This window comes from Dromiciops gliroides, chromosome X (genome assembly GCF_019393635.1).
Source record: "Dromiciops gliroides isolate mDroGli1 chromosome X, mDroGli1.pri, whole genome shotgun sequence".
Taxonomy (NCBI): Eukaryota; Metazoa; Chordata; class Mammalia; order Microbiotheria; family Microbiotheriidae; genus Dromiciops; species Dromiciops gliroides.
In genome coordinates, this window is record NC_057867.1 from 37,759,281 (window position 1) to 37,903,459 (window position 144,179).

At 42.9% G+C, this 144,179-nt stretch overlaps 2 protein-coding genes across 3 annotated transcripts; one reads left to right on the plus strand and one right to left on the minus strand.

Moving 5' to 3' along the window:
- Positions 1-25,299: 25,299 nt before the first annotated feature.
- On the plus strand, positions 25,300-41,273 carry PGRMC1 (progesterone receptor membrane component 1). The gene is made up of 3 exons (XM_043974785.1): positions 25,300-25,864; positions 33,164-33,319; positions 38,490-41,273. Exons 1-3 carry the CDS (start codon positions 25,537-25,539, stop codon positions 38,591-38,593), a joined length of 588 nt encoding a protein of 195 aa, XP_043830720.1. The 5' UTR covers positions 25,300-25,536; the 3' UTR covers positions 38,594-41,273.
- Positions 41,274-45,772: 4,499 nt separating this feature from the next.
- LOC122733652 (A-kinase anchor protein 17B-like) lies at positions 45,773-93,500 on the minus strand. 2 transcript variants are annotated; one of them, XM_043974226.1, is made up of 5 exons: positions 93,398-93,500; positions 62,957-63,743; positions 59,749-59,873; positions 55,079-55,199; positions 45,773-52,222 (listed from the first exon to the last, which is right to left on the minus strand). In XM_043974226.1, the coding sequence occupies exons 2-5, from the start codon at positions 63,725-63,727 to the stop codon at positions 50,582-50,584; spliced, it is 2,658 nt and encodes an 885-aa protein (XP_043830161.1). In that variant the 5' UTR covers positions 63,728-63,743; positions 93,398-93,500; the 3' UTR covers positions 45,773-50,581. The 2 variants fall into 2 exon arrangements, with proteins under 2 accessions (XP_043830161.1, XP_043830162.1); XM_043974227.1 differs by lacking the exon at positions 93,398-93,500 and adding an exon at positions 66,421-66,472.
- Positions 93,501-144,179: the final 50,679 nt, after the last annotated feature.

Sequence of the window (144,179 nt, forward strand, 5' to 3'; positions counted from 1 at the left end):
TAAACCCTTTACTCCTTTAAAGTGGTAGCTGCACTTAAAATTAATTCAATTAAAACCACACTTGCCTGGCCCTCAAGAGGGTGTGTTCTTAGAGGGTGTGTTCTCAGAGGGTGTGAATTCTGACCTCAACACAGGACCACCCTCAAGTCCAGTGAACCAATGGATTTGGGTGATGCTAGCCAATTAGCTTGAAGCAGTGTGTAAGGACTGCCTCTCCTCTGGACATGGAGAAAGCTTCCACTCTCAGTTTGGGCTCTCAAACAGGCTTGTGGTGAAGGACTTGGAGGAAGAAGCAGGCCAGGTTGGAGCTCTAGGTTAGATAGGCCTTTTCTTAACTTTCTGACGGAGGTGTTCTCTTTTTACTAATACTTGGTATGGGGCAGCTGGGTGGCGCAGTGGATAAAGCACCGGCCCTGGAGTCAGGAGTACCTGAGTTCAGATCCGGCCTCAGACACTTAACACTTGCTGGCTGTGTGACCCTGGGCAAGTCACTTAACCCCAATTGCCTCACTAAAAAAACAAAAACAAAAAAAAAATACTTGGTATGCTTTATTAAATGCTTAATGCTCCAAAAAATAAAAAAAAATAATTTAAAAATAAAATAAATAAAATAAAGTGGTAGCTGCTAAATCTTGAATAATCTTTTTTTTTTTTTTGGTGGCTCCACAATATTCGAATTCTCTCTCTCTGACTGCTTTCAGTATTTTCTCCTGAGCTGGAAGCTTTGGATTTTGATTATAATATTCCTGGGGGACAGCTAGGTGGCGCAGTGGATAGAGCACCGGCCCTGGAGTCAGGAGTACCTGAGTTCAAATCCAGCCTCACTTACCACTTACTAGGTGTGACCCTGGGCAAGTCACTTAACCCCAATTGCCTCCCTAATCCTGGGAGTTTTTATTTGGGGATTTCATTCAGGAAGTGATTGGTGGACCCTTTCTTTTTTTACTTTGTTCTCTGGTTTAAGGATATCTAAGCAGTTTTCCTTTATAATTTATTGAAATATGATTTCTTAGCTCTCTTGTTTGTTCATGGCTTTCAGGTAGACTGCTGATTCTTAAATTATCTTTCCTCATCCAGTTTCCAATTTTTTCCCGTCAGATATTTCATATTTCCTTCTGGTTTTTTAGTCTTTTAGCTTTGTTTTAATATTTCTTAGTGTCTCATGGAGTCATTAGCTTCCATTTGAGCAATTCAAATTTTTAAGAAGTTATTTTTTATTGAGATTGTGAACCTCTTTTTACCAAACTATTAATTACCTTTTCAGAACGTTATTGGTTAGTTTTTTCTTTTCCCATTGTTTTTTCATTTTTATCTCTACCACTCTTACTTGATATTTAAATTTTTTTCTTTAAAAAAAGAATATTTAATGTTTGCCTTAACTCTTCTAGTAATTCATATTGGGCTTGTGTCTAGTTTGAATTTTTGTTTCAAGCTTTGCTTGTAGATGTTTTCAAGTCATTCTCTTCTTCTGAGTTTGTGTCTTGAGCTTCCCTCTCACCATAGTAGCTTTTTATCATCAGGCTCTCTTTTTTTGTTTGCTCATTCTTCCAGTCTACTTATTAACTACAAACCTTATGCTAGTGTTGAGCACTTCTCACTTCTTGGGGGTGCGGGTAGAAAGGATGGAAAAATCTGGCCTAAGCTTCTGTCTTTTTTACATCCTTCTGCTGCTTTCACAGCTCATTCTGGGAATCTGCAAGTTCTTGGTGCTTCCAAATTGGTGTGATCATGTATAACCTATATAAAACTGCTTACCCTCTCAGGGAGGAAGGAGAGGAAGAAGAAAGGGAAAGAATTTGGGGCTCAAAAATTTTAAAAATTAATGTTTGGGGGGCAGCTAAGTGGCACAGTAGATAGAGCACCGGCCCTGGATTCAGGAGGACCTGAGTTCAAATCTGGCCTCAGACCCTTGACACTTACTAGCTGTGTGACCCTGGGCAAGTCACTTAACCCCAATTGCCTCACCAAAAAAAAATTAATGTTTGGAATCATTTATGTATCATACTTATGGGCAGAGGAAGAATTTAGGACCAAAGAAGTTATAGAGAGTAAAATAAAATGTAAAATAGATCATTTTGATTATATAAAATTTTAGGACCTAAGTTCAAATCTGGCCTCAGACACTTGGCACTTACTAGCTATGTGACTCTGGGCAAATCACTTAACCCTCATTGCCCAACAAAAACAAACAAAAAATACTCACTTGATTAAATAAAATTTTAAAGTTTTTGTATAAACAAAACTAATGTAACCAAGATTACGAGGGAAGTAGAAAACTGGGAAAGAATTTTTGAAACAAATATCTCTGATAAAGGCCTCATTTTTAAATTATATAGAGAACTGAGACAAATTTATAAAAATACAAGTCATTCCCCAATTGACAAATGGCCAAAGGATATGAACAGGCAGTTTTCAGACAAAGAAATCAAAGATACCTATAATCATATGAAAAAATTCTCTAAATCACTATTGATCAGAGTAATACAAATTAAAACAACTCTGAAGTATCACTTCACACCTATCAGAGTGGCAAATATAACAAAAATAGAAAATATTGGACGTTGGAGGGGATGTGGGAAAGGTGGGATGTTAATCCATTGTTGGTGGAGTTGTGAAAAGATCCAACCATTCTATGTCCAAAGGGATATAGAACTGTGTATGCCCTTTGATCCAGCAATACCACTGCTAGGTTTATATTCCAAAGACATCCCCCAAAAGAGAAAAAGACCTATTTGTACAGAAATATTTATGGTAACTCTTTTTGTGGTGGCTAAGAATTGGAAATCAAAGGAATGCCCATCAATTGGGGAATGTCAAAACAAGCTGTGGTATATGGTGGTGATGGAATATTATTGTGCTAACAGAAATGACAAGCAGGATGATTTCAGAATGGCCTAGAAAGATTTGTATGAACTGATGTATAGTGAAGTGAGCAGAAGCAAGATAACGTTGTACATAGAGACAGCAATGTTGTTTGATGAAGAACTCTGAATGACTTAACTATTCTCAACAATACAATGATCCAAGACAATCCCAAAGGACTATTGATGAAACATACTATCCATCTCCAAAGAAAGAACTGATATTGATGGAACACAGACTGAAGCAGGCTATTTCTCACTTTCATTTTTTTCTTTTATTCAAGTTTTCTTATACAAAATGACTAATATGGTAATGTTTTATATAACCCTATACATATAACCTGTATCTGATTTCTTACCACCTCAAGGAGGGAGGAGGGAAAGGAGGCAAGAAGGGATAAAAATTGGAACTCAAGAGTATAGATAAAAATAATTATTACTTTATAAAATGAATGTTAAAATTGGGTTTTTACATGTAATTGGGGTAAAAAATAAAATATTATTCCAAATTGGTGTGATTGGATGAGACATCTGTCACTGACCTCCTGGTCTGAACTCTGCAAGTTTCTGATCCAGGTTTAGCTCTGTTAAATTGCGTATGGTTGAGTTTCAGGCAACTGCTGCTGGATTCAGTTGCTGTTAGCCCGATGAAATGTTTTTCAGGTGCAGAGCAACTGAACTGCTAGCTACCCTTCGGTGTTAGTCTTCCACGCTGGTTTTTCCACTGCAAAGGAGTGCTGGACTAAAGGTTAGAACTGAATCACTGCTCTGCTCCTGTGCTCAGAGCTACAGCTAAGTTTGTGGAATTTGTTTTGTTCTCTGTACTCAGCCAAGGCCCCTGCACTTAATCAGAGCCACTCCTCCTCACCTAGATCTATGACCCAGAACTGGGTAATAGGTAATAGAGCTGCCAAATAAGATCTTTTTCTGTCCTAGGGCTTCCTATTGGCATGTTCTCTCAGTACAGGAATGCTTTCTTCTGGCCACTGCTGCCACCATATCGCACCCCTGGCCAACGCCTCCCTACTGTCCACAGATCTCTCTGTCTTCCTAGTCTGCACTGGGCCAGAAAAATGGCTCATTATGACTTTTTCTTGCTTTTCTCAATCAGAATTTGGCCTGGTGAGTTTTCTAGGTTGCTGTAGAGGAGGTGTGTTAGGAGATCTAGGTAGGAATGTTAACTTTCACTTCACCATCTTGATTCCACACTCTCTCTTATATACAGAGTGGGCCAAAAGTCAAGAAAGGGTGACTTTTTTCAAATCTCATAGATGGCAAAAAATAACGAAAAAATAATTTTCTAAAAGTTATTAAAACATCTTACTTTTTGAAAAAAAAAAAGTCAAACTCAGGGCAGCTAGGTGGTTCAGTGGATAAAGCACCAGCCCAGGATTCAGGAGGACCTGAGTTCAAATCCGGCCTCAGACACTTGACCTTAGACAAGTCATTTAACCCTCTTTGCCCCACCCCCCAAAATTTTTTTTCAAAAAATGTCAAACTCTAGGCAATGGGCATTTGTAGTTTCAGGTCCCATTCTCTTCTCTTCTTCTTTGTATATGGAAATGCTTGTATGTTTTGTTGCTTGTTAAAGTCAAAATAACAAAAATAAAAATTATTATAATAAATAATCACTCTTAGGCCAAATAGAATGGGGAAGGTTGCAACCCTGAAATATGTTCAGCCTATTGGTGAAGCCTTTGATCATAATAATATTTTTTTAGTGAGGCAGTTGGGGTTAAGTGACTTGCCCAGGGTCACACAGCTAGTACGTGTTAAGTGTCTGAGGCCGGATTTGAACTCAGGTCCTCCTGACTCTAGGGCCGGTGCTCTATCCACTGCGCCACCTAGCTCCCCTGATCATAATAATATTTAACATATATATATATAGCACTTTAGTGTTTTCAAACACTTTTTCCGTTATCTCATTTGATACTCACAACAACCCAGAAGGTAGATGCTATTTTTACCTCCATTTTACAGATGAGGAAACTGGAGAAAAATTTGGAAGTCAAAATCTTAAAAAAATGAAAGTTGCAAACTATCTTCACATGTAATTGGAAAAAACCCACTATTTTAAAACATGTTTCACACGATTATAACATATAACATATCAGATTGCTTATTGGCTTCATGAGGGGGGAGGAAGGCAGGGAGAAAAATATGGAACTCAAAATCTTACAAAATGAATGCTGAAAACTACCTTTGCATGTAATTAGAAAAAAAATTAAAATACTATTTATAGTTAAGGAAACAAGCTCAGAAAGGATAAATGAAATCAATTATCCCAGAGTCACATAGCTAGTAAGTGTCTGAAGCAGAATTTGAGTTCAGGTATTCCTTATTCTTTTTTTTTTTTAGGTATTCCTTATTCTAAGTGCAGTTTTCTAGCCATTATTCCAGGCCAAGTTGAATTTCTGAGTGATTTAACACTTCTGCCTAATAATGGTGTTTAAGCTAAGAAGAGAAATCATGGAAATTGCTTTTGAAAAGGACAGGTTGGCCTTTGGGAACTTGCCCCCGGAAAGGTGCCCTGACTCTGTGTAGGCTGTGCTCTTCTATTCAAACAGCCTGGTCACTGTGGCCACTGCTGGCAGGTCACTGTGACCCTGAGTGACTTGGAAAGGTACTGCCTACCAGCTATTCTCAGCTATACCTTGGAGCCGACAGGAAAGGCCTGAGAAGTGGCTTAATGGGGTTGGGCTGCCGTTAGGCTCTTGGTAAAGCGAGTCAAGCTGCCACTGGGTCTTAGGCTAGGTCTCTCCTCCTCTGATGCTAAGCTTTTGGATTCTGTGGTGTCCAATTTTGAATCCATAGCCCATCGTAGGGTCTTGTGGTGATTTTTTACATTCACACAAATAGAAATGAAGGTTGATGGGGAGGATTTTATTTATTTTTTTTTTTGCAGGGCAATGAGGGTTACATGACTTGCCCAGGGTCACATAGCTAGTAAGTGTCAAGCGTCTGAGGCCGGGTTTAAACTCAGGTCCTCCTGAATCTAGGGCCAGTGCTTTATCCACTGAGCCACATAGCTACCCTGATGGGGAAAATTTCTTTTATTTTTTTTCCTTCAGGGTAGTGAGGGTTAAGGATTGCCCCAGGTCACACAGCTAGTAAGTGTCAAGTGTCTGAGGCCAGATTTGAACTCAGGTCATCCTGAATCCAGGGCCAGAGCTCTAACCACTGTGCCACCTAGCTGCCCCATGGGGAGAATTTCTTAAGCCAACCAGAGGTGCTCTGTGTGGGAGATCATGACCCAAGACTGGTAATCGCAGCTCTTTGGCTGAGCTTATTAACATAAGCAAGGCCCTGGCCAGTTTCCTGAAATGCTATTTTCTTAGGAGGAAGAGGTGTTTTGGGTGTGGATCCTGTTTTCTGGAATGCAATATCCCAAATTCAATTCCCAAGCCCTAGTAGAGTACACTGAGATCCATAGTTTCTGATCTTTGGTCCTCTTTCCTTCCTCTGTCCTAGCCTCCCTTAAGACTTCTCCTCACCTCCAAGCACCCTCTCAACTCTATGGGGGTTCCCCCCACCAAAAAAACCCACTTAATTAATTGAGCTTAAATAATAGTCTTAGAGATAGGTATATCTCTGGACTAGGGCATCTGACCAGGGAACTGAACAAAAGCTATGGCTCCTTCCCACACTCTCTGCTCATGAGGCCAACTCCTGATTGGGTCCCATTGACTGAGACTGTGAGGTTCACATTCCTGGGACAGCATTAAGCCTGAGTTCTTGGGGCAGCTAGGTGGCACAGTGGATTTAGCACCAGCCCTGGAATCAGAAGGACCTGAGTTCAAATCCGGCCTCAGAAGCTTGACACTTACTAGCTGTGTGACCCTGGACAAGTCACTTAACCCCAATTGCCTCACAAAAAAAAAAAAAACCTGAGTTCTTGCCCAGCTCCCTGGGAGGCACCCCAGTACGACCAATCAGAGCTTCCTTTGATCATCCCTGCTGCAAAGGATGTGTAGGCATGGAAGGGTCACAATCTGCATTGTTGGAGGAGTCATGGAGATCTGATGACATAACACATACAGTGTTTTGCACATTTTAAAGTCCTATATAAATGCTCGTTATCATTTTAGTGTTAACATTTTATTGATGCCTTTTGTTTTTATGCCATTCTCTCTCTCTCTCTCTCTCTCTCTCTCTCTCTCTCTCTCTCTCTCTCTCTCTCACACACACACACACACACACACACACACACACACACACACACAGGCCTGCTTCCGACCTGAGAGGAAAGAGGTGCATTTCACCATAACTGACACGAGCAGCCCTTAGCAGGCTGAGTTGCAAAGCTCTTCCATGTTTTTTTATGCCTATTTGGTAATGGGCATTGGGCATTGTGTTCTCCTGCCTTTGCTGACTTTACTCTTCAGTCAGCACAGGTTTCTCCAAATTCCTCAGATGCACTGTTTCCTATGACAAAATAATATTCCATTGTGTTCCTGCACTTCAGTTTGTTCAGCTGCTCCCCTGCAACTCCTGGGCAGCCATTTTTTCTCTGGTTTGTTGCTCACCCTCCCCCACCTCCCAAGGACAGCTGGGAATATTTTGGTACTATGGGCCTGCCTCATATTTTCTGACAACATCCCACTCCACCCCACCCCACCCCTAAGCATGGAAAGTTTCCATTTAAAGTCATGCATGGGGGGGGGGGCAACTAGGTGGTTCAGTGGATAAAGCACCGGCTCTGGATTCAGGAGGACCTGAGTTCAAATCCAGCCTCAGACACTTGACACTTACTAGTTGTGTGACCCTGGGGAAGTCCCTTAACCCTCATTGCCCTACCAAATAAATAAATAAATGAGTGAGTGAATAAATAAATAAATGAATGAATGAATAAGCAAACAAACAAACAAATAAATAGAGTCATGGATGGAAAGATGCAAGACACCTTCAATGTAGGTGTAGTCTTAGACCTAGAAGGGCCCTTTAAAAGGGGTGAAAACTCATCAGAATTGGCTCAAAGAGGGAATAACATAAACACACAAGTAGATATAGCAATGTATCTTGCTCTGCAGGAAAGTGGGAGGGGAAGGGGATGAGGGGAGAGGGGTGAAGGAAGATAGAAAATGGAGTGAGTATCATGGAGAGTAGATAGGATGGAGGGAAACACAGCAATAGTAACTGGGGGAAAAACTGGAAGCTGAGGCAAGAACAATGTAAGATGAGGATGAGGATGATTACGATGGTGGTACTTTGCTGGGATAGTGTGAAGAAAATTCTTTGTCAGGTATAAGGTACTATATAGATAGTGACTATTATTGTTAATGCAAAAAAAAAAAAGAAGGGGGTAGGGGCAGCTAGGTGGAGCAGTGGATAGAGCACTGGCCCTGGAGTCAGGAGGACCTGAGTTCAAATTCGGCCTCAGACACTTGACACTTAATAGCTGTGTGACCTTGGGCAAGTCACTTAACCCCAATTGCCTCACCAAAAAAAAAAGGGGGGGGGTGAAAAGAAGGATGTCATTTTTTTCTCTTCCAAGTTCATGGATCCCATGAAATATACCTATGGAGTCCTTGGCAGGAGGCATCTTTGAACCCCAGATCAGGGACCCCTGATCTATGAGTTCTGGTCCCTTCTTCTTTCCACTAAAGTATCTTTCCTATTGCTTCTCCTTCTTCTTACAACAAACATGCCAAAGTCTCCCTGTCTTTATTTTTTATTTTTTTAATCATCAAAAATATGCTCTTTCTCCTTCCCCCTCTGCACCTAAAAAAAAAGGAACAAAGGAAAAACAAACTTTGGTACAAACAGCTACAGTCAAGCAAAACAAACTCCCACACTGTTCATGTCTAAAATAAATACACACGTAGATTTATATTTTTTTTCTTTTTATGTAGGTATGAGACAGAAAGGGAGAGAGGAGGGGGGAGAGAGAGAGTTTTATGTTTCATTCTGCACTCTGAGTCCTTCACCTCTATGTCACAATGACACGCAAAGTCATGAAGCATTCCAAAATGTGAGGGGTATGTGGGAGTGTTCCAGGAGGAGTAGAACCGCTGGTGTGAGTACTTGCTGAGCCCTTTTCAGGGCTGCTCATCCACCTTTAGTGTCTACCTGACACTCAGCATTCACCTGTGGTTCCAAGAAGCCGTAGCATATGCAACAGCCAGACCCCAGTAAAATCATCTCAGCAGATAGGCTAAACCAGGCTGAGAGTAACCAACAGGCCTTAAACCTGTTGATGAATTAGGGGGTGGGCCTGTCCCAAACATGTGAAGATTTTCCCTGGAGGAATGGGCAGATGAGAACAAATTGTTTCATTGCCCATGAAGGCGGCTAAAGCAGGTGGTGCCCCCCACAATGGCATCTTCTTTGTCAAGTCATCCACTACATCCCTGGCCATTGCCAGTCATCTTGACCTTTATCCTGCCACTGAACTTGGATGACTCAGGAAGAGAGTGAGGCTGACACTGAAATCCAATTCGCACATAAGTCAAGCCTGCGATATCATTGGTCCTCTTTAAAAATGAAGAAATAAAGAAATATTTTTTAAGATGAAGGATGAGGGGTGGAGCCAAGAGAACAGAGAAAAGATGGGGACTCATCTGAGCTCTCCCAAATTTCCCTCCAAACAAATTTAAATAATGTCTCAAAAATGAATTCTGCGGTGGCAAAACCCAGAAAAGGACTGCTTGAAACCATTTTCCAGTCCAGGGCAACTTAGAAGATTGGCAGGAAAGGTCTGTGGCACCAGGGTGAGAGTGGAACATAGTCCAGCACAGGCTACACCCTGGTAAGACAGCAGCAGGCCTTGGGTACAACTGAATCAGCAGCAATGGTTTACTGAGGCCTCAGCCCACAGATGGTAAAGGCATCTAACAACTAGTCAAAAGGAACAGAGCCCAACTTTAACATAAAGGTAAGAGCTCAGGAAATAGACTGAAAAATGGGCAAACAACAACAAAAAAGAAACTAACCATAGGAAGATTCTATGGTGACAGGGAAGATCAAAGCACAAATTCAGAGGAATACCACAAAGTCAAAACTACAACATCCAAGGCCTCAAAAATGGTCTTGGGCCCGAAAAGAATTCCTGGCCACATGTACAAAAATATTTGTAGCTGCTTTTTTGTGGTGGCAAAGAATTGGAAATTGAGCGGATGCCCATCAATTGGGGAAATGGCTGAACAACTTGTGGTATAAGAACATGATGGAATACTATTGTGCTATAAGAAATCATGAGCAGGCAGATTTCAGAAAAACTTGGAAAGACTTACATGAACTGATGCTGAGTGAAGTGAGCAGAACCAGGAGAACGTTGTACACAGTATCAACAACATTGTGTGATGATCAACTGTGAAAGACTTAGCTCTTCTCAGCAATACAATGATCCAAGGCAATTCCAGAAGACTTATGATGGAAATTGCTCTCCACATCCGGAAAAAGAACTATGGAGTCTGAATGAAGATCAGAGTATACTATTTTCACTTTATTTGTTGTTATTTTTTCTTTCTTGTGGTTTTCCCCCTTTTGATCTTATTCTACATATGGCAATGTGTATAACATGATTGTATGTATATAACCTATACCAGATTGCTTGCTATCTTGGAGAGAGGGGAGAGAAGGGAAGGAGGGAGAAACATTTGAAACTCAAAATCTTACAGAAATGAATGTTGAAAACAATCTTTATATGTAATTGGAAAATAAAATAAAATACTACCATGAAAAACAAAACAAAAAATAGTTTCACTTAAAAACAACAACAACAACAAAGAATTCCTGGAAGAGCTCAAAAAGGATTTAAAAAATCAAATAAGAGAGGTACAGGAAAAACTGGGAAAAGAAATGAGAGTGATGCAAGAGAATCATGGGGGGAAAAGAGTCAAAAGTTTGGTAAAGAAGGCACAAAAAATACTGAAGAAAATAACACCTTAACCAGAAAGACCTACATGAACTGATGCAACGTGAAATGTACTGTATACAAAATAACAGCAATACTGTAAGATGATCTGCTGTGAATGACTTGATTATTTTCAACAATGCAATGATCCAAGACAACTCTGAAAGTTTATGAAAAATGCGGTCCATCTACAGAGAGAGAACTAACAGACACCATTATCTGAAGTTTTGTTTTTGTCTGTTTTCTTTTACAACCTGGCTAATATGGAAATGTTTTACATGACTGCTCATATATAGCTTATATTGAATACCTTGAGTTCTTGAGGCGGGGAGGAAGGGAGGAAGAGAATTTGGAACACAAAGTCAAAAAATGTTTATGTCAAAATTTGTATTTACATGCAATTTGGGAAAATAAAATTCTAAAATGAAAAAAATAAAGTCAAGAGGAAGAAATTTTTAAAAAAGAAAAAAGAAAAGAAAATGACACTTTAAAAACAGAATAGATGAAATGGTAAATAAAAGAGGCACAAAAATCCACTGAAGAGAACTCCTTAAAAAGCAGACTTGACCACATGGAAAATGAGGTACAGAAGCTTACTCTCAATGGAAGTGTCTCAAATAATGAATAATATACACACTCAGCAGGGTACAGAAATCTATCTTACCCTACAGGAAAGTAGGAGCAAAAGGGGATAAAAGAAGGCAGAGCTGATAAAAGGGAGGGTGAATTGGGGAAAGTGGTAGTAAGAAGCAAAACACTTTTGAGGATGGAAGGTGAAAGGAGAGAGAGTAGGATAAATGGGGGGGGGATGTAACGTGGAAGGAAATACACAATAATCATAACTGTGAAAAAACCATGCATACTCTTTGACCCAATAATACCATGACTAGATCTGTGTCCTAAAGGGATTAAAAAACAAAAAGGAAAAGGACCTATTTGTACAAAAATATAGCCGCTTTTTAGTGGTACAAAGAATTGGAATTTATGGGGATATCCATCAATTAGGGAATGACTGAACAAGTAGTTGTATATGATTGCGATGAAATATTATTGTGCCATTAAAAATGAGCAGCTAAATCACTATTAGTCAGAGAAATGTAAATTAAAACAACTTTGAGGGGTATACCACCTCATACCTATCAGATTGGCTAATATGACAAAAAAGGAAAATGATAAATGTTGGAGTAGATGTGGGAAAATTGGAATATTAATACATTGTTGGTGGAGTTGTGAACTGATCTAACCACTCTGGAGACTAATTTGGAATTATGCCCAAAGAGCTATAAAACAATGCATATCCTTTGACCCAGCAATACCACTGCTGGGTCTGTATCCCACATGCACAAAAATATTTATAGCTGCTCTTTTTATGGTGGCAAAGAATGGAAAGTTGAGGGGATGGCCATCAATTGGGAAATGGCTGAATAAGTTGTGGTATATGAATGTGATGAAATACTGTTGTGCTGTAAGAAATGATGAGCAGGCAGATTTCAGAAAAACCTGGAAAGACTTACATGAGCTAAAGCTGAGTGAGATGAGCAGAACCAGAAGAACATTATACACAGTAAAAGCAACATTGTGTGACCATTGTTGCTGTTTGTTGTTGTTGTCACTATTACTGATCCCTGTATTTTATTATGTGATTCTTCCCTATATCCTAGTACATGCCAGGTCCCTATGCCCCATTTTATAGTTGACCCCTAAATCCTGGTATGTATCTGGTTCCTGAGCCTTCTTATGTGCCTAGTCCCTGTAATCATTTATGAAGTTGGTCTCTAAATCCTGGTCTGTTTCTTATCCAAGTTCCCTTTCTGTCCTCAATCCCCATGTGCTGTTGTATGATCCTTTCCTGTAACCTGATGCCTACCAGGTTCCTGTATCCTGATATGTGGTTGGCTCTTGTATGCTGGTGTGTACCTAATACCAATCAACAAATATTTCTTAAGCACTTACTACATGCCAGATGTTGTACCTTGGTATTGTTGTTTGTCCTTCATACCAGAAGAGGGCCATGACATCAGGGTGATGTCATGACTTGCAGTGAATTGAATTTAAGTGAGGGAGGGCTGTGCAAAGTCACCAACCTCACTCTCTCCTCCAGAGCCATCTGGGTCCAGTGGCAAGATATACATTAGGAGGGGCAGCTAGGTGGCGCAGTGGATAAAGCACTGGCCTTGGATTCAGGAGGACCTGAGTTCAAATCCAGCCTCAGACACTTGACACTTAACTAGCTGTGTGACCCTGGGCAAGTCACTTAACCCTCATTGCCCTGCCAAAAAAAAAAATTAAAAAAAAAAAAGATATACATTAGGACGTCTGGAGATGACCCCAGATGTTTAAGGCAATTGGGATTAAGTGGCTTGCCCAGGATCACACAGCCAGTAAGTGTCTGGGGTGAGATTTTAACTCAGATCCTCTCAACTTCAGGGCCAGTGCTCTATCCACTGTGCCACCCAGCTGCCCCTTTGGGGATTACAATGAAAGGCAAAAACAACCCCCCCAACACACACACACACACACACACACAGGTGTGGGAAATGCCTCACAGGGAGCTCTGATTTTAATGAGGAGGAGAATTTGTAAATAACTAGGTACACACAAGATATATACACATGTAGAAAATACCCAACTCTCAAAAGAAGACATGAGAGCAGAGGGGTAGAGGAGTACAGGTGACTGAGAATGGCCTGTTGCAGAAGGTGGCTTTTGAGCTGAACCTTGAAAGAATTCAGGACAGCCTGGAGACAGAGATAAGGAGGGAGTGCATCCAGGCCCAGAGCAAGGCCAGTGGAAAGGCAAAGAGTTGGGAGGAATGGCGTGCATGAAGAAGCAGAAGTAGGTCCCCTAAGAACAATGGCAATGTAGGAGGGGTCCCAGTTGTGAAGGATTTTAAATGCAAAACAAAGGATTTTTCTTTGATCTTGGAAGTACTAGGGAGCCCCTGGAGTTTATGGAGAAAGGGAGTAATATGATCAGACCTGTGCCTTAGGAATATCACTCTGGCAGGGTCAGCTAGGTGACGCAGTGGATAAAGCACTGGCCCTGGAGTCAGGAGGACCTGAGTTCAAATCCGGCCTCAGATGCTTGACACTAGCTCTGTGACCCTGGGCGTCACTTAACCCTCATTGCCCCACAAAACAAAAGAAAACCAAAAAGGGGGGAAAAGAAAAGAATATCACTCTGGTAACTGTGTAGAGGATGGATTGAAGAGGGGAGAAACTGCAAGCCAAGAAACCAATTAGGAGACAAGGGTCTGGAAGTGAGGTAATTAGGGGCTATGCTGGGGTGTCACGGCTGCGAGAGAACCACACATAGATGAGAGATGTTGTGAAGAGACAGAAATAGGGTGGATATGACAGATATGGGAAAGTAAGGAGCTGAGGAAGATATCAAGGCTGTGAGCCTTGCTGAGGACTCTGACCGTCTGGTGGTGGCAGTGAGGAGCAGGGAATATCTCAAGCCGCTCCCTGACCACAACTAGTGAGTAGAGTGATGTGAGTGGAACTATAACCAGGCCTGGAAAGAGTGGTCAGGGATGCTGGGTCAGCAGGAGGGAATTGGCTCTGCAGGGGTATCAGAAAATGTTCTCTGTACCTTGCAGGTCCAGGCCTGCTTTTATGCCCCATCACTCTCTGCCTCCACATATGGAGCTGTTGTCTTTAGCTTGTTATGGAAATGACTTCCAGATTTGGGCCTGGGGAAAGTTGCCACGTGTTTCTCTGCTGCATGTAGCTTGTCTCTGAACCATGATACATCTCAGTGTCTTGGTGTCTTCTCCCCATTGCGGTAACTCATCCCTGTGCCCTCTTCTGTGCCTGTTCCCTGTTCAGAGGTTGGCCCTTCCAGCCATTTACACCCCTGGATGCTCTCTCCCCTTACGTCCCTGTTCTCTATGCCCATTCATGTGATTGGTCCCTATATCCTTGGATTTAGCTGCTCTATTTCTATTACATTCATCCCTGAATACTGGTGTGTAGCTTGTGCCTATATCCTGTTACATGGCTGTTCCACCAATCCTGGCAGGTCACTTGTCCCTATTGTGTCCCCAATACCTGCACCTGCTTATGTACCTTGTCTGTGTCCCCATTTATGTTGTTGCTGTTGTTGTTGAGTTCGGTTGTGTCCCACTCTCTGTGACCCCATTTGGGGTTTTCTTGGCAGACATACTGGAGTGGTTTGCCATTTCCTTCTCCAGCTCATTTGACAGATGAGGAAACTGAGGCAAACAGGGTGAAGTGACTTGCCCAAGGTCACATAGCTAGTAAGTGTGTGAGACTGGATTTGAATTCAGGTCCTCCTGATTCTAGGGCCGGTGCTCTATGCACTGTGCCACCTAGCTGACCAATTCTCCATTTATATAGTTGGTCCCTAGATCCTGATCAGTTTCTTTTCCAAGTAACCTGTTATGTCCTTGGCCCCTGGCCTGTCTCATGTACCTTGCCCTTGGATGCAAGAGTGTATTTCCTTTGTAGGTGGTTCGGGGCACCTCTGTCTTGTACCTAATGTGTTTAGCCCTAGTGCTTTATGTGCCTGGTCCACAGGCCCCGTTGTACTTTTGGTCCTGGTAGCCCTCTCCCCATTTCACTAGTGCCTGTACCTTGTGTCCTCTTTTGCATGGTCTCCATCACCTATTTGTGGTTGGTCCTTTTATACTGGTATATACCTGGTCCCTGCATCCTCCATTGTACCTGCTCCCTCCACCATGCTGTGTGCCTGGTTCTTGTATCTTTGGCATGTAGTTGGTTCCTGTATCAAATTATGTGTTTGGTCCCTGTGCCCTGTCATGTGGTTGACTACTTAACCTTATTATATCCCTAATACTTGGACCTTCTTACATACCTGGTCCCTTACATACCCTGGCACTCCCATATACCCATTTATTTGGTTGGTCCCTAAATTGTGGTCTGCACCTTGTCTCTGTTCCATGCTTGGTCCTTGTGCCTAATGTAGCTGATCCTTGTACCCTGTTCTGTGATAGGTCCCTGAGCCTCCTTATTACATTGTAGGAACCTGCGTCCACTAATGTCCATAGTCCCTGTATACTTTTACAAGTCTGGCTGCTGGGACCATTTATTTGGCTGGTCCCTGTATCTAGATATATAAATATATTTGCTGGTTGTATCTCCTTCTGGGCTTGATCTCTCTGTCTGCTTATGTTCCTCGTATTTTGTGTTTTCAGTCTCTGTATCCTTGTACACACCAGCAGGTTATATTTATTATATTATGTTATGTTATGTTATATTATATTATAATGTTATGTTGGGTTGTGTTATGTTAGGTTGTGTTGTGTTGTGTTAGATTGCATTGCATCGTGTTGCATTGCTGTGCTGTGTCATGTCATGTTGTATCTTATTGTGTCATGTTGTATCACATCACGTCACATTACCTCATGTCACATCACATCACATCACATCCTATCCTGTCCTGTCCTGTCCTGTCCTATCCTATACCTATTCCCTATTCCCTATTAAAAAGTTCATCCTGGTATGCATCTGGTTGTAGGCACCGCACTGAGCGACTCTTCCTTTCACAAAGATTTCTCTGCATCATAAGATGCTGTTTGAACGCATTTTATAACTTCTTTCAAAACTGAAGTCAATCTTCTCAAACCCTGCTGCCTCTTTGCCAAATAAGTTTATACAATATCCTTCCATATTGTTATCTCGGGGATTAGGGGGGCCCAAAGACATGGAGGGAGATGGGGGGAACAGCCAGTGGGTAGAGCCAGAACACACACAACATTCCTCAATTAAGTTCTTTATATGGGCGTGGTTTGTGGCGCCCTAAAACAATTACAGCAGTAACATCAAAGATCAGTGAGCAGAGATCACAACAGATAGAATCATAATGTAAACGGTTAAAGTACTGTGAGAATTACCAAAATGACGCAGAGACATGATGGGAGCATTTACTGTTGGGAAAGTGGTGCCAATGGACTTGTTCAATGCAGGGTTGCCACAAACCTTCAGTTTGAAAAACAAACAAACAAACAGAATATCTGCAAAGTGCAATCAAAGGAGATTTGCTTGTCTATGTATATGTTAGCTGGTCCATATATCCAGTTATGACCTTGGCCTTTGTATACTGATATGTGCTTGGCCTCTCTCCCCTAGTATGTGGCAGGTTGCCATCCTGGTTTATCGCTGGACCCTGGACTCTGCTATGTCCTTAGTCTCTGTGACCTCGTATGTTCCTTATCCTTGTACCCATTTATATGGTTAGTCCTCTATCTTCTTATGCACATTGCGCCTGTAGCCTGTAACCTAGCATGCATCTGGTCCCTATAGCCTGTTATGTGTCTCTTCCCTGGAGGGTAGTGAACAGCTGGGGCAGCTAGGTGGCACAGTGTGGATAGAGCATTGGCTCTGGAGTCAAGAGGACCTGAGGTCAAATCTTACCTCAGACACTAGCTGTGTGACCCTGGGCAAGTCACTTCATCCCAATCGCCTTTAACATGTGGGGCTATTTCCAGTCATCCTGATCTATATCTTGCCCCTGGACCCAGATGGCTCTGGAGGAGAGAGTGACACTGGTGACTTTGCACAGCCCTTCTTCACTTAAATCCAATTCAGTCTAAGTCATGACATCGCCTCCCAATGTCATGATCAGGGAACTAGGTGGCACAGTGAATAGAGCACTGGCCCTGGAGTCAGGAGGACCTGAGTTCAAATCCGACCTCAGACATTTGACACTTACTAGCTGTGTGACCCGGGGCAAGTCACTTGACCCCAATTGCCTTAAAAATAAAAGAAGGGGGCATCCAGGTGGCATAGTGGATAGAGCACTGGCCCTGGATTCAGGAGGACCTGAGTTTAAATCGGGCCTCAGACACTTAACACTTACTAGCTGTGTGACTCTAAGCAAGTCACTTAACCCCAATTGCCTCACCAAAAGAAGAAGAAGAAGAAGAAGAAGAAGAATGAATGAATGAATGAATGAATGAATGAATGAATGAATGAATGAATGAATGAAGGATAAAGCACCAGCCCTGGATTCAGGAGAACCTAAATTCAAATCCAGCCTCAGACACTTGACACTTACTAGCTGTGTGACCTTGGGCAAGTCAATTAACCCTCATTGCCCTGAAAAAAAAAAGAATGCAGGACAAACAAGCATACAAGGGGTTTCTGGTTTCTGTATCTTTGGTGCTTTGGTCGAGTCCTTGGACAATCTCATGCAGTTGATTCCTCTTCCTGGGCCCTGGCTGTTCTGGAAGGTGGCTACTCCCTATAACCCATTATGTGGAGAGCTCCTGTATTCTCTGCTGTCTCTAATCCCTGTATGTTGTTAGGAGAGGGATCCCTGTGCTCTTCTATGTCCCTGATGCCTGTACCTGGTCATGGGCTTGGTCCCTGAGCCCTCTCACATACCTGCTCACTGCCACATGTATGTGGGTGGTCCCCGGATGGGTGAGTCCCTGCACCTTATTAAGTGCTTAGTCTCTGTGGCTGGCCTTTTATGTAGCTGGGCCTGTAGACTGTTATGGGACCGTCACTGACTGGCCTACTTATTCTGGCGTGTCACTCATTGCCATACTGTTACATGGTTGGTCTCTATGTCCTCTGTTCCCAAACAAGTGCCTGTTCCCGTTACACAACATCTCTGGAGTTGCTTCCTCTTCACAGCTGTTGAACATAGGTGCTATAATCTGCCAAAGAGCTGGTCTCCATAGTTGCACCCTGGCTCCTGGCATGTCATGTGGCCTACTCTCTGTTTTGTTTTTTTGCTCGGGGCAATGAGGGGTAAGTGACTTGCCCAGGGTCACACAGCTAGTAAGTGTGAAGTGTCTGAGTCCAGATTTGAACTCAGGTCCTCCTGAATCCAGGGCCAGTTCTTTATCCACTGTGCCACCTAGCTGCCCAGGGCCTACTCTCTGTTTACCCCATGTGTACTAGTATTGGAGGTGGTTGCTGTACTCTGCTATCTGGTGGGTCCCTGAAACTTCTTCTTTTTTTGCAGGGCAGTGAGGGTTAAGTGACTTGCCCGAAACTTCTTTTTTTGGTGAGGCAATTGGGGTTAAGTGACTTGCCCAAGGTCACACAGCTAGTAAGTGTTAAGTGTCTGAGGCCGGATTTGAACTCAGGTCCTCCTGACTCCAGGGACGGTGCTCTATCCACTGCTCCACCTAGCTGCCCCTCCAAAACTTCTAATGTACTTGTCCCCTTTATTCTGACACATAGCTCTCACCCCATTCCTTCTTATATGCCCTTGTTTGTATTTAATCCCTCTTCCCAGTTAATGCCATTATTTCTTCCCTGTACCCTCTGATTGGCTTGTCCCTTTACTCGGTTCCTCCCACATATGATTTTTCCCCAATCCTATCGTTGAGCTCGTCCCTGTAACCCATTATGTAGTCAAAATCTTTATCCTTGGGATGCAACAGTTCCCCTCTGGGTTTTGTGTTGATGCTCCCCATATCATAGTATGTATCTGGTTCCTCCAACTGATGATGCAGTTAAGCTCTGCATATTGCCTTCTTTTTTTGGTGGGACAATGAGGGTTAAGTGACTTACCCAGGGTCACACAGCTAGCAAGTGTCAAGTGTCTGAGGTTGGATTTGAACTCAGGTCCTCCTGACTCCAGGGCTGGTGCTTTATCCACTGCACCACCTAGCTGCCCCCTGCATATTGTCTTGATATATGGCTGGTACCTGTGCCTGACAATGTGCTTGACTCCCGTATGCTCGTTTGTACCTCTTCTATGCACTCTGTTAGTCTGCCACTATACCTGGAAGGTTTCTCTGCCCCATGGTGTGCTTGCTACCACATTTTTGGTTCTTCAATTCTATCTCGTTCTGAAGTTGGGATCCTGGCATCCTGGTTAAGTGGTTGATCCTCATATCCTTGTCCTTGGGCCTGGGTACATGGCCGGCCCCATGCTTTTCTCCCCAGCCACAGTATGAGCTTGGTTTCTACCACTTTCTGTACTTGGTTCCCAAATCCTCATACGTAGCTGGTCTCTGCACCCTCTGATATTATTGATCCCTGTCACCTCTAATTTACCTGATCCCTGCACCCAAATGCACACTTGGCTTGTATATCCTTGTACATCACTGCTTCCTGTGCCCAATAAAGTGCTTCATCCCTGTACCCTCTTCCACAGTGAGCCCTTGGATTCCCTTAAGTACTTAGCCCTTGTACTCTCTAGTAGTACCTGGTCCTTCTGGATTTGTATGTGGTTGGTCACTGTACCATGTCATAGAGCTGGTCTCTGGTGTCTGGATCCTGATATAGAGCTGGCTCTTGTTCCTTGGTGCTCCGGCCAACCATGTAGCTGCCCCCTGTGCTGTGCTGTGTGGTTGCCCCCCATGTCCTGTTATATAACTGCCCCGTGTTCCATCCTATGTGGTTGCTCCCTGAATCCTGCTGTATGTCTACCTCATGTGCAGGGGTTGGGTACCAGGCGCCCCCCGCAATCTGGGAAATCCACATAAAATGTTTTGGCCCTCCCTTCATACCTGAGAAGTCTGAGTTTTTTTTCTTTTTCTTTTATGGGCTGTTTACGGTACCTTATTGTAAAATGTGGGTCAAGTATTTGGTCATAGGCTTTGTGTCATCTGCCTGCCTTTAGGTGTCGACTGCAGCTTCCACAAAACCCCCCCAAAATTCCCATTTGATTTTTTTGCAGGGCAATGAGGGTTAAGTGACTTGCCCAGGGTCACACAGCTAGTTAAATGTCAAGTGTCTGAGGCTGGATGTGAACTCAGGTCCTCCTGAATCCAAGCCCAGTGCTTTATCCACTGCGCCACCTAGCTTCCCCCTCCAATTTGATTTCTTATGCCAACCAGACATATAGCAAAACCACATCAGGGAAAGTTGTGATGTGTGAGGGATAATTGCTTTCTTCTATATGATTCTTCCCCACCTCCTGGCATGCACTTACTCCTTATGCCCATTAATGTTCTTGGGTGCTGTATTTAGCTGGTCCCTCCTTGTCCCATGAAGGGGTTGCTGCTGCATCTTGCATTGTAACTGGTCCCCTAATGCTGTTACTTTGTTGACATATGAATTCTGGTTTGTTTCTATATCTCATAGTCTCATATGTAGTTGGTCCCTGTACCCTGTTAGGCACCTAGTCCCTGTATACTCTTAAATCCCAGGTTACTTTGCTCTTTTATGTATGTGGCCTCTCTACAGATTTATGCCATTGATTCTCATATCTTCTAATACCCATGGTCTTTTTTTTTCAGGGCAACGAGGGTTAAATGACTTGCCCAGGGTCACACAGCTAATAAGTGTCAAGTGTCTGAGGCCGCATTTGAACTCAGGTCCTCCTGAATCCAGGGCCGGTGCTCTATCCACTGCACCACCTAGCTGTCCCCCTCTACCCATTTATGAACCTAGTACCTGTGCCCATTTTTGTGTTTTCTGCCTGTACCTATTTCTGTGATTGTCTTTATGCTCTATTCTGCCCCTGGTCCCTGTCCCCTCTTCATACCCAGTCCTTATACCATATGGGGTGACTGGGCTATTTCTCCTCTTTAACCAATTAATTTTCCAAATACAAATGCCTGTGAGAGAGTTTGGGGACCGTCAGTCATTCACATCTTGGTGGGACAAGTTCAGGTATCAGGAGGCAAGGTAAGAAAATTTCCCTTGAAGGAAGTGAGGATGCTTCTGGGATTTTGAAGTGCTTGGAGCACTTGGTGAATGGGAGCAGGATATGACCTTGAGAAGCTCAAAAGGACTGTGTGATCCCACAAGAAAGGCCGTGGGAGGAAGATGTTGTCTCATACATAATCTTGTCTTGGGCTCATTCTGTACCCCTAAAAGGCCTGAGGAATAGCCACTCCCCCTTGTCCTCCTCTTCCCCCTCTCCTGTACTGCCTGTTCCCAGGACTTTAGCTACAATTATCAGTACTGAATCTGCTACATAATGACTTCTGCTGGGTGTCCTTGGAGCCTGGCCAGCACTTGGTAATATTGTCTTATGGGGGGTGGGAGTGAGAGTGGACAGGGCTTGAGTTTGGATAACCCCCACTAGTAAGTTGAGGGGCTTGCCTGGATTCTAGAGGACCTGGTGGGATTACCTCGGGATGTCCTCCCACTACCTCATGGTATCCAAGTTCAAGATGCTCAACTGAGGCCTTGCAAGTTGGCGATATTTGTGGTCAGGGCCAGAAGAAAAGCCAGGCAATCAACCAGTTAAGTGTTGGTTTTGATCAGCCTGTTTTCCACAGATCCAGCTAGAAAAGGGGAGCTGAGCAGTGAATGTTAGAAAATATTAGCCCTGGGGCAGCTAGGTGGCGCAGTGGATAGAGCACCAGCCCTGGATTCAGGAAGACCTGAGTTCAAATCTGACCTCAGACACTTGACACTAGCTGTGTGACCCTGGGCAAGTCACTTAACCCTCATTGCCCTGCCAAAAAAAAAAAAAAAAGAAAGAAAATATTAGCCCTACTGGGTATGCAGGGGAGTGGGGAAGGGCTTCAAATTTAGCGGTGCAAGTCCTGGGGGTCGTGACAGAGTGTTCACTCTGGAGTCAGAAGGCCTGATGGGAAATCTCTGCTCTAATGCTTAATAGCTACATGACCTAACGCAAGTCACTCCCCTCCCTAGTTCCCCCATGTACAGGATAAGGAAGTTGAACTCGATGCTCTCAGGTCCCTTCTAGCTCCCGAACTATGGCCTCATGTGTGACCATGGGTAGGTCAGTTCCTTTCCCTGGGCTTCAGTTTCCTCCTCTGTAAAATGAAAGGATTGGACTAGATGGTTCCTGAGGACCCTTCCAGCTCTCAGTCTAGACTCTTAATAAAAGGGTGGGGGGGGGGGGTAGAATAAAAATGTTGTTTAAACTTTGAGATCTTTAAAATGCCTTGTAAGGAAAAATTCCTGGTGCCTCTAGGAGCAAATTCGAGACCTTTCTTCTGTCTGAATGTGTACAGCCTGTAATTTAGGCAATCAGATAGTTTCCCCCCAACAAGTTCAGAGTGCAAGCACCAGAAGTGCCTGAGGTTCTTCTAAGAAACATGCTTCATTCAGAAAACCAATGGAAATGGAAAAGAAGGCAAGAAGGAAAAGGGGAAGGAAGGAAAGGAGGAAAGAAGGAAGGAAAGGTGGAAGGAAGAAAGGAAGGGAGGGAGGGAGGAAGGAAGGAAGGAAGGAAGGAAGGAAGGAAGGAAGGAAGGAAGGAAGGAAGGAAGGAAGGAAGGAAGGAAGGAAGGAAGGAAGGAAGGAAGGAAGGAAGGAAGGAAGGAAATGAATTGTCATTTTAATGATCAAGAATGATCTTGGAGAAAATGTACCTCCCTCTCTTCTTTATAGAGGTGGGTAACCATGGGTGTGACATACTGCATACACTGTCATTCTTGATTGATGTGTTGCTTGATTATCTTGAACTGCTTTCTTCCCCCTCTTTCTTTTAAAAAATCTTTCTTAAGAGGGATGTCCCATGGAACAGGAAGAGGACTACATTCAGAAATGAAGATGAGGTTTTAAAAAAAGATGTCAATAAAATTATGATGTTTAAAAGAAAGAATGCTTGTAGGTACAGGACAGTCTCTGGGTTAAGATGGGGTTGGGGTATGAGAAACACTCTCGGGGCAGCAGTGGATAAAGCACCGGCCCTGGAGTCAGGAGGACCTGAGTTCAAATCTGACCTCAGAAACTTGACACTTAACTAGCTGTGTGACCATGGGCAAGTCATTTGACCCTCATTGTCTCGTTTGTTTTAAAAAATACCCCTGCTCTATGGACCCCAACTCCCCATCCCCTCTCATTTTGCAGAGGAAGAAGTGAGCCCCAGGCAGGGGGAAGGACTTGCCCAAGGTCACATAAAGGCTCCCAGAACTAGAAGGGACCTCAGAAGCCATTGAGTTCCATCCCTTCTTTTTACAGAGGAGGAAGCAAGAGGCCAGGGAAGGAGTGAAGTGCCCAGCTTCACCCAGAGCTTCACAGACCCAGAGCCAGAAGGGACCTCGGAGGCCATGTAAGTCAGGGATTCTTTACCTTTGGGGGGGCATGGACCCCTTGGACAGTCTGTCTGGGGAAATAATACATCATTTGAAAAATATGTCAAATCTCAGTTCAGGGAATCAAAAATCGAGAAAGAAAGAAAGAATATTTCCCCCATCAGGGTTCAGAGACCTTTTGACATCTCTCCATGGACCCCCTACCAGTAGACTCCAGGTTAAAAACCCCTGCTCTGGGCCAAACCCCCCACCCTATTTTGCAGAGGAAGGAGTGAGTCTCAGGGAGGTGGTGGGGGGGGATATGCCCAAGGTCTCTTACAGGCTCCTAGAGCTGGCTGGAAGGGACCTGAGGGATTCTTGAGACCAATTCCCCCTTTTAGTGATAAAGAGGCTGAGGACCCCCAAATGAAAGGATTTGCCCAGTGATCCCCAAAAGAGTTCCCTGAGAGGGGCTCAGAGGCAGAGCCCACGAGGAATGGAAAACTGGGTTGGTTTTTGGACAGGTGCTGGACATGGGGAGGTGGCAGGGGGTGCTTTTGTCCGGGAGGGGGAAAAAAGAGCACCCAGGAGGTCAAGCAGCTTGCTCAAGGCCACACGGCAGGCAGTGGAAGAGCGGGATTAGAACCCTGGGTTCTACTGGCTCTGGAGCCAACTCTCTTACCACTAGACCATGCCGCCTCCCAAAGAAACAGGCGGCTGGGAGTGGGCTCTGTTGCTGCGGCTGCTGAGGATGCCGAGGCTGTGATTTGCTGAGGATGACATCAAGCTTCCCAGACCTCTGCCGCAGAGACCTGTGCTGGCAGCCCAGTCCACACGGATTCTTAACTCTTGGCATGCCAGCCACGCCTGGGACACAGTCTGGCCCAGCCCGAGGACCCCTCCTCAGAAGGAGGTTGGCAAACAACAGAGCCAAGTGGGCGATGCAGTTAGAGATGTTGTTGTGGAAATGAAAACGGGATGCTTTTGTTTCACATCCAGGTCCGTGGACCTCCTGAAATCTAGTCATATCCCTCTCCCCCCGCCCCCCATCTGTGGGCCTCAGGTCAAGATCTCCATCTTTGATTTAGTCCAACTTCATTTTACAGGGGAGGAAACTGATCCCCAGGGAGGGAAGGTAATTGCTCAAGGTCACACAGAAGGCCTTTGACCCAGAGCTGGAAGGGACAGCCTAAGTCATCTAGTCCCATCCCCTCATTTTAGCGATGAGGTAGCTGGGGACCTGCAAAAACGATTTGTCCAATGACCAGAGACAAGGTAAACATAGGATCCAGCTCCCTCGATGGAATCAGCAATTGGTTTCTTGACAAGTTATGGAATAGGGAAGAGATTGGGGAGAGGGTAATTTTATTGGGGAGGAAAAAAAAAAACATTGGGGCCCAGAGAGGTTAAGTGGCTTGCCCAAGGCCACACGGCAGGTCAGTGACAGAGCAGGGATTTGAACCCCAGTTCTTCTGGCTTCGAAGCCAGCACTCTTGCCGCTAAACCATACCGCCTCTCCCTGAAATAGGCGCTAGAAGTGGGGTCTGTTGCTGAGGCTTCAGCTGGGGGGTGTGGCCGAGCTGGATGAAGGGGGGAAGGGGAGAGGGGAAGGAGGGAGAGCGGGAGAGGGGGCGGGCAGGGGGGGAGGGGAAGTTAGCCCAGCTGCGCTCCGCCTCCCAGGCCACCTCCCCTGTCCCCGCCTTCTGATCCTCCTCTAGCCACCGGGTTCCTGGGCGCTTCAGTGCTCGAGTGAGGGTGGGACTGGTCGCAGCGGCGGCAGCAGCAGCAGCAGCGCTAGCCCCAGCCCTTAGCACTAGCTCCAGCAGCGGCAGCCGCTGCAGCCCCCCCAGGCCCGAGACCTCGCGCTCGCTCGCTCGATCGCTCCGGCTCTCGGCCCGAGCTCGGTCCCTTCGGCTCCTTCAGCGCACTAGATGACGATCATGGCCGCCGAGGAGGTGGCGCCCGGCGAGGTAGAGGGGGAGGCGGGCGGCCTCCTGCAGGAAATCTTCACGTCTCCGCTCAACCTGCTGCTGCTCGGCCTCTGCTTCTTCCTGCTCTACAAGATCGTGCGCGGCGAGCAGCCCCCGACCGCCGGCCACGGCGACGGCGACGACCCGCCCGCGCTGCCCCGCCTCAAGCGGCGAGACTTCACCCTGGCTCAGCTGCGTCGCTTCGACGGCACCCAGGACCCACGCATCCTCATGGCCATCAACGGCAAGGTCTTCGACGTGACCAAGGGCAGGAAGTTCTACGGGCCGGGTACGGGGGCTGGGGCGGGGGGCGGGGGGCGGGGGGGCGGCGGGAGGTCTGGCTGGAGGGGCGGGGGCCCGCAGACTACCTGCGGGGGGGGAGGGGGGCGATCGGGCTGACCCGCGGGAGGGGGGAGCGGGGGCGATCGGCCCACCTGTGGGGATTAATCTGCAGTGGGGTGGGGGGAGGTGGCGGGGGCGTGTGGACCTCCTGCAGAAGGGCGGGGTGCAGCCAGGGCGGAGGCGGGGGGCGAGCAGACTGACCTGCAGAAGAGTGGGTGGGACGACGGGGGGGGGGGGAGAGAGACACGGGCGCATAGGCTGACGGGGGGGGGAGGGGGGCTGGGGGCTCGTGGACTGACAGATGAGACCTGGGGGACAATGAGGGGTGGGAAGGGGAGTCTTGTGGGCATGCGGAGTGGTTTTGGGGAGGCGATCATGGAGGAATGGAAGGCAGTCTTCACCATGGGAAGGCTGGTCACTGAGAAATCTGGAAGGATTGGATTGTCATGGAGAAATGGGGAAACGATCATCATGGAGACATGAGTGGCGGTCATGGGAGACAGAGGAGGAGGAGGAATAAAATGGGGGATTCGGGCAGTCATGGGGTAATGGAGTTGGGGGGAGGGGCGCAGTCCAGGAATCTCCAAGGAGTAGGAGCCCAAAGCCAGACAGTGGAGGCAGGCTGAAGAGTGGCTAGTCTCAGAGAAAGATTTAGGGTCTTTTGGGGGGGGGGGCGCGGAATGGGCAAGGTTTGGTGGGCCATTTCTGGGGAGGAATCCATTGGTCAATCACCAAACATTTACGTGCCAAGCACGCTACTAGACGCCTGGGGCAGGGCAGTTGTAGGTGTGTGTGGGGGAGGGGGGGGGGAAGGGCTGAGGTTGGATTAAAAATCTGAAGTAATAATGGGTGTGATCATGAAAGTGAGATTGGAGAGGAGGAGAAGCAAGATGGTGCAGTGGACAGAGCCCCAGGTCTGGAGCCTGAGGACCTAGGTTCAAATCTCTACCTCTGCAGCCTTCTGTCCATGTGATCTTGAGCAATTTCTCCCCCCTCCCAACCTCAGTTTCCTGCTCCCTAAAACGAGACGGTAGCCAAGATGGCCTCTCAGGCCTCTTCCAGCTCAAAATGCGCTGGAGATTGGGAATTGGGGAGTATGTGATTTGGTGATTGGGCGAGCAGCTAAAGGATTCTGGTCAGGTGGGGAGCAGGATTGATCACCGTAATAGAAAATGGGAGTGAAGGTTTGGGGTGGAGGGAGGGAGGGAGGGCTGCGGCACTGAGCCAAAGCCGAGGGAGGGAGAATTGTTACGAATGATAATACCTGCCGATTTAGAAGGCATTTTGAATTTTACAGAATGTTCGAAATACGGTGTTGATTGCAAGAGCTTCGAAGAGAACCCTAAGAGGATGGGAATTTTGTTCATTCACGAGTGGTTGGTGGGAGGGGAGGAGAAATGAACCACAATTCCCCCCCCCCCCAAGTCTTAGGTAAACCGTCACCTTATATCTTACCTGAAAATCAGGTGTGCAGAACTGCTTGAGAATCAATCCTGTGAATACTGCTTAGGTACATTCCTTCCATGTTTGTCTTCCATAGTCACATTTCATTTTTTAAACCTGGTTTTTACTAATAGCTTTTGTTTTTAATACGACCCTCTTTCCCACATGTATCCCTCCCCTCCCCAGAAAGCCATCCCTCATAGTAAAGATTTTAAATGAAACAGAAAAAAAAAGGAACTGGGCACACCCAAGCAACACCTCCCACCAGGGCAGACAGCAGATTTAGTATTCCACACCTGTAGTCAATGTAGTCCTTTCATTACAATGAAAGGAGGGAAGTGCGTTTACTTTTACTCTAACCCCAAGCTCAGTCATTACAATTAAAAGTGTTCAGTCTCCTTGGGGGCTTTTTTTTTCATTCCATATAAGTCGTCCCTATTGTGTATATTGTTTTTACGATTCCGCTTTCTTCCTTCTTAATCAGTCTATCAGAGTCCTCCCGTACTAAATATGTCGTCTTCATATTTCTTTCCCTGCAGTAATAGTCCATTACATCTATAAGCCACAACTAACATGGTTAGCCTTTCCCCAATCAGTGGGCCTGTTCTTTAGTACCACAAAAAGAGACATATTACTATTAAAAGTCTAATTTAAACTATAGAGGTGCATTTAAAATAGCATTCATAAGTACACCTAGAGGCACATCTAATAAACATAATTGGGGAGCACTTGCATCATCACTGAGGTATAGGGTAGCAAACCCAGGGAGGCAAAACAGGTAAACTCAAACACAAATCATGAACAATCTGCAGAGTCCCTGGATGTTGCTTGGATGAGGCAATGCCTGATTCTTCATGGTGGAGGGGAAGTACCTCGGGGCTGGCAGTCTAGAGGGAGACCTTGGATCCAAGGCTCTGGCCATGGCATTGATTACATGACCTTGGCTAAGCTGCTTCGTGCTTTCCAGGCGTGGGATCATCAGGATTTCTTAACCCAGGGTCCAGGAACCTGGGTTGTTTTGTTTAATTATTGTAACTTATTTTGATGCCACTATTTCGATTTAATTGGTTTACAAAGTATTTGACTTGATTCATTCCAAACCACGATTCTGTAGAGGCTAAGCCTTTCCAAATTGCCAAAGGAGGATCCGAGACACAAAGGAAGTTAGTAACCCCTGGCCTCTGACCTCAGAGTCCCTTTTCTTTCTGTGGTCTTCTGAACAGGTGGTTCTTGTAAAACGATCTCATTTACTGGCTAGGTAAGAAGGATTTCTAATTGCCACATTGCCTATTTGCAGTCGGAAGCCCCAAGGGGTGCTTCAAACTCGTTTTTCCTGCAAGTTTCCTCTTTGATTGTATTTGTATTTGTCTAAAGCATTTGCTAAGGAAAAAGGGAAAGCTAAAAATAAACAAATAAATAAAGAATGTAAAAAAGAAAGAAAGAAAAGGGGAAGAAAACCCCTAAAGGCTAAAGCTAATACCGAGCTTGACCCAGAAAAGGTTGCCAACTTGCACCCTCCCTTCCTTCTTTGAAGAGGTAGGGGTAGAGGTGTGGCCATGAGTTAAGTTAGCTGAATTGCCTTTTTTAAATTCTTAATTACCAAAAAAAAAAGTAATCTATTTGGAAATTGTGGGTCGAAACAAAAAGAGCTCAATCATTTCTCTTAAAGAGTTTGCTAAGGGGCAGCTAGGTGGCTCAGTGGATGGAGCACAGGCCCTGGAGTCAGGAGGACCTGAGTTCAAATCCAGCCTCAGACACTTGACACTAGCTGTGTGACCCTGGGCAAGTCACTTAACCCCAATTACCTCACCAAAAAAAAAAAAGGGGGGGTTTGCTAAAAACAGGTATGTAAGCTCCAGGCCTGGCATTTGGTCAAATGATCACAAATTGGGAATTCAGTGGAGTCCAACTTGTGTTACTGTGCTTAAACCAATTGGATTGAGTCTGGAATCCTAACTTTTCGACCACCTGCACTGATCCAGTAAAATACAAACAGATATTCAGTTCAGGTGCTTAACAACCTCCCCCTCCTCTTTGGAGAATGAATGCGTTGTATGCAGCTCCCGGCCTTGAAATGAACCTGATCAGAAGTGCACTTGGAGATTTCTGTTGAAAGTTAACCAGATTTTGTTTTTCTTGCTTTCTCAATCAGGGGGGAGGGGGAGAATGCAGACCTGAAAAGACAATTCTTAAAAAGAAATGAAGAGGGGGCAGCTAGATGGCGCAGTGGTTAAAGCACCGGCCCTGGATTCAGGAGTACCTGAGTTCAAATCCAGCCTCAGACACTTGACACTTACTAGCTGTGTGACCATGGGCAAGTCACTTAACCCCCATTGCCTAAAAAAAAAAAAAAAAAAGAAAAAAAAGAAATGAAGGTAGCCAGACTGTCATGCTAGACACCTTCCATGTTCACGTTTGCAATCAAAGTTACCTGCTCATTTTCTAAAGACTGGCAGCTGTTGAAACAATGCCCACATGCCCTGGGACATCTTCGTTTTGCAAATGTGAACACCCCCATTTATGGGACTGATCCAAAGGAATAGATTCTCATAAGCATGAAAATCCCTACCTCCTCCTCCCCCATGCCCTAACCAGGATTGAAAAAAAAAAGAAAAGGAAAAAGTTGCTATTTTTCAAGGATGAACATGATTAGAAAAGAACAGTTGACCCACTCCCCCAACCTCCAGAAAAGGGCTGAGAAAGTGGACACATTTGGAACCATGGATAAAGTGATTTCTCCAGCAGATGTCATGTGTTAATGTTTAATTGAGTTTTGCAACAGGATACCTTGATAAGATACCTTTGTCTCACTTAAAAAAAAAATCAAGGTTTATTACAAAACTTCTAGTTATTTGAAAAGGTTTTTTCTATTTCAAAACCTGAACTTTGGGGTCAATATAGGAATTGACTGCATATTTAGTACAAAGGGTTTTTTTGGCTTTTTGTTTTTCCAATTGGGAGGGGTGCAGGTGGGAGGGGAAAAGGAGACTAGGAATAAGCTTGCTCATATCTCCCTCAAAGAATGAAAGAATCATTGAAACTTTTTTGAAATGTCCAAAAGGCCAGAAGGAATCTCAGACCAGCAGGATAGCTTTTGAAAGTTAAATGTTAAATTGCTCATCAATTTTTTTTTTTTTTTACAAAACTAGCTATAAGGCGCAGCTAGGTGGCAAAGTGGATAAAAGCACCACACTGGCTTTGGACTCAGGAGGACCTGAGTTCAAATCCAGTCTCAGACACCTGATACTTACTAGCTGTGTGACCCTGGGCAAGTCACTTAACCCTCATTGCCCCCCACACACACACACACAAACCAAACACCTAGCTATACATATTTTGCAACTTCGTGTACAAACTCCTTTTTTTACTCATATATGTATATATTAATATATATTTTATATGTATGTATATATTAATATATACATGAGTGGAAATGCTCATTTGGGCTTTGTTACATCCAGAATAAAAAACAATTTAGAAAATATATATTTTAAAATTAGAATTTATTACCAAATTCCTACCTTCTTTAAAAAGGTTTATTCATTTCAGATTCTGTGATTTTTGGAAGGTGTAGGAATTTGTTTTGCTTCACTATGAATATTTGTTCCAAAGGTTTTCTTTTTCTTTTTATTCTTTTACAGTTTAGAATAGGGGGAAAGAAATGGTAGAAGTTGCTTCCTTTCCCTCCCTTAAAAAAAGAATCAAAAAGGGGCATTGAAATATTTTTAACTACTCAGAAGAGAAGGAATCACAGATAAACAGGATAGCTTTGAAAGTTACATGTTGAATTGATTAATATACTTTTTTGAAAACCAGCTGTACATAATAGAAGTTACCAGTTCCATGTGAAATCTTTTTCTGTTTTACTAGAAATCCTTGTTTTATTTGGTTCCCATTAAGTTCAGAATTTTTTTAAAAACTCCCTTTTAAAAATCAGTTTATTACAAAACTTCTAGGTATTTCATAAAGGTTTATCTATACACTTCAAAACTTGTGATTTTCAGCCATCGTGGTAATTTCTTTTACATATTTGTTTTCTGTTTGTGTGTGTATGTGTGTTCCTCCATACATTGTTTTGTTGTGTTTTATTTTTTCAGAGCAAGCATGCTGAATTATCATCAATTACTTAAGGAGTAAGCTTTTGGATTCACCAATTTAGCTTACTTTAACATACTGGAAAGGGCACTAGATTTGGAAATCAGAAAACTTGAGAGGAATATGGTCAGTCAGCCACCCTCATTGTAGATAGGTGGTACATGACAGTCAAGTTTTGAACCCAGAATCAGGATAAACAAAGATTTTCAGCAAGAACTAAGACAAAAAAAATATATAATAACCCCAAACACCATGAAAATTCCTTTCTCCTGCTCTCCTCAATTCTCCTTAGTTTCTGAGATTTTTTGACTCTCTTTCTCTGCTCTGAGATTGTATATAGTTAGACCTGAAAGGCAGTTTTGTAAATTATCTAAAGTCCTCTTATTTAGAGATGAGGAAACTGAGGCTCTGAGAGGGACAATGACCTCTCTGCCCAAAGGGGCAGAACCAAATTTCTCCCTCTTTGCACAGTGTTGCCTCCCAAATCCTATGGTCTACCATTCACCAGCTGTATGACCTTAGCCAAATCATTTCCCCTAATCTAGGTCCCAGTTTTTAACTATGCATATTTGCTCCAGAGGGTTTTGTTTTTCTTTTCCTTTTTAAAAAAGAGTCAGTCTATGTAGAGAAGAGGAAGGAAGGAATTTTTTTATAAGCAGGACAGCTTTCAAGGTTCATTCTGAAGTGATTACATGCTTGTTAAAAAGCCAACTGTATAGAAATGATTTGCAGTTTCATGGAAAGTCCTAGAAATTCACATTGTATTTTGCGGTTAAGTTCCGAATAAAAAAATTAAATTATAAAAGAGTAGAGAGAAGAAAGCATTTTGCTATTTTGAAAAAACTGATTCTCACTGGTGGCCAGTATTATATTTGACTGCAATGATGACCAGTCTCATCCCCTCCCCTTTGGGAGGTTTGGTTTGTTTTAAAAACTGAAAAGACGGGGCGGCTAGGTGGCACAGTAGATAAAGCACCGGCCCTGGATTCAGGAGTTCCTGAGTTCAAATCTGGCCTCAGACACTTGACACTTACTGGCTGTGTGACTCTGGGCAAGTCACTCAATCCCCATTGCCCCGCAAAAAACAAACAAACAAAAAATAAAAACTGAAAAGACAAAAAATAAAATAAATAAAAATGTTTAAAAACCAAAAACGTAAAGACCCCAAAACCTGGGAGTCTTTGTTTTTCAAGGCTTTAACCACCACCCAAACTGACCAATGTGCCTGTCTAGCTAAGCCTCTGGCCAATTTGCCTATTGTCTTTCCCCCTTTCTCTTGTTTCTTACTAGTTAATCCTCCCCAACTCCCCTTTGTTGATTCTAGCTTCTCTCCCCTAGAATTTAAAGCCTAGGAGTAAGCATCTTATTAAACATTAAGCACTTTAGTAAACAAAAAAAAATCCGGAGCCTAGTGTTTTGAAGCATAATTCTGGCCTTCAGACCTTGGACAGGTCATTTCCTCTCTCTGTGAATGCAGCCAGTGTTGGGGAAATTCTGTTGTGTTTACTGAATGATTTCGGTTTCTTGGACACCCAAGTGTGTCCAACATCCCAGTGGCTTCAGAACACAACCACAAACTCAGTTCAAGGGAACCTTGCTGTACCTATTTGAGCCAGGACAAAACTGTTTTCTTGATTCAGACAACGAAGGAACTAAGGGAGAGAATCCTTGGCTAATGAATACACCTTCTTTTCTATTTTTCTTAAAGAGGGACCATATGGAGTTTTTGCCGGAAGAGATGCATCCCGGGGCCTTGCCACTTTCTGCTTGGATAAAGAAGCTTTGAAGGATGAATATGATGACCTGTCTGATCTCAATGCTACTCAGCAGGAGACCCTGAAAGACTGGGAATCGCAGTTTACCTGTAAGCTGCTGCTTTTTGCTTTTTTAAAATTGTAGTAGTATCAAATTTCCATTAAGTAGTCTGGATTCCAGGCAGCCCAGTGACAGTTTCCACTAATAGCTTGAAATTTAAGCATATTCCGATAGGCCCTTTAAGCTGCAATAAAGTTCACATCATCAGGCTATTGCAGCAATAATGACTCATTTGCTGTGAAGGAATCCTGATTTTTTTTCCTAGCTTATACGTGAAGGTTCACACACACTTAAATGGTGGGGGGGCAAATGTCCCCCATGTAACTCTTGGTGCTTGCCATATCACATATAGACTCCTAGACATAGAACAGGAAGGGGCCTCAGAAGCTGGCTAGCCCTACCCCCTCATTTTTCAGAGGAGGAAACTGAGGCCCAGGGAGAGGAAGGGACTTGAGTCAAACAATGAACAGGTATTCATTGAGAGACTTTAGTACTTAATGCTGGGGATACAGAGACAAGTAATGAAAGGATCCCTACTAGAAGTGACCCTGTATTTTAATGAATTAAGGACATAATAGATATTAGAGAGAGAGAGAGAGAGATATCACATATATATATATATATAATAAGTGAATAAATGCAAATATATACAGAGCAGTTAAATACAAGGTAGTTTGGGGAGAGGACACTTAGCAGTGAGGGGGTTTGGGCAAGGCTTCATGCAGAAAATGATGCCTGAGCTATGTCTTAAAGAAAAACTGGGGTTCTTTGAGACTGTAGTGAGGAAGGAAATGCATACTAAGTGAAGACACAAATGCAAGAGATGGAGTATCATGTGGGAGGAACAGAGAGAAGACCAGGATTTCAGGGGTGCAGGAGTGGGGGTGATGTCCAGTGAGGCTATAAAGAGAGTTTGGTATTAGATTGTATCTCCACTGATTTCAAATAACTGTCTTCACTGGGAAGAGGAGGCATGTGATCAAATATGGTAATAAATAAATAAATAAACATCTGTATCTATATAAAGAGCTTTGCAAGCCTTTTAAATGCTACATAACTGGTTGCTAATATGTACACAGGCTTGCTCTTATCGAACTTGACATTTAAAGTACCCAGGGTACCTTTATTAAAAGATAGCAAACCTACAGTCTATTAATCTAATTGAACTTTACTCTAAAAAAAAATAAATTACATAAAGACAATCAGAAGCAGTGTGGCCTAGTGGATAGGGAACCAGCCCTGGAATGAATGTAATTGAAAAAGCATTAAGGACGTGAAAACAAAAGTGAGACAGCCCCTGTTTTAAGTATCTCACATTCTAACTGAGAGGGAAACAGCACTTAAAAGAGGGAGCAGCGGCAGGGCAGATGGAAAGGCCCAGTGGTCCTTCTGGTACAGAGGCAAAGCTAATGGTAATGGATCTTAATATCATTTCCATTTATAAAAAATACATCCATCTCTGATACTGAACCATTTGATGGTGCCAAGGAATTTGGTAGTAAGCTTTCTTTTCCAGGTCTTCAGTAGCTGTGGATTCCAGCAACAACACAGCAGGAATTGACAGGATGCCTCTTCATTGGGGTTCTTCCCCTGAATGATAAGTCTGATGGCAGGAGGGGCCAGGCTAGAAGGGAGGGCTAATGGGAGTGTGGGGCATGTACTACTAGGGCTTATCTGCACTAAAGTAGGGTAGTCAGTGGTGAGGAAGGGCCCCCTTCTCCACAGTGATTGTCCCCCTCAGTGGTGGCCTGACTAGAAGTAGCATCAGTGTTCTGAAGGACACTGTAATTCCCCAAACTCTTGGACTCTGAGTCTTTTACACTAATGAACTCTTCATTTATTTAACCATTCCCTTATTGTTGAATATTTAGGCTGCTCCTACTTGGTCTTTTTTTTGGGGGGGGGGAGTTGCAATTACAAATCACTGCTATTGAGATCTTTAAAGTGATAGCTTTCTTCCTTCTTGATAACCCTCTCATTCCCGACAAAAGTGGTTATGATTATTCTTGCAACCTTTACTACATACTTTCAGATTGCTTTGCAGAAAGCTCATGAATCCAGCAGCAAGAAATGAATGAATGTCCCATTTCTCCACAATTCCAACAGCAATGAGTTCCATTGCTTTTAATTATTTCCTTTTTTTGTTTTTTTTTTTTTTGTTTTGCAGGGCAATAAGGGTTAAGTGACTTGCCCAGGGTCACACAGCTAGTTAAGTGTCAAGTGTCTGAGGCTGGATTTGAACTCAGGTCCTCCTGAATCCAAGGCCAGTGCTTTATCCACTGCGCCACCTAGCTGCCCCTAATTATTTCTTTTGCAGATTACTTATTTTTGCAAATTTGATGGGCATAAGATGGTACTCTCAAAGTTGTTTTCATTTACATCTCTTATTATTAGTGAAGTTAAGCATTTTTAAGCAATCATTAATAATTTTGGCTCTCCGGTCATCCTGATACTGGACGCAGATGGCTCTGGAGGAGAGTGAGGTTGAAGACCTTGCACAGCCCTCCCTCACATCAATCCAATTCACTGCAAGTCATGACATCACCCCACTTTGAAAATGAAGGACAAACAACAAAAACAACAATAATTAAGGTTCCTTCTTTTAAAAATTGTCTATTTGTTAAAACTTGTCTATATTGGGACAGCTAGGTGGCAGTGGATAAAGCACCGACCCCGGATTCAGGAGGACCTGAGTTCAAATCCAGCCTCAGACACTTGACACTTACTAGCTGTGTGACCCTGGGCAAGTCACTTAACCCTCATTGCCCAGCAAAAAAAAACAAAAAAAAAAAAAACTTGTCTATATTATATCCTTTGCTCTTAGTCTACTGGGGACCAGAGTTTCCACCTTGAAATTTTAACAATTTCTTAAGCAAAACTTTTAGATTTATCAAAATGCTAGGTCCCTGTGGTTCAGTTGAGCATCAGAAGACAAGCGACTTAAAAGCAACAGGTGGTGTCATTGGAAAAGGTCATGGTCCCTACTGCCATCATCAGTGGCTTGGACCCAGGGCAGTTTCCCAATTCTTTCTCCAGGGGTGGGAAGAGCAATGCTCCTGATCAGATTGGAACTTTGTTTCCCACAGACACATTTTTACCCATGGGAGGGAATTTTGTTGGTACTCTTACTCCGGTCATATACCTAATGTTTATGGCAAATTCGGTAGGCCTTCATAGGCTGGTATACCTCAGAACCCAACCACCATTGTGCATTATTGTTTCTGGGGAGAAAAGATTCCCCCAAATTGACACAAGCCTCTTTTTTGCTAATTTAAATCAGTGAGTTGCTGTTTAGAATATGTCCAACTCTATTTTCCAAGTTTTACCTTCATGAATGTAAGAAATTCTTCTCCCAACCCTTTCCCAAACTAAGGCTATCATGCAATATTGTTGTGGCCCCGATTGTACTTCAAGGCAACCTTTCTGACCCTTCTCAGACCTCATTTCCATGGGCCAGAGTGTTGCTTCTGATTTGTTTCCTGTTGTACCAGGCACCCTAGAAACCTTTACTATGTTCCAGACATTCAGGGTAATCGTTTCACACAAAAGCATCTCTGGTTACCTGGTTAGACAGGTTGGCCATTTCTTTTTTTTTTAACCTTTGTTCCAAAAGAGAAGCAGTCTTCTTGGCCACTTATATTCATGTCATTAATCCTTCTCTAATTCTTACTTTAAATCTTTCGAAACTACCTTGGACAAATCCATGTAATCTCCCTGGGCCTCAGTTTCCTCCTTAGTAAAATGAGGGATTTTGACATAATCTAGGCCTCTGAGACCTCTTCCATTCTAAATCTAGAATCCTTTGATCCAAGAAAGAAGGGAACGCATTTGAGAGATGAAGAAGTAGGAATTGATTGGACTTGGTAGCTAAAGACAACTCCCAAGTTTTCCATCCTGGGTGATAAGCAAGATGGTGCCATCAATATAAATAGGGAAGAGGGGACGGCAGATGGAGAGGGAGAGATAGGAATTTTGAACAGGTGGGACCTCCAAATAGTATTGTATGGTTAGAAGTTGGTGATACTGGACTGGAATTCAAGAGAGATTAATTCGATCCAGACATGCAGATTTTAGAATCATCTACAAGAAGGTGGTGGTTTCATCCTCAGAAGCTGATAAATTCCCCCAAGGGCAAGTCTGTAGAGAAAGAAGGGGGCCTGATGCTGTATAAACATTTAGGGAATTGGGACAAGGATGAACCAGGATCAAAGAAGGCAGATGGTAGGAATGAGGCAGGATTGAGGACTAGTATGGTGTGAATAACAGCAGGAAGAGTTTCAAGGGTAAGTGAAGGACTGTATGTAGGTGGATTAATTCAAGTCCAGGCTGCCCCCTCCCACTCCTACTCTATGGGAATATGGTGGAAGTAAGGCTACAACAGGGTTAATGGACTGGGAGGGATGGAGAGGCTGACAATCTGAGTTTAGGAAACAGGAAGTAGGGAAGGTGGAAGGAGCAGAGGTGGTGTTCACCCATTTGGGACCACCTGTGAGCTGACAGAGCTAGGATGGAGATGATCATGAGGGCTGATGAGGCCATTGACCCGAGAGGCCAGGGTTTTTGCTTCCTGACATGAATATAATCTGCTTGGGGGGCAGCTAGGTGGCGCTGCAGTGGATAGAGCACCAGCCCTGGATTCAGGAGGACCTGAGTTCAAATGCAGCCTCAGACACTTAACACTTACTAGATATGTGACCCTGGGCAAGTCACTTAACCCCAATTGCCTCACAAAAAAAATTAATATAATCTGCTTGATCTCTCTCAATTCAAAAGTCCTTGTTCCTACACCCCTTTCCACCATCCAACATAAGTCTCCCTCATCTTGAAAAAAACCTTTTTCTGGACACTTGCCCCGTTCTAGTTGCCCATTTTATTTTTGTCTGTTCTTTCATTGCCTGATTTCCTCTTGACCCTGGGTATACCCAATAGTATGCTAATGAAATTGGTTTCAAAGATTACCAATACCCTGGTCTTCATGAACCTCCCTTGGCTGTTCATTTCCTTGATCTTGGCTCAGTCTATCAAACTGCTGAATGTCCTTCCATCTTGAAACTCTCCTCCCTTGCCTTGAATTTCTTCCTCCTCTCCCTATTTTCTTCATACCTTTCTAACCTCTCCTTTTAAGGTTATTTATTCTCCTACGCCTCCCACCCCCTTCCCCCTCCTCCAGTCCTTTTGTACCTTCTCTGAGGACCAGTTGTACATTTTCTTTGTTACAGTTAAGTATCACTACGTGGGCAAGTTGCTGAAGGAAGGGGAGGAACCCACCGTCTACTCGGATGACGAAGGTCCCAAGGATGCCAGGGAGCGAAAGAATGACTAAAGGCTACGTTGATGAGATCTATTTTTGTATGTCCTGGTATCATTTGTAATATCCTCTTGTCTCACCATAGTCAGATGTAACTCCAGCCTTAGAAAAAAAGGCTTTGAACATGCTGTTAATTGGTTTTTTAATCATGTGGAACTCACTAGTTACCCTGATCACCTTAGCTCCCCGTCTTAGACAATGCATGATGAACTAGAGAACCCCAAAGTAGAGCACTTACAGAAAGTAAGGAAAATGATAATCCTGTTATATTGTTATTGTTGTTGTTGTTGTTGTTGTTGTTGTTGCTGTTGCTGAAACTTGTAGCATAGTGTAGACTGAAGTAAAGAGCTTTTTAGTGCCAGGTGAGAATTGACTCTTGAGGAGAGGTTGATACCAAAGCAATTAGAAGGATACTGTGTGAAACAACTCTCACATACTTATCAGAAAGAGCCCCTTTCAGACATGATTTTGAGGACCACAAATAATTCCATTTTCCAATTGGACAGACTGCATGATTTGGGGTTTTTCTACCTCCAAAGCCAATCTGCAGTCTCACAAAGGCTTTAATATTGCTCAGAGGTGGCCGCCTAGGACCAAAACGAAGCTTCAAAGCTTGGCTTTGTCCCCTAGTGAAAGAGAATCCTTGTGAAATGTTGTTAATTAACTCTTGGTGGGGAGCAGGGATTACTACTTCAGCTTCCTGTTTCTCTCCCTTTATTGGACCATTTTAAAGAATTCTTTAGAACAGATCTCCACATTCATGTGACTAGCAGAAGAGAATGGGACAAGTCCCTTCTGTAGCAACAAGTTCATTTAGAAACAGCTTGTTAGTGGCTTTCTAGACTCTTACAGGCAAACAGCTAACAAAGTTCCCACTTATGAATACTCAACAAGATGAGAGTAATGGTTTGCTAAGCCCCATTGCCACAGCCGATGTTCTCAGTCAACTTCTTTCTCAGCCTGGGAAAAAAAAAGTATTCCAAATAGAGAGGAAAACCTTGAAGGTAAATTCCCTGCCTCCTCTTTTGAACAGAGGAAGAAAAATGGCTTTCTCTGTAGTTTAAGAAAAAAAAACTTGTTATTTTTTAGGAATGTCCCTTCATTATTGGTCACACCATTTAGTAATGGTCACTCAGAAAACTCATTGTCAGATTTTGAATATTCATTCTGTCTCAAAAGCACTTCACTAGTCCCAGGAATAAAATGCATTGAGCCTTGTCCCAGAATCCACAGAGGCTAATCAAATTGACAGGAGGGGAGGGGGGCAAGGAAATAGGGAGTTTTAAAATGAAATCTAGAATATTATGTTTTCATGAAGCAGTGAAGGAAAGCATTACTTTGAAGCTACACTGAATGTTGAACTGAAGGCAATTGGAAGGATGATACACAGACCCTGAGCACCTAAAAATCCCATGAGTCTTTGAAAAAAAAGGGGGGGGTTTTGTTTTCACACAATAAGGCTACGTCTCCTGCATTTGGTGGCTGTGTGACCCTGACCCTGGATTAGTCACTTAACCTCTCAATGCCACAGGCAACTCTATGGCTATAAATTATAGAGAAGGTGCAGATCTGCATTGATAAAAGGGAGTTTCTGGGAAGTTCCCTGCACCAAAGAAATCTTAGGTCTCGCTTTCAATGTTTTTACTAAATATGAGGCCTTTTTCTGAAACCACCATCACAATTCCAAAAGCAGGAAGTGAGCCCAAGCATGCCAGCACATGCTTTTAGAGTGTTCCTTCCCCCCTCTCCACAGAGTGCTGGCTAGTTTGTAGATATCTGTCGGTGATGGCGAATTCGCCTGAAATGCCGTCATCTTCTAGGGACTGGTGTGCATCTCATCAGAACCATGTTAGTGCCTCAAGTAGGGGTCCAATGGAGACCTCCCTCCATGGATTACCTTTTTTTCTCTTTGGTTTATTACCCAGCTTCATAAAGTACTATCCCTCTTAGGTGTCAGACATGGAAGGAAAACAAAATCATCCCATTGCTTTTCCAGTGCCTTTTGGTCAAGGGTACCCTTAGACTGGAGATTGGGAGTTTGGATCATCCTGTCATAATGAGTCCCAGAAAAGTACAATTCTCTTACCCAAGGTCTCCCCAGTGAGTGAGGCAGAGTTGGGACTCCAACCCCCAGTCTTCCAAACCCATATCACCTGTTCTTTCCTCTGCAGGTAGTAGAGACATGCCTTCCTATTCATTACCCTTGAGTAAGAGCACACACTACTAACCATGATTTTAAAATATACTCTTTGTAAGGTAGTCATAGTTCTTTTATCAACAGAAAAAGTACAGCCACTGAAAAAAAATGAGAAAAATGCCTAGAACCAGGTGTGGGAAGAAGAAAAGAAAGTCAGGGGAATGAGAGGCCTTTTGGTAAACACTACACATTACTGAGAAGCAAGCAAGCCTGCTGGGGTGGAAGGCATTTGATCTCCGGGAGTCCCTGATGCAGACCAAATCACAGGTCTGAACCAAAAGCAAACCACCCACACACCTGATGACAGTTTTGGAAGGGGCACTTGTCAAGCATTGCATGAGCAGCTTCAAATGATTCAGTTACGGAGTTGGGTTTTTCCTTGAAGGCATTTTACTTTGTCAACTACTTGTAATGGTTTTACCTCATATCGGGAGAAGAATGAAGTGCTTTTGTCATCTAATTAATAAAATGGTTTGATGTGGTACTACAGCTCTTCAACTGGCTTTGAGTGGCTTTTGTTTCTTTAAATATAAAGCTAAGGGTACCCTGGATACCTTTAGCAGTGGGTCTGGGGAAGCCTATGGGCTTTATTTGGGAAAGTCCAAATAAAGTTTGTAAATAATCAGAGGTGGGGAAGCTAGGTGGCGCTGCAGTGGTTAGAGCACCAGCCCTGGAGTCAGGAGGACCTGAGTTCAAATCCAGCCTCAAGACACTTAACACTTACTAGCTGTGTGACCCTGGGTAAGTCACTTAACCCCAATTGCCTCACTAAAAAAAATAATAATAATCAGAGGTGCTCAATTTCAGTTAGAGGTAAGTGAAAAAAAAGATAAGGCATTTCCCCCATGCAAGTTCACAGACCCCATGAAATTATCTGGTTAAAAATCCTTCATCTAGTTCAACCTCCCTTATCTTACAGAGGAGGAAACTGAGGCACAGGAGAAATTACTTGCCCAAGGTGACATAAAAGCTTAGTTCTAAAGCTAGAGACGGGATCTTTGCGGCAATTTAGTTCAATTCCCCTCTTCTTACTGAGGAGGAAACATTGGCCAGGGAGGTAGTAAATCACCCAAGCTCTGGTCACCCAGAGCCAGAAGGGACCTGTGAGGCCATCTAGGCCAGGGGCTCTTAACCTTGTGGGGGCATTGACCCCTTGGGCAGACTGTCTAGGGAAATAATACATAATGGGAGGATGTTAAATCTCAATTCAGGGTTAGTGAAAATAAAGAAGAATTTTTCTCCATCAGGGTTCACAGACCCCTTGACATCTATCCCTACCATTAGACCCCAGGTTAAGGACCCTGCTCTAGCCCAAAACCCCCATTTTGCAGAAAAAGAAGTGAGCCCCAGAGGTCTCATACAGGCTCCTATGCCAGAGCTGGAAGGGACCTTGGGGCCTACTGAAGCCAATCCCCTCCTTTTAGGAGTAATGCTGAGGACCCCCAAATTAAATGATTTCCCAGTGATCACAGTCACCACAGATGGGACCCCCAACAGTAGATTCCAGGTTAAGAACGGCTCTAGGGTCAGTTAGGTGGCACAGTAGATGAACTCAGGAAGTCCTGAGTTCAAATACAGGCTCAGACACTTGACACTTACTAGCTGTGTGACCTTGGGCAAGTCACTTAACCCTCACTGCCCCACCAAAAAAAAAAAAAAAAACACGAAAAAAAAAAAACCAAGAATTGCTCTAGCCCAATCCCCTCATTTGCAGAGGAAGAAGAGAACCTCAGGCAGGGGGAAGGACTTGCCCATGGTCACCTACAGTCTCCTAGAGCCAGAAAGGACCTGTGAGGCCATCTAGGCCAGGGGCTCTTAATCTTTGGGGGGCATGGACCCCTTGGGCAGTCTGCTGGGTAACCTATAGATCCCTTCTCAGAATAATAATTGAATGAAATATTAAATCTCAGTTCAGGGGTAGTGAAAATAAAAAATATTTTCCCCATCAGGGTTCACAGACCCCTTGGCATCTATCCATGGGCCCCCTAGCAGTAGATCCCAGGTTAGGAACCTCTGCTCTAGCCCAATCTCCTCATTTACAGAGGAATAAGTGAGCTCCAGAGAGGGGGAGAGACTTGCCTAAGGTCACAGACCCAGAGCCAGAAGGGACCTCGGAGGCCATGTAAGTCAGGGATTCTTTACCTTTGGGGGGGCATGGACCCCTTGGACAGTCTGTCTGGGGAAATAATACATCATTTGAAAAATATGTCAAATCTCAGTTCAGGGAATCAAGAACCGAGAAAGAAAGAAAGAATATTTCCCCCATCAGGGTTCAGAGACCTTTTGACATCTCTCTATGGACCCCCTACCAGTAGACCCCAGGTTAAAAACCCCTGCTCTGGGCCAAACCCCCCACCCTATTTTGCAGAGGAAGGAGTGAGTCTCAGAGAGGTGTGGGGGGGATATACCCAAGGTCTCTTACAGGCTCCTAGAGCTGGCTGGAAGGGACCTGAGGGATTCTTGAGACCAATTCCCCCTTTTAGTGATAAAGAGGCTGAGGACCCCCAAATGAAAGGATTTGCCCAGTGATCCCCAAAAGAGTTCCCTGAGAGGGGCTCAGAGGCAGAGCCCACGAGGAATGGAAAACTGGGTTGGTTTTTGGACAAGTGCTGGACATGGGGAGGTGGCAGGGGGTGCTTTTGTCCGGGAGGGGGAAAAAAGAGCACCCAGGAGGTCAAGCAGCTTGCTCAAGGCCACACGGCAGGCAGTGGAAGAGCGGGATTAGAACCCTGGGTTCTACTGGCTCTGGAGCCAACTCTCTTACCACTAGACCATGCCGCCTCCCAAAGAAACAGGCGGCTGGGAGTGGGCTCTGTTGCTGCGGCTGCTGAGGATGCCGAGGCTGTGATTTGCTGAGGATGACATCAAGCTTCCCAGACCTCTGCCGCAGAGACCTGTGCTGGCAGCCCAGTCCACACGGATTCTTAACTCTTGGCATGCCAGCCACACCTGGGACACAGTCTGGCCCAGCCCGAGGACCCCTCCTCAGAAGGAGGTTGGCAAACAACAGAGCCAAGTGGGCGATGCAGTTAGAGATGTTGTTGTGGAAATGAAAACGGGATGCTTTTGTTTCAGCCAGGTCCGTGGACCTCCTGGGTGTCGGTGAAGCCCTCTGATTTAAAGGAACCAGCACCAAGATTTTCTATTGGTTTGCTAGACAGGATGTCACTTTTGGATACAGGATCTTTTGTTCACCAATGAAAGATAATTTCCCCCTTTCTTAAAGCCTCCTAAAAAAAGCTAGTATTTATGGAACAGGTTAAAGTTTGCAAAATGCCTTTACAGGTTAACTGATTTCATATGTTAACTCATTCATACCATGGACCAAATGTCTATTGGAGTCACCACAAGAAACCAACCTAGAGGGGGGCTCTGCAAACCCATCAGTGCCTTTGACCCTACTTTCCTTGTCTGATACTTATAAAATGCCAAAGGCAACACCAAGTAGACCAGCTCCCCTTTCCTCCCCCTGCCCTGGCCCATACTGAAATATACGTCAATGGGCCAGCAAATAATACAGGAGTCCTTATATCTTATTTACATTTTGATACCCCAAAGGAAGATAGAATATATGCATAAGGAAATAGGAACAACTTATTACCCACTTATTGATGTTTGGCTATGGGAATGCTAGCATTGGAATGTTCCTAGCAACACAGAACACAGCATGGAACTTTATTCTCAGAGTTCAATCAACTCTGACAGACATCTTCCCTCTCACTTATGATGCCTTTTCCCCAAGTGAATTTCTGTTTTTAGGGGGAAAGCTCTTAGGTGAAAACCAGGGATTGAAGGGTTTCCCCCACCACACACCCTGGAAAGTAAGGATCCTCCATATAGCCTCTCAATATTTGTGACACAATCTCTTCTATGAGAAGAGATCAGCTCGTTCCCTTTTATACCTAAACACAACTGGCATTTGGGAGGGAAGAAACAATCTTGGTTTTGAAAACTTTATCCCCAAGTAGCCAGATTCCAAGGCCTTCCGAAATGGGCTTGTTTCTTTAATTTCCTGTAACTAACTAGGTATTACTTTAAGCTAGGAAAAAAAATGGATTTTAACATTCTCAGAGCCAACAAATTCTTCAAAGACCATTATGTAAACATCCTTACGAGGTGAGGAGGAGAAAAAAAAAAAAAAGAACTGTGGGAAATGGATGCAGATTGAACCATACTCTTTCTACTTTTTTGCTTTTTTAATTTTTTTGAGGTTTTTCCCTTTTGTTCGGATTCTTCTTTCACAACATGACTAATGCAGAAATATGTTTAATGTGATTGTACATATAGAACCTATATCAGATTGCTTGCTGTCTTGGAGAAGGGGGGGAAGGGAGGGAGGCAGAAAAATTTGGAACTAGAAATCTTATAAAAACAAATGTTGAAAACTATCTCTACATGTAACTGGAAAATAATAAAATACTTTTATGATTTAAAAAATAGGTAAGGATATAAGCAATCTCCACATGTCAGTGGGAGACCAAGTTAACTTTTTACTCTTTTTCCCCACCCCGCCTTCACCCAGTGATTCAGAGAGATTTTTTTCTACCTTGTGTTGTGAGTAGACTTCAGCTACAAGTTTTTCCAGTATTCTTGGTTACATTCTTTTAAAAAGCAAAACAAAACAGGACACTAAGAAAAATGCTAACAATTTCTATGATGGATGAAGAGTGGAGCCAGGCAATGATGGGAGTTCAAAGCCAGTCTGTTCTATCCATTAACCATGTGAACTTAGTCAAGTTATTTCTTCTCCCAAGGCCTATTTCGTCATTCTGAAATCTTGTCCATCTCCAAACCTACAACTGTCTAAATTCAACCTTGGCCAAGTCCCTTTCCTTTTCTAGGCCTATCAAATGACAGGGCTGGAAGTAGATGACCTTGGAGGTCCCTCCCATCTCTAAATCTCTGAAAAAAAAGTTTCAGAACCGCCCTTGGTTTAAAAGTGGGAAAATGCAAGCCTACTAATATCATTTTTAAAATTGCATTTTATTTTATTTTTTCAATTAACAAGCAATTTTCTCTCCCTCCCATACCACCCCAACCAAAAGGATAACAAAGCTGTTGTAACAAATATGCATAGTAAAGCAAAACAAATTCCCACATTAAGCCCCGAAATATCGTTCACAGTTGGGTTAATGTCCCTTACAAGTTCCCATAGGATTCTTTAAGAGAGGATTTAATACCGTCCTACTTTGCAGGGAACAAACGGGAACACATATGAAAATGTTTTGTAACCATGCCACCGAGAAGTTAGCCTTTACAATTTCACTTGCTCTGTTGTTGCTCTAATGGAATGGAGGGGTGCTGGACTTGAAGTCAGGATAAACCTGGGTTCAAATCCCTTCTCAGAGGGATTTTACTAGCTGTGTGGCCCTGGGCAAGTCACTTCTCTCTGGGCCTCAGTTTCTTCCCTGACAAAATAAGGAGGTCAGACCTGGTGGCCTCTAAGGCCCCATTCCAAGCTCAACATCTCTAGGTGATCACCACTTTTTTTTCCCAACAGCATCATGTCTATGAGGTCTTTGAAACCATAGACCTCAGGTTAAGGAGCACAGGTGAATGAATTTGCATTAGCCAAGATTATGCAAGGCCTAAGACAGGTAGGTACACTTCCCAAGCCAACTAGGCCATTAGTAGTTATGCAAATATGCTCCTTCCTCCCCTCCCCCCATCAAGTCCTTGGGCTACTTATACTTAAAAGCTGTGGAGCAGCACCTCCACCAAGGGCTGAAAGCCTAAAAAGCTTAGGGTGTCTAAACACAAAGGAAGGGGATAGATATCTAATAAATCCTTACTGAAGGGGGGGGGGGGGAACTCAACGCACTATGTACAAAGCACTTGCTGAGTGACAATTCATTGGACTGATAACCGGGCTAAGTCATTCATTCGTCTTACAGATGTGAACCTTTGTAAGACGTCAAGTTAACAATTCATTCAAAATCCGGATTGTCACCATCAGAAAAGTACTACAAATATATTCCGGTTTTTCTATCACAGCACCAGGAGGTCAGTTTTTTCCTACCTGAGAAATCTGAGACATGCAAAGTGAACTAAAACATGCTGACCCAATGGTGCTTAGCTTTCTAAAGGCTTTCAGAATCTTATATAAAGGGTCACCATCACATTAGTTACATATTTAAGAGGTCAAACAGAAAGCTAACATGGTGATAATTCAATAGCACAAGCAGCAAAAGGTAGAGCAAATTGTTAACACCACACAGATTTCCTACCAAGACAGATAAGAAGTTATCAAGAAAATTAACTGACAGTAGTCTTACGTTTCATGTCTCATTTTTGTGGAGCCACTGAATTTCTAAAGTATGGAATATCAAGTGAATCTTTTTGGGGGGGGAGAGTTTGGTTTTTCTCTGTGCATTCTAAAGAGTTAACCTCAAACATTAAGCTAGAAGAGGGAGGAGCAGAATGGAGAATGCACACAAACACAAAACCAGTATTTTTACTTCTGACTGGGCCCCAGAAGGGTGCTGAGCGGAATGCTACAAATGAATACCTTAGCACCAATTCTGTGATACTAAATCAGGCAAAAAGCCAAGGATGTCATAGGTGGGTTTCATGGGAATGCCCTCCCACAAAGCAGTTCGCTTCTCCTTCCTAACTTAGGAGAGAAGTCGGAGACAGAGGCCCTCACCTGGGGGGCTCATGAGTTAACTTAAGTGACCTGCCATGGGTCACACAGCTAGTAAGGGGGCAGAGGCCATATTTGAATCACTTAAGCTTTCCTAATTTTAGGTCCAGCACTCATATCTTATCTTATCTTATTCTTTGTTGTGCTACCCCAAGACTTTTATACATATGCTACATTCAGAAAGAATGTAAGCTCTTCATTTCGGGTCTGTATATCTAACCCCAGTGCACTGAAGCACACTGCTGAGGCTTAATAATGTTTGTTGTTTAATTGCTATGGCAATTAAAAGTTTCATTTCAGAAGCATTCAGTAGCAAATCTTTTTATACCCATAAACTTTACATAGAAAAATACTCTGAACCGGATGACCAAAGAAACAACAAATTGTCACAATAAATGTACCTGTTACAATCTCTTCAGCGCAACTGTACAAAAGATTGCAAATAAAGGCAGAACCCAGAAGCCAAAGAGGGTAGGTTTTCAACACTTTTTCACACAAAGTCCCTTGGCAAAAGACAAGCTGTACGAACTTCCCAAGGTATTCTGAAAAATAGTGACTCCCTCTGAACGTCCATCAGCAGTCATTCCTGAGCCTTGGCGAACACGGAGAAAAGGCACTCTGATACAGGGGAGGGATTTGAAATTTGACAACAGACCACACCCAGTTTGCTGAGTCATTCAATGAAAAGCCAAGTTTGACAGGAAAAACAGAACCTTTTTCTCGTCACAATTTTATTCAAGTTAACATAACGGTAATAAGCGCATATGGTACATCACGACACATTCTTGGCTGCGTCCTTGTTGTGTCACATAGCTATATACTTAAATATTTAAAACCATCACCATGTGGTTCCTAATGCAGAAAAATTGGGGTATTTGGTAACTTTGAAGAATTCCATCCAAGATGAGGTACCAGACTTCAAGAAAATAGGCCATTCATTTCCACCACCCAGCTTCCTGTAGACCAGAGAAGGCCTGGCCCAGGAATCAAATTTTGGTGAAAACACATTCCAGACTACTGGGGGTGGGGGGAGAGGAGATGGGGTCCTAGTATGCTTCAAGTCAACCAATTTAGCAGATATTTCTTAAGCCCCTGCTATTTATGAGGCTTCAGACAATTGTTGGGGCTCCTGAAATGAGGTGGATCCTGCTCTCAGAGAGCTTACACCATAATTGCTGGTGATGGGGGAGCAGAGAGGGAAGATGGACTTATACACATAAACACAATCTAATTGACTGGAGGGGGGACAGAAGCACATATAGATCTTACTGGATGGATAGGATGGGGGCATATATATATATACAATCTCATTGGCTGGAAGGGAAGCGCTTTTACAGAAATAATTATGATACAAGACAGAATGTAGAAAATGGTAAACTCAGGTAATGTGTTCTGATAGAAACTCATCAGAGTTTAAAATCAGGCCTGTTTTAAATAAGCCTGCTTATACAAAACCTGGCTTGCTATGACTTCTGAGCACTGAACAGCATTTATGCTTCAAGTAGTCTCTGATTCAGTCCATTCATCTTCAATCGTTCAGGCCAAGGATGGCTTTGTTGGAATTATCTTTATCACCGGTCCTTAGAGTACCTAAGTCCAGCCTTCAACATAGCTTATGCCGCAAAATTCTCGAAGTCATGACTGTATGAGTCTAGGGAAGGGCTCAGCTTTAAGCAGCACCAAACACAGAATACAATAAAAAAAAAAGTTCCCATTTTGAGCCTGTAAATACAAGAAATCTTTTTTTTTTTTCAGGGCAATGAAGGTTAAGTGACTTGCCCAGGGTCACACAACTAGTGTCAAGTGTCTGAGGCTGGATTTGAACTCAGGTTCTCCTGAATCCAAGGCCAGTGCTTTATCCACTGTGCCACCTAGCTGCCCCCAAATCCAAGAAATCTTAACACGTGAACTTGACCTTTTCCCAAACAGAAAACCCACCAAAGGCTCAGGCAAATGAGGAGGTCTTTGAAAAGCAAAGTTTGGGACACTTGAATGATTTCTACAAACGGATTGCATTCTCAACTCTAAACAATTTTGTCATCTGTCTTTAGGGCAACCCACACAGCAGACGCTCCAGGAATGTTGTTGCCAGATCCTTGGAGCTCTGCTGTCCCATTTAAACTCCCAAGCACATTAGCCTTCCTCCCTATGAATTCTTTCTTGCCCTTTGGTCTAATGTACTTTTCCCCCCAAGTCTACTTCTGTTCTAGGTGTTTCTGAACAAGTCATCTCTTCCTTGGGTCTGAACACATAGCAGGTGGCACCCAGGAAAGATTGGTAGGATTGAAAATGAACTGAATAGTTAGATTCTTCTGCCATATGGTGTCCCAAAAAAGAATGGTCTAGTGATGACCGTATAGATTCTCTTCAGGTCACTGCCCATAAAAATGCTCAAAATCATTTCTCTAAGAAATCAAAGTGAGCTTCTAGCTGTTTCTCCTTTCCATTTGACTGCTCTATGCTAAGAAGAAACCAAAAGAAAAGGGACCTGTAGACCAGAGGTTCTTAACCTGGGTAGATTTGAAGGGATCCATGAACTTGGAAGGGGGAAAAACCCACATCTTTATTTTTTCACTTATCTCTAACGGAAATTGAGCATTTCTTTTTAATTATGAAAAAAACTATTTAAAATGGTGTTTCACTAGACTGCTGTTGAAGGGGTCCAAGGCACAAAAGCAGGCTAAGAACCGGGCTACAACATCAGCAAAGATCATGCTTACTGCATCATAGATCACTTCTGACCAAATGAGAGAAAACAGAAAAAGATCCCCACTATTCCCAGCTGTCATCTGGGGTAACAATCAGGGGTGAACAAAGAAAATGTGGCTAAGGATGCTTCCCTACCCTGCAAGTTATGTTTGAGCTTTGTGGGACACTCTACTGAAGGTTCAATTAAACTAGATTGTTCACTCTTAGCTAGCAGTAATCTGCAAGCACATCTTAGAAATCTCCCCAAGCTTTACTAACATACCTGCTGTCATCACAATGTATGAGCTATACTAGATGAAGGGTTAAAGTGGCCACAACTAAAACTTTTAAGTGACATCTTGCTATCTAGCCAATGAATTCCTAAGGTCTCGCTTTGTGGTTTTTGTTTCTTGGTTTTTCTCTTTTCGAATCATTTACCATCACAAACAAATTGGGTGTCTGAGCCTGGCGGCTTTCAAAAACTCTTCAATTTAAGGACGGATCTCTTTCCAAAACCATTGTCAGAGGCAAGTGGATGCGTACCGTCACAGCTGGCGACACAAACACTGGAAGTCGGGGTTTGGTCCTTCCATTTAACACATCTGTTGGAGGCTCCCACGTTTTGTTGAACAGATTTCATCTTCCAAGGGTTATCCATATCTTTAGAAAGCTCCTGGCCAGGTGGGATGTCAATGCTCTGTGACGATGCTACTGGCCCACAAGAAGGTTTACATTTCATTTTGGATTCCATCACTTTGCTCCTTTTCTTCTCAGGTTTTCCGAGGGACTGTAAGCTGCTGAGGTCTGGTGTAGGGTAGTCGTCTTTATCATGTCTGTCTGCTTCCTCTGGCTTTTTCTTCTTTTTTCTGGTGTTTTTCTCAACCCCGTTGGTTTCGCATTCACTCTGGGGCCCTGGGTATTTTAATTCATTCCTGGACCTCTTAACTGTTTTCTTAAGCTTGGACCTAAGGGGCTTGGCCAAGTCCGCAGGATTTAACTTTGGGTACATACCACAGTAGCTACATTTCTTTTCTTGGTCAAAGGCAATAGTTTCATTGTAGTCATCTGAGTCTTCCCTCACCATCACCGTCACCAAGCGGCCTGAATTTGGACTCTGATGCTCGCTCCCTTCACTTATTGTTTCATTAAAGCAGTCAGAATCACTACTGATCTCTTCTAAGAAGTCTGACACCTCACAAGAGGAGCCAGATAGCTTGGATTGTGAAGAACCTTTTCTCTTACTCCTATGCTTGGAGTCTTTGATTGGGCCAATATGGGAGTTTTGCAAAGGGCACTGCTCTCCGTCCACATCAGACACAAGATCCACAGCTTCATTAGCTGGATCTGTGCAATGGCGTTTAACTTTCTTTGCAAACTCTTGAGCAGGGCTTGTATTCATAGCCTCTCTTGGTCTGGGCTCCCACTGCTGACCATCTTCTTCGGCCCAATCGACCTTTTGCCCATTTTGCATGATGTGATGGTCTGACTGGTTCAAGTTGATCTGAAACCCATTTCCAATGTCACGGACCTCCCTCTGCCACCGAGATTTGCTCATGGCCCTCATTGGGTCTTCATAAACACGGTCATATTGTGGAGGTTGGTAGTAATTTAACAGGTAGTGAATAAATTCATCCGTTTCATAGATTTTCTCTCTTTTGCCACAGCCTTCTTTACGGAGCTTGGCTTTATAGGATGCGTTCCATACATGCCAATCTTCATCGTCTTCTTCATCTTCTTCAACGGACTGGACTGGCTGGCTCAAGTCTTGCTTAATTGTAATCTGTAAGGAGTTCAAGTGAGAGACCAAACCGTGCTTGCATGTGTCAGGTAGTAAGTCAGCAGCATGTTCTCCTTCGGTTGGGTCATCTGGAAGGGTTTTCTCCAAATGACAAGAAGATTCAGGTAAGTCATTCCCCTTCTTGGTTTGGGGGGTGAGGGCTCTCTCGCACCTGATAGACTTTTTCTTGGATGTTTTCTTCTTTGCCTCTTGGCCCAAAAGACTTGGAGGGTTTGGCTCCTCCCTCTTCGATATCTTCACCTCACACTCCAGAACACGAGCCGCTTCTTCTTTGGCTTTAGCGTTCTCCACCTCCTGGTTGTTGACTTTTCCACATTCCTTCAAATGAAGATGTTTTAAAAAACAAACAAAAACCTTAAATGAAAACACAAGATCAAAACATCTCAAAGAAAATTCTAACTTCTTTTCATTGAGCTACTACTAATACCACTAATCTGGCTTGGAGCAAGCCAAACGGTTGGCACGATTACATTAGAGAGCTGGGAGACAAAGAGTTTTGCTGTGTTCTGTGCTGCTTTCTCTGTGTACCTGTCCAGTCTTGTCCATAGGGCTCTAGACCTGAGAGCTTGTAGAACTTAAAAACTGTAAGGCATGACCAGACTGGTGCATCACTGTCCCCTGCTGTCTTCCATCTCACAAAGGAGACAAAAAGTGGGAAGTGGCTATCAGCTAGCTTCTTGGTGTGTATGGGAGGATTGGGGGGGGGCGGGAGGGAGGGCCTACTAAGAGTATCTCAACTGCTGGTGAACTTGTCCTTTGTTCCTAGTGACATCTAGCACACATCAGGGAGCAACCCATTCATTATCTGAGCTCTGACTATATTAGGACTGGTAGATTATACAGCTAATAGTGTTAATAAGACCTAATAGGCACTACAAGATTACTCGGTACCTAAAAGAGAATTCTCCCTTGGCTGTCATAAATCAAGATGAAATCAAAAGCCATCTGAACTTTATTTGTTAGAAACTATAAACATCTTGGACTCGAGCCCGTCAATTTGGGGAATGGCTGAACAAATTATGTTATTGCATTGGAAGAAATAAGAAGGATGCGGAATTCCAAGAAACATGATGGGAAGGCTTATATAGTCTGATGCAGAAAGGTGAACCAGGAGAATCACAGGCACGATAACTACAATAATGCGAATAAGGCTAAAAGTCAGCCAAAAGCAAATTAATTGCAGCAAAGACCTATCTTGGTCCTAGAGCTGTGGGAACACTGGTGTGGCATGTTGCAGACACTATCAAATGTGGTTATTAATTGTTTTCCTTCCCTCTTCTTTTTTTTTTTTTTAAACAAGGGAGGATTCGGTGTGAGGGGGGTAGATATCAAGAAACAACTGGCATGAAAACAAAAAGGCATCAATAAAACATGGTTAAACATCTGGGATATTTTTAATACCATTTTGACTTTGTCCTTATCTGCGCTCCTCTGCCTTTGTGTAGAAGGCTCTGGACTCTGAGTATAAATTGAATTCTTTTTTTTTTTTTTAAGCGAGGCAATTGGGGTTAAGTGACTTGCCTAGGGTCACACAGCTAGTAAATGTTAAGTGTCTGAGGCCGGATTTGAACTCAGGTACTCCTGACTCCAGGGCCGGTGCTCTATCCACTGCGCCACCTAGCTGCCCCTAAATTGAATTCTTAAGAGATGTTTTGGTTCAGTAGAAAGAGCATTGAAATTGGAGCTGGGAGAGCTTGGTTCAAATCTTGAACCTTCCACTAAATAGATGTGGAACCCCGGACAAGTCACAATGAGGACACTAACTACTGTACTACCCTCCCTGGGCCTGTAAACCTCTGGGTTCTAGATAGTGGTCATAGCACAGATTAACAGTGGTAGTAATATCATCTGCTCTTGGTTAGGTTCCCCCCTTACTTTGGCTCTCAGTTTCTTTCTCTGTAAAATCTGAAGGAATCCTGGTTGTGCTTACTTAATGATATTATAATAATAATAATAGTAACAATAACTAATAACAGAATTTATATGGCTTGTTAAGATGTGCACAGCATTTTATATATGTTATCTCATTTGATCCTCACAACAACCCTGGGAAGTGGGTGCTATAATTATACCCATTTATAGATGAGGAAACTGAGGTAGAGAGAGGTGAATTGACTTGGCCTAGGGTCACACAGCTAGTTAGGTGTCTGAGGCAGGATTAAAACGGAGGACTTCCTCACTCCAAGTTAGGCCCCCTATCCACATTGCCACCTAGCTATCTCCTCCACCATGTCTGGGACCTCTGAATGTTTTTCAAAGTCCACTGCTAGAAAGAAAAAAATAAATAAATGGAACTTTGCAAAACAAACAGCTACAGAGCAGGCAAAAGGTCAGGTTGGTAAACTGAAGCAAAGTTTCCAGATCTGAACTCTCCACAGACTAGGAATACCAAGGTATCATTTCTCTCCTCTACTACTAGGAGCAAGTGAGGAGAAACCCTGAAGAAACTCTTCTTGATGGGAGACCCCAGAAAATACAGGAAGGGAAGACCAGTTCCCATTTAAAATAAATGCCTATCATGGAGCAGCTAGGTGGCACAGTGGATAAAGCACCTGCCCTAGATTCAGATGGACCTGAGTTCAAATAAGGCCTCAGACATTTGATACTTACTAGCTATGTGACCTGGGAAAGTCACTTAACCCTCGTTAACTCGCAAAAAAATAAAATTAAAATAAAAAATAAATGCATATCCTCACCCTATAGCCCAGTTACCGTTTACATGAATTGAATTGTTGGTAGCAGTTTAAAGAAGGCTCCACTGAGGGGCAGCTAGGTGGCACAGTGGATGGAGCACCAGCCCTGGATTCAGGAGGACCTGAGTTCAAATCTGGCCTCAGACACAACAATTACTAGCTGTGTGACCCTAGGCAAGTCACTTGACCCCAATTGCCTCACCAAAAAACAAAAAACAAAAAACAAAAAAAAAAGAAGGCTCCACTGAATTGGACACAGCCTTCAAATAGCTATTTGGAAGGGGCCACCAGTTTCAGTAGAAATGGGTGCCCCATTTAGCACAAGTGCTCACTGCCAAATCTGAAGAGAGTTTGTGAAGTGGCCTTACAGTACTTGGCAGTCCCCTTGGCAATCAAAGGGCCTCTCTAGGACTGGCCCCTCAGGACCAGAAGGTCTTCCCTCTCCTGCCTCCCACTCATCATGGGAGCCCAAACTAGGTACCTCAACTTTAGCTTTCTTTTTCGGGCGCTTCTCCTCCTTTGGTTTCTGCTTCTGTTCTTTTCTTTTGATCTTGGTTTTCCTTTTCTTCTCTCGGAGCTTCTTTTCATCATCTTTCCGTTTCCTAGGTAACAATTAAGATGAACAAGTCACAGGGCATTTCTCTAAGGGGTGGGACTGAGATATCTGGCATCAAGAAATGGCAAGTCCTATGGGGCAGCTAGGTGGCGCAGTGGACAGAACACTGGCCCTGGATTCAGGAGGACCTGAGTTCAAATCTGACCTCAGACACTTGGCACTTACTAACTGTGTGACCCTGGGCAAGTCACTTAACCCCAACTGCCTCACCAAAAAAAAAGAAAGAAAGAAAGAAAGAAATGGCAAGTCCTATCACCATCAGAAGAATGTACATATGGAGGGACTTATGGGGGGGGGAGGTTCTCAAGCTTCATTCTCAAGAAATCCCTTTAAATCATTCATGGGGGAAGGTATATAATCACATTTGTTCATCCTAATATTAAAATTCTTTTCTCTTACTGCATTGACATTTTTGTTTTCACTGATACCTGCAGTTGGTGAAAAATATCTCTAGAGCAGAGGTTTTGAACTTGGGGTCTGTGAGAGGTTTTTTGTTTGTTTGTTTTGGTTTTTTGGAGGGGCAGGGCAATGAGAGTTGAGTGACTTGCCCAGAGTCACACAGCTAGTAAGTGTCAAGTGTCTGAGGCCGTATTTGAACTCAGGTCCTCCTGAATCCAGGGCCGGTGCTTTATCCACTGCGCCACCTAGCTGCCCCACTGGGAGCTTATTTTTTAAAAAATATTTTGATGTCTGTTATTTCAACATAATTGGCTTCCTTTATAATTTCATATATTTTATTTTATGCATTTAAAAACACAATTTGAGAAATGGTTCGTTAGGTTTCACCAGACTGCCCAAATGCATCCATGACCCCCCACCCAAAAGGTAAAGAGTCCCTGCTCCAGAGAGTGTGAGGGTAGAAGTGACTCCCATTCTTTGGAATAGCCACTTGAAAGTTCCCTTGAGTTGAATACACAATCCTCAGACCCAAGGGAATGGCATATGCTTTTATCAATGGAAATGACAAGAAAGGAGATGCATTAACCTTTAGCACTGCCACTGCATTGTAAGGAACACTGGGCCTTCCCCATCTTCAGCTGAACCCTTTGATGTGCTGCCTCCCCTATTAAAATGTGAGATCCTTGAGACCAGGGACCAACTAGCTTTTTTTTTTCAATTCCTATCCTCAGCACTTAGCATAGGACTTGGCCAAAAGTAAGCATTTAAATGTTTTTTCACTGTCATTCATTCATTGATTCATTCATTCGTTCGTTCATTCATTCATTAACACCAAAGTCTCCCAGCATCTCTGTCTATGACCAATAGCTCATCCAATTAATCATTAGTTTCTTTTTTTTTAAAGTGAGGCAATTGGGGTTAAGTGACTTGCCCAGGGTCACACAGCTAGTAAGTGTTAAATGTCTGAGGCTGGATTTGAACTCAGGTCCTCCTGACTCCAGGGCCAGTGCTTTATCCACTGCACCACCTAGCTGCCCCCATCATTAGTTTCTTAGGACATTATTTGGAGTTTTGGGGAGTGATTGTGTCAGGAGCTCCAAGAGCTTACTGCCTTTCCTCTACCATCTAATCATTAGTTTCTCAAAGTAGATCAGCTCCTGTGGGCTCCCCCTACCCTTTCCAGTCAGGAGAGCTAGTCCTGAACAGTACCACAGTGTCCCTTGCCATTATCTGTGGTAACATATAGATGATGGAGTTTCATATAAAACATTCATTTTCAGACATGAGCAATGTACAGATTTGCTTTGTCTGACTATTGTTATTTGTTACAAGGAAGGGCTTTTAGGGGCAGGGCTCAGTAGTGATGGCAAGAAAGAAAGCCCAAAATGAATTTGGGATTTGAGGAAATAATGAGTAAAGATCAAATTAATAAGACATTAAAAAATACAATGTGGAAAAATTGGAACACTAATGCATTGTTGATAGAGCTGTGAAGCGATCCAACTATTCTGGAGAGCAATTTGGAATTATGCCCAAAGGGCTATAAAACTGTGCATACCCTTTCACCCAGCAATACCACTATTAGGTCTTTATCCCAAAGAGATCATTAAAAAGGGAAAAGGACCCACATGTACAAAAATATTTATAGCTGCTCTTTTTGTGATGGCAAGGAATTGGAAATGGAGGGGATGCCCATCAATTGGGGAATGGCTGAACAAGTCGTGGTATGTGAATGTAATGGAATTCTATTGTGCTGTAAGAAACGATGAGCAGGCAGATTTCAGAGAAACCTGGAAGGACTTACATGAACTGATGCTGAGTGAAGTGAGCAGAACCAGGAGAACATTGTACACAGTATCAACAACATTGTGTGTTGATCAACTGTGATAGACTTGATTCTTCTCAGCAATACCAATGGTCCAAGATAATTCCAAAGGACTCATGATGGAAAATGCTCTCCAAATGCAGAAAAAAAGAACTGTGGAATCTAGATGCAGATTGAACCATATTGTTTCTACATTTTTGTTTTTCTTTTTTGAGGTTTTTCCCTTGTGTTCTGATTCTTCTTTCACAGCATGACTAATTCAGAAGTATGTTTACTGTGACTGTACATATATAAGCTATATCAGATTGCTTGCTGTCTTGGGGAAGGAGAAGGGAGGGGAGGGAGGGAGAAAAATCTGAAACTAGAAATCTTATAAAAACAAATGCTGAAAACTATCTCTTCATATAACTAGAAAATAATAAAATACTTTCATGATTTAAAAAAAATTAAATACAAAAAAGAGAGCAGAAGGAAGTTCAGAAGGAGACACAGACCAGAAGGATAGAGTTGGAATCACTAGCTCAGATTTAATATATACTTTCTAGCTACTTGCAATATTTTCTCCTTGACCTAGGAGCTCTGGAATTTGGCTATAATATTCTTGGGAGGATTTCCTTTTGGGATCTCTTTCAGGAGGTGATCAGTGGATTCTTTCAATTTCTATTTTACCTTCTACTTCTAGAATTAATATATAATTTCAAACAAACTACATAGGATAGAGATTCATATATCCATATGAAATCCTCCTTGTGTATGAAATATTCATGTTGGTTAAGTTCAATATAATAAAAAGTAAATTATTTTGAAAAAGTTATCTACGAGCCTTTGTTGGGAGCTAAAGGATCAGTCATTTTTATAAGTAGCATTTATTTTCTCTGTATCTTGTATATATACTCCTATGTGTTGGTATTATCTCAATAGAACATGATGTACTCTGTGAGCACAGGGAAGACTTCTGTCTTTGTATTCCCCACATTTGGCAGAGTGATGGACACATAGTAAGTGCTTAATGAATACTTATTGATTCATTTTTAAAAATGAACCCACAGAAACAGAAAAATCAAGCATTTAGTAAGCACTTACTATGTGCCAGATGCCATGTAAAGTTCTGGGGATAGAGAAAAAGGCAAAAATATTGTGAGCTCCCTGCCCTCAAGAACCTTACAACCTAATGAAGGAGAACATATGCAAAAAACGTACATACAAGATCTAGCCAGTGTAAATGGAAAGTGATCTCAGAGGGAAGGCACTACCTAGCTATGAAAGAATGAAAGGACACCTGATGTTAGTTAACCTTCTCCCCCCTGTAATTCTAGGCCTGTCAAGTTCTGCTACCATGATGAACTGCTGCACCTCCACACTCTGTCTTAGAAACCTCTGGACAACTGTAGGAATTTGTTTGGTTTGACTAATTATTTGTTATAGGGGAGATCTTTTGGGGTGCAGGGGAAGTGACAGAGATGCAAAAAAAAAGAGGTCTGTCAACGAAACATTTTTTTGCAGGGAAATGAGGGTTAATTGACTTGTTCAGGGTCACACAGCTAGTAAGTGTCAAGTGTCTGAGGCTGTATTTGAACTCAGGTCCTCCTGAATCCAGGGCCGGTGCTTTATCCACTGTGCCACCTAGCTGCCCCAGAAACATTTTAAAATATACAGAACAAAGCAGAAAGAAGATCGGATGGTCAGAGGGAAGCAGGGCAATGGTGGTACTGTGGGGAGAAATTTAATATATATATATATATATATATATATATATATATATATATATATATATACACACACACATCTATATATACATCTATATACACATATATATACGTACATACATACGTATACATACATATACACACAGACATAACGTATTTTTAAAGAAAAATATGTGAGATTCACTATTTCACGTACAATGCTCTTTTTCTGTTCTTCATATATATGAAACTGTTCATGTTTGTTGATGTCTAAATTCATAATTTTAAAAAAAAGAAAAGTTGTGTAAGGGAAAAAAAGAACCTCTGGACACAATTATTTTCATTTCATGCCAATACAAATGCAAATGGAACAACCAAGATGAGGCTAGTCCAGGATGGGGACTTCATACGTGAAACCAAGCAAGCCAGCAATCCAGCCAGCCAACAAGCCAGCAAGCCAGCAAGCCAGCAGTCTTCAGTTGTGTTTTTGAGCTTGGGCTAGTCTCTACCTCTGCTTACGTGGCTCCCCACAATCAGGGCCCTCATCGCCAATACCTGCTGCATGCATTTCGTCCTGAGCAAGATGAGCCCATCAGGTTAAAGAGCTGACAAAAAGTTCATCTCACCTTTCGTCCTCTTCTCGCTTCTTTTCTCTTTTTCGCTCCTGTTCCAGTTCTTGCAATTTTAACCTTTCCTGGTTTCTTTTCCTTATAGCTCCCTCACTGAAGTGCTGGGTTGTATCGAACATAACCTGTCCAAAAAGAAGGCAAAGGTTCAGTAAGAAGGTGAGCTCAGTGGCTTGGAGAAACCAAGGATTGACTGAGTCCAACTGGCCGGCCTCAAAAACCAAATCCAAAGGGTACGTGGCCAGTGGAAGGGACTCCATGTTACGAGGACATATCCCCAATAACAGTGTCTAGGTGCTTCTCCGAACAAGAGGCTGGAATGTCCTCAGCCCACAGTGTTGGAGAACAGGCCTCATCTCATGACTGATTACATGTTTCTGTGCACATTTCCATGCCAGTTAACGGAGGTGATCTCATTTGCCCTTCTGGGGCACACCAGTATAATCTGTCAACATATCACTTGGTTACTACCAAGATGAACTAAGTTAAGGGTTTTTAATAGTCCTGGAGTCAAGTTACCAACAAAAAAGGCACAAAACTACCAGCCATAAAATCCATGGCCTCAAATATCTACACACAAAGTATGGATAATAAGGTGAACTGAAAATCCTAACCTCAGCTAGACAAATCTTACCTCAGATATACTGCTGAGATGGAATTGGAATCAGACTTATGACTGCAATAGGACTCTGGAAGGGTGCATACTTTGTTCCAAAGGAATAACAATAGGGGGAAAGTAGAGAAGGGAAAATAGCACACAGGGTATTAAAAAGATATACTCATGCAAAGAAATCCAGGAATCAGAGAAGGAACATTTGGGAAAAGATCAATAGATGCAGAATCAGAAGTGATATTGTCATCAGAATAAACTATAGACTGCCGAGGCAGAAAAAGGAAATGGATGAGTTCAGGAACCAGATCACGAGACCGGTCCTATAGCATGACAGAGGACTTCTATCTGGACATCTGCTGGACCTCTCTCTCTGCTAAAAGCAGGAAAGCTAATGACTTCTATACTTACCTTAGTAATACTTTCATTCTTCAAAAGGCAGATGAACCAATAAAGGAAATTTATATTCTCACTTAAAATGGAGAACTGGCTATGGGAATAAAAATGATGGGAACCTGGCAGGGAAATGACTGCTCCATCTTAGCATTTATGCTAGGAGAGTAAAACTGAGCAGAATGTGGCATGTGTCCTAGATTGGGGGATAATACATCTTAGTGGGTTTAGAGAAAAGATAGAGAAGATCCCCATGACCTGAAATTCTACCAAAGTCAGTCCAAAAAGGGATTGGAAGCTCTCAAGAACGAAATTCTAAGGACATGACAAGAAATAATTGCAATGAGGAAGAAGGAAAATGTCTAAAGATGTGACTGCACAGGGAACTCATTAACCCATTTGATTTTTCAAAGTCAAGCAGAGAAGATGAAAGCAGGGGCATAAAACAGAGGATGAATATCAGCACTTAGCACAGTCCCTTTAAGAAGAGAATTAGGGAGATCAGAACAAGCTGACAACGGTAAAGAAAGCTAAGGATGACAAAAGTGAGTCAGAGCTGTATTAGGGAAAAGCAGGAGCGTTGAAACTGAAGTAAAGGGATATGAGAACTTAGTTATACTTACTGAGTTCAAGTCACACGAGACCCAGATGAATTCGAACCCGAGCTCCTGAAAGACCTGGTGGAAGTGACTGCTAAACCATTTTAAGTGATCTTTGAAATAACATGGAGAGCAAGAAAGTTGCTCCAGGACCAAAGAAAAGCAAACACTGTCCCAACTTCCAGAAGATGAAAGAGAATAGAGCCTACAAAGGGAAACTGAGTTCATTTTTCTGGCTAAATTATACAGTCTATTTTTAAAGGAATGGTCAGTGACCATTTAGCAGTCAGAGATCACAAAGAAAACAGGTGCTTCCCCAAGAACAGGTCATGCCAAAGGAATTTCATTTCCTTTTTTGCCAAGGCTCCTAAATTATCTCCCAATTTTCACTCCTTTATTGGTGGAACATGGGCTAATGTTGCCAATGCTAGCCTCTTATCTCCCCAAAGCCAAAGCTTCTGGGTTTGTCCAGGTGGTTTCTGTCAAGTCCCAGTCTCCTAAATCTAGAAGCTTCTTGGATTCAGAAACATGTCCTCCAGTAAAAGACCTTTCCCCCGCCACACTCTATTAAAATCCGAATCAAGGCTATCAAAAACCAAACCAAACCAAACTAAACCTAAAGTCTTTATGGCTATAGTGGAGAGAGTGAGGGGCACCATAGCACAGAGGGGAAAAAACAACTCTTGGAGTCAAAAGACCTGGATTCAAATCCTACCACTGCTAATTACTACCTGTGTGACCTTAGACAAATTGCTTAGCCTCTCCAGGCCTCAGTTTCCCTTCTGTAAAATGAGAAGGTTGCAACTAGACAGTCTTTAAGGCCTCTTCCAGCTCTGTGATCCTATAAATAATGGACTTGGGAGTCTAGAAAACCCGGGTTCAAATCCTGTTTCAGATACCTACCAGTTGTGTGATCCTGGGCAAGTTACCTAACAGTGTAGGGAGGTGGGAGTGGGGAGAGAATCAATGGACTCTAACCTCCCCCCAGCTCTAAATACATGATGGTATGACCCACTGTTTTAAAAGGAAACATTCCAGGGTGCAGCTAGGTGATACAGTGGATAAAGCACTGGCCCTGGATTCAGGAGGACCTGAGTTCAAATCCAGCCTTACACATTTGACACTAACTAGCTGTGTGACCCTGGGCAAGTCACTTAACCCTCACTGCTCTGCCAAAAAAAAAAAATACAGAGAAACTGGAGCCACATCTCTGAGACAAAGGACATTAAGCCTGTCATATCTTATTTAGTTAGTGTGTATTAAGTAGGAATCCTTCATATTTTACCAGCATTCTTGAGTGTGAGGAAGAGAGAGGAAGAAGAAAAAAACACCCTAACAAGTTACAACAACATACCATACCCTGAGAAACAATCCCATGCCCTGTCCTCTTCCTCTTACCCACTTCTGCTAACCACCACTTCAAACACTAGCTAGTGGCATGCCTGATTACAGAAGACAGAAGGAAAGAAGACAGTCAATGTCATGACAACTGAGCTCCGGGTGCCGGTTGTCAGTCAGATGCCTAATGGGACTAGAAGCACAAGGTCAGTCCAGATGTTTTCATTTCGGCTCCGTCCCATCTGCACATCCCAGCCAGGTCTGTTACCTTGATGTTGCAGGCCAGGGCTTTCCCATCTTCCCCCTTGAGCATCAGCTTCATTCCCCTCAGGGAGTCCATGGCTTTGACAAAATCAGCATACTCTTGATACTGGATGAAGGCTTCAAAAGTCTGCAGGCTGCCTAAGGTACAATGGCTGAAGGGACCAGTGGCCATCACTTCTTGGTAAGGGTCAAGCATAGGGATGTCGATGTTCTTTATTTTCCCAAAGCTTTCGAACACCACCCTGAGGATCTCTTCACATGGCTTTTCCCCACTGGAGCCCTTGGACGCAAACCACTTGCAGGGCAACCCCTGAAAGTAGATGGAATCGGGGCTCTCATTAAGGTTTTGTTTAAGAAGCTCTTCACCTGCTGCCTTGTTTTTCTGGGAGGACAATTCCCACTCTTGCTGGGATGGGAAGTCTAACCAGGAATCTGTGGCCAATATTTTCAAGCCGTTCTTCAAGCCATTCACCCTGATGATTTTCCCATGCAGTTTTGCCTTCAGGATCTGGACCAGGCTTCTAGTCTCTGCCTCTCCCTCAAACCGAATGAAGTCCTTGGTGCTCTTTGAAAGTCGAACAGTGCTAAACTGATCTGGACAAATGAGATTCTTCAGCTGGTCTAATATCTCCCAGTTGGAAAATGATCTAGTGTATCTGAGATCTTCAGGCAGCATAACATTGATGGTCAGTCTGGCTATGGGCTTCAGATACAGGTGCTGAGCTGCACACAGCTCCATGGCCTCAGAGTTATCGTAAACTATGCTGACAGTCATTGTGTCCTCAATGCTCCTTAAGGAGAAAAAAAATAAAATGATGTTAACAAAAACAGGGAAATCAAGGTATAGATTTAGGGAAATCCCACTAGCACTGATATGTCAAAATGAGGTAGAAATGCCTAAGTTTCTATGGTTTAGATTAGACCCTGACTCATTTGGGCTGAGACCTTACGATTCCCAAATAGCCTTAAGCTTGGATACAGGATAGGGACTGGACCCTGCCATTGAATCAGTCCAAGGAAAGCCCTGATGAGGAAACTCCTTCTGTCACTTCAGGTAGGGCAGCACCTGCACTATAACCACCAATGTTACACAGTTGCCCAGAGGCCCTGACTGGTAAAGAGGCTTCCTTCCTAGAATCACACAGCCAGTGTAAAGAGGTAGGACTTGAACCCAGGGCTTCCTGCTGTCAAGGCAAGTTCTCAATCCACTATGTCCTGCCAACTCACAAGCTTAAGATTCTAAAAAGAAGCAAGCCCACTGCTACAGAGCCAAGTCTAGTTCTACTAGGCAGCATTACTAGGTACAAGTACTCCACAGGCACATTCCACCTCCAACCCTGAAAGAGTCTTCCCCTTCCAGTTTGGCTACTAGGAGAAGACAAGCTCACTGATGAATTTGCTTTCTCCTTTGAAACTGGCAATCCCCAGACACACAAGGCCCTTCTAGCATTTTACCCAACAGAACACGGCGAGGGTCCTGTACAGAATCTCCAAGTCACAAGGGTCCTCACAGGTCACACAAGCCAATCCATACAGCAGATGCCACCAGTGACCATCCAGCCTCTGACTGAGGGACAATCCGTTCCACTCTGGGACAGCTCTAACTATTAGGCACTTTTTCCTGGCATCAAGCCCGGAATTGTCTCTGCAACTTCCTCTTCAGTCTGCCCTCTGGGGTCAAGCAGAATGGACGACATCCATTCCACATGACAGCCCTTCAAGTTCTTGAGGACAGCTAATAATAGATCTCCTCTTCTCCAAGCTAAGCATCCCCACTTCCTTCAACTCATGCTTTTGAGGCCCTTCCCCATCACGGTTTAGCTCCTGTGGGATACCATCCAGCTTATCAGATCTTTCCAACAATATGGCACATGTGTTCTGCCCAGGACAGTCCAGTATATAACGCGTCCTCCCCACTTCAGTCTGAGATCATGGATCTGAGACCACTGCAGATTCACGTTAAGCTTTCATGCTCTAAACTGCCCCAACCCCAGCTCCTTTGCATTCAAAATGCTTCCCTCCTAAACTTGTGAGGTTGACATTGTCAACTAAAGCACAAGCCTTCACATTTCTAAAAGCATCTTGTTTGATTTGGCTCAATAATCTAGTCTGTCAAGACTTTGGGGATTCAGATTCTGTCACCCAATATGTTAGACACCCAGAAATGGCACTGCGCCATTTTGAACTCCAACAAGCATACCATCTATGCTTCTTCCCAAGTCATTGATAAAAATATTAAAAGTAACATAGGGCTAACAACGAATCCCTAAAGCACTCCACTGTGCCTCCATCTGATCCACATCTCTCCATCTCTGCAAAAAAAATTGCATGATGATCCCTAGAACTGAACATTTTTAAGATGATCACTAAAATGGAGAACTGAAAATTAATATTTCTGCTTGCCTATCTCAAATAGAAGGTACCAATAACAGAGTTTTCTTTAAAGAAATGGATTTGTAAATAGACTGTATCCTACCAAGAAAATGCTACCTTTTATAGATCCCACTCTGATTCTTCTGATATCAATACTTTTCCAAGTTTATCATTAAAATCTTATCACTTATACAGCTAGAATAAGATGGGGAAATTGTCAGTTGGGCAAAAATCTGTGCATTAAATATCTCCAATGAGGGTGTGATAACCAAGACATGTAAGTAATGAACACCAATACATAAGACCAAGAACCATTCCCCAGTGGATATGTGGTCAAAGGACATGAACAAACTGTTCTCAAAAGAATTACAAACCATTAACAATCATGTGAAAGATTTTCCTAAATCTCTAGCAAAATTAAAATAAATCTGAGGTTTTACCTCATTCCCAACAAATTGGCTCAAATGACAAAAGATAGAGATGGTCAATGTTGAAGAGGCTGTGGGAAGTCAGGTACACTGTCAATGGGCCAAACACTAAGGAAAATAATTTGGAATTATGCTTTTTTAAAAAGTGACTAAAACGTCCATACCCTTTCACCCAAAGATCCTATCTCTGGACATATATCTGAAGGAGATCAAAAGACAGAGAAACAAGCCCTCTTTGTTTTTGTATCCTGTGTACCCAACAGAACACCTGCATAGTAAGCACTTAATAGATGCCTGATTGATATATATGCCGAAATATTCATTGCAGCACTTCTTTTTGGTAATAAGAAAGAAACAGAAAGAAAATAGATGCCCATTGGGTGAAAACTAGCTAAACAAATTGTGGTACCTGAATGTGACAGAATACTACTCTTTTGTAAGAAATGATAGATATAAAAAGTTCAGAAAAATGGTAAGTTTTATATGAACTGATACAAAGGGAAGATAACAGAACCAGAAAAACAATATACACAGTGACAACGCAAACAGAAAGGACAACAAAAAAATCCCCTGAATGCTGTATAATCATAAGAACTAAGCTTGGTCCCAGGGAAGAGCTGAGAAAACATACCTCTCTCCCCTTCTTGGCAGAGGCTAGGAAATGTACCTGTCAGATGTGGCCGATGTGGTGTCTGGTTTTGCTGAACCCTTTTTCCCTTTTCTTTTCTTTGTTACAAAAGACAGTCTCGCTAGGTAGGGGAGGGAAAAGGAAATATTCAGAAATGATTGTACTATAAAAGCCAAAAGCATTATTTAAAATAAGCTCCCCCCAAAATTCCTATCACTTTTGGCTTATATTGGAACAAAAACAAAGAGTGAATATTATGTTGTTTTTTTGTGAGGCAATTGGGGTTAAGTGACTTGCCCAGGGTCCCACAGCTAGTAAGTGTTAAGTGTCTGAGGCCAGATTTGAACTCAGGTACTCTTGACTCCAGGGCCGGTGCTCTATCCACGTGCCACCTAGCTGCCCCTGAATATTATTTTTTACAGAAGGCAGTTACGGTTCTCTAAACATTGATCATGTGGAATCTAAGATATTCTCAAGCATTACGGAATCAAATAAAATTCCAGAAATTTGACTTCTTTTGGATAGTGTTCTACATTTTTAGTCCTCTCTATTATTGCATGTCCTTCTCAGCTCTCCAATATTCTTTAGGATGAGATTGTTTAGTTTCCAATTAATTTTCAGTCTACCTTTCCATGGCTCTTTATTACATGTAATTTTTATTGCATCATAATCTGAGAAATTTGCATTTACTATTTCTGCCTTTCTACATTTGACTATGAGTTTTTTGTGCCCTAATACATGGTCAATTTTTGAGTATGTGCCATGTACTGCTGAGAAAAAGGTATATTCCTTTCTATCCCCATTCAGTTTTCTCCAGACGTCTATCATATCTAGCTTTTCTAATATTATATTCACCTCTTTAACTTCTTTCTTATTATAATATTCCCCAACCAATAAGCATCTACTTTGTTTCTATTTCTTGTTACCAAAAACATGTCCTGTTTCCTTTTTTTTTTTTTTTTTTTTTTGCTATCACAAAGAACGCTGCTACGAATATTTTACTATACATAGGAGCTTGCTTTCAGTCACTGTCCTCCTTATGGATATGTGACTAGTAATGAGATTGCCAGGGCAAAGGATACGAAACAGTTAAGGGACTTTCCTCACATAATTCTAAAATTACTTCTAGGACTGCTGGACCAAGTCAAATCTCCATTAACTGTGTCTTAGTGTACCTATCTACCCACAGAGTCACCGACACTAACTTTTCTTAGTATTTTTATCATCTTTGTCAATTTAATGAGCTGTAAAACTTCAGAATTGTATTACTTTTCTTTACCCCATCGATACTGATCTGAAGATGATTTCTTCTGAAAAAAATCATATCCTTGTGAAATAGTATTTTGTTAATAATAATAGCTAGCATTTATATAGTACTTTAAGGTTTGCAAAATGCTTTATACATCTGGAGTACAATGGCTTAAACACTGTCCCCAGGTAGCTTCTTCAAGCTCTCTCACTAAAAATTAAAGGTCACAGATCTCACTTTTTTTAGAAACAGTCTTTTTATCTGTGAAGTGATCCTACCAGGGCAATGACGAAAAAAAAAAAACCAAACCAAAACACAAAACGCAAACAACATAAAAGAGAAGGTCCTGAAAACAAATGACATGAACTGAGTTTATAACAATTAGAGTTATTTCGATGGGGAATGAGCTGCCATGGGAGATAAAGAGTTACTGATAAGACATTTACAATCTTCATCCTCATGAAGGACATCTAAACAGGGAGACACATAGATAACTAAAATATACAATATTGCATGTTCATTGCCTTGGTGCATTCAAAATAAAGTCTGATGAGGGACAGGGGGAAGGACAGAAAGAAAAAGGAGGTTTTTAAAAGTTGGACTTTTAAAGGACATGAGACTTCAACAAGTAAAGAAGGGGAAAGAAGGCATTTCAGGCACAGGGAACTACATAAACAATGGCGTGGAAGCAGGAAATGTGTTCAGGTGCCACTAAGTAGCCCAGTTCACCGAAACATAGAGTACATAAAAGAACACTATAGGGACAGCTAGGTGGCGCAGTGGATAAAGCACCGGCCCTGGAGTCAGGAGGACCTGAGTTCAAATCCAGCCTCAGACACTTAACACTTACTAGCTGTGTGACCTTGGTCAAGTCACTTAACCCCCACTGCCTCACTAAAAAAAAAAAAAAAAAAAAAGAACACTATAAAGCTGGAAGGGCAAGGACCTTGAATACAGGTCATAGGGTTGGCCTCAATTTTAGAGTAGGCAATAGAGAGTTGCTAAAGAGTGTTGAGAAAGAGAAGTGAGGGGATCTTGGTGGATGTGGGCAAGCATTCACCATAGTTAGCCCTGGCCACCTTTATGGCATGCCACCATGTGCACAGCCACCTCCCCTTTTTACAGCTATTACAGCTCTTCTCCCTTCCCCTCCCCCTTCTCCCTTATGGTTCATCTTTCCCTATTAGAATGGAAGCTCATAGGGCAGCTAGGTGGCTCAGTGGATAAAGTACCAGCACTGGATTCAGGAGGACCTGAGTTCGAATCTGACCTCAGACACTCGACACTTACTAGCTGTGTGACCCTGGGCAAGTCACTTAACCTCCATTGCCCCACAGAAAGAAAGAAAAAAAGAAAGAAAGAAAGAAAGAAAGAAAGGAAGGAAGGAAGGAAGGAAGGAAGGAAGGAAGGAAGGAAGGAAGGAAGGAAGGAAGGAAGGAAGGAAGGAAGGAAGGAAGGAAGGAAGAAAGGAAGAAAGGAAGAAAGGAAGAAAGGAAGAAAGGAAGAAAGGAAGAAAGGAAGAAAGGAAGAAAGGAAGAAAGGAAGAAAGAAAGAAAGAAAGAAAGAAAGAAAGAAAGAAAGAAAGAAAGAAAGAAAGAAGGAAAGAAAGAAAGAAGGAAAGAAGGAAAGAAGGAAAGGTGAACTGAGTGCAGTGGATAAAGCACCAGCCCTAGATTCAGGAGGACCTGAGTTCAAATCTAACCTCAGACACTTGACACTAGGTGTGTGATCTTGGGCAAGTCACTTAACCCTCACTGCCCCGCCAAAAAAAAAAATTAAAAGAATGGATGCTCCCTGATGGCAAGGCCTTGGTTGCTTCTGGTATTTCTACCCCTAGCACCCTGAACAGTGCTTAGCACATAGGACAGCATGCCTAATAAATGCTTTTCATTCATTCTTATGATAGTCCCTCATGATCCATGTGAATGACATGGAGAAATATATGCTAGGTAATGGCATAGTATGGCAGTCATAGGTAGTTGTAGGGCTAATGGACTCTGGTGGCAAGCTAGAGGTTTCCCTGGACTTGGCCCCATGTCACTGAATGCTTCTATTAGCATCTTAGATGAAAAGAAAAAAAGGCATTTTTAACAAAATCTCAGAAGAGATGAAATAAAGGCGGCTAGCTAATGTGGTTTTATGATTCTAGATTCGAAAACTATCTTGATAGGCCTAACGCAGTAAGATGAAATTTAATAGCAATACATCTATCTGAATTCTCGAATTTAGGGTTTTTTTCAAACCATAAAAGTACAAAATGGAGGAGAAGTAGTTAGACAGTAATTCATACGGGGAAAAAATAGGTTCTGGAGATCTTAATTAATGGTGAGCTCATTGTGAGTCAAGAATATGATGTACCACCCAGAAAGTTAATATAACCTTAGATGGCATTAAGAGGAGTACAGTGTCCGGAACATGGGAAGGCATTCAGCCTGTTCTCTTTTGTCCTGGTCAGACAATCTCGGGAATACTGTGTTCACCTCCGGGACCAGCATTTTAAGAAGAACACGTGCAAACTGGAACGTGGCCACATCTACAGAAAAGGAAAGTACAGAAAAGGGTACTAAAAACAAGCCACACACACAGCAGTTCAAGGACATGGGAATGGCCAGCCTACTGCAGCCAAAACTTGTTGCTGTTATTGTTGAGGGGCCAGAGGGAAGCTCATTAGGCCCCTCTTGAACATGTGGAAAGCTATCTTGTAGAAGAGGTATTGTACCTAGTCTGTGTAGATCTAGGGAGATGAAGAACGAGTAGCTCAAACTTACAGGGAAGTTCAATAAGAAAGAAAATTTGTCTAATAAACACAACCATTGAAAGAGAATGAGCTGAATCTGTTGACTACATTCTTTCTTTCTTGGTGAGGCAATTGTGGTTAAGTGACTTGCCTAGGGTCACACAGCTAGTAAGTGTTATGTGTCTGAGGCCGGATTTGAACTCAGGTCCTCCTGAATCCAGGGCCAGTGCTCCATCCACTGCGCCACCTAGCTGCCCCCATTCTTTCTTTTTTTTAAGTGGGGCAATGAGGGTTAAATGACTTGCCCAGGGTCACACAGCTAGTAAGTGTCAAGTGTCTGAGGCCACATTTGAACTCAGGTCCTCCTGAATCCTGGGCCAGTGCTTTTATCCACTGCAGCGCCACCTAGCTGCCCCCTGCTATATTCTCTAAAGTGCATATTTGAAACCATGAGCTGATGTGAACATAACATGAAAAAGTAATGAATGAAATAAGCATTGTCAATGGTAAAGTTAAAATGGATTTGAAGTCAGGGGACTTGGGATTGAACCCTGGTTCTGCCACTTACTCCCTGTGTGACCTACTCTAAGCGTATGAGCAAAGTCTATGAGTCCACTATTTCTATTTGCAGACAACATGATCGTTTACCCGAAAAAACTCAAGACAGTTGGCCCCAAAAGTAATGGAGGTAAATTACCTTACTAACAGATAAAAGGATATAAGATAAACCCATAGTCATTATCTCCATGTCTAGACTGCCACCAAGAATCAAGAGAAACTAACAGAGAGGTCTATGCTTTATACTGCCAGGAAAATAGATCACATATTTGGTCATTAACTCATCAGGGTATACAAAAGACTTACGTAAAGGCTACTTCAACATGATTTTGATAGAAATCAAGGAAGAACTGAACAAATAGAAAGATATGCCCTGTTCGCAGTCAGACAGTAAAAATGTCAATTGTTACCAAAGCAAGGTACAGATTTACTGCAACAACAATGAAAGTGGTAGTAGGTAATTTAATAGAACGAGTCATAACAAAACTCATAGAGAAAATGAGAAGGGCAAGAATGTCCAGAGATATGAAAAAGAAAACCAGCGGAAGGGAGGACCTAAAAATAGAGGCCAAAGGATAGAAGGCCAGTATTTGATAAGTCCATGTTGAAAATGCTCTGGGAAATGAAATCACTTTGCAATAGAAACTGTTGGGAGAACTGGATAGCTGGTCATATGGCCAAAACTGAGTCTGAACTCATGCTTCATACCCAACCCTACGAATTCTTACTGGTCGTCCATCTGAGGATAAAACAACCTACTGGTGGGTGGGGGGGTTTCAAGTTGGAAAACAGAATAAGATTTATCTCACTGTGAAAAGAAGAGACTCCTTTCCCTAAATCAACCAGGAAAAATTATTAGACGCAAAACTCAATAGGTTCAATTATACAAAGACAAAAAGAATCTTGCCTGACAAAAAAGAGTCTCGACAATTAAAAGGAAAGAAATATACTGGGAAAACTAGCTACATTGAATATAGCATAACAAGATTTGACAATCTAGAAGCCATGAGGTGCACAATTAGTACACAATTACCAATAGAGTTAAAAGGGTTAAAAGACATGGGGCAGGGGCAGCTAGGTGGCACAGTGGATAGAGCACTGACCCTGGATGCAGGAGGACCTGAGTTCAAATCCAGCCTCAGACACTTGACACTTACTAGCTGTGTGACCCTAGGCAAGTCACTTAATCCCAAATGCCTCACACACACACAAAAAAAAGATTGATTTGGGAGAGTAAAGACCTGTTCTAGTTCTAACAAAGAAGAAGCTAGCAATTTCATTACCACTCAACAGGAACCAAGAGTTGTAATCAGAACTGATTCCCAGGGAACAACATACATTCGTTGTAATCCTCCAACTGAAGTCTTTCTTTGTTGCCTCCTGTAGATATGGAAGTGACCTTGGGAGCCTAAAGGCTCTTCTAATGAAGTATGGAGCCCCCCAAGATGGAAAGGCTTGAAGTATAAACCCAGTAATCTACTGTATGTCTACATATCCAGCATCCAATGATTAGCCTAGCTAAATTCGGAAAGGTTCATCACCCCATTGGCCACAGGGGATGAAATTTTGGGCCATGGAAGCACCTTAAGACCTTCTACTAGGTCATGGAAGGTTATGATCACTATGGTCAAAGAAGTACCCCAGATCCTTTAAGTACCAAAACTTACTGCAAGAAGTTTCAGAAAACTCAGAAAATAACTAGCATTCATTCAGTATCCCAGTTTTTATGTTATTCTTTCAAAAACCGAAACAAAATAATAAGCTATCCATAGTATTGTATGCCTCCATAATATTCCTGACAAATGATCATTCATCCTTTGCTTAAAGACCTCTATTGAGGAGAAACTCATTACCTCTCCCCCCTCCGCCGGGCTGCTCATTCCACTCTGAATAGCTCTAACTTAGGAGTTCTTAACTATTTTTCTGCCTGGACCTATTGGGCAGTATATGGTGACCTATGTAACTCCTCTCAGAATCATGTTTTTAAATGCATAAAATGAAAGACATAGTGTTGCCAAGGAAACCAGTCCTAGTGAAATATTGAAAAGGTATATTCACAGACCCCTTGAAATCCATCCACAGATCTTTTCGGGATTCACGGACAACAATCTTATTCTTAATTAAGATGAGATGGTGCCATCGACAGCCAGCTTGGAAATCTAGTCCAAGCTGCTCTGTGTGGTTCCTGAAGTCTACACAAGATGGTTCTAAAACAAACCTTACTTGGAATGTAAACAAAAATGGCCAGGATCCCCAGACACACTCCTCTGGCCTGGGCTCAAAAATGGGTCTTTCAGAAACAACCAAATTCTTCAATAAAAGATTTTATTTTATGAAATCGTCCCTCAGCTGAGAGCAAGGGCAGAATCGACTAGCAATTTCTCCCCCTCTTAGCAAATGTCCTGCTATAACAAAAATCTTGATGAAGGCCTAATTGCTCTTTTCACTTCATTTTTATGATAGCGGAATTAACTTTGGGGAAAAAAAACTCTCCCAAGTTCTTTTTGGCCCCTGGCTTTGAGTTTTGCAATCAAAAGTAACACTGTTGAGATAATCTGCGTTCTATTTTATTTTTGCAGACAAATGAGAGCTCTTTTAACCTTGGGAAAAGTTACAGTAATATAATGTTTGGACAGCACATTCCAGCAATATCTTGTGAACATACTTTTATGTTGGAATTTTAAAGCCTCCACACACTTCTTTTAGGGAAGGAAAATTGTGGATGAAGCCTCAGAGACAACCTGAGCTGCTTTCTTTAGGCACTCAGGCTTCTTATCTATGAGTAAGAGAACAGTGGGCTGCTTACATGAACTAGACCATGAAGAACCTGCGCCCCTTTTCTAAATGACCACAACCAACAGCTCCCTTAATTTCGCCTCTGTAGGGATATCGGCACCAATCAGACAACTCCCCCCAAAGCTGACTGCCAAGAAGAGGAAATGGGGGGACAGCAGGGGGTAGTGAAAATAGCGTTGGATCTTGTGGCAAAGGGTCGGGTCATTGTAGCAGCATGTAACCCTCAGCAAGTGATTGCCCTTCCCTGGGCCTCAGTTTCCTCATAGATAGAAAACAAATGGGGTTGGAGTAGATGGCCCGAGGGCCCTTCCAGCTTGAGATCCAGGATGCCAGACACACTCAGGATGATTTCCTTGCCTTTTCTCTTTGCCAGGCTTTTAAACCTGAAAGCTGAAGTCCCTCTGCAAATGACATTTAAGATGGTTATAATTAAATCTGACATTTCTCTAAGTCAGAGGGACAGCCCCATTTCTTTGGTACAAATCCACCTAGCCAATTGTCTCCTTGTTTTCGACAGCAGGCTTCCAACGGTTCTCATGAAAAAACATCAAAATCAAAACCCACCATCGGGCATCTATTAAGCCACTTTCCATGTGCAGGCTGGGGGCTGGGGGTTGGCATGCTAAGGAGCAAAATGAAGACCTTGTGTTCTGCCAGAGGGCACAAAAATGTCTACTGCTTTTCCACAAAGGCTCAGTGAACAAGTGATGTCCTGTGACAACTGGCACTTCATTAAGTCAAACAAAATTAATTCGGCCACATGTTTTGTGGCATAGTTTAAACCTCACCAGTAAGAGATGAATGACACTTGATGTTAGAATAGCCTGAATGTGGCCAGTGTGTTTTTCCCCTCAAAATGACCGAATTCACAAATCATAGTGGCCATAGGAGCAGATAACTAGAGTGGGAAGGTAGCTCTGAGGTGAAGGGACTTACCCAAGGTCACACATAGGATCCTGGAGCTAGACGGGCCATCTAATACCACACCTTCATCGTACAGAGGAGGAAACTGAGGCACAGAAAGTGGGCCCAAGGCCAGGCAGGAAGCAGCAGAGGTAGGATTTAAAGCCAAGTCTTCTGCTCCTCCATGGCCCTTGGATACTGAAAAATTTTCTGGGCACAGGAAAAAGCCTTCTTAGAAATCAATAACCACATGGCAATGTTGAGGCTTGGACAACAAAAGCTAAATCTCGCAATGTTTTTTTCTTCAAAGAAATCAAACTAAAGGATCATTGAGGGGAAAAAGCATTGATCACAAGAATGTGGGTTCGTTATAGCTTGCCACACCTCAACCACTTCATAGCGTCTGCTTCCCATGTTAAGGGAAGGGGTAACATCATACTTACCTTCTCCATGAGGGAACAGTAGAATGGGGAGTAATGGGTCTAAGTGAGAGGATGGAATTCTGCTACCTCTGAGATGTTCATAACTACTCTGGGCCTCAGTTTCCCCATATGTCAAATGAGGGAGGGGGGAGGGATAGATGCTCTCAAAAATCCCTTGTAGCCCTGAGGCCTATGATGCCCAAGACTTTAGTGGGTTATATTCCACCATAGGCCCAGAACTCTATAACACATTCAGCTTAGCACAAGAATACCTATGTGCAAGGGTGAACAAAACTGTTTCGACTCAGTCTATCAGTAAGCATGTATTAAGCATTGATTAGTTGTTAGGCACCGGGCAAGGTGCTAGAGATACAGAAACAAAAGAAACCATCCCCACTCTGAGAAGAAAAATGCATATTTGTAAGTCATTCGAAGGTAGGCTGCCCACCCCCAGTCCACGCCTACCTTGAAGGGCCCTACAATCATCTCTGCTAGCCATATGGCTAACCTCTCTCAGCCCATTTCTTCTAGAGAAGGTGGATTTGTACCAAAGAAATGGGGCTGTCCCTCTGACTTAGAGAAATGTCAGATTTAATTATAATTTCTCTAGAAATTCTTCTAGAGAATAAGGACAGTAAAAACTACTACCTCATCCCAAGGATCCAAAATCAGCTGATGGAAAGGTGCTGTGGAAACCATCACCTATTACTGAAAAGTAAAAATTAAAAAATAACGTATAGTTGAGCTGAATGTGTGTGTCGAGACCGACTTTGGAATGTTGAATCAAAATACAAAGGCAGCTTTGTGTTGGAGGCTTGTCCGAGAGAGGCCACTGACAGAGCCCCTTGTGTTTGGGTGGTCAGTATGTTATTGCTAAGTATTCCACAGACTCTCCCCTCGGGCAACTACTCAGCAAGCACTCTCCTTGACGTGTGCCAAGGAGCCAAACAGGACCAAGCCCATCTTTCATGGCTGGGATCTTGATCAGGCCTCCTACCTTGGCCTCTTTACTATCACTGCTAACAGCACAAGGGCAAACAGCTCAAACAACTGAACTCACTGTCTCTCTTAGTTGAATAAGTAACCACTCATTTAGAGGGAGAAACCTATTCATCTAAGAATCATTGCCAACCTTTTTCTTTTGAAACTAATTTGATTTTCGCAAATTGAAATGAGCTAAGTCCTACTGGTGAGTCGCCCTCTGCAGGGGAAACATACACATTAAATGAGGCAGTGCCTCACATTCTTACCAATATTTTGGAACAGTTTCCCAAACCATTCTCATCGACTTGCCTAGATGCCCAGGATAGGGAATTACGTGCAAGGTCCTCAGATGAAAATTCAAGGGAAGAGGCACTGGCAACTATTTCTAGAAGAAAGAGGTAGCGAATGCCCCAAAGGCTATCAAATGGTGCATACCCTTTGACCCAGTAATACCACCACTAGGTTTGTATCCCAAAGAGATCATAAAAAGGGGAAAGGACCCACATGTACAAAAATATTTATAACAGCTCTCTTCGTAGAGGTTAATAATTGGAAATTGAAGGGATGCCCATCAATTGGGAAATGGCCGAACAGGTTGTGGGATATGATTGTGATGGAATACTATGGTGCTGTAATAAGTGATGAGCAGGGCAGCTAGGTGGTGCAGTGGATAGAGCACCAGCCCTGGATTCAGGAGGACCTGAGCTCAAATCTGGCCTCAGATGCTTGACACGTACTAGCTGTGTGACCCTGGGCAAGTCACTTAACCCTCACTGCCAAGAAAAAAAGTTTCCAAAGTTTTGGCGAAAGCATCAGATCAAGTGGGTGGTTTAATGCAAAGAGCACCAGACTAAAGAGACCCAGGTTCTACTTCTTACTCTTCCACTCACTCTCTGTGTGACATTGGCCAAGCCTCTTAACCTCTCTGGGCCTCCATTTTTTTCAACCAAACAATCATGAAACAATTATTCAACACTCTGAGCAAGCCACTGTTAGGTTCTGAGAATATACAGACAAAGATGAAACAGTCCCTGCCCACAAGGAGCTTACAAATCTATCAGGTGAGATGTTTATGTTAATTTTTTTGGACTGGAGCTATGATTCATTGGTCTATATATACATATGTGTGTGTGTGTATAATAATGTATCTGTGTATGTGGTTACTCATACTCATATATATATACACATATACCTAAAGATACCCTACACACATACATGCATGCGTACATACATATGGTTATTTTGGTAGGGGGAATCACTAGCAGCAAAGAAGGTTAAAGGTGGGTAGAAATCAGGAAGGGACATATAGGAGGTGACACCTGAACTGAACTTTCAAGGAAGTTAGGGATTCTATGAGGCACAGGTAAGGAAGGAGTACATCAGAGACATGAGAAATAGGAGAAGAGTCATATGCAAGGGGAACAGCAAGAAGGCCTATTTGGCTAAACCACTGAGGACATGAAAGGGAATGATATGCAATCTACCTAGAAAGGTAAGTTGCGAAGAACTTTAAATGCCAAATGGAAGAGTTTGCATTTGACCCCAGATAACAGGGAGCCACCGAAGTTTATTGAGCACAGGAGTGATGTGGTCAGAACTGTGCTTTAGAAATATCACTTTGAGGGGCAGCTAGGTGGCGCAGTGGATAGAGCACCGGCCTTGGATTCAGGAGGACCCAAGTTCAAATCCAGCCTCAGACACTTGACACTTACTAGCTGTGTGACCCTGGGCAAGTCACTTAACCCCAATTGCCTCACCCAAAAAAAAAAAAAAAGAAATATAACTTTGGCAGCTGTATGAAAGATATATTGGAGAAGGGAAAAACTGGAGGCAGGGATACCAATTAGGAGGCTATTTCAGTAAATTAGGTAAGAGGCAGTAGAGAGGTGACAGGTTTGAGAGATGTAGAAATTGAATCTACAAGATATATATAGATATAGATATACACACACACACATACATATGCATATATACACATATATGCATGTACACATACCTGTATGTACACACATATATGCATATGCACACACATATATGCATGTACACATGCCTGTATATACATGCATGCATGCATGTACACATACCTGTATATGCATATATGCACACATACCTATATATACGTACACACTCACACATATATGGAGGGGGGGGATTTGAAGATGACTCTTAAATTGTGATTCTGGGGGACTGGAAGGATGAGGGTACCCTGAACAGGGCCCCAAGCAGAACGGGGGCATCCACAAAGGCAGAGGGCTTAGGAAAAAAGATAATGAGTCTGGGTTTGGATCTGCTTAGTCTGAAATGCCCAGGAGACACCCAGATGCAAATGTAAAGTAGGCAGCTGGAGCTATAGGAGCAAATCCAGCACTGGGGCGATATAGACCTGGGATTAATCTGTACAGGGATGATAATTAAACTGGTGGCATTGCCAAGTGAGATTATACAGGAAAACAACTGTGAAATCTGTGAGAAAAAGGCATTTTTCAAAAACCTTCCCAAAAGAAAGAGAGAAAATGTAGAGAGGAGGGCCCAGGATAAAACACTGGGGATCCTGACAGTTATGGGGTGAAAATGGATGCTTCTCTTCCATCGAAGGGATTAAGGAGGCATGGACTTGGGGGCAGCTAGGTGGCACAGTGGATAAAGCACCAGCTCTGGATTCAGGAGGACCTGAGTTCAAATCTGACCTCAGACACTTGACACTTACTAGCTGTGTGACCCTGGGCAAGTCACTCAACCCTCATTGCCTCCCCCCCCCAAAAAAGGGGCATAGACTTGATGAGTAGAAGAACCAAGAGAGAACAGAAAGGAGAGAGTCCCCAGGGGAGAAAAGGGAGAACAACAGTATCATAATAAAGCAGAGGGGTCGAGAAGACTGAGGACTGACAAAAGGCATGGCCATTCAGAGATCACAAGAGACTTTGGAGAGAGAAGCTTCAGTTGAGTGATGAGTTTGGAAGCCAGATGAAGGAGCCGTTGAGAAGAGAGGAAATAAAGACTGGAAGTTTAGATAGCTTTTTTCTAGACATCTGGATGTAAAATGGAAGAAAGATACAGGAGGATAGGATCAGGTGAGATTTTTTTTTAAGGATAGAAGAGACCCGAGCAAGTTAGTGGGCAAAAGAGGAGGAGTCTGGAGATTCCAGACAGATAGAGTGATAATCACCAGGACAATACACTCGAGGACAAGAGATCAGAGGTATGTGTAGGGGGAATGGCTACTTCATTATCAGAGACTGAGGGAAAGGAGGAAAGTGAAACGTGGCATTAAGCGTACTGGTATCAGGAGAAGGGGAGGGGCAGCTAGATGGCACAGTGGATAAAGCACCGGCCCTGGATTCAGGAGGACCTGAGTTCAAATCCGGCCTCAGACACTTGACACTTGCTAGCTGTGTGACCCTGGGCAAGTCACTTAACCCTCATTGCCCTGCAAAAAAAAGAGAGAGAGAGAGAGAAGGGAAACAGAGAGCTCAAAAGAGCAAATGGCTTCCATTTTCACAGTAAAGTAAGAGGAAAGGTCCTCATCTCAGAGGATGGGGGGAAGGGGAAGGAGGCTCGAAGACAGCAGGCAAGGTCTGGAACAGCCACTGTGGTGAGTGGGACAGAGTAGGACTGCCTTGTTACAGTGAAGGCCAAGTCAAGACTCAGTAACAAAAATGTACAGTGGGCCCGGTCCGTCTTGGAATGATTTTGTCTAGTATCATTCAGCAGCATGAACAGGGACAGGGGACGTGGATGGTGGGGCCAAGACAAGGCATGAATGATGAGTAGACAAGAGGGCATGGGTTCAAGAGTAGAGAACAGCATCATGTGGCACTAGCTACCTCCAGGGTAAAGACTGGCATGGAGCTGGGGCAAGGAGAAAGAGGTAGAAGGCAGGCAGGGAGAGAGGAAAGGAGTGTGTGATCACTGCAGTGGAACATCAGGCAAGATGAAAGGAGTGCCCCAGGCCAAGAGAAGAAGAAGCCATGGGAGCTGAGGAGACCGGGAACCTGGGATACGCAGGTGTTTGAGGGGCCATCGCCCAGTAATCTGTGTATAGAAGAGCAGAGGGTGGAGTAGAGAGGAATGGCAATTCCTCATGCATATGACTTCCTTATTAGAAAAGGGGCTTTAATAAACAGTCTCCCTAGTCCGGTATTTACATCCTGCTAAGAACTGGGCTTGAGAGTCAATAGGGAAGAAGTATTAATTAGCAAACTCCAAAATTAAGGTCCTATTTGTAATTCTCTGTTCGACTGAGCCTTTATGTTTGCCTAAGGATCCATCACAGTTATGAAGATTATATTCATAAAGACTTTTGAGAGGCAGCTAATGAACTATTATTGATTAGTAGTTACTATTATTAATGAACTATTACTAATTACTAATGAACTATTACATGTCAGGCACAGTGCTAAGGGCTTTTTTACAATTTTTCTCTCATTTGATCTTCACAACAACCCTGCAAGAGTTTATTCCCATTTTACAGATGGGAAAACTGAGGTAAACAGAGATGAGTGACTCACCCAGGAGGTCTGCCCAATTCCAGGCCCAGTGCTCTATGCACTGTGATACCCCCTAGAAGCCTCTGGTTCTACACTCCCCCCCCACACACACACACATACACAAAGTAAAAAGAATAACTGAAATAATATTGGATTGAAAATAACTGAAAGAATATTGAATTTAGAGTCAGAGAACTTGGGTTTGAATACGAATTCTGTCACTGTCTATTGAACCTTGGGCAAGTCCCTTATCTTCTCAAGTCCCATCTAATACTAAGCTTTGAGCCTAGGCAATGACTGATTAATACCTATTAACAAGTCATAGGCCTTCACAAATTTAGATACAATAGATGTGTCTCCACACAAACATATTCATACATCCACCCTAAAACTTAAAGTGTAATAAATATCTTAATACTGTACAAGCAAGTATACATAACACTGTGTTTAAACAAGAACAGAGTTTAGTATCATCAGATTTCTTGATTTAAAACATAAATGGCAAAATTCTTCAGACTCCCACTTTAAAACACTTAGCTCACACCAAAATCAATCCAGTGACTCTGAAAAACAAACAGGGTTAGAGGGACCCAAGGGAGAAAGTGGAGCATCTGAAAGCTAGTTAGTTATCTTATAAAATAACACTTTGTCAATCAAATCCAAAAAGTTTTATTCTACACCCACTATGTGCCAGGCACTGTGCTAAGTGGATAGTGTGATTACAAAGACAATAATGAGACCATCCCTACCCTCAAAGGGCTTACATTTGACAAGGGGAATACAGCATATTCACAGATAATAATATTTACATAGCGTTTACTATGAGCCATTCTCATTTGATCCTCACAACAACCCTGGGAGGTAGATGCTGTAAATATCCCGCATTTTACAGTTGAGAAAACTGAGGCGCAGCTAGGTGGCGCAGTGGATAAAGCACCGGCCCTGGAGTCAGGAGTACCTGAGTTCAAATCCGGCTTCAAACACTTAACACTTACTAGCTGTGTGACCCTGGGCAAGTCACTTAACCCCAATTGCCTCACCAAAAGAAAAAAAAAAAGAAAGAAAGAAATGTAGATCAGAGAAAACTGAGGCAAATGGGGGGGAATGACTTGCCCAGGGTCACATAGCTACGAAGTGGGTGAGGTAGGATATGAACTTAAATCTTCCTGACTCCAAGCCCTGATCTTTGATCCACTACGTCACCTAGCTGCTAGATAAGTTCATATAAGATATACACCAAATAAATACAATGATTTTTGCTGGGGGGGAGAGGAAGGAGTACTAACAACTAAGGGAATCAGAAAAGATCTTTTGAAGAACATGCCATCTGAGATAAGCTTTGATGGGAATCAGGGGTTCAAAGGGCAGAGGCAAGTGAGCATTCTTGAATGCATCAGGGACAGTCTGTGCGAGGCATGGAGAAAGAAGATAGAATGTCCTCTGTAGAGAACATTAGGTAAGCAAGTTTGGCTGAACATGATGTTTAGGAGGGGTTGGGGGCAGAAACATAAAATTAGTCAAGAATAATGAAGGGTTTTATATCGTCAGAAGTTTGTGTTTTGACCTAAGGGTGATGAGATGTGCTTGGAGCTCCCCGGGCAGAAGAGTAGCAATGTCAGTTACACACTTGAGGAATATCCATTTGGTGATTGATCCAGGACTGCCTGGAGAGAGAAGAGAATTGAGATGGAGAAACTAGTCAGCCAACCAGGAAGCTGGGGGAATAGTTGAAGCAAGAGGTGTTTAGAGACTGAACTAGAATAGTTCTAGTGTAACTAGAGAGAAAAACATATTCGAGAGACTGAGGTGGGCAAAACTTGACAAATGATTTTTGTTGTTTCTCCTTCATTCTCGAAGACCATGAAATTAGGAGGTGATGTCCCGGCTTCCAGTGAATTGGATTGAAGTGAGGAAGGTCTGTGCAAGGTTACCAACCTCACTCTCTCCTCCAGAGCCATCTGGGTCCAGTAGCAAGATAGACACCAGGATGCCTTGAGATGGATTGCCCCAGATGTTTGAGGCAATCGAGTTAAGTGACTTGCCCAGGGTCACACAGTTAGTTAGTGTCTGAGATGAGATTTAAACTCAGGTCCTCCCAACTCCAGGGCCAGTGCTCTATCCACTGTGCCACCTAGCTGCCCCTGACAAATCAGACATGGGAGAGAGTGAAGGGTCAAGGATGACCCCTAAATTGGCAACCTGAGTGACACCTGAAGAAAAGGTGGGGCCCTGCACAGAGGGAAGGTTGGAAGAGGGGTGGGAAGATGATGAGTTCAGTTTGGGATGTGTTGATTTTGAAATGTCTATGAGAACATCCTGGTGGAAGAGGAAACAGGCCGTTAGTGGTGTGGATCTGGAGCTCAGAAGAGAGATTAGGGCTAGATATGAAGATTTGCCAGCCATCTTCATAGAGAAGACATGTAAGAGAGCAGCTAGGTGGTACAGTGGATAAAGCACCGGCCCTGGAGTCAGGAGGACCCGAGTTCAAATCCGGCCTCAGACACTTGATATTTACTAGCTGTGTGACCCTGGGCAAGTCACTTAACCCTCATTGCCCCACAAAAAAAAAAAAAAGACTTCATAGGGGCAGCTAGGTGGCGCAGTGGATAGAGCACCGGCCCTGGAGTCAGGAGGACCTGAGTTCAAATCCGGCCTCAGACACTTGATACTTACTAGCTGTATGACCCTGGGCAAGTCATTTAACCCTCATTGCCCCACAAAAAAAAAAAAAAAGAGTTAAGAGGGGCAGCTAGGTGGCGCAGTGGATAGAGCACTGGCCCTGGAGTCAGGAGGACCTGAGTTCAAATCCGACCTCAGACACTTAACACTTACTAGCTGTGTGACTTTGGGCAAGTCACTTAACCCCAATTGCCTCACCAAAAAAAAAAAAAAAAACCGAAAACAAAAAAAGACTTCATGGAAATGACAGGGTTTAAGATGAGCTTGAAAAGAAACTAAGGTTCCCAAAAGCTGGTGTTTGAAGGAGAGAGAGAAAGAGGAAGGAAACTAGGAAGAAACAAGTAGAAGAAAGAGAACCATGACAGTAGCATCATGAAAACCCAAGGAGAGACAGGTAGCTAGAAGGAGGTCACATGGCCCCTCTGCCAAATAGTTGCCTAAACTGCTTTTGGGGGAGGGGGGCAGCTAGGTGGCACAGTGGATAAAGCACCGACCATGGATTCAGGAGGATCTGAGTTCAAATCCAGCCTTAGACACGTGACACTTACTAGCTATGTGACCCTGGGCAAGTCATTTAACCCTCATTGCCCCGAAAAAAAATTTTTTTCATTTAAAAAATAAACTGCTTTAGGGGACAGCTAGGTGGAACTGCAGTGGACAGAGCACCGAGCCTGAAGTTAGGAAGACCCAAATTCAAATTCAGCCTCAGATAATGATTAGCTCTGTGACCCCGGGGGGGGGGGGCAAAGTCACTTCACCCCCTCTACCTCAATTTCTTCATCTGTAAAAAATAGCACTTACTTCAAATGAGAATATCTGTAAAATGCCTAGCACAGTGCCTGGCACATAGCAGGCATTATGGAAATGCCAGCTCTCATTATTCTTGTGATTGTTGTTATCATTCAATAGCTATTTCTTAAAAGGAGACACTGTCATTTCTTTTTGCACCACTGATTTCTCCTCAGGGCATCTTCACTCAGAAGTTTCCCTAAGGCAGCCAGGTGGCCTAGTAGCTAAGAACTAAATTTGGAAAACTTGAATTTGAACCCCGTCTCAGACACTCACTAGCCCTATGAACCTTGGCAAGTTAGTTAAGCCACGTCAGCCTTACTTTCTTTGTCCGTAAAAGCAGGGATGATAATAATAGCACCCACCTCTCACAGTTGCTGTGAGGGTCAAATGAGATATTTGTAAAACACTCTGCACACCTTAGTGTGCTATATAAATGCTCTCAATTATTATTTTTTAATATCCTGGCATATGGAATTTTAGAAGGGGCATACATATATATAAATGAAATCCTCATGAAATTAAAGCTATCAATAATCACATGAAAAAATACTCTAAATCATTAATAATTTTTTTTGCAGGGCAATGGGGGTTAAGTGACTTGCCCAGGGTCACACAGCTAGTAAGTGTCAAGTGTCTGAGGCCAGATTTGAACTCAGGTCCTCCTGAATCCGGGGCCGGTGCTTTATCTACTGTGCCACCTAGCTGCCCCTCACTAATAATTTTTTTTATTTTTTAGTGAGGCAACTGGGGTTAAGTGACTTGCCCAGGGTCACATAGCTAATAGGTATGTGTTAAGTGTCTGAGGCCGGATTTGAACTCAGGTACTCCTGACTCCAGGGCCGGTGCTCTATCCACTGTGCCACCTAGCTGCTCCACACTAATAATTTTTTTTTAATGCAAACATATATATAAAAACCTATATCAGATTACCTGCTGTCTAGGGGAGGGGGGAGGGAGGGGAGAGAGGGAGAAAAATCTGAAATCAGAAAGTTTGTATAAACAAAAGTTGAGAACTATCTTTACATGTAACCGGGGAAAAAATAAAATACTTTGTTAATTAAAAATGCAAACTAAAACATTTCTGAGTTTCCAATTCATACCTGGCAAAGATGACAAAAATGGCAATGACAGAGGAAGGAGATGGGGGAAAAACGAGTAGCCTCGGGCATCATAGATCAAAGGAAATGAACAAGAAGAAATCTGAGCTATCAACGAGATGAAGAAAAACAATGCTCTGAATCCCTAATGCAGACAAAAGAGGAAAATGACAAATTGTCCTTTTTGGAAAGGGCTGTGGGAAAACAGGTACACACTCATGACTGTTGGTAGAACTGGGAACTGGTCCAGCCATTGTGGAAAGCAAACTGGAACTCTGCCCAGAGAGTTACCAAATTGTGCATGCCCTTTGACCCAGCAATACTACCACTAGGTCTATACCCCCAAAGAAATTGAAGGAGGAGGAGAAGGAAAAATTAGAATCCAAAGGCTTTCAACTTCCCACTGAGGGGATCGCTAAACAAACTGGGGTTATATGGATTGTGATGGAATGTTATTGTGCCCTAAGAAATAACAAAATGGAGTGCTTCAGAGGAAGGCAGGGATACCTCTAAGATCCGATACAGAGAGAAGTGAGCAGAGAGAAAATGAATTTAACAATGATAAAAGAAAAATAGAGGAAAATACCTTTGAAAGACTTTCTAGAACACGGATCAATGCAATGCTAAAACAGGAGTCTAAAAGACAGGAGATGAAACATGCCATTCATTGACCGACAGAGAGGTGATGAACTTAAAATGCAGAAAGAGGCCTCCATTTTTAGCCCTGGCTAATGTGGGAATTTATTTTGCCAGCCTCTATAGATTTGGATTGAGGGATCTGGAGGCTTTTTTAGTTGGCTTAATTGGGAATAAGGAGGAATTGAAGGGCTAGATTAACAGAAAGATACCATTAAAAAGGTAGCCATGTATAAAATGAAAATTTTCAAAATCACTTCATTGCTAGGTTTTTTGAGTCACCATTTTACTCAGACACAATGCCACTGTCCTAGAAACTCAAGCAGGAATTCTTTACCTTTTTATGTCCTGGGCCCCTCTGACAGCCCAGGGAGACCTAGGAACCCCTATTCAGAATCATGTTTGTAAATTCCTAAGATAAAATGCAGAGGACGGCAAAAAAAAAAAAAACCCGAGATATATTGAAATAGAGCTATACAAATATTTTTTAAAACAAATTCAGGAAAAAAAAACCCCAATTCATGGACCCTAGGTTAAGAATTCCCTGTCCTAATGTATATAGATATATAGATATATAGGTATAACCTATATCAGATTACCTGCTGTCTAGGGGAGGGGGGAGGGAGGGGAGGGACGGAGAAAAATCTGAAATTGTAAAACTTGTATAAACAAAAGTTGAGAACTATCTTTACATGGAACGGAAAAAATAAAATACCTTATATGTAAAATAAAAAAAAAGAATTCCCTGCCCTAGACTATAAGTAAATAGCAAAAAGATGAAAGAGAACCAACTGCTCAGTCTAGATCTCAAATATTTACTGAATCTGTCACTAGAAAATGAATGTTAGAAGTCCCAATTCTGACTTATGGTCAGAGGAGAAATATTGAACTCAGAGTCCTGACTTAGGGGAGAGTGGAAAAAGCATTGACTAGAGGGTCAGAGGACCTAAGTCTTATCTCACCTCTGCCACTTGACTAGCAAGTAAGTCGCTTCCCTCCCTATGCCTCAGTTTCTTCCTCTGTAAAATGAGGGACTTCGATTAGAGGATCTCTGAGGTCTGCTCTAGATCAAGGATATTCTATGTGACATTGGGCCAGTCTTTCTCCCTGTGCCTCAGTTTCCCCCTCTGTAAAACGAAGGGGGTTAGACCAGATGGCCTCTGAGGTCCCTCCTGGCTCTAGATCTGTGGCACAGGGGCTAGAGCAATGAAGCCTGCAGTTAGGAAGGCCTGGGTTCAAATCTGACCTCAGATGCTTACTAGGTATGAGACCCTGGGCAAGTCACTTAATTTCTGTCTGCCTCAGTTTCTTCATTTATAAACTGGGGATCATAATAGCACCTACCCTCCCGGCATTGTTGTGAGAATTGAATATTTGTAAAATACCTAATACAGTACTTTGCAGCATACCATAAGCACTATGCAAATATTAACTGTTATCATTATCTTATGATCACAGTTTGAATTATGGCTTTGCACTTTATTGCCTGTGAGATTGTGGACAACTCTTTTCCCATTCCACAACTCAATATTCTTTTTTATTTTTTTAAGTGAGGCAATTGGGGTTAAGTGACTTGCCTAGGGTCACACAACTAGTAAGTGTTAAGTGTCTGAGGCCAGATTTGAACTCAGGTACTCCTGACTCCAGGGCCAGTGCTCTATCCACTGCACCACCTAGCCGCCCCCACAACTCAATATTCTTAAATGTTAAAATAGGGAGAATGACTCTTGCCTGTCCTACCTCCCAATGTTTTGGGGGTGGAAAGTCCTTTGTAAACTAGAAGTCCTAGAGCAGCAGCAGCAGCAGCAGCAGTAGTAGTAGTAGTAGTAGTAGTAGTAGTAGTAGTAGTAGTAGTAGTAGTAGTAGTAGTAGTAGTAGTAGTAGTAGTATTCAGTCCGTAAACAGCAGAAAATAATCATTCAGAAAATGATCTGCACATCATGAATGTGAATTTAAAAGGGATTATCACCTCTATCATCAATTATCTCTAGGCAAATGAATCCCAGATCCATTGATCTCTATCTCTCTCTATCTATAGACAGATATATCTACTACCTATGGACATATATAGATAAAGATATCCCCTACCCTACCCTCTCTCTTGAAGTCCATTCCCACATCACCACAGGTTTTTTGGATATTTCCAATTTGATTTCCCACAGGCATCTTAAATTCCACATGTCCAGAAAAGAATTCCTTATATATCTCTCCCAAATCTTAGCAAATTCCCTTTCGTTTGCCAGGGTACCCCCATCCTCCCAGGCACCTAGGTTTACAACCTCAGTCAACTCATCACTGTCCCTCATCCCCCATGGCCAATCTCATGGTAATCCTTGTCGATTCTTCTTTGGCATCTCTCACATCCATTCTTTTCTCTCCCCTCACAGAGCCAACACTCTCCCTGCTTCTCACCCAGACTACTGCTATAGGTCTCGTTGCCTCAAGTCTCTCCCCTTTCCAATCCGTCCTCCATTCCGCCCCACCAAAGGGCTTTTCTCACAGAAGAGACGTGCCCATCTAGGCATAGGTCTGGCTATCTCCCTACTCAAATGATGCTCCGTGACCTCCAGGATCAAACCGAAACTAGGCCTGGTGCTCCATGATCTTCACCACCTGGCCCCTTCCTATCTCTCTAGCCTTATTAAACACCACTACCCTTCTTGTACTCCAGGATACAGGTGTACGAGCATGTCTCAGATGCGACACTCCATCTGCTAGCCTATGTAAACTTTGGGCTAGAATGTTCTCCCTCCTTACCTGCACCTTTTGGAGTCAATGGCTTCCCTCCAGATTCAGCTGAAGCAGGGGCAGCTAGGTGGCACTGCAGTGGATAAAGCACCAGCGCTGGATTCAGGAGGACCTGAGTTCAAATCTGGCCTCAGACACTTGACATTTGCTAGCTGTATGACCCTGGGCAAGTCACTTAACCCCAATTGCCACATCCAAAACAAAAAAAAAAAAAGGAGATTTAGCTGAAGCAGTAACTTCTAAAGGAAAACTTTTCCAGGTTCCCTCCCCCTACCCCAGTCCAGCATCCTTTCTAAGGCAGCCTTCAATCTACTCTGCATATATCACTTGTTGTTTAATCATTTTCAGTCGTGTCCAACTCTCCGTGACCCCATCTGGGCTTTTCTTGGCAAAGATACTACAGTAGTTGCCATTTCCTTCTCTGGCTCATGTGACAGATGAGGGAACAGAGGCAAACAGGGGTCATCGACTTGCCCAGGGTCACACAGCTCTTAGTATCTGAGGCCACATTCCCATAGCTCTATGCACTGCCAGAGAAACGATGTATACGTATGACAAAAATAGCAACAGAACAAAGAAACAAAACCTAAGGTCGAAGAGAAGGCACCAGAGAAGAGGTGAGATGATGAGTATCTCTTTGCAGAGGGAGGGGACAACAGTTATGGAACATCACCTGAGGTGGCAGTCTATCTGGTGGCTGGCAGCGCCACCTAGCTGCCTCGCATGCATCACAGATGCCTTGAAATGCCCATGCCAAGGAACATTTTCACTTTTTCTCTGTATCCCCAGGATACACAATGCCTGGTAGAGAGCAGGTGTTTAATAAATGCTCGCTGATTATTCTAGAAGAAACCGGCACTTGAGCAAGGTTCTTGGGGCAACCAAGACAGGGGAAGGAGGCCTATTTAAGTCCATGTTATTTCACTGAGTTCTAACTTAAAACAAAACAACAAACACCACTCCACTTGCTCATTTCCTCCCATGACAAATCTAAACTCCTCTTTAAGACCCTCAATAATCTATCCCCAAACCACCTGGCCCACCTTACTTTCCATTATTCCCCACCCCATACCCTCTAGTGTAGTTTCAATGTCTCACCAATGTGGTATTTTTTATCCCAGCCTTCAATGTGTGACCCTTGCCCTGATGACTAGAACATCTTCCTTTTTGTCTATGAAAACCCTATACAATCCTTCAGGTGCCCTGGCTTCCTCTATAATCTCCTTTCTTCCTCCTTCCTGACCTACTACAATATCAGGCTGGGAAAAGAATACATTGCTGGTGGAGCTATGAATTGATCCAACCATCCTGGAAACCAATTTGGAAGTATTCTTTAACGAGTGACTAAAATGTCCATACCCTTGAGCCCGGAGATGCCCCAGACAGAAAGATCTCACTTATGCCCAGATCTTCACCACAGCACTCTATGATATCTGAGAACTAGAGACAAGTTAGGTGCCCACTGCCTGGGGAAAAGCTAAGCCAATCATGGTCCATGAATATAATGGAATATCATTGTGCCCACAGAAACTGTAAACATGAAGAATTCGGAAAAGTGCTGGGAAGATTCATGTGAAATTGGGAAGCGTGAAATAGAGCCAGAGAAACAATATACCCAGACGACAAGAATAGCAACAGGACAAAGAAATAAAACCTAAGGCCACAGAACTAGAATCACCAAGTCTGGCACCAGCCAAGAGTTGAGATGATGTGTGCCCCTCTGCAGAGGGAGGGGACAACAGTAACGGAATACCACCTATGCTGTCAGACTGTCTGGTGGCTGGCTTTCCTGGGAACTTTTCTTTCCTCTTTCCTTCCTAATCTTTATTAATAAGATCACTGGGTAGGGAGACAGATTCAGAAATTAAGATGATGGAAAAACGAGTACCCTTGTGTAGTGTGGGCCAAAGAATTGAATGGGGAATTTTCTTTTTCTTTCTTTTTTTTTTTTTTTTTTGGTGGGGCAATGAAGGCTAAGTGACTTGCCCAGAATCACACAGCTAGTAAGTGCCAAGTGTCTGAGGACAGATCTGAACTCAAGTCCTCCTGAATCCAGGGCTGGTGCTTTATCCACTGTGCCACCTAGCTGCCCCTATGAACCAAGAATTTTCAAAGGCAGAAATCTGATGTCAAAAGACATCAGCAGAAAAATATTGGGCGGGGGGGGGGGAGGTAATAGGGGTTAAGTGACTTGCCCATAGTCACACAGCTAGTGTCAAGTGTCTGAGGCTGAATTTGAATTCAGGTCCTCCAGACTCCAGGGCCAGTATTCTATCCACTGTGCCACCTAGCTGCCCCCAAAAATAAAATGTTAAAAAAAGAAGAAAAAAGAAATGCTATAGCATGTAACATAAACATAACATTACATAAATCTTAAGGGTCTACACCATAATTTGAGTACCTGATTTTGTCCATTTTCTTGCTTCCCCAACTAGGTTAGCAGCGCCTTGAGTGTGGGCACCATGTGCTCCACAACAGCTAACATAAGGCTGAATGAGTAGTGGGTGTTCACCAATAAAAAAATTGCTTTAGACTCAGTTTGAGAGTACCACCCTTGGTTGTTTCCAAGCTAACACCAGTGGGATCCCATCAAGGCAAGTGAGACCCTACACCAACTCATAGGAAAGGAAGTAAAGGAGGGTTGATTGACAATCTGGCTCAACTTGACCCCTTTTCCTCACCTCCCACATTCCCTTCCCAGTAAGGTAAGGGATAATAACTTAGGTGAGGTAGCAGATAGCATGTCCCTGAGGGAGCTTGGAGGTTTTCTGTTTGGGGTTGGTCTTTCTGGTCCTCATATATACAGGAACAGATGGGGCTAGACTATAGAAGCGATCTTTGGCTGCTGCAAAATGGTCCTTAAGAAGTGAGCAAATTGTCGGGTTTTAAATTTTTTTTATAATTTTAATTCATCAAATTGTTGCATGAGTCAGTACCCAGACTGCTTGGACAAAAGGGACTTGGGGGGGGGGGTGGAGTAAGAGAGAGACCAACAAGCATTTCTGGTGTTAGTATAGGATGAACCTTTTTCTTTTTTTTTCTTTTTTTTTCCTTTCTTTTTTTCTTTTTTTTTCTTTCCTTTCCTTTTTTTTTTTTTTTAGAAAGGAACATTTTTCAATGCCACTAATTCTCTCTATGGCAGATCAGGTGCCAAATCATACCTATTCCAGCCAAACCTCAAAGCTTCAGGATGGCACACATGAGAAGCAATTTGGGAATCTCACCTAGGGTACACACATTTCTCATTCCGTCCAACCAGAATGCAAGGGATCCCCACTGCCTTAGTGTAGTTTCAAGCTATTGAGAACTGCACAAAGACTTTGGGGACCCCTTATATACTGCCTCCCCTACTTCAATTTCCTAAAAGCTTAGGTAGACAACCTCACAAACCAGCTTCACACGCACAGTCTTTAATTACAAGAACCTCTGAGATGAACTAAATGCCTCTGTGTCCTTCAGTCACATACCCTTATCCCAAACGAGAGCCTTAAATTTAAAAAAACAAAACAAAACAAAACAAAAACACTTTTAGGAAGGTTACCCACACTTGAAAAACAACAGGATTTCACCAGTGAAGAAGGAAATGAGTACTCAGACCTCTCTATCACTTTTTTAAAATTCGCAATTAATTTTCTGCCAACATATGTTTCCCAAAGGAATTTTCTCTCAACCTGAGGAATCCATATTTAAAGATGCTTCATAGGAATCACAGTGGAAAACAAAAGAAGAAATAAAAACAAGCCCCTTCAATAGCATGGGTTGCGAGCTGAGCTGGAGATCAGTAGCCAATACCTTTCTCATTTGAGAAATAATCTGAAAATGAGACTCAAATGTTCATTCCATCTTAAGACCCGCCACCTAACTGGGAAAGAAAACCCACGAAGACAAAATAATGCAACAAAACAAAAGCTACTCCATGCTGCAGCCACAAGGTGCCAAGCAGAGATCCCTGTAATAGGTTTAAAGATAGATATCGAGATATAGATTAGATATATAGATATGGGTAGAGATATAGATGTATATAATAGACTAAATAAATAGCAAGAGAGCGAAAATTCAAAGTGGGGAAAGGATAGGAAGAAGAGCAAGCACTTCATCAGAAATGTTGGATAAAGGTTTCGTTCAGTCTCCTCTCTGTAGATTCTCTCCCCTCAAGGAAGACCATACAGTGAAATGAAAAAGGCAGCTAAACTTAGCCACGGGCCCTCGTGTGACCTTTGGTTTCTTCATCTATAAAGTGAAAGGGTCAGAACAGAGAGCTTCCAAGGTCCCCTCTGGCTCAAAGATCGTCTGACTGACTGTCCCAAGTTTACAATCCCAGAGGGAAGACGGGGAGAACTACTGTAAGCAAGATTTCTCATAACCAAAGCTGGAAGTTAAGTCAAATCTGAGCAAAAAAGGAGGGAAAGAAGCTGAACGCTTACGTGAGAGCCTCAACGACCAAGGAAAGGAATTCTGCAGAGGGTCAGCCCAGCCTGATGTCTCACAAACTTTAACTCACTGCAAGACAAACAGGGACCGGGTGAGGGCACACACGTGCCAGAGGATCGGGAATCTCTCATGTGCAACTTCTGGGAGCCACGAAGTCTAGGAAGCCAGTGACGCTCAAGCCAGTGTAGGGTGGCCACGGGGGCTCCAGGACAAGTGCAAATGAATATGCCTTGGCAAGGAGGGCGCCCCCGGAGCCAGACCTTGAGAGCAGCACCTGCTCGGAGGCTGGCTCTCGGCTCGGAGCCCGCAGTCGGGCCGCGGCAGCCTCGGGGCTCGCCCCCTAGGGGCCGTCAGGGAGCCCGAGAGACTAAGCCTTCCTTTCCCCCCTCCCGCCCCCCGCCCCCGCCAGCCCTCTCCCCACGAGAGCCGTCCCACCCCCAGTGGCCCGAGGCTCGGGGACCGCGGGGACCAGGGACTGGCTGGGAGTGGGGCGTTACCGCTGGCTCCCGGTTCCGCCAAGGCCAAGGGCAGGCGCCCTTGGGGCTCCCGCTCCCGCAGTCTCGCGCCCCTGAACGCCACCGCGTCGGTGGCAGCGGCAGCGGCGGCTGTGGTAGCGGTAGCGGCGGCGGCGGTGGAGGAGAAGGAGGCGGCGGCGGCGGCGGCGGCGACAGCAGCGGCAGCGGCAGAGGCGGCGGCGGCAGCGGCAGCGGCAGCGGCGGCGGCGGCGGCGGCGGCGGCGGCAGCGGCTGTGGCAGCAGCGGCCGCGGCGAGCAGAGCAGCGGCGGGAGTACCACGGCTAACGCCTGAAGGCCACGCCCCCCTGCCCCCTGGCGCTCACCTTCCACCCTCACCGCGCAAGCGCGCGCCTCTCTCCCACTCTCCTCACCCACCCCAATCTCTCAGCCAACCGCCCGCCGGCTCCTTCTAGTAACCGAGCTCCTCCAATAGCCTCTCGCTCCCGCCCCTGGCCCCGCCTTCTCTCCGCCCCTTCTCGGCACAGCCGCCCGATTGGTCTTCCACAATCGGTGGAGACAGAGGCCAAATCCCGCCCCCTAGACAGACCCTGGGCCAATGACCTCTTCCCACTGGAAATCTCAAATATCCCCGCCAGTGCTACACGCAAAGTTTTGCCCGCGCTCCTCTTTCCCTTTTTGCAAAGTGGCATAAAGTATTGGCACTGGGTGATGCTATTTGTAAACATTAACCACGCAGCGGCTGGTGCTCTCCACGTGAGATCTTTCTGCTGTGAGCAACTGTCAGTCCCCAGAGCCCCAGCCCCAGAGTGAAATGAATGCCCCACTTGCACTCCTTAAACGGAGGAAGGTAGGAGCAATCTTTCGGAGAGAACCGAAGTGTTTCTTGTAATACTCTTGGAGCAGAGATCTAGATCTGCTAGCGACCTCAGAAAGTCTATCCCCCTCATTTTACAAAGGAGGAAACTGAGGCCCACGAGAGGGAAAGGAGCCTGACCCAAGTCCCACAATCAATAGCCAAAATGCTCTTCCCACTGTACCATGCTGCCTGCAGGGAGGACGGGAGAGGATGACCTAGGATGGCCCAATGATGAATCCATGGAAAGTCCTTGGAAAAGGGAGGGATTGAGGAAGAAGGGATGGTCATTTAGATTTCTCAAGGACGACTGCAGAGCTAGCAAAACCCCCTGTCCCCCTACCCCATCAATCAAAAGAAGAAAAACCCATTGCATCAGTTTACTCCCTCCCAGGAAAGCCCCTTGATAATATATCATTAAAAGGACACATGGTGGGGGAGGAGGTAGGGGGGCGGCGGGGAGGGGGGGGGGAATAAATTTTTCTAACCATACCTGTGATTTTACCGATTTAGTAAACTCCCAATGAGGAAACTCCTTTCAACGCAGATCGGCACCTGCCCTGCAATTTGGAGTTTTAGAAAATCCCTGGGGCTCCGAGATGTGAAGTGACTTGGCAAGAATCTAGTAGCCAATAGCTAGCAGAGGAATGACCTGAACCCCTAATCTTACAGACTTGTTTTTTCTTGCAGACTCGAGGCCCAGCCGTCTGTCTGTCCACTCCTCTGTCTTTTTTGCTACATTATGCATGTAGTTTTCCTAAAATAATGCAGCATTTGGTTGATAACAGAGAAATTTGGGGGAAGCTAAGTGGTTCAGTGGATAGAGCACTGGCCCTGGATTCAGGAAGACCTCAGTTCACATCCGGCCTCAGACACTTGACACTAGCTGTGTGACCCTGGGGAAGTCACTTAACCCTCATTGCCCCGCAAAAAAAAATTTTAATAAAAATTTTTTAAAATTTAGAAACCTGGAAAGACTTACATGAATTGATGCTGAGTGAAATGAGCAGAACCAAGAAAACATTGTACACAGTATTAACAACATTGTGTGATGATCAACTGTGACAGACAACTCTTCTCAGGCAATACAATGATCCAAGACAATGCCAAAAGACTCATGGTGGAAAATACCCTCCACATCCAGAAAAAAGAACTGTGGAATCTGAATGCAGATTGAAGCATTCTACTTTCACTTTTGTTGTTGCATTTTTGTTATTGTTCTTGTTTACTCTTTCTTTCGTTTTTTTTTCTTTTTGTTCTGACCCTTCTCTTATGACACGACTAATGTGGGGAAAAAAGAATAATATGTTTGAGGGCAAGGAATATCTCAACTTTTGTATTTGTATTTCCTGTGCTTTCAGCAGTGCCTGGCACCTAGAAAGTGCTTAATACATATTTGTTCATTTAAAAAAAAAACACAAATTAGAAGGAACAGGGGAGGAGATAACTGTTGCTACACTGGACAGGGGAAGAGTTCTTGACTAGACAAGGAATAGAGAGTATCACATTAGATAAAATGGACAGTTTTGATTTCCTAAAATGGAAATGGTTTTGCACAAACAGAATCAATGCAGTTAGGATTAGAAAAAAGAGTTAACTGGGGGAAGGAGGGAGGAAAGAAACCTTTTGTAGCAAATTTCTCTGATAAAGCTTTGATATCCAAGATATTAAAGTGATATAAATACATGAGAGCACGAGTCATTCTCCAAAAGATATAAAGAATGTGAACAGGAAATTCTCAAAATACAAGAGATAGAGAGCCATCTGAAAAAATATGTTCTAGGTCACTAATAACAAGAATGAAAACAAATGAAAACAACTCTGAGGTTTGACTTTATAACCCATCAGATTGGCAAAGATGACAAAAAATGGGAAATGACCACCGACCATCATTGAAGCAACTGGGAGAGGATAAACACATTAATACAGTGTTGGGGAAGCTGGGAAGTAGTCCAGCCACTCTGAACAGCAATTTGGAACTAAGCCCCAAGTAACCAAATGGTATCTCAGTGGATAGAGTGCCAGGCCTGGAGTTAGGAAGACCTGAGTTCAAATCTGTCCTCAGATGCTTACTAGCTGTGTGACCCTGGGCAAATCACTTAACCCTGCTTGTCTCAGTTTCCTCATCTGTAAAATGAGCTGGAGAAGGAAATGGCAAACCACTCCAGTATCTTTGCCAAGAAAACCCCAAAAGGGGTCACGAAGAGTCAAGTCCAAGTGAACAACAACAAAATGGCCTATGCCTTTTGACCCAGCAATGCTACTACTAAGATTATACCCCAAGGAAATCAAAGAAAGAAAGTAGCTATATGTACAAAAATATTTTAGCAGTCTTTTTTTCCATAGCAAAGAACTGGAAACAAGGTGGGTGCCCATCAATTGAGAACTAGCTGAACAAATTTTGGTACATGGACGTAATGGAATATTATTGAAACAATGAAAGGGATGGTTTCAGAAAACCAGGGAAGATTTGTATGAACTGATGCCAGGAGACCAAGATATAGAATGAATACATTATCAAAGAAAACAGATGTGAAAGATTTGAGATCTAGAATCAACAAGATGCCCAGTCTCACCTCCAGAAGACTGACGAGGAAATACACTTCCCACCTCTAGAACTCAAGAATGAGACATACATTTTCAGACATGGCCCATACAGGGGTTTATTTTGCCTGACCATACTTATTTCTTACAAGGGAAGACTTTTGGGAGGGGCAGGGCAATGAGGGTTAAGTGACTTGCTCAGGGTCACATAGCTAGTAAGTGTCAAGTTTCTGAGGTCATATTTGAACTGAGGTCCTCCTGAATCCAAGGCCGGTGCTTTATCCACTGCGCCACCTAGCTGCCCCTTACAAGGGAAGACTTTTATTTGGGGAGAAGGGAGACTTGTGGGGAGGGAAGCAGATAATGATAATGAGACTTGACAAGAAAAGGAAGAAAGAAAAGAGTGTGCATGAGTCATTTAAAAATCCACTGAAGGGACAGCTAGGTGGCACAGTGGATAGAGCACCGGCCCTGGAATCAGGAGTACCTGAGTTCAAATCTGGCCTCAGACACTTAACACTTACTAGCTGTGTGACCCTGGGCAAGTCACTTAACCCCAACTGCCTCACCAAAAAAAAAAAATCCACCGAAGGGGGCAGCTAGGTGGTACAGTGGATAAAGCACCAGCCCTGTATTCAGGAGGACCTCAGTTCAAATCCAGCCTCAGATACTTGACACTTACTAGCTGTGTGACCTTGGGTAAGTCACTTAACCCTCATTGCCTCACCAAAAAACAAAAACAAAAACAAAAAAAAAACAACAAAAAAAAAAATCCACCGAAGAGAGCTGGAAGTTCAGAAAGGCCCGCAGAGAAGCAGGGCACTGGTAGAACTACCAGTATTCAATTTGAAATGCCCTTCCCCAAAAAGCCACATGTAGGAGAGACTCCCAGCTTCAGATCCAGTCCGCTTTGTCTATCCCTTGTATAGGGAGGTGTTCGTGTTTGTCGATGTCCATCGAATTTTAAAAGAATCAAAAAAGACATTTTTTGGGGGAAAAAGTATTCAATTGGGTTAACAAGTTTCGTGAAGAAATCTGATGTTGTACCCTCCTCCTTTTGTAGGAAATTTGAGTCCATTTGTGCAATTGCAAAGGGACTAATAAAATAGCCCCTGATGATTCACTGAGAAAATGGGAAGAGGAATGACTCAGAGCTAATCTAATAACCTTGTATTTGCTTTATCTGCCTAAGATCTAATACAAAAAAAGACTTAAGAAGCAAGGTGAGAGGCAGAACTCTTTAAACTGGTTGCCCAAGAAACATAAGCTAATTCCTTACACAATCAGTCTACTTAATGGGCTCACCTCAGGATAATGTTGTTGTTTTTTAAATAATTGAAGGAAATGCTAAATGTCAGCTAGAGGTCAGAACAACTAAAGAAGTAATTTTTCCCCATCCACATTCACAGAAGACCTGAACTCTATCCACAGGCCCCTTGTTTGTGTACCCCGCTTCTTGTCGAGATCCCAGTTAAGAACGTCTATTCTTGTCTGAATCCCTGAGACAGGAATTCATATACTCCAGAGACCTGAGGTTCTCAGCAGAGCTAAGAGTAGAAACCAGGTCTCCTGTCTCTCAGTCCAGTGCTCATGCCATAAAATCTAAGTTGTATAATCGTGAACTTGAGTGTGTGTTTTAGGGAATTAACTTCAAAGTCGGGGTCTTGGGTTTCTGGTTGGCGTCCCTTAACAAGCCTACTTCTTCAGTGGAGCACTAGGCAGCTTTTATTCCCCTCACAAATAGAAACCTGAGGAAGTGGGTGGCTGCTGGCAGAAGGAGGGTAGAGGAGTGAGAAGAGCCTTGAATTGAAAGACCTAGGGTAGGAGTCTGTTTCCCCACTTTGTAGCTGTCACAGAAACCCAGATCTGGAAGGGACCCCAGGAGCCAATAGCTGGAGAGGAAAGCTCACCTCAACATCTCTTCTAAGTGCTCAGTCAGCCTCCACTTGAAGACCCCTAGAAATAAGGGAGCTCACTACCCCAGCAAGACAACCCATTCCAATTTGGGAAGATTCCGTTTAGCGGAAATCTGACTCTGCGTCTTCTACCATTATTCCAGCTCTGCCTCACTTAAATCCAATTCACTTGCAAGTCAAGACATTACCTTCCTATGTCATTGGTCCTCTATGAGAACGAAGGACCACCACCAACAACAAACAAGCACCACCATCATTCCTAGTTCTGTCATCTGGGACCAAGCAGCGTGAAGCTAATCCCTCTTTTATATCACATCTCTTCAAATATTTCAAGATCGTTCTTATGATCCCCTTATGTCTTTCTTCAGGCTATAAAAACCCAGTTCCCTCAACCAATCTTTGTATGATATGGTCTCTAGTTTTTGCACACCCTCGTTACCCTTATCAATCGTTCAATCAGTAATCATTTTGAATCACCTACTATATGCCAAGCAGTGTTAGACACCAGATACAATCCAGTTCATCTTTGTTTTTCTCTTGGTATTTTTGGTTTAATTTTTATTATCTTTTGTTTTTACATCACCTTCATTTGCAGACATAAGCCTGTGTTACCTATTGAGTTATCCCTTGCAAGAGAAGGAGGAGGAGGAAGAAAAGGAGAAGGAGAAGGAGGAGAAGAAGTTCAGCAAAAATCAACCTACATTTCAGATGAACTTAACAACATATACAATGTTTCTCATCACTTGTCGCCCACCTCTCCAATGGAGACAAATTCCGCTTATCTTTCCAAAATGTGGCCTAATGCTACTAATATACAATACTCTTGATTGTGTCTGAGAATCTTGGACCGCTTCGGCGGGGGTGGTTTATTTTTTAAATCTTCGTTTTGCTCATGACAAAAAGAAATTATGTTTCTCACCCTTTCCTATGTAGTAGAAATAGTATTTACTTACTCAGTGAGAAAATGTATATGAAGTATTTTACAAACTTGAATTGCTACGTAATTGTTAGTTATTACTATTGTTAAGCCAAACAATGGCTAAATAGACACCAAATATATGAAAATTTTAATATAAACGATACAAGTAATTTAAAAATAATTACTTACAGTTAGCTATATTAAATATCAACATAAGGTGGCCTTTTTAACTCTCTACTCTTGTATCCTCTTGAGCTCTCTAACTGAATGCATTACTCACATTTTATTTGGGAATACCCAACACAGGCATTTCAGAAGCTAGATACCAAATGAGCTAGGGTCCACAAATTTATATATTCATCACTGTAAGAAAGGAACAAGTATTTATGAGGTGCAGGCACAGTGCTAAGAGCTTTGCAAATATTCTCTCAGTTGAGCCTCACAATAACTCTATGAAATAGGTGCTATGATCTCCATTCCCACCTGGGAAACTGAGGCCTGCCCAGGGTCACACAGCTAGTAGGTGTCTTGAGGCTACATTTGAAATCAGGTCTCCCTGACTCCATCGTGCCACCCACCTGCCTCAAGAGACAAAGGAAATACTAGATGCAATCCCTGCTTTTAAATAACTCAGGATTTAATAACAAGACAAGACAAAGCCAAAAAGCAAAGAAGAAAGAATACATTAAAGGAAATGTATAGATGAATAATTATGAATAGGGCAGCTAGAGTTCTGGGCCTTGGAGGGAGGAAGGAAGACTCATCTTTTGTGAGTTCAAATCTGATTTCAAACACTTACTAGCTGTGTGACCCTGGCCAAGTCCTTTAACTCTGTTTGCCCATATTTCCTCATCTGTAAAATGAACTGGAGAGCAGCTAGGTAGTGCAGTGGATAAAGCACCTGTCCTGGATTCAGGAGGACCTGAGTTCAAATCCAGCCTCAGCCACTTGACACTTAGTAGCTGTGTGACCTTGGGCAAGTCACTTAACCCTCATTGCCCCACAAAAACCAAACAAACATAAAAAATGAACTGGAGGGGCAGCTAGGTGGCTCAGTGGATATAGCACCGGCCCTGGATTCAAGAGGACCTGAGTTCAAATCCCACCTCAGACACTTGACACTTAGTAGCTGTGTGACTCTGGGCAAGTCACTTAATCCCAATTGCCTCACCAAAAAAAAAAAAATTAACTGGAGAAGGAAATGGCAAACCACTCTCGTATCTTTGCCAAGAACACCTAAAATGGGACCACAGAGAGTCCAACACAACTGAAATGACTCAACAACAATAAACAGATGAATAATTGTGACATGTTAGAGTTGTGAAGATAGAAAGCTGTGAGCTGTAGTGGGAAAAAAGACCCAACTGGTTATGGTTAAGCTTGCTCTAAGGAGGTTTTAAGGGAAGTGTGAAAAAGTCCTAAACGCACTAGCCTGGGGTTCTAATCCTGACCCTGCCTCTAACGGACTGGGATATTAGATCAGTCACTGAAACTCTTATGGGAGAATCATAGACTGTTAAGAGTTGGAAACTAGAAATCATCTATTTTGCGCCACCGATTTTAACAGAGGAGTATTCTGATATGTACAATGAGGATAGTGATATTTTAACAACTGACTTACAGGACTTTTGTACTGACCAAATCAAGAAAGTATTTGGAAGTACCATTGGATAGCATTGGAATCCAGTGCCCTGATGTGCCGAATACAACCTCAAGGGTCTTAAAGGTAGTGTTTGAATGGGAAAGGAAAAAAGCAAGAAAGAAGAAACTAATAGAAACCCAGAACCTAGGTCAACAACCAAGAATGTTGGAAACTTAACCTGCTTTATCTTGCTTCAACCCACCTTGTTCAAGAGTAAATTTAATTAAGAACTTGGTAAAGTTAATGAATTCCTAAGAGCTAAAGGTAAGCTGGGGGATAAAAGCAGACCTGATTGTGGACCTGGAAACCCCCAAGCTTCTTACTGTGTGCCCATGTTTTCTTAGCCATAAATATACTCCCTAGAACAAGTCCTATATCCGATTTCAGGAATGTCAAGGTCATGCCTCACACCAAGGGTTCTTAACCCTTTTGGGGTGATAGACCTCAGTGGGACACTGGAAAAACATAGGGATCCCTTCTCAGAATAATGTTTTTAAGTATGTGAAACAAAATACTTAGGATTATAAAGGAAACCAAAGGTCAGTGAATTTTTTTTTAAATAATTCCTTTCCAGGGGCAGCTAGGTGGCACAGTGGATAAAGCACTGGCCCTGGATTCAGGAGGACCTTAGCTCAAATCCTGCTTCAAACACTCGACACTTACTAGCTGTGTGACTGTGGGCAAGTCACTTAACCTTCATTGCCCCGCAAAAAAATGAAAATAAAAAAAATTATTTTCCAGGAGCAGCTAGGTGACGCTGCAGTGGATAAAGCCCCAGTCCTGGATTCAGGAGGACCTGAGTTCAAATCCAGCCTCAAAAACTTGACATTTACTAGCTGTGTGATCCTGGGCAAGTCACTTAACCCTCATTGCCCCACCCCACTCCCAAAAAAGCAATATTATTGTTGTTGTTGTTGTTTTGTTATTATTATTATTATTATTATTATTATTTTCCCATACAAGTTCATGTACACCCTGAAATCTATCCATGATCATCTTGAGGGTCTGTGAATTCCAGATCAAGAACCAATCGTTGCCTTAACTTATAAGATCACAAATATCAGTCAAACTCCTTCTACTACCTTCTTATTTGTTAAAAAGAAAAAAAAAGAGGTGACAGCAAACAGATAAAAAAGTACAAGAGGACAGGATGGAGAGCAATACACAATTATTAATCATAACTATAAACATAAATGGTTGTGAACTCACTTAGCAGACAGAAGAGGATAGCAGAATGGATTAGGAAACTGATTCCAACAACATGTTGTTTATGAAAAAAACATGTGTAAAACATATAGGTTCACATAGAATTAAAATGAAGGAGTGGAGCAAAATCTGTTATGTTTTAGTTAAATTTATAAAAAGAGATAAGCAGAGAAATTACATTATGTTTCAAGGAACCATAGATAATAAATCAAAACCAATATATAATATACATGCACCTAATAGCATAGCATCTAAACAGTTAAAGGAAAAGTTCCTTTGAACTGAAGAAAGAAATAGATAGTTAAATAGTGAGGGGATTAAATGTGTTCCTTTCAGACCAAGACAAATCTAAGCAAAGGATAATTAAGAAAAAAGTTGAGGACTATAATAGAACATTAGAAAATTAGCAATGATGATGCTCTGGTGATTGGTGAATGGGAATAGAAAGGAATTTATATTCTTAACTGTATATGGCCCAAAAGGGTATAAAAACCTCACAAAAAAATGTAGAAAAGCAGAAATACTAAACACATCATTTACTGATCACAATGCAATAAAATAATATTCATTAAAAGGCCCTTAAAGAAAGAATTAAAAATAATTAGAGAATAACAATTCTAAAGAATCGGTGTGACAAAGAACAAATTACAGAAACAATAAAACATTTTATCAAAGAAAATGACAATTCTGAGACAACATACCAAACTTATGAGATACAACGAAAGTACTTGGGGGGGGGGGTTTCTATTTCTAGAAGCTTTTATTTTAAAAAAAGAAAGAAATGGGGCAGCTAGGTGGCGCAGTGGATAGAGCACCGGCCCTGGAGTCAGGAATACCTGAGTTCAAATCTGGCCTCAGACACTTAACACTTACTAGCTGTGTGACCCTGGGCAAGTCACTTAACCCTAATTGCCTCTGAAAGAAAGAAAGAAAGAAAGAAAGAACAAATCAGTGAACTCGGTGCACCATTTTAAAAAAAGAAAGAAAAATGTGAGCAGCAATAAAACAAGTCTCCAGCTAAATAAGAAAATTAAAAATTAATAAAGATATTAACAAAATTGAAAACAAAAGGGTCACTGGATCAATAAATAAAACTAGAAGCTGGGTTTCTGAGGGAGAAAAATAATAAAATAAACAGATTTTAAAAGGGAAAGAAAAACCAAACCATTTATATCAGAAAGGGAAATGCATAACAATTGAAGAGGAAATAAAAGAAATTATCAGAAGTTATTTTGCTCAATTCTTTGCTAACAAAACTGATAACTTAGAAGAAATGGATGAATTACTACAAAAATATAAAATACCCAGATTAACAAAAGAAGAAATAGACTATTTAAATAGCCTGATATCAGAAAAAGAAATTAAACAAGCCATAAATAAACTCCCAAAGGAAAAAAAAAACTTCAGAACCAGATGGATTTACAAACGAATTCTGTCAAATATTGAAAGAACAATTAGTTCTAATACTACCTAACTTATTCATAATAATAAAAAAGACGGCACCCTTCCAATTTCTTTTTGTAATACAAATGCAGTTTTGATACCTAAGCCAGAAAGAGACAAAGCAAAGAAAGAAAACTATAAATAAATGTCCCCAGTGAAAATTAATGCAAAAAAATGAAATAAAACACTAAGAAGTAGGCTACAACAAAATATTAGGAAGATTTCCAGGTTGAATTTATGCCAGGAATGAAGGGTTGGTTCTACATAAAAAAGACTATAAATGCAATAGACCATGTTAATAATATGAATAATAGAACGAGTAGAGGAGAGGAAGGGAATAAGCATTTATTAAGTGCCCACTATTTGTCAGGCACTGTGCTAAATATTTTACAAATGTTAGCTCATTTATGTTATGTAATATAATTAAACAATAGATGATGGGGGGGGAGGGGGGCAATGAGAGTTAAGTGACTTGCCCAGGGTCACACAGCTAGTGTCAAGTGTCTGAGGCTGGATTTGAATTCAGGTCACCCTGAATCCAGGGCCGCTGCTTTATCCACTGCGACACCTAACTGCCCCAAGATGATGCTTTTGATAAAATCAAACACCCGTTTCTGTGTAAAGATTCACCCATAGACTATATTAATCCAAATATAAGACATTCTTTGCAGAAATAAAGATAAGCCTAAATAATTGGAGAAAAATTAATTGCTCATGGGTAGATTTAGCCAGTATAATAAAAAAGGGCAATACTATTTAAATTAATTTAATTTTTCAAGGATGTACCAATCAAATTTCCAAAGAACATCTTATGGATCCAGAAAAAAATAGCAAAATTCACATAGAGGAACAAAAGGTCAAGAATCTCAAAGGTAAAAATGAACAAAAAAATGGGAAAGAAGTGAGCCTATCGATACCAGATCTCAAACTGTATTACAAATCAGTAATCATGTACTTGGTTTTTAAAAAGAGGTCAATCAGTGGAATAGATTAGGTACAAAACATACAGAAGCAGAGTAGCATAGTGTTTGATAAACGGAAAGACCTCAGTCACTTGAGGAAAGACTCATTATTTAACAAAAAGAGCTGGGGAAACTGGACAGTAGTGTGACGGAAATGGTTTTGACGAACACCTCACACTATACATATGAAATCCAAATGTACTCATGACCCAAATATAAAAAGTTACATCATAAACCAAATGGAAGAATAAGGAAGATATTAACTTTCAAGTCTATGGATAGGGGAAGAGTTCATTACCAAACAAGTGATAAAGATAATCCCACAAGATAAAATGGACAATTCTGATGATATAAAATATAAAATGTTTTGCAAAAACAGGTCCATTTGAGCTCTAAAATTATAACCCCACTGATTCACGAGCAATAGGATGTTCAATTTTGCACACGTCCTGGCTCTACCCAGATTGTAGGGTTAAATGTGTGGGAAGAGGGGCAGCTAGGTGGCGCGGTGGATAAAGCACCAGCCTTGGATTCAGGAAGACCTGTGTTCAAATCTGGCCTCAGACACTTAACACTTACTAGTTGTGTGACCCTGGGCAAGTCACTTAACCCCCATTGCCCACAAAAAAAAAAAACCAAAAACAAACCTAACAGAAAAAATTAAAAGAGAGCTAGCCCAACTTGGCTATTTCTGTTGAGAGCACCTTGGCTTACAATTTTATTGTCATCTTCAATTTCGAGCTCACACTTACCCCACATATCCAATCCATTGTTGAATCTCATTGTTTTTGCCTTCGGAATATTTTTCTTATGTGTCTCCTTCTTTCCACTCATAGACCTCCCACCCTAGTTCAGACTTTTATCGCCTCTTGCTGGATTATTGCTATAAGCTCCTGCTTGGCCTCACTTGCCTCAAGTCTCTCCCCATTCCAGTCCATTCTCCACTCAGCTATCAAAGTGATTTCTTTGAAGCACAGATCTGATCATATGTCACCCTCCTACTCAGTAAAATCCAGTGGTTCCTTGATGCTTCCAAGACTCAAAGGCATTGCAGGCCTTCAGAACCTGGTCCCTTATTACCTTATTGGTCTTCTGCTCTCTGTGATTCCTGAGACACTGACCTGTTCCCCAAAAACATCCCCATCTCCTAAATCTGGGTCTTTTCACTGGCTATCCCCTTTGTCTGGAATGCCCTCCTTTCTTCACCTCTGCCTCCTGGTTTCACTGCATTCTATCCAGAATTGCTCAAATCCCACCTTCTGTAGGAGAACTTTCCTGGTTCTCCCTCCACTAGCGCCTTCCCTCTGCTCCATCTATATTTTCTGTGCATCTAGTTATTGACGTGTTGTCTCTTCTATTAGACTGTAAATTCCTTGAGGGCAAAGACCTTGTTTTTACCTTTCTTTGTAACCCTGGCACTTAGCACAGTGCCTAACACATACTAAGTGCTTAATAAATGCCTGTTGACTGGCATCAGTTGATTACCTCCTTTCACTGCAAACAGCAGATTTCCAGAGGTACTCTTTGTTTATTCTCAGCTGAATTTTCCTACTTTGATTGCGCCCTTTCACCCCATCCAATGCATTTCATCATCTCACCCTGACATTGTCCACCCCGGGGCTGTTTGCTCTAGCTGTTAGGGAGCATTGATCTTTACCCTGAAATTGAAAAATAATTGACATAGATTTCCTGGTGGTCTCAAAAGTTCTGGCCTTCTTCTGTGAGCTCGGAATGTTATCTTCCGAACCTTCCACCAGTTTATCCTAGCTCCCCTCCGACTGTGGGGACAAGAAAATTACCATCATTAGTGGAGGGGGAAGAATAAGTTTTCAGGTTTCTCAGCACAACGGTACTAACATTTATCCATCCTATTTATTATGGATTGCTTAATTGTTCAGGACTGATTGCTAAGAGAAACAATAACAGAAATTAAATAGCTGCTCCCTGGTGAATATGGGCTAATTTTAGCCTGATTTTTTGGCAAATGCAGAGAGTAGAACCTATAAGGTTTCTCTCTCTCCTCTCAACACCCTGATATCCTACTGCTGTATGCTGAGGAAACCTAAAACGCATCTCTTGTTCCTCCACTCAGACAAACTACACAATAGATTCTTGGGTGGTAGTACTGGGCACTAAAACAAATCTTTGGAGATAAAACTGGAAGAGAAAAACATTGCTTCTCCTCCCTGCTGCCTAGCTCCCCACAACAAGACCCCTGATTTGTAGGTAGATAGGGGTCTACCCTGGAAAAGGATATTGTCATCAATTGAAGACAAACTCTGACTGACAGGAATCTGGCCTCCTTTCTTTCTTTGGGTTTTAGGCATTTGGTTGGGGTTAAGTGACTTGCCCAGGGTCACACAGCTAGTAAGTGTCAAGTGTCTGAATTGGGATTTGAACTCAGGTCCTCCTAAATCCAGGACCGGTGCTTTATCCACTGTGCCACCTAGCTGCCCCCAGCCTCCTTTCTAAACAATGCGAAGGCAAGTTTTTCCCTTGCTTCCCCTCATTTTTTGCTTTGCTATTGCTGCTATACACCAAAGTATATATTTTCTTAATTTGCATGTCTTTTCAAGTTTCTTGTAAAATTTCTCTACCTCATTCTTTTTTTATATCCAATGCTAATGCATGAGCTGCAATTGTTTCTATGGTAGTCCTTTTGCAAATATTATCTGGAGGACTGCAGTAGATGACAATTTCTCTTCATTTCCAGAAAGTGTGCCATGTTCAAGTTCAATCTCCCCCATTTCTGGTTGGACAAAGTATTTCCCAGTTTTTTTAATTATTATTTTCTGCGTTTTGGCAAAGTAACTTTTTTTTTAGTGAGGCAACTGGGGTTAAGTGACTTGCCCACCGTCACAGAGCTAGTAAGTGTCAAGTGTCTGAGGCCGGATTTGAACTCAGGTACTCCTGAATCCAGGGCCGGTGCTTTATCCACTGCACCACCTAGCCACCCCGTAACTTTTTTTTCTTTTAAAATTGCTGTTAATAAAAACAAATGTTGAAAATTATCTCTAAATATAACTAGAAAATAATAAAATACTTTTATGATTGAAAAAATACATAGACAAGAGCAAAAGGAAGTCCAGAAGGGGACAAAGATAAGCAAGGCAGTATTAGTCTTGTGAGAAAATAATGGGTTTTGGGACGCCCAGAGGCCCTTGCTCCTGAGGGAATAATATTAAGATTGATTGGGTTGACTTTGCTGATTAACTCACTTAAAATTAACTTAATTTTAAATGCCACAGTACTATCATGTTAAATTTAATAGATTTCTTTAATCAAACTATATATAATAGAGATTTATAATATATAATCTTTTTCCTATTCCTTGAAAAAAATATTCGTTTGTTACATTCATAATAAAAGTAAAACAAACCTTTAAAAAAAACTACTGTTAGAAATATGCTTAGGGGCAGCTAGGTGGCCCAGTGGATAAAGCACCGGCCCTGGATTCAGGAGTACCTGAGTTCAAATCCGGCCTCAGACATTTAACACTTACTAGCTGTGTGACCCTGGGCAAGTCAGTTAACCCCAATTGCCTCACTAAAAAAAAAAAAAGAAAGAAAGAAAAGAAAAAGAAATATGCTTAATGTGATTGTACATATATAACCTAAATCAGATTGCTTGCTGTCTTGGGGAGGGCAGAGGGAAGGGAGGGAGGGAGAAAAATTTGGAACTAGAAGTCGTATAAAAACAAATGTTGGAGGGGCAGCTAGGTGGCGCAGTGGATAGAGCACTGGCCCTGGAGTCAGGAGTACCTGAGTTCAAAGCCGGCCTCAGACACTTAACACTTACTAGCTGTGTGACCCTGGGCAAGTCGCTTAATCCCAATTGCCTCACTAAAAAAACAAACAAACAAACAAAAAACACCAAATGTTGAAAACTATCTCTACATGTAACTATAAAATAATAAAATACTTTTATGATAAAAAATTACTAACATCAAAAAAAATTAAATTACTGTTGCTCTTTTATTTTACATCACCAATATTTCCCAATTTGTCCCTCCTTCGGCCCCTCCCCTTCTGAGAAAGCCATCCTTTATAAAACAAAATAATAAAAAAAAAGAGAAAAAAATCAGTAAGGCTAATTAATAGAGAACGTATTAGAATAAGAAATATGTCAATAAGGGGACAGAGAGGGGGACGAGATGGGATGGGAGAGGGAATGAAGGGAATTCAAAATGGAAGACTGGGATATAGCCAATACTTTGCAGAAACCTTACTTATTAGAATCTAGGTTCTTTTCGGTTTGGGAGATTTGGATGCAGAACAAAAGAAGATGATTGCTCATTAGCTCTGAGGAGTCATAGAGTAAGTAGGAGGAATTCAATCATATCAGGTGAGAATATGCTCATTTAACTGTAGGTAGGAAAAATGAGTCAGAGCAGAGGGGCATATGTTAATTATCTTGGGAGTTTCTTAGACTCAGGAAGGCTGCCCAGCTCAGGAGAGATGGGTGTAGTTATCATGTCATTATCTCAACAGATGACTAATGATTCCACTGACAAACCCTGTAATTATGGGCATCCAAGACGTAGTTACATTCAAAAAGAAGAGAAATTGTAAGTGGGGAAGGGTCCTGAGGGTGAGGTACCATTGACAGGAAAAGAAGTAGTAATTTTCCTCCAAGGCAGGTTTTTTTTTTCTTTTACATCTTTCTTTTAATAGATGTTTTTCCCTTTGTTGTTTTTAAAAGTAATCTGTCCCTCCTACTAATTCCTGCCTTTAACACTTTTTTTTTGACAAGACAATCGGGGTACACAGCTAGTAAGTATCAAGTGTCTGAAGTTGGATATGAACTCGGGTCTTCCTGACTCCACACATTTTTTTTAAATGAAAAGGGCCAAGTTCTCCCACTGCATCTGGGGATGACTAGAGATGACCCCAGATGCAGTAGAATACCTTGGCTTTTTTAAGCTAAGGTCTTTCTCAGGTCTCAGTTTGTCCGAGGCAACACCCATTCAGTGGCTTAAGGTTGGATAAGAAATGAGGCAAAAAATGGCCTCATTATATAGAAGCATAATCCTACAAAACAAATTCTCACATTGACCACGTCAAAAATATCTATCTCCCTCTGCAGCTTCAGTTAAACAGCTGCCTGTCAGGAGGTGAGTGGTATGTTTCATCTTCATTCTTTTTTTTGGTGGGGCAATGAGTGTTAAGTGACTTGCCCAGGGTCACACAGCTAGTAAGAGTCAAGTGTCTGGGGCTGTATTTGAACTCAGGTCCTCGTGAATCCAGGGCTGGCACCTTATCCACTGCACCACCTAGCTGCCCCCATTAGTGATTTGGTCAGGGTCACTTAGCTATAAAGTGTCTGGGGCTGGATTTGAACTCAGTTCTTCCCTAACTCCACAGGCCCAGTGCTCTATCCACATCTTCATTCTTTTGGACTTGCTGTTAAACATGATATCTATCAGAGTTCTAAAGAATTTCCGAGAGGTATCTTTCTCTAGAATGTTTTCAGTGTATAAATTGTTCTCTTAGTTCTGCTCATTTCTCCCTGTGGTAGTTCATAAAGATTTTCCCACTTTCCTCTGAAACCCTCCATTTCGTCATTTTTATGGTGCAATAATATCCCATTAAATTCATATATTATAATTTCTTTAGCCATTACTCAGTAGGAGAACATACCCTTAGTTTCCAATTTTGGACTACTACAGAAAGAGCCACCATAAATATGTTTGTACATGTAGGTGACTCGGTGGCATAGTGGATAGAGCGCTAGACCTAGGGCCTGGAAGACTCCATACAGAGTTCAGATCCATCTTCATACACTTACTAGCTATGTGACCCTAGGCAAGTCACTTTACCTAGGTTTCCTCATATATAAATGGGGGTAATGCCAGTACCTACTTCCTAGGATTGTTGTAAAGATCAAATGAGATAATATTTGTAAACCTTAAAGCACTATACAAAAGCAGAAATTATCATATATATTCTTTTTTTCATTTAAAAAACTATTTTGGGGGTATAGACCTACTAGTGGTCAACCCAGGTCAAAGAATGTATATATTTTGATCACTGTCTGGGCATTGTTTCAATTTGATTTCCACAATGGCTAGACCAATTTTCAACTTTACCAACAATACACTAATAATACACCTGTTTTTCTATAGTCCTTTCAAAAAAAAGTTGTCATTTTCCTCTTTCGCCATTTTGGTCAGTCTGATTTATCAGTGATTTAGAACATTTTTAATATGGTTATTGATAGCTTAGATTTCTTCCTTTGAAAACTCCTTGTTCATATCCATTTATTTACCTAGGGAACGGCTATTAGTCTTATAAATTTTGTTTTGTTTTGTTTTTTAGTGAGGCAATTGGGGTTAAGTGACTTGCCCAGGGTCACACAGCTAGTGAGTGTTAAGTGTCTGAGGCCGGATTTGAACTCAGGTACTCCTGACTCCAGGGCCAGTGCTCTATCCACTGCGCCATCTAGCTGCCCCTAGTCTTATAAATTTGAATCAGTTCCTTATATGTCATGAATATGAGATCTTTTGGGGGGAGGGGGCAATGAGGGTTAAGTGACTTGCCCAGGGTCACACAACTAGTAAGTGTCAAGTGGCTGATTTTGAACTCCGGTCTTCCTGAATCCAGGGCCGGTGCTTTATCCACTGTGCCACCTAGCTGCCCCTAATATGAGATCTTTATCAGAGAAATTTGTTCCAAAGATCCTCCCCCCAGTTTCCTATCTCTCTTCTAATTTTTTCTGTTAGGTTTGCTTTTGCAAAATATTTTATACTTTATATCTTCAAAATTATCCATTTTATCTTATGGGATCATCTTTATCACTTGTTTGATAATGAACTCTTCCCCTATCCATAGATCTAAAAGGTAATATCTTCCTTATGCTTCCATTTGGTCTATGATGTAACTTTTTATATCTGGGTCATGAATACATTTGGATTTCATATGTATGGTGTCAGATGTTGGTCAAAACATAATTTCTGCCACACTATTGTCCAGTTTCCCCAGCTCTTTTTGTTAAAGAATGAGTCTTTCCTCAAGTAACTGAGGTCTTTCCGTTTATCAAACTCTATGCTACTCTGCTCCTGTATGTTTTGTACCTAATCTATTCATTCCACTGATTGACTGGGGGGGAATATAACGAGTTCTGTTTTAGACAGGTTAAGTTTGGGGTGCCTATGGAATATCCAGTTTAAGACATACAAAATGCAAGTGGTGATTTGGGACTGGAGCTCAAAGGAGAGACTAGGATCACAATATAGATCTGTGAGTCATTTGCGTGGAGATAATCACTCAACTCACAGAGGTTGAGGAAGTGACTCCTGTGAGAAGGAAAACCAAAGATGACCAGATAACAGCACAGACATATTGAGGAATCGAGGGACTATTAAAGTTTAGCTTGGCCAACTAGATATCAGGACAAACATACCTAAGAAGTAAGGGGAGAGGCAGCTAGGTGGCGCAGTGGATAGAGCACCAGCCCTGGAGTCAGGAGTACCTGAGTTCAAATCCGGCCTCAGACACTTGACACTTACTAGCTCTGTGACCCTGGGCAAGTCACTTAACCCCAATTGCCTCACTTAAAAAAAAAGAAGAAGAAGTAAGGGGAGACAAAATTCTATAGCGGGAAAGTCAGTTCGGCGTGGCTACTACCTGACCAGAGCTAGGAGACCCCAAAGGTCAGGACCATCATTTCAAAAATATCCCTAGACTCAAATATGCCAAGCATCCAAGCTTTCCCCACCTCACCCCACCCCAAAAAGGAACTTTACATTTTCAGGTGTTCACCCCATCTATCCTCTATAAAAGCTTTTGCCTTTCTTCTGAAGTCTTTGACTTCCCATTTGGTCACTTTCTCTAGCATCAAATAAAAGACCATTTAAATTCTAATTGGACTGTGTGCAAATGTAATTATATTTACTGAGGAATACCTGAGGACTCCCATACCTTTTCCCAGTGACAGAAGGAGAGAAGAAAGGAAGGAAGGGAGGGAAGGAGGGAGGGAGGGAGGGAGGGAGGGAGGAAGGAAGTAAGGACGGAAGTAAGGAAGGAAGGAAGGAAGGAAGGAAGGAAGGAAGGAAGGAAGGAAGGAAGGAAGGAAGGAAGGAAGGAGAGAGGGAAGGAAGGAGGGAGAGATGGAGGAGGGAAAGGAGGGAAGGAGGAAAGGGAGGGAGGGAAGGAAAGAAGGAAGGAAGGAAGGAAGTAGGGAAGAAAGGAGGAAAGAAAGGAAGAAAAGAGGGAAAAAAAAAGGGAAGTATAGAAGGAAGGAAAGAAGAAAGGAGGAAGGAAAGGAAGAAAGAAAAGAGAATCAAGTAAACACAAAAAATAAACAGAAGAAAACTAAAACAAATTCAGAAAGGGATACAAACCGGGCAATTTTGTTTTGTTGTTGTTGTCCAGTCGTTTTCAGTCATGTCCGACTCTTCATGACTTCTTTTTGGGGGCAAAGATACTGGAGTGGTTTGCCATGTCCTTCTCCAGCTCATTATACCAATGAGGAAACTGAGGTAAACAAGGTTAAGTGATTTCCCCAGGGTCACACAGCTAGTAAGTGTCTGAGGCCCCATTTGAACTCAGGAAGAGGAATCTTCCTGACTCCAGGCCCCACACTATTTCACTGAGTCTACCTTGTTAAATATATGTGTGCGTGCATTTGTTATATATTATAATATATTGTGTATATTACATATTGTATATACAATACACATATGTCTTATATATTGCATGTGTGTCAGATGCAATATGCTGTGTATATTGCATATATAATACACATGTCATATATTGCATGTGTACATTAAATATAATATACATATATGTACATATATTTTGTTTTTTGTCTTTTGGGGTTTTTTTTTTGCGGGGCAATGGAGGTTAAGTGACTTGCCCAGGGTCACACAGCTAGTAAGTGTTAAGTGTCTGAGGCCGGATTTGAATTAAGGTCCTCCTGACTCCAGGGCTGGTGCTCTATCCACTGTGCCACCTAGCTACCCCCTATATATATTTTTTTAAGACCCGAGTGTATATAACAAAGGTTTATATTCTCATATAAAATCTTCTCTTTTATTCTTCTTTGAATACTGGAGTGTTTGTTTTTGTTAAAATTAAGCTCATAATTTTTTAGAGGCTAAAACATGTCATTCTCAGAAACAGACTATTTCTATTTCTATTCTCAAGGATCAGCCTCGCCAAGCATAGAGGGGCAGCTCACCAGTGAGGAATTCTTTGCCCATGGCAACTCATAAAAAAAAAAAAAAAAGGAATCCCCAATGGTTCTCCCTCATGAGTGTCCTTTCTGTTGTGGCCGTGACCTTGACAGAGTAGGAAAGCCTAGGTATCCCGGTTTTTAGACCAGCACCTGGTACACTGCTTATATTCCACCGGGGTAGGGGTGTGCCCAGGGAGAACAACTGGTACACAGATAATTAAGGACAGAATCCATACAGAAGAATTTGTGGAAGGGGAGAGGTAGGACCGAAGCTCTGCATTGAAGGGAGCTATTGATTCCAAGAGGTGAAGGTGAGAAAGACCATGCCAGGCAAGACATTACATGCTGGCCAGCTGGCTCTGGGCAAATCATTTATGCTCATATTGTCCTGGGCCAGGAGGCTGAGCTACCAAGATGGAGGACACTTCCTCATTTCAAGAATGAAATCACAGATCTGGCCCAAAGGAAGAGGAGTCGATGGATGGGTTGGGATCTGCAGTGATGGAGGGAGTCCTCACACTGAAATGTCTCAGAAGTGAGCCATTAATAAATGATCACAGCTGTTTCTCATCCATTACGCCTGGGTCAATTACTTTGGCAGAGATTAGTCATCTAGTAAGTCTCTAAGAAAACAAGGGTCGTGATACAAAGAGGAAAAGGAAAAGGAAAAGGCTGCTACCCAATGAGGAGAGACAGTGCAGTGAACAAGCAGCAGTGTGGTACAATGCCAAGGCCATTCATGGAACCTGGAGTCAGGAGGAGCTTGATTCTAATTCCACCTCAGATACTCACTAGCCATGTGACCCTTTTCAAATCCCCTCCCCTTCCTGGGCCTCAGTTTCCCCATCTAGGAAAAAAAAGGGGTTGGATTAGATAGTCTCTGAGGTCCCTTCCAGCTCTAAATCCAGGATCCTCTGTGTGGTCTTGGGCATGTTCCTTCCCTTCCCTGGGCCTCAGTTTCCTCCTGTGTAAAATGAGGGGATTGGACTAAGTGGTCACTGAGGCCCCTTCCAACTCTATCTATATAGGGAGCTAAGGGGTAGCTAAGGGGGAAAAGAGCAGGAAGCCACTGGACACCCAAGAGGATGGGAGTTGTTAGGAGTCCACAATGGCAGGCGAGAGAACACTACAGATAAACTTTTTTCCTTCCCTCTTTTCTTCCTTCCTTTCTCCCTCCTTACCTTCCTTCCCTCCCTCCTTCTTTCCTTCCTTCTTTCCTTCCTTCCTCCTTCCTTCCTTCCTTCCCTCTTTCCTTCCTTCTTTCCTTCCTCCTTCCCTTCCTTCCTTCCTTCCCTCTTTCCTTCCTTCTTTCCTTCCTCCTTCCCTTCCTTCCTTCCCTTCCTTTCCTTCCTTTCCTTCCTTCCTTCCTTCCTTCTTTTTCTCCCTCCCTCCTTCCTTCCTTCTAGTTTTGCAGAAAAGAGTCCCCAAAAAGGCTCCCTGCTACAATGCATCATCAGTGGCCATCCCTCCCCAACAAGACCATGGCCTGAGAAATGCTTCTTTCCTTCCTATTTAATTTTAGAGTAACCAGGGAGATGGAATATTCTATTTTCCTCTTGCTAAACTCTGTTTGGTCCGTGTTCATTCAGCGAGCACAGCTAAGGGGTTCAAGGTTCCCCTGATCAAGGAAGGGTCCAAGGCTCTGAAGCAACAGCATTCCCTTGCCCTCTTTTGGCCTTCAAGCTTTCAAAGATCCCTGTAGGCCATTTCTCAGAACAGTCTGGCCCTTCTGCTGGAAAAACAGAACTTTTCCTCTTTCTCTGCCCATTCTCTCACACTCTCCTGGGTTTTGGTAGGAACAAAATGTGTACAACTCTAAGTAGCTTCCTTGCCCCCCCTCCCACCACACACACACACACACACCACCCCTCACCAAGATGGCAGAGGGAAGATGTTTCTAGGGATGGTGAAAGATAGCTTTTGTAAAAAATGATGTCCTACTTGAACTGATGATGAGTGTGACATGAACAGAACCAGGACAACACTGCACACAGTATCATCAACATTATGTGTTAATCAACTGTGATAGACTAGATTCTTCTCACCAATCCAATGGTACGAGAGAGTTCCAAAGGACTCATGATGGAAAAGGCTCTCCAAATCCAGAAAAAAAAGGAATTGTGGAATATGGATGCTGATTGAACCATGCTATTTCTTTTGGGTTTGGTGCTGTTGTTTTTCTTTTTTGAGGTTTTTCCTTTTTGCTCTGATTCTTCTCTTATAACATGACTAATACAGAAATAGGTTTAATGTTATTGTATATATATAACCTATGTCAGATAGCCTGTTATCTTGGGGTGGGGAGGGAGGGGAGGGAGGGAGAAAGATTTGAAATTGGAAATCTTGTAAAAACAAATGTTGAAAACTATCTCTATGTGTAACTAGAAAATAATAAAATATTTTTATTTTAAAAAAGAAATTTTTAAAAATGACATCCTACTGGGCAGCTAGGTGGCACAGTGGATTAAAGCACTGGCCCTGGATTCAGGAGGACCTGAGTTCAAATCCGGCCTCAGACACTTGACATTTACTAGCTGTGTGACCCTGGGCAAGTCACTTAACCCCCATTGCCCCACACACAAAAAAGAAAAAATGGCATCCTACTAATGCAGAAATATGTTTAATGTAATTATGCATATATAATGTATCAGATTATTTTCTGTCTTGGGGAGGAGGGAGGGAAGGGAAAGCGGGAGAAAAATTTGGAACTCAAAATGTTATAAAAACGAATGTTGAAAAGTATCTTTACACGTGACTGGAAAATAACAAAATACTTTTAAGATTGAAAAGAAAAAATTATGTCCTAGCCAGAAGGTGAAATCGATGAATCCACACATGGCTCATTTTCTTGCTGTTTGCCTCTTTCACCTAAAAAGGGGAGGGATTATGGTTATGATTCATCATGAGCAATTGGCTAGGAAGTCAGGAAGACTTCAGTTCATTCTCTGCCCTGGACACATCCTGATTGTGTGACCTAACCTCTCAGGCAATTTTCTGAGACTAACAGCTGCAGAGCAGGTACAGACCTGTGCAGGTGGAGAAAGTTGGCTCCCTGGTGGTTCCAATGGAATCACTGGGCCAGTCCAAAAAATAAAATGATTAAGTTAGTTTCCATCTAATCAATACTTCCCTATTTTATAAGACACTAGACTGAACCAACAGTGATGCCAAGATATGGTGACCAGACTGGGCTCCAGCCACATTTTTCCAGGCCAGTCCTGCTTTTTAAATGGGGTCTTTATTCTTTTGTTTGTTTTTTAAAGGATAAATTTCTATTGCTTTCTGTAGACCACATACATACACATATGTCTGTATACCTACACATATGTGCATCTGTGTGTGTGCACATACATACAGATACATTTTTTTTTTGGCGAGGCAATTGGGGTTAAGTGACTTGCCCAGGGTCACACAGCTAGTAAGTGTTAGGTGTCTGAGGCCGGATTTGAACTCAGGTCCTCCTGACTCCACAGCCGGTGCTCTATCCACTGTATCACCTAGCTGCCCCCATACAGATACATTTTGATTTTTAAATAAGTGATGTGGAGAATTTGATTTGTAGTTCTTCATTTGGGGGGGGGATAGATATAGCTCCTTTGCTGAGCTCCTCAGATAAAACAACAGTCCGTTGAAACCTCAGGAGGGGGGCAGCTAGGTGGCGCTGCCGTGGATAGAGCATCGGGCCTGGAGTCAGGAGTACCTGAGTTCAAATCTGGCCTCAGACACTTAACACTTACTAGCTGTGTGACCTTGGGCAAGTCACTTAACCCCAATTGCCTCACTAAAAAAAAGGGGAAAAAAAGAAAGAAAAAACCTCAGGAGGGTACGCTTCTGCTTTTTCCTAGGGCATTTGCTTGACTTGGATATTGATGAAAATGAATAACCTTTAAGCATGTAGCTTAAGGTTCTAGTCCACTGCCTGCTCCATCACAAAGTCATGCTTAGGGTATGGACAATTTACTTGGGCTTTGTGTCCCAGAAGATGCTAGTGGGTTTTGGCAGTAATGGTACAGAGTGAAAAAATGGATTCTGTACCTGTCTATACTGACAAACTAATGCAGAAGAGAGATGGGAAGTCAGGAAGAACTGAGTTCACATACTGCCTCAGATGCTTACTAGCTGTGTGACCCTGGGCAAGTCATTTGATGGGATCTTTAAAAAAAAAAAGTAAATGTTTAATTAAAATGCAAGTTCTTTGTGGGCAGGGCCTGTTTTTAATTTTTCTTTGTTCGCCAGCAATTAGCACAATGCCTGGCACATAGTAAGAGCTTAATAAATGCATATTAATTGACTGAAGGCTTTTGTCAGCCCATATATCCTGATTTCTGGTTTGGAAAATGAGGCCACTTTATCTCTGAGACATGCTGGGCTGTGGGCCAGCACATCATTTGTTGGTTTGGTTGTAAGGAAGGGAGGGTTTGAGATTGGCTACAGCTAGACTAGGGCTAAACAGAGGCCTTGAGTTCAATTTACAATCTTTCTGATCTCATTTGCAGCCTTGCCAGTCTCTAATGAATGAGAAGGTCATAGGTAGCTGCAGCTTCTCCTAGATGGGGAAAGCAACGCCACCCATCTGCCAGTTGTCTAATGGGCACTGTGGAGAGCATCACCAATGTCCCCTTGAACCCTACCCAGCATTGCCCCTTTCCCAGTTTTATTCTGTCCACCAACCTCTAGAGGAGCATACTCTAGTCTCATTGTTTTGTTTTGGGGTTTGGGGGTTTGGTTTTTTTGGTGAGGCAATTGGGGTTAAGTGACTTGCCCAGGGTCACACGGCTAGTGTCAAGTGTCTGAGGTCAGATTTGAACTCAGGTCCTCCTGACTCCAGGGCTGGTGCTCTATCTACTGTGCCACCTAGCTTCCCCTAGTCTCACTGTTTTGAAGCAAAGAAAAAGCAACCAGGGAAGCTGGAGAATGAGGCCCACCAATTGTGACAGCTCTAGCTAGGAACTGGTGCACCTGGGGCAAGAGGGAGAAAAGGCACCTTGTGGGAGGTTGGAGGGATAGGAGGAGACAGAGACCCCAAGAACTGGGATAGAACTCCCCTCTACAGATCTCCAGGTAGCTTCCAATGCAATCCAGGAAGCATGGATTAGACCCCTTCTGTGTGTAAGGCACTGGGGGTACAATGACAAAATGAAAAAATAATCCCTGGCTTCAAGAAACTTCCATTCTACAGGGGAGACACAATACATAAACAGATAAGGATATGTGTGGCTGTTTGAGAAAGGACAGAACATAATTAGAATGATAAGCAGAGGCTCTCCTGGGAGGTGGTGCATGAGTTCATTTTGAAGGGAGCCAGGGGTTCTAAGAAGACAAGTTGAGGAGCGAGTATATTCCAGGCACGGGGAACAGCCAGTGCAAAAACACAGAGGTGGGAGATGGTGCATTAAACTACCAAAAAGGACAGTTCAGCTAGAACTCTGAATAAATAAAAGGGGATAGAGCAGAATAAACTTGGAATGGTAGGCCTGAGCCAGACAGTGAGCTGATTTAAATGCCAAACTGAGGCCTAAAGGCTCTAAAGGGAGCCACTAAAATTTCTTGAGCAGGGGAGTGACAAGGTCCAACCTAAGTTTGATGAATATCCATTCACCAGCTGTGTGGAGTAGATATGGGAGAGAAGAAAAACTAGGACTCTAATTAGGAGGCTATTGCAACAGTCCAGGCAAAAAGTGATAAGGATCCAAGCTCAGGCGGTGGTCACATGAGGGAAGAGAGGAGAAGGACTGGACAGACATCAAAAGGTAGAAATTACAAGACTTGATGGGATATGAGGAGTGAAGGTGATTGGAAGAACTACAGTGTCCTATGGGGAAATTGGGAGGTTTGGGGGGCAGGATAAGAGAGGATAAGTTTCATTTTGGACACGTTGAATTTGAGAGGCCTATGAGACATTAGATAGAGAGGTCCAGCAATAGCCAACTGGTCATATGGGAGTGAAGTTCAGGAGAGAGAAGAGAAGGACTAGGACACAGCATCGGGGGACACCCACAGTTAGTGAATGGGTCAGAGATGATCCAGTTACCTGATTCAGAGGTGAATCAGGAGGGAGCAACATCACAAAAATGAAAGGGGACAGCTGGGTGGCACAGTGGATAAAGCACCGTCCCTGGATTCAGAAGGACCTGAGTTTAAATATGGCCTCAGACACTTGACACTTATTAGCTGTGTGACCCTGGGCAAGTCACATAACCCTCATTGCCCCGCAGAAAACAACAACAACAAAACAAAAAAACAAAAAAAATGGAAGGAGAAAGTATTTAGGAAGAGGGAGTGGTCAACAGCGTCAAACTCTCCAGAGAAGTCAAGAAGGATGAGAAATGAAAGAGCCATTGGATTAATCGATAAAGAGCTACTTGGTAATCTTAGGAACATCGATCCATTGAGTGATGATGTTGGAAGCCAGGTGGTAAAGGGTTGAGAAGTGAGATGTATAGGAGGTGGTGACGGTGAGTAATAGACTGGCATTTTCTTGGACTTTGGCTGTGAAAGGGGGGAGAGGGCTTCCTTTTAGTTAATTATTAAGGCTCACTTATAAGTGCTAGGCAGGTCATATGGAGGAGGGACGGTGCTTAGACACCCTTTTCTATCTACTTGTCTCTCTTTCCTCTATCACCATCACTCTAGTCAAGCTGTAACCCAGCTCACTCTCTTTGTGCAGATGGCAGGGAAGGGAATAAGCATTTATCAAGCACCTGCTACTAGGTACTATGCAAAGCACTTTACAAATCTTATCTCACGTGATCCTCACAACCTGGAGAGGTAGGTGCTGTCACTATTTTCATTTTACAGTTCACAGAACTGAGGCAGACAAGTGATTTGCCCAGGGTATCTAAGGCCAGATTTGATTTCAGATTTTCCTGACTCCAGGCCCTGCTCCATCTAGCTGCCTAAGTGAGGTTTAACTCCAGGCCAGAATCATAAAGGGTCAGGACCTTCTGATCAGATGGGGGGATGGGAAGGAGTGGGAGATTACTCACCAACCAAACCGATGGGTGTGAGAAGGGGGAGAAGCTAGAGAGAGTGGATGGCAGGCAGCAATGTTTGACCCCCCCCCCCTCAGTGTCTAAGCATGACCCCATTTCTTTCTCCTCCTCTTCTCCTTTTTTTTTGGTTTTGGGCAATGAGGGTTAAGTGACTTGCCCAGGGTCACACAGCTAGTAAGTGTCAAGTATCTGAGGCCAGATTTGAACTCAGGTCCTCCTGAATCCAGGGTTGATGTTTTATCCACTGTACCACCCAGCTGCCCCTTCTTTCTCCTCATCTTAGGGAGACAGGATCCAGGTGGAAAAGGCCAGGACTCTCAAGAGGCAGGAAGTTTATGGTGAAAGGCCCTCTTTAGGCTGCCCACTGGCCCAACCCTTAAGCAGATAGGCCTAGCCTGCAGTGGTTCTAGGCCGTCCTCTAATCTTGGTCCCTTCCACTTCTGAACCACAGGGTGAGTTCCCAATAAGGCCTGCCTCCCTAAGGCCCCATTTTCAAGATCCACGTCTGGTGTCTGACTCTCCCTCTCCCTGCCATGCCTTAGGTGGGAGGCATCCAGAGCTGTTGGAACTACTGGAACCCCAATTACAGGCCCCAGTGACTCAAGGCTCTGAGGACCCCAAAGGACTAAGTGCCCTCCTGCACCAGGAGTTCCTTCCCCTCTCTCCCATACCTCCAGGGTTACTTTGGTATCTTCAAAATTCTACCACTCAAGTAAAGACCTACTTGCCCCATCCCAGTTCAACTTTAAGCAGTAAATAGCCGTTCCGGAGGGCTCAGCTCTAGTCACACTTATATATCAGCCCCTGTCCACCCCAGGAAACAACAGAACTATTGGACCTCCTCCCAACTTTCTCGGTGTCAGTAGATTGGGACACTATAGGGCTGAAGGAAGGGGAGAACTGGCAATGCTGAAAATGTAGACCCTAAACTTACAATCAGAAGAACTGGGATTCAAATCTTGACTCAGACACTAGCTGTATTACCTTAGATAAGTCTCCTAACCTCTATGTGCCTTAATTTCCTCATCTGCAAAATGGAAGGACATGGTGGCCTCTAAAGACAGGAATGGATGATCCCATAATCCCAGCTGTCTCGGTGTGGCCACCAAGGGGAGGGAAGAATTGCAATTCATTTTCTATGGATATCTCAAGGCAATCACAGGAAATAACTAAAGGACTTGTGGCCTTGAGATAGATGGAATTAGCCAAGGTGCCCTGCAGACAAAAAAAATGGAAGCTGCATTTCCTTGTATAGGTCAGTGTGGAGTTTGAGAGCCCACAGCAGGGCCACATTAGGGGAGCTGGCAGAAGAGCAAAGGGGATGCGTTGGGGAGTGCTTGAGGCACAGAGAGATGAATCCCGGGGCAGTGAGTGCTGAAGCTGGGGAGGTCAGGCCCCCGGATAGGCATGGTGCCTCAGTGTGTGACTGTGGATGTCCAGCGGAAGGGTTAGTGGTCTGGTTTTCACTTTAGCCCTGCCCCTTTCTCCCCACCTGCACTGCCCCCAGCATTTGCCAATGTAGACCAAGCAATGAGAATGAGAAACTCCTAGATTTTGTCTAACATGACCCATCTGAACCAGAAAAGCAGCTGAGCTCAAATCTTGGGGGGCAAGGAGGTACAGTAGGAACCTACCCCTGGGAAACAGTCGGGAAGTCCTGAATTTGAATCCTGCCTCCCACATTTACTAAGTGTGTGGTTCTGAGCAAGTCTCAACCTCTCTGTCTCAATTTCCCTCATCTATAAAACAGGTATAATGATAGCAGCTACTGCCCAGGGTTGCTATGATGATCGCATGAGATAACATTTGCAAAGCATTTTGCAAACCTTAGGGAGCTATATAAATGTGAGCTCTTCTTAGTATTAACAATAAGCATTAGTATCAATAGCATCTTAAGGTTTGCAAAGCCATATATATGTATATGTGAAGGAAATATAAATACACATGTACATATATACACATATGTGTATACACACATAAATATGTATACATACATATATATCTGTGTATATGTGTGTATAGATAGATAGATAGATAGATAGATAGATAGATAGATAGATAGATAGATAGATAGATAGATAGACAAGAGAGATAGATGGATGATTATGGATGGATTGATGGATGGGTAGGTAGGTAGATATACAGACAGATGATAGACACAGAGAGAGAGAGACGAATGATGGCTGGCTGGCTGGATGGATGGATGGATGGCTGGATGGATGGATGGATGGATGGGTAGGTAGGTAGATAGACAGATGGATGATGATAATGATAGATAGATAGATAGATAGATAGATAGATAGATAGATAGATAGATAGATAGATAGATAGATAGATAGATAGAGATAGATAGACAGACAGATATAAAATCTCATTTGATCCTTACAAGAAACCTGGGAAGTGGGTACTATTATTATCCTCATTTAACAGATGAGGAAACTGAGATAAACAGAGCTTAAGTGCCTTGTCGGTGTCTGAGTTGGGATTCCACGTCTCCCAGCCCAGTGGTCTTTGTTCTCCCCAGCTGCCAAGAACTGCCAAGTGGGGTTTCTCTTTGCAAGCTCACGTGGGACCAGGCATCCTGCTATGTGATATCTAAAGATTTGGAAAAGAAAGTTCTCAAGTCCAAAGTCCTTGGCACTGTCAAATTCTTTGCCATTAAAAACACATTTTATCAGTGGGCATGGCATTCCAGAAGATTCATTACCAGCTAGTACAGCAACCCAAGGACCATGGAGCCTGTCTAGCTGTTCTCCAGCTGAACTCGCCTCTATGTGTTGTCTCCCTTATTAGAATTCCAGCTCCTCTGGAGAAGGAACTGGCTCTGCTCGCCTGTTTGTATCCTGAGCACTTAGGACATACCATGCATTTAAATAAATTCATTCATTCATCCTAGGGAACTCTGCCCTTGCAGCTTCTGGTAGTTGGTCCAAAGTTCTTTCTTCAGAGTATGTGTTTCCCTCTGAATTCATTTAAAATAGGGAGCTCCTTAAAGGCAGACACTGTGGCTTTGCCTTTGTTTAATGTGGGGGCTGGGAAGCAAGGCAGCAGCATCCTCTGTTGGTGCAATGTCCCCTAGAGGAGAGGCTGAGGAGCCGGCTCCCTGGAAAGGCATGAAGACAGTTGATGGAAGGGCCGTGGGGAGATCCAGAGCACAAGCAGACATTCTCTAACAGGTTCTGGTCTGCTAACTCCATGTCTGAGGGGATTCTCTTCAACTCTGCAGCCAGAACTGGGGGAGCTTCAAAAGGCACTAACTAGTCCGCCAGAGCCAGCCCTTTGTGTCTGATTCCTACATTCCTGGGCAGCTAGGTGGTACTACAGTGGACAGAAGCCCGGGTTGGAGGCAGGAAAACCTGAGTTCAAATCTGACCCCAGACACTTCCTAGCTGTGTGACCCAGGAAAAGTCACTTCCCCCTGTTTGTCCCAATTCCTCATCTGTAAAATGAGCTGGAGAAGGAAATGGCAAATCACTTCACTATCTCTGCCAAGAACACCCCAAAATGGGGTCACAGAGAGTCAGACACCACTGAAATGACTCAACAGCAACATCTGAGGCTGACTTGTAGCCTAGGAATACAAGCCTTTGCCTTTTACCTCTTTATGTTTATTCTTCCTTCTTTTAGGTGAAATATTGTTCCCTGGCATCCATGACAGGCTTTGCAGAAAGCCACTCTACTAGTGGTACCCTAAGGTGAAAAACAACTTGTGAGATCCACGGGCCACAGACTCATTCAGCCATCACTTGCTGTCCCTTCAAAATGGCCACTCATTTATAAAAAAACAAAATCCCCCACTAATTTATGTTCACTGGTTAAATAGAACTGGGGAGTTAATACTGGCTAATAGGCAGGGGAACTAAACCAGAATGGGGACTTGAGCCAATAGCAGTAGAAAAAAGAGACTCCTCCCACGTAACTAACATAGTTTTTTTTTTTTTTTTGCATGATTTCATATTTGTAATGGGCATTGTATTTCTTGACTTCTCAATGGGTTGGGAGGGAGGGAGAGAATTTGGAACTGGAAATAAAATAAAATGGGAGAAAAGAGACCCCCCAACCCCTCAGAAGTACCCCTAGAACCCTGAGGGTAAGATGTAGCCAGCCTTGCTCTGGAAGAGAGTGGGCAAAGCATTTCTTAGTATCCCAAGCACTTAGCACATAAGAAGCACTTAGAAATGGTTGTTGACTAAGTCAATACTTCAGGTATTTGTGTGCCTTAGGAACTATACATTGCAAAAACCTCTGTGTTCCCAGAGTACAGAAATCCACAGCGGGGCCTATCAGTCTGTGTGGGTTGTAGGGGCAAGTTTTTGGTTGGTAGAGGGGAGGATGTGTATGTGTTTGTGTGGGTATGTGTATGTGAACTGGTTAGGTTCACAGGGGCATGGCTCCCAATGAGCACTGACCCCAGAGCCACCAGATTCATGCCCTAGAGAGTGGTTTTGAGATCCTTCTGCCTCTAACAGAAATGGCAGCTCCTGGACAAGATGTAGTGGCTTCACACAAAGACGGGGCCCATACATTTGATCATATCCACTTCCTACATTTTGCCTCTTTGCTCTTTGTCTTATCATTCCATGCACATTGGTTTTGTTTTTATTTTTGTTTTTTTTATTTTTTTGCAGGGCAATGAGAATTAAGTGACTTGCCCAGGGTCACACAGCTAAGTAAGGGTCAAATGTCTGAGGTCAGATTTGAACTCAGGTCCTCTTGAATCCAGGGCTGGTGTTCCATCCACTGTACCACTAGCTGCCCCTGTTTTTTTATGCAATTATTTTTGTTGTTGAGTCTTCCAGTGACATCTGACTCCATAATCCTGTGGATTATACCCCATCAGCCCCCTTCTTTTATTGTTTTAAAATAATAAACATTTTTATTTAAGTTTTGAGTTGCAAATTTTATCCCTCCTCTTCATCCCCTCCCTGCTCCCTGAGGTGGTGAGCAATCAGATATAGGTTATACATGGGCAATTACGTAAAACTTTACCCTATTAGTCATTTTGTATAAGAAAACTTGCATGCTTCAGTCTGTGTGAAATCATGCACATTGTTTTTAAGCAAGATTAACAACAGACAGTAAGCAGGCCTGGCCTTACGCATAGGCTGGCAAGATGCTCTCTGTCAAGCATTTATTAAGTACCCACTGTTTGTGATTGTGGTGGAATATTATTTTGCTGTGGGAAATGAGGAGCAGGATGATTTGAGAAAAACCTGGAAAGACTCATATGAACTGATGTATAGTGAAGTGAGCAAAGCCAGGAGAACATCGTGCACAGTGACACCAGTATTGTTCTATGAGCAATTGTGAATGACAACTACTCTCAACAATACAATGATCCAAGACAATCCCAAGGGACTGATGATGAAATATACTATCCACCTCCAGAGAAAGAACTGATATTGATGGAACACAGACTGAAGCACGCTATTTTGTACTTTCTCTTTTGTTTTTTTACTTGAGTCTTTTTATATAAAATGACTAATATGGGAATGTTTTACATATTTGCACATGTATAACCTATATCTGATTGCTCACCACCTCAGGGAGGGGGGAGGATAGGGAGTGAGGGAATGAGAGAGGGATAGAATTTGGAACTCAAAACTTTAAATAAATAAATATTAAGCACCCACTAGGTGCCAGGCACTGAGTCAGGTGCTCAGAACACAAAGACAAAAATTCCCAAAATAGTCCCTGCCTTCAAAGAGTGAACATTCTCCCTGGAGTAAACAGCATTGATCAATAAACTGACAAGTATATTAAGCATCCTCCATGTGCCAGGCTTCTGGGGAAACTGAGACAAAACCAAAAGAGTCCCTGTCTTCATTATATTCTTTTTTTTTTGGGGGGGGGTTGAGCAATGAGGGTTAAGTGACTTGCCCAGGGTCACACAGCTAGTAAGTGTCAAGTGGCCAAGGCTGGATTTGAACTCAGGTCCTTCTGAATGCAGGGTCGGTGCTTTATCCACTGTGCCACCAAGCTGCCCCTCTTCATTATATTCTTTTTTTTTAGTAAGGCAATTGGGGTTAAGTGACTTACCCAGGATCACACAGCTAGTAATTGTTAAGTGTCTGAGGCCAGATTTGGACTCAGGTACTCCTGACTCCAGGGCCGGTGCTCTATCCACTGCGCCAGCTAGCTGCCCCTCTTCATTATATTCTAAAAGAGAATACCACATGGAAGGCACATACAAGACGGAGAGAAAGTCACTGGTAACTGGTGGGGACCATGAAAGGCTTCCTGCACAAGGAAGACAGGGATTCTAAGAGCCAGAGGTGAGGAAGGAGGGCAGTCCAGGCATGGGGCACTGCCAATGCAAAGGCCCAGAGATGGGAGATGAAGGATCCTATGTGAGGAATAGCAAGGAGGTTAATGTAGCTGGACCATAGAGTACATGAAGAGGCGTGATATATAATAAGGTTGGACAGATAGGAGAGTAGATGATCTTTAAAGTCCATTCCAGACTAGGAACAGGCAAGGCATGCAGCTGCCTAACATGCAACACAGTGGAGAGGGGAGAGAGAGAAGAGAGAGACAAGGGATGCTTTTTTAAAAAAAAATTTGCGGGGCAATGAGGGTTAAGTGACTTGCTAAAGGTCACACAGCTAGTGTCAATTGTCTGAGACCAAATTTGAATTCAGGTCCTCCTGAATCCAGGGCCAGTGCTTTATCCACTGTGCCACCTAGCTGCTCCAACAAGGGATGCTTTTGATAAAGGCACATATTTTTAAATATAAGAGAAAATCCCCACGGAGGGATTTTATTTTTTCTGAGAAATCATGTGGTAAAATCTCAAATCGCTCTATGGATAGAGAAGCACCACTTTTATACTAAGGGGGAGGTGCAATTCTTAAGTCTTGACAAGAGCAAAGAAATGCCTTAGATCTGTTCTGTGACTCTCACAGATTCTTGTCTTTTTTAGACATCAGCTTCCCTAAGACAATTTCAAGGTAGTTAATGTGATTTTATATATATATATATATATATATATATATATATGTGTGTGTGTGTGTGTGTGTGTATGTATGTGTATATATATAATATGTGTGTGCGTGTGTATATATACATATATATGTATATATATTTACAAAATATCCTCCCTAATCACTTCCTACCTTGCCTAAGGTCACACAGGTATTAAGCATCACACATAGGATTTGAACTCAGATCTAATGACTCCAAGAGTTCAGTATCCTAATTTGGGATGTTCCTTATGTGACACTTTGTATAACATGGAAGCCTGTGAAGTATTGTAATGTAACCAATTCAAATTGCCTTCTTTAAGCCTCCAGGGGCACTTAGATGGCATTGCAGTGAATAGCACACTAAGCCTGGAGTCAAGAAGATTCATTTTCCCAAGTTCAAATGTGGCATCAGACACTTAATTATGTGAAGTCACTTCACTCTGTTTGCCTCAGTTTCTTCATCTGTAAAATGAGCCGGAGAAGGAAATGGCAAACTACTGCAGTATCTTTGCCAAGAAAACCCCCAAATGGGGTCACAGAGAGTCAGACACGACTGAAAAATGACTGAACAACAACTCTGAGCCTCCAGAGAGGCCCTGGGTCATGATATGAATTATCCAGTAAAGGAATGTGATATCTGAGTAGTCCATTGGCTGGTGATTGACATGAGTCACCAGCCAAGTGGTCCAAGTGGTCCCATCGTAGTCTCTCTGGCGTATGCATGAGAAAGCCTCCCAAAAGTTTGAATTATCTTCTCTCTCTGCCAGTCAGTGTAATTGGATTGCAAAAGCACAGTCTAGAGTGGAGTGTGTCACACTTGAGGGACAGCAAGAAGGCAGGTGTCACTTGACCATAAAATATATGGAGAGGGGCAGCAAGGTGACACAGTGGATAGAGCACCGGCCCTGGATTCAGGAGGACTTGAGTTCAAATTCGGCCTCAGACAAGGCTTCGGCAAGTCACTTAACCCTCATTTCCCCACCAAAAATATAAATAGATAGATAGATGATAGATAGATAGATAGATAGATAGATAGATAGATAGATAGATAGATAGATAGATAGATAGATAGATAGATAGATAGATAGATGGATAGATAGATGGATAGATAGATGGATGGATGGATGGATGGATGGATGGATGGATGGATGGATGGATGGATGGATGGATAGATAGATAGATAGATAGATAGATAGATAGATAGATAGATAGATAGATAGATAGATAGATAGATGGATGGGGTTTTTTAAGCCAGATAAAAGATTTTATATTTGATTCCAGAAGTAATAAGGAAAAACTGGAATTTATTAAATGGGGGGTTCAGATATGTGAAGAAGATAACTTAGCTGAATGGAGGGTAGACTGGAGTGGGCAGAGATTGAAGCAAGGAGACCAAGCACCAGGCTATTGTAATGGGTGTGAGGTGATGAGGGCCTGCACCAAGGTGGTGGGTGGTAGTGTCAGAGGAGAGAGAAGGACACATACAGGGAAAAAATGTTGTGAAGGTAGAAATAACAAGCCTTGACATCAGATCGGATTTGTGAAATGAGTATGAAAGAAGTAAGAATGACTCCAAGGCTGTGAGCCTAGGTGTCTGGGAGGATGGCAATACCCTTGAGAATAATAAGGAAATTCAAGAGGGGAGGGGTGAAGAGATAATGAGTTCTGTTTTGGACATATTTAGTTTGAGATGCCTATGAGACATCTAATTGGTGATGCAAGACTGCAACTCAGGAGAGAAACTAAGGGCTGGGAACCATTTGCATAGATGATAATTGAATCCATTAGAGCTGATGAGATCACCAAGAGAGATAAAATAGTTTTAAATTTTTTTTTTTTTTAACGAGGCAATGAGGGTTAAGTGACTTGCCCAGGGTCACACAGCTAGTAAGTGTTAAGTGTCTGAGGCTGGATTTGAACTCAGGTCCTCCTGAATCCAGGGCCGGTGCTCTATCCACTGCACCACCTAGCCGCCCCCCCGAGAAATAAAATAGTAAAGAGGGAGGAAAGAAGAAGGCCCAGGACTGAACCTTGTGGGAAACCTACAGTTAGACGATGTGATCCACAGAGGATCCAGCAAAGGAGTATGAGAAGGAGGAGTCCAAGAGATAGAAGGAGGGCCAGAAGACAGGAGGTCCGTGAAACCCTAGGGAGAAGAGAGTATCAAGGAGAAGATAGTGATCGGGAGTTTTGGACGCTACGGATGAGGACTGAGAAAAGGCTATCGGATTTAGCAATTAAGAGATTACTGGTTAGGGGCAGCTAGGTGGCTCAGTGGATGGAGCACCGGCCTTGGATTCAGGAGGACCTGAGTTCAAATCAGACCTCAGACACTTGACACTAGCTGTGTGACCCTGGGCAAGTCACTTAACCCCAATTGCCTCACCAAAAAAAGAGAGAGAGAGAGAGAGAGAGAGAGATTACTGGTGACTGAACAAAGCAGTTTCAGGTAAATTATGAGGTCAGAATCTGGACTGCAGAAAGTTGAGGACTAAGTAAGAGGAGAGAAAGTGGTCTGGACAGCTTTCTCAAAGAGTTTAACCAAGAAGGGGAGGAGAGATATAGGATGACAGGTAGCAGGGATCGTAGGATTAAGAGAGCATTTTATTTTATTTTAAATCATAAAAGTATTTTATTATTTTCCAGTTACCTGTAAAGATAGTTTTCTCAGGGGCATCTAGGTGGTGCAGTGGATAAAGCACCAGCCCTGGATTCAGGAGGACCTGAGTTCAAATCCAGCCTCAGACACTTGACACTTACTAGCTGTGTTACCCTGGGCAAGTCACTTAACCCCCACTGCCCGTAGAAAAAAACCCAAAAAGCAAATATACAAAAAAGATAGTTTTCTCTCTCTCTTTTTTTTGGGGGGGGGCAGGGCAATGAGAGTTAAGTGACTTGCCCAGGGTCACACAGTTAGTAAGTGTCAAGTGTCTGAGGCCAAATTTGAACTCAGATCCTCCTGAATCCAGGGCCTGTGCTTTATCCACTGTGCCACCCAGCTGGCCCCATAAAGATAGTTTTCAACATTTGTTCTCATAATATTTTTAGTTCCAAATTTTTCTCCCCCCCACCCCCGCCCAAGACAGAAAGCAATCTGATATAGGTTATATTTGTATAATCCCGTTAAACATATTTCTGCATTAGTCATGTTGTAAAAGAAGAATCAGAACACAAGGGAAAATCCTCAAAAAAGTAAAAACAAAAACAAAAGTAGAAAGAGTACGGTTCGGTTCAATCTGCATTCAGAACCCACAGTTCTTTTTTCTGGATATGGAGAACATTTTCCATCACGAGTACTTTGGCATTGTCTCGGATCATTGAATTGCTGAGAAGAGCTGAGTCTATAACAGTTCATCATCATACAATGTTGCAGTTCCTGTGTACAATGTTCCAAGAGAGCATTTTTTAAGGATGGGGGGACTTTGGCATATTTCTAGGCAGCCAGGCAAGAGCCAGTAGATAATTGAGGGGTTAAGGATTAGAGAAGGAATGAGGATGATGGAGGAAGCGACCTATTGGAGAAGAAAGGAAGAGATGGGATTAAGGATGCATGTAGATGAATTTGCCTTGGCAAGGAAAAGGGTCGCTTTTTCATGAGAAACCGGGATGAAGGAGGAAATAATGAAGAAAGATAGCTGAGTGATGTGAGCTAAAGAGGGAGCTGTTAGTGACTGGCCTTAATTTCTTCAGGGAAATATGAAGTGAGGTCCTCATCTGAAAGTGTTGGGACCGGGGGTGCTGTGGGAGGCTTGAGTAGGGAAGGGAGAGCAAGGAATAAGCATTTCTATAGCGCCTACTATGAGCCAGGCACCGTGCTAAGCATTTTACAATTTTTTTTTTTTGTGAGGCAATTGGGGTTAAGTGACTTGCCCAGGGTCACACAACTAATGTCAAGTGTCTGAGGTCGGATTTGAACTCAGATCCTCCTGACTCCAGGGCCAGTGCTCTATCCACTGAGCCACCTAGCTGCCCCAGCATTTTACAAATATTATCTCATTTGATGCTCATACCCACCCTGGAGGTAGGTGCTACTATTGTACTCATTTTATGGATGAGGAAACTAAGGTGAACAGCAATTAATTAAGTGACTTCCCCAGGGTCATACAGTTAGTGTCTACTGAGGCCACATTTGAACTCTGGTCTTCCCTATAGCATGCTGAGGCTCACACTCTATCCACTGTGCCACCAGCTGAAAAGGCTTGGAATCATGGTCATAGTGAACTGTAGAAAAAATCTATTAGGAAATTGTAAAAGAACTACCCTGCTGCGGTGAAGTCTCATTTGAGATTGCGTAACTGGAACTTGGGGTAGAGTAAGTCAACATGGTTTCATGATTTCCTTGACTCCATTCGGCAGTAACTGTATAAGAATGAAGGTAAGAGGGGGCAGCTAGGTGGCACAGTGGATAAAGCAGCAGCCCTGGATTCAGGAGGACCTGAGTTCAAATCTGGCCTCAGACACTTGACACTTACTAGTTGTGTGACCCTGAGCAAGTCACTTAACCCTCACTGCCCCACCAAAAAAAATAATAATAATGAAGGTAAGGGGCAGCTAGGTGGCGCAGTGGATAGAGCACTAGCTCTGGAGTCAGGAGTACATGAGTTCAAATCCGACCTCAGACACTTAACACTTACTAGCTGTGTGACCCTGGGCAAGTCACTTAACCCCAATTGCCTCACTAAAAAAATAAATAAATAATGAAGGTAAGAGAAATGTAAGGGTGAGGTTTGGCAAGGCATGATGAGTGATTGGACATGGGGGCAAGGATTTTAGTCTAAGAAGATAATGTCACCAGTGTGATGAGACAGAGAAAGGAGTAGAGTATAGCTAAGCGCAGGATTAATGACCTGGGAAAGAACCAAAGAATGGCAGCAGTCATAAGGCAGAGGGAAAGATGGAGTTAGAGAAGTTCAGGATCAGGTAAGAGAAGTAAAATACTTGTGGGTGGTGGCAAGACCATGATATGACCGCTGCTGTGTATAGATGAACTGGAATAGAGGAATAGTAGTAGGTCATGGGAAATGAGGAAGTTGAAAAACTGGGAAGTTAGGCTATTTGATGAAGTGCCAATATGTGTGTCGAAGTCTCCTAATATAAGGGCAGGAGTTGGCGTGGAAAGAAAGACTATGAGCAGTACACTGAACTCACTCATGGAGGATGAAGAATATTCTGGGAATTGTTAAAGAACAACCACCAGGATCTGGACTGGTGAATAGTAATAACTGGAAGGGGGAGAGGCAGCTGAGACTGATGGAGGTACAGGGGGGAGGACCTAGAAATGGCAGTGGAGGGGCAGCTAGGTGGTGCACTGGATAGAGCACTGGCCCTGAATTCAGGAGGACCTGAGTTCAAATCCAGCCTCAGACACTTGACACTTACTAGCTGTGTGACCCTGGGCAAGTCACTTAACCCCAATTGCTTCACCAAAGAAAAAAGAAAAAAAATGGCAGTGGAGAACAAGAGTTCCAAGTCTTCCACCACGAGCAGTGAGTCCAAAGGTATGAGGTAAAGTGGGACCAGAGCTGGGAAGAGTGGCTAAGGATGCCATATCATCAGAAAAGAGCTAGATCTCAGGGATAGATAGAAAATGGAAGGTGTGAAAAGAGAAAATGTTTTAAGTAAAAACTACTGTGTTAATTATGGAGCAGGCATTCCAGAGAGCACAGGAGATGGGATGGGTAAATCTAGAGTGGGACAGTGCGGAGAAGAGGGGCATGGTTCAGCGGGACAAGAACGAAGGAATGGGTAGCCCAAAGTGAGGGAAAGGATTTGTACAATGATAGCCAGGATTTCAGAATCACTGGCATGGGGAAAGTTGGAGGGGGTTGGGAGTGTGCTAAGCCTAGAGGCCAAGCAGAAAATGAGTGGCTGGAGAGAAAGGTCTATCGGGGAAACAAGTTCAAGATTATTCAAGGCCCTCCTTGAAGGTCCAACCACATAGCCTGTAGATATGTCCTACATGCCTCCCAGGGGCAGCTAGGTGGCACAGTGGATAGAGCACTGGCCCTGGATTCAGGAGGCCTGAGTTCAAATCCAGCCTCAGACACTTGACACTCACTAGCTGTGTGACCCTGGGCAAGTCACTTTAACCCCAATTGCCTCACTTTAAAAAAAAAAAAAGAACCTACATGCCTCCCAGAAGTCAGAAGCAATCAAAAGGAGTTCAGGCAGGAGGCAGGAGACAGGAGCAGGATCACATGCAGGAAAGGTCTCTGGTGAACTGGAGAAATCTCCAGAGTCAACAGGGCAGAAGTACATGGCTGGACCCTGGGCAAGTCACTTAACCCCAATTGCCTCACTAAAAACAAAACAAAACAAACAAACAAAAAAACCCAACAAAACAAAAAACAAACGAATAAAAGAAGTACATGGCTGGATGCTGGCCTGATGCAAGGCTCCCTGGGAAGATCCTGGGTGGAGAAACAAATGCTAAGGTTCCCCAATCTCACCTCCCACTGCCATGGCACCTAGCTTCAAGCAATTTAAACTTGGGCTATTTCCCCAGAGAGCAAAGAACTAGAAACAAAGTAGATGCATTATATTGGTTGGGAAATGGCTAAACACATTTTAGGACATGAATGTAAAGAAATATGACTGGGCCATAAGAAGTGTTTTGGACATATTAGAGGAATACAGAGAATTGTGGAAGACTTCTATGAACTGATGTAAAGTGAAGTAAGCAGAACCAGGAAGATAATATGCACAATGAGGGCAACAATACAAATGCAAGACCAATAATTACAAAACAAAACAGAGTGTAGTGAAAGTATAAAGAACACCTTTATTTGAAGTTTTGTTTTTGTCTGTTTTCATTCACAACCTGGTTAATGTGGAAATGTTTTGCATGACTACTCATATATAGCTTATATTGAATTGCTTGAGTTCTTGGGGGGAGGGAGGGAGGAAGAGAATTTGGAACACAAAGTTTTAAAAAAAAATTTGATGTCAAAATTTGTATTTACATGTAATTTGGGAAAATAAAACTTAATGAGATACGTAAAAAAGGAAAGTATAAAGAATAAGCATGTTAGGGGCAGTGGATAAAGCACCAGCCCTGGATTCAGGAGGACCTGAGTTCAAATCCAGCCTCAGACACTTGACACACACACAAAAAAAGAACAAGCATGTCCCCAAAGAAAATATATGAGAAGACACCTCCTCCCTACTCCTTTTCAGAGGCTGGAGTCCATGGGTATGAAGTACTGTATATAACATAAAAGGTTTTTGGATTGTGTTGGTTGGTTTTTACTGATTTTTTTCCTCTTCTTCCTCTTTTTTCTTTCTTTTTGAAAAAATTCTTTGTTATAAAGGATGGTTCTCTGGGAGATGGAGGGGAATACAAGGAGGAAAACTAAGTGAAGCAAAAACAAAAGGTATCAATAAAAATTTTAAAAAATTTTTTTCAGGGCAATGGGGGTTAAGTGACTTGCCCAGGGTCACACAGCTAGTAAGTGTCAAATGTCTGAGGCTGGATTTGAACTGAGGTACTCCTGAATCCAGGGCCAGTGCTTTATCCACTCTGCCACCCAGCTGCCCCCAATAAAAATCAATTTTTAAAATAGAGGAGAGTAGAAGGAAGTTCAGGAAGAGCACGAGACAAGCAGGACAGAAATGGAGCCACTGTGTTATATTTTCATGTATCCCTTTTAAAAGTTCATTTTTGTGGATGTTTGTCATGCTTAAAAGTTTAAGTTTAAAAAAATTAATTTATAAGAAAACCCTATGCTTCGGAGATTCAAAATTTAGCCAGTAAATATTGACTAGATGGCTCAGCGGATTGAGTGCCAGGCCTGGACTCAAGAAGACATGAGTTCAAATGTGACCTCAGACACTTACTAGCTGTTTGACCCTGGACTAGTGACTTCACCTCTGCTTGCCTTAATCCAGAAGAGAAGGAAATAGCAAACCACTCCAATACCTTTGCCAAAAAAAAAACCATGGAAAATATTGACTTGCTAAGGTTCATGGAGTCATAAAAAGTCAGACGTGACTGAACAACAACAAAAATGGAATGATGCTCAAAATACCACAAACTAAGAATTCATGACCTAGGATCAAGGGTTCTTAACCTTCTTTGAGTCATGTACCCCTCTAGCAATCTGCTGAAGCCCACAGATGGATCCCTTCTCAGAATCATGTTTTTAGATACATAAAATACATCGGATTATGAAGAAAATAAAATATACTGAACTACAGTTAGCAAAATAAAAAAAGTTCCAAGATCAGAAACTCCCAGAAATCTATTCTCCGGCGCTTAGAACTTCTGTTCTAATGGGAGATCCCATCTCATGGGGGCCCTGACCTCAGTCTCATTATAGCAGCAGCTTGTCCCCCTTGACTTTGTGGCAACTGAGCAGTTCAAAATCTCAAAGGCTATGGAGAGAAACCAAGGCATCTCATTATGAACACTAGCCTCAAGACCTCACCCCATTCTGTTCTATCATTTCCTAGGCTCTTTATCCCCACATCATCATAAAACCATATGACACGGACACAGTTTACATTAGGGTGACTTCATTATCTCTTCCTTCCAAACTTCCCTGTTATTCCTTGCTGACTGACTGACTAAAAGCCAGAAACTAGTAGAAAATACCACCAGGAAATGCTAGGATATAGGTCAAGCACACTTTGAACCAACTGTCATTTCTGAAGTAAACCTTCCCCCTCATTGTGCCCTCCCAGTGTCAAGAGATTCCAATTATACATATAACAGGTATAAGGCAATGCGGCGGGGATACAGGAGAAATGTGTTGTTTTCGTGGGAAAGTTGACTGTAGCTTTGCTTTGTTTCATAGGCTGAAAACTCGATAATTAGCTGTGTTCAGAATTAATGAGGAAGAAATGAGCAGATTGGGTGGTGTTTGGAAAACTACTTCAATTTTCAACAATTCCGACTTATTTCCTGACACAAAAGTTACCTTTTTATTTTTTTTCATTTATTTATTTTTTTATTTTTTAAATGTAAAAGTTACCTTTTTAAAAAGTTGTATTTTATTTTGATGTCACTGGAATATATAGATATATCATCAGCAGCACCACATGACCTCTCTTTTATGGGAGAGGGAACAGTCACAAGCAAAACAAACGTCCTGATCATGAAAGAGAGATTTTTAATCTAGACTAGAACTAGAACAAGGGGAGGGAACTGGGTAATGTTGTTGTTAATTCTTCATTCTTGAAGAGCACCATGACATCACCTGTCATGACTTGCACTGAATTGGATTTAAGTGAGGCACGGTTATACCAAGTCAGCAACCTCACTCTCTCTTCTAGAGCCATCTGGGTCCAGTGGCAAGATATACATCAGGACAACTGGAGATGGCCTCAGACGTTTAAGGCAATTGGGGTTAAGTGACTTGCCCAGGCTCACGCAGCTAGTAAGTGTTAAGTGTCAGAGGCCAGATTTGAATTCAGGTACTCCTGATTCCAGGGCCGGTGCTCTATCCACTGCACCACCTAGCTGCCCCTTGCTCATTATAATTTTGTAGCATGCAAGTTAGATTGTTTTCTTCTGCTTCTTTTCCTTTACACTGTTGTAGTCAATGCATAGATTGTTTTCTTGGCTCTGCTTACTTCCCTTTACATGAGTTCATGTAAATCCTCCCATACATTTCTGCATTCATTATCTTCACTATTTCATATACAACAGTAGCATTCAGTTATATTCATGTACCATAATTTGTTTCACCATTCCCCAATCAATAGGCATCTACTTCCCTTTCAGTTATCACAAAAAGAGCTGCTATATTTTTGGCATATAGAGAGCTTTTCTATTTCATCAATAACCTCCTTGCCTAGCAATGGAATCTCTGAACCAAAGAACATGGACTTTTAGCCACTTCGCTTGCATGATTTCAAATTGCTTTCCAGAATAATTATATTAATTCACAGTTCCCCCAACAATGCATTAGTGTGCCTGTCTTTCCATAACTTCTCCAACAGCGACTGTTCTATGACATCTTTGCCAATTTTCTGTATGTGAGGTGAAAGCTCAGGGTTGCATTTCTCTTTTCATTAGAGATCTGGAACATTCTTTTGCATGAGGTTGTTAAGTGTTATGATTCCTCTTTTTAGAAGTGTTCATTCTCAGGCCACTAGGTGGCGCAGTGGGTAGAGTGCTGGACCTGGAGTCGGTCAGACCTCTTTCAAATCCCACCTCAGGTACTTACTAGCTGTGTGACCTTAAGCAAGTCACTTAACTTCTGTCTGCCTCACTTTTCTCATCTGGAAATAATATTAGCACCTGCTTCCCAGGGTTAGTATGAGGATCAAATGAAATTATTTATATATGCACTTTGCAAATCTAAAGCCCTAGTAAATGTTAGCTTTGACCACTTTTCCATTTGGAAATGAATATGCTTTTGGCTCTAAAACTATAAAACTATTTACATTTCTCTTTTTGATGCCAGTGAAAATGCCCAGAGTCGAGAGATGAAATGTTTTGTGTGAGGAACAGCAAGGAAGCCAGTGTCCCCAGCTCACAGAAAACATAGGGAGTATAAGGTAAATGAAGCCTAGAAGTGAGGGAAGAGTAATTTTGAAGGGCTATGCATTTTATATTTGATCCTGCAGGTGATAGGGAGCCACTGAAGTTTGTGTAGTAAGGAGGTGACATGGTCATATATGCCCTTTGGGGAAGTTCCTTTTGATAGCTTACTGGAGGATTAGACTGGATCGGAGAGAGGCAGACCAACAGCAGGCTAGTGTAATGTTGTTTGTTCTTCATTCTCAAAGAGGACTGTGACAGATGTCATGACTTGCACTGAATTGGATTTAAGTGAGAAATGGCTGTGCAAAGTCACCAACCTCACTCTCTCCTCCAGAGCTATTTGAATCCAGTAGAAAGATATATAGCAGGACGACTGGATATAGCCCCAGAAGTTTAAGGCAATTGGCGTTAAGTGACTTGCCCAGGGTCACACAGCTAATAAGTGTCAAGTGTCTGAGGCCAGATTTAAACTCATGTCCTTCTGACTCCAGGGCTGGTGCTCTATCCACTGTACCACCTGACCAATTTTCCAGAAGTAGAGGATGCTTCTAGTCCAAGCATGAGATGTGGGGGGCCTGCACCAGGGTGGTGGCAGTGTGAGAGCACAGAATGATGCATTAATCAGAAAAGTCACGAAAGTGAAATGGACAGGCCTTGGCAATAGATTGGATGTGGGGGTGAGAGAATGAGGAGTGGAGAATGGCTTGTGAGCCATCTAGGTTGTGAGCTACCCTCAATGATAATAAGGAAATCAGGAAGAGGGAAAGGTTTGGGGGAAAAGATAATGAGTTGAATTTTGGACATGTTGAGTTTAAAATGTCTATAAGACATCCAGTGTGAGACATCGTGACTAGTAGTCAGCAGAGTGTCTGGGACAGGATAAGTTGGTGTCAGGATCATCAGCATAGAGATGATCATTGAATCCATGGAGAGCCGATGAGATCACCAAGTGAGGGAAGAAAAGAAGGTGGAGGACAGAGTCCTACAACGCCCTTTATTAGCAGGCATCACCTGGACAAAGATCAAGCAAAGAAGACTGACAAGGAGATAGGTGGGAGCAAACCAGTAGAGAAGAGAGTTCTCAAGGAGAAGAGGGTGAACAACAGCCTCTGAAGGCTGCAGAGAAGTCCAGAAGGGTGAGGCCTGAGAAGAGGTCATTAGAGATTTGAAATAGATGGAAGGTGGGGGCAGTTAGGTGGTGCTGCAGTGGATAAAGCACCAGCCTTGGATTCAGGAGGACCCGAGTTCAAATTCGGCCTCAGACACTTGGCACTTAACTAGCTGTGTGACCTTGGGCAAGTCACTTAACCCTCATTGCCCCACAAAACAAAAGAAATAGATGGAAGGTAAGTGCATGAGTAAGAAGTTGTTAGTGACTTTGGGGACAGCAGTTTTAGGTGAATGATAAGGTTGGAAACCAGATTGCTAGAGTTAAGAAGAGGGGGCAGCTAGGTGGCGCAGTGGATAGAGCACTGGCCCTGGAGTCAGGAGGACCTGAGTTCAAATCTGACCTCAGACACGTAATACTAGCTGTGTGACCCTGGGCAAGTCACTTAATTAACCCCAATTGCCTTACAAAAAAAAAGAAGAGAGGAAGAGGAGAGGAAGTGGAGACATCTATCAAAGGTGTTTGGCCACAAAAGGCAGGAAGCATAGGGGGTAATGGTTAGTGGGGGTGGAGCAATTAAGTGAAGGGGTTTTTTTGAGGATGGGGAATGCATAGGTTTGTTTGTAGATAGTGAGGAAAGCAGCCAGTAAACAAGGAGAGATTAAAGATAAGGGAGGGTTAAGATAGAGGCAATCTGTTGGAGAAAATGGGCTGGAATGGAATCCCTCCTTCGTGTAGAGGCCTTGGCAAGGAGAGAGACTACCTCTTAATGTAATAGAGATGAAAGGGGAGATAGTGGCAGAAGGCATCTGGGTGACTGTGAGATGAGGTGGGAAAAAAGAGAGCTCAAAGTAAACAGTGAGAGTGAGGGCTTGAGGATTATACTCAGCCTTAACAATGATAGGGAGATTGGGAAGGGGAAAGGTTTTGGAGAAAAGATAGAGTTCTCTTTTGGATGTGTTGATTGTGAGATCCCAACAGGACAAGACGTAATTTGAACCATCCAAGAAGCAGCTGGAGACCTGGAGCTTAGGAGAGAGATCAGGGCTAGATATCTATATTGATTTCAATATCAGTATAGATATAGGTCTGGGAATCATTTGCATAGAGATAATCATTGAACCCCCTGGGAGCTGATGGGATCACCAAGGAAGATAGCAGAAAGCAAAAGGGGACAGAGCCTTGGGGGACACTCATTAGAGAAGTTAATTTTTTTTAATTTTTCTTTTTTGCCGGGCAATGAGGAGTGACTTGCCCAGGGTCACACAGCTAGTAAGTGTCAAGTGTCTGCGGCCACATTTGAACTCGGGTCCTCCTGACTCCAGGGCCAATGCTCTATCCACTGTACCACCTAGCTGACCCCCCACGCCAAGAAGTTAATTTCTTGGGAAAAAAAATTACAGTCGACCCAAAGAGCCGAGTGGTGTATGATGGGAATAATAAGTAGACTACAAAGTCTAAGTATAGCTTTAAGCTTCAATAATTTTGTGGAGGGGCAGCTAGGTGGCGCTGCAGTGGATAAAGCACCAGCCCTGGATTCAGGAGGACCTGAGTTCAAATCTGGCCTCAGACACTTGACACTTACTAGCTGTGTGACCCTGGGCAAGTCACTTAACCCTCATTGCCATAATAATCATAATAATAATTTGTGGACAGCCTCTTTTAGCAATAATTTCCTGTGCACAGGTTCTATACAATCAGAAAGGGAGGTGGGTCAGTCAGGTAGCGAAAGCAAGAGCAGGTAAACCAAATCTTGCACTAGGGCTCACATCATTATTTGTTTAAACTGAGAGTCTGTCAAAAGACAAAAGCCTTAAATGCTTGGGGTAGATCTTCAATGGAAGATTTGTGGAAAGACATTTCCCAGGCCGAGGAGATAGGGAATGGGCACATCACTGAAATCACAAGTCCAAGAGCATTATATTGCTTTAAGACTTCTTGAGTGTTGGATGCTGGTGCTTAAAATCACACTGTTCCATGGTCCAGGCCCCACATTTCAAGTAGATTAAACAAGTCTGTTGGCTCTGAAAACAGTGATGACATTTTTGTGTTCCTATGCATGGAAATGAAGCTGTAATTAATTTCAGCTTTGCCAGGAAAAATATCTCAGGGAATCGCTCCCTCTTCCCTCTGAAGCCTAAAAACCCCCAAACTCTAAAGGACAAAAAATTGGGGGGAAATCCCTAAATAAAGCTAGAACAAAAATCCCTAAATAAAGCTAGAACAAAATCTCTAAATAAAGCTAGAACAAAAATCCCTAAATAAAGCTAGAACAAAACCCCTAAATGAAGCTAGAACAAAAGAGCTCAGTGATTTGGGGGTGGGGAGGGCCTCAGAAGCCCTCATTTTATAGATAGGAAAACTGAGGCCTGGGGAGGGGAAGTGATTTGCCCAAGGTCACACAAGGGCTTTTAGATCTAGGGGGCATCCAGAGGCCAGCTAGTCCTATGGCCTCATTTTAGAGGTGAAGATTCAGCAAAGATGCCAAGCTTTGACAGTATGGCCAACCAAAAAGCCAGCCAATAGTCTCATTCCAGAACCTGGCCTGACCTAGGACTTCACAAACAAGAGCTTAGACTTGTGAAGACCTCTCCCACAAGGACCTGAGCACCTTGTTCCCATAATCTCCATAATGTCCATCCAAAGATACTGTGAAAACATACCCTAGATTTGCAAACCCACCACTGACATATTGACTGTAACAATACTTTCCAGAATCTGGGTGACAATCCTTATTTCAAAATGCCATTTACCTTGGGTAAGTCACTTAATCCTCATTGCCCTACACCCTCCCCCAAAAAAAAACCCCAGTATACAAAATGCCATTTGGCTTTTCCTAGAGGCCTTCGAAATAAATGTTTTTAAAGTTCCCATAATTCAGTCAATGGTAACTGAAGGAATCAAGCCAGTAAACCCTCCAGTAAAAGTATACATATGGCAGAAAATTGAGAGGCCCAGGGTAAAGAGACATCTTCATTATTCAAGAAAATTCAAGCCTGTTGGTTTGTATTAGGTGGTGTTGTTTGTTCTTCATTCTCATTTCAGCCTGGGGGGGGGGCAATGAGGGTTAAGTGACTTGCCCAGGGTCACACAGCTAGTAAGTGTCAAGTGTCTGGGGCTGTATTTGAACTCAGGTCCTTCTGAATCCAGGGTCTGTACTTTATCCACTGCGCCGCCTAGCTGCCCCCTGTTTGTCCTTCACTCTCGAAGCCGACCATGACAGATAGGATGGGGCAAAGCCACCAGCCTCACTTTCTCCTCCAGAGCCATCAGGGTCCGGTGGCAAGATAACATTATCAGGATAACTGGAGATGGCCCTGGATGTTTTAAGGCAATTAGGGTTAAGTAACTTGCCCAGGGTCACACTGCTAGTAAGTGTCTGAGGTGAGATTTGAGCTTGGATCCTCCCAACTTCAGGCCAGTGTACCTGCTTCAGAGCACCGGCCCTGCAGTCAGGAGGACCTGAGTTCAAATCCAGCTTAGACACTTGACACTTACAAGCTGTGTGACCCTGGGCGAGTCACTTAACCCAACTGCCTCACCCCCCCCAAAAAAAAAAAAGAATCTTGTATCCATTGCACCACCTAGCTTCTGCCCCTATTAGGTGTAGCCAGGTATATACCTACCTGGAATTATGTATACTTATAAATATAGCATGTAATGAGGATTAGATAGTGTGGCCTAGAAAATATGGCTACCATAGGTCCAGAAGTTTACAAACACCTTTGGGACCCTAAACCCCAGAAGTAAACTACTAGACTGTAATCTCCGTTGTAATAGACAGGCTCCCCAAACTCTTTCTTTCACCAAGAACAGCCAAGCTACCACATTTTTTTCCTGTAACCTCCCAGTCCTGGATATGCTGTGGGAAGGAGCAGAAATGGTAGGCACTGAGGAAGATGGGAACAGCACATGGACTAGAGCAAGCATACAGAGAAGAGCATAGGCTACAAGCAACACAATTTTGAGGACACTGAAGGAGTGATTCTCAAGATAAGCGAGGAAAGGGGCACCTAAGTGATGACCACCTGACTATGGGAAGTTCCCTTTGGGTGTGGGGAAAGCTTGAATGAGGGGTGGTGGTTCTGACTTCTGGAGTCATCTCTGCCCCCTTTCGAGGATCAGGCAGCAGCCACGCCTATTGGGCTTATCTCCCTTACTTCTCAGGTGTGTCTGTCCTGATAACTAGTTGGCCAGTTTAAACTTTAATAGTCCCAATCCCCATGTCATATCTCTTAGCACCCATTCCTGGCACACACTAGGTCCTTGATTATCCCAAGAAAGGCAACTAAGAGGATGTCAATCATAACCGGACCATCCAAATCAAATTTTGTATAAGAATGACCTACAGGGGCAGCTAGGTGGCGCAGTGGATAAAGCACCAGCCCTGGATTCAGGAGGACCTGAGTTTAAATCCTGCCTCAAACACTTGACACTTACTAGCTGTGTGACCCTGGGCAAGTCACTTAGCCCCAATTGCCTCACCAAAAAAAAAAAAAAAAACCCAAAAAACAAGAATGACCTACATAGATACAGAGGGAAACAGGCCTTCATGAGAGCTATGGAGAGTGAGAGGCTTTGCAGATA

What these genes read in the sequence shown, in the direction of transcription:
- LOC122733652 (XM_043974226.1), bottom strand. Translation starts at nt 63,727, where the DNA reads ATGACTGTCAGCATAGTTTACGATAACTCTGAGGCCATGGAGCTGTGT. An exon ending in CCCTGGCCTGCAACATCAAG is followed by an intron (nt 59,874 to 62,956) that starts GTAACAGACCTG and finishes CTTTTTGGACAG; the next exon opens with GTTATGTTCGATACAACCCA. An exon ending in AAAAGAAAGCTAAAGTTGAG is followed by an intron (nt 52,223 to 55,078) that starts GTACCTAGTTTG and finishes CTTCATTTGAAG; the next exon opens with GAATGTGGAAAAGTCAACAA.
- PGRMC1 (XM_043974785.1), top strand. Translation starts at nt 25,537, where the DNA reads ATGACGATCATGGCCGCCGAGGAGGTGGCGCCCGGCGAGGTAGAGGGG. An exon ending in CAGGAAGTTCTACGGGCCGG is followed by an intron (nt 25,865 to 33,163) that starts GTACGGGGGCTG and finishes TTTTTCTTAAAG; the next exon opens with AGGGACCATATGGAGTTTTT. An exon ending in CTGGGAATCGCAGTTTACCT is followed by an intron (nt 33,320 to 38,489) that starts GTAAGCTGCTGC and finishes TCTTTGTTACAG; the next exon opens with TTAAGTATCACTACGTGGGC.